At 52.9% G+C, this 132,333-nt stretch overlaps 10 protein-coding genes across 18 annotated transcripts in view; 5 read left to right on the forward strand and 5 right to left on the reverse strand.

Annotated features, from left to right (window-relative positions):
- Positions 1 to 1,848, forward strand: part of KAT5 (lysine acetyltransferase 5) — a 9,282-nt gene extending 7,434 nt beyond the window's left edge. For all 4 annotated transcript variants that reach the window (XM_036763622.1, XM_036763623.1, XM_036763621.1 and 1 more), the window contains 3 exons: positions 511 to 670; positions 760 to 841; positions 1,298 to 1,848. In XM_036763622.1, the coding sequence (XP_036619517.1) occupies positions 511 to 670; positions 760 to 841; positions 1,298 to 1,432 (377 nt within the window). In that variant the 3' untranslated portion in view covers positions 1,433 to 1,848. The remainder of the gene's footprint in view (positions 1 to 510; positions 671 to 759; positions 842 to 1,297) is intronic.
- A 6-nt stretch (positions 1,849 to 1,854) lies between these two features.
- RNASEH2C (ribonuclease H2 subunit C) lies at positions 1,855 to 3,618 on the reverse strand. Its single transcript, XM_036763625.1, has 4 exons — positions 3,372 to 3,618; positions 2,510 to 2,619; positions 2,299 to 2,418; positions 1,855 to 1,956 (listed from the first exon to the last, which is right to left on the reverse strand). Exons 1-4 carry the CDS (start codon positions 3,538 to 3,540, stop codon positions 1,927 to 1,929), a joined length of 429 nt encoding a protein of 142 aa, XP_036619520.1. The 5' UTR covers positions 3,541 to 3,618; the 3' UTR covers positions 1,855 to 1,926.
- Positions 3,619 to 4,643: 1,025 nt separating this feature from the next.
- AP5B1 (adaptor related protein complex 5 subunit beta 1) lies at positions 4,644 to 8,252 on the reverse strand. Its single transcript, XM_036762281.1, has 2 exons — positions 7,619 to 8,252; positions 4,644 to 7,309 (listed from the first exon to the last, which is right to left on the reverse strand). Exons 1-2 carry the CDS (start codon positions 7,766 to 7,768, stop codon positions 4,760 to 4,762), a joined length of 2,700 nt encoding a protein of 899 aa, XP_036618176.1. The 5' UTR covers positions 7,769 to 8,252; the 3' UTR covers positions 4,644 to 4,759.
- An 11,266-nt stretch (positions 8,253 to 19,518) lies between these two features.
- On the forward strand, positions 19,519 to 27,674 carry OVOL1 (ovo like transcriptional repressor 1). Its single transcript, XM_036764870.1, has 4 exons — positions 19,519 to 19,618; positions 25,521 to 25,738; positions 26,864 to 27,053; positions 27,379 to 27,674. The coding sequence occupies exons 1-4, from the start codon at positions 19,519 to 19,521 to the stop codon at positions 27,672 to 27,674; spliced, it is 804 nt and encodes a 267-aa protein (XP_036620765.1).
- On the reverse strand, positions 20,391 to 70,177 carry LOC118854501 (retinitis pigmentosa 1-like 1 protein). Of its 2 annotated transcripts, XM_036764868.1 has the most exons (4): positions 67,833 to 70,177; positions 66,998 to 67,188; positions 28,505 to 28,597; positions 20,391 to 20,984 (listed from the first exon to the last, which is right to left on the reverse strand). In XM_036764868.1, exon 1 carries the CDS (start codon positions 70,107 to 70,109, stop codon positions 68,229 to 68,231), a length of 1,881 nt encoding a protein of 626 aa, XP_036620763.1. In that variant the 5' UTR covers positions 70,110 to 70,177; the 3' UTR covers positions 20,391 to 20,984; positions 28,505 to 28,597; positions 66,998 to 67,188; positions 67,833 to 68,228. The 2 variants fall into 2 exon arrangements, with proteins under 2 accessions (XP_036620763.1, XP_036620764.1); XM_036764869.1 differs by lacking the exons at positions 20,391 to 20,984; positions 28,505 to 28,597 and adding an exon at positions 62,193 to 62,621.
- A 221-nt stretch (positions 70,178 to 70,398) lies between these two features.
- SNX32 (sorting nexin 32) lies at positions 70,399 to 78,069 on the forward strand. 3 transcript variants are annotated; one of them, XM_036762277.1, is made up of 15 exons: positions 70,399 to 70,600; positions 70,820 to 70,981; positions 71,153 to 71,221; positions 73,363 to 73,467; positions 73,913 to 74,023; positions 74,154 to 74,275; positions 75,242 to 75,365; positions 75,535 to 75,639; positions 75,836 to 75,941; positions 76,214 to 76,289; positions 76,560 to 76,599; positions 77,029 to 77,115; positions 77,214 to 77,373; positions 77,454 to 77,539; positions 77,823 to 78,069. In XM_036762277.1, exons 3-15 carry the CDS (start codon positions 71,186 to 71,188, stop codon positions 77,874 to 77,876), a joined length of 1,212 nt encoding a protein of 403 aa, XP_036618172.1. In that variant the 5' UTR covers positions 70,399 to 70,600; positions 70,820 to 70,981; positions 71,153 to 71,185; the 3' UTR covers positions 77,877 to 78,069. The 3 variants fall into 3 exon arrangements, with proteins under 3 accessions (XP_036618172.1, XP_036618175.1, XP_036618173.1); XM_036762280.1 differs by lacking the exon at positions 70,399 to 70,600 and having other exon boundaries at positions 70,802 to 70,981; XM_036762278.1 differs by lacking the exon at positions 70,399 to 70,600 and having other exon boundaries at positions 70,898 to 70,981; positions 73,390 to 73,467.
- A 364-nt stretch (positions 78,070 to 78,433) lies between these two features.
- On the reverse strand, positions 78,434 to 81,582 carry CFL1 (cofilin 1). Its single transcript, XM_036762413.1, has 4 exons — positions 81,269 to 81,582; positions 79,511 to 79,818; positions 79,295 to 79,371; positions 78,434 to 79,068 (listed from the first exon to the last, which is right to left on the reverse strand). Exons 1-4 carry the CDS (start codon positions 81,269 to 81,271, stop codon positions 78,956 to 78,958), a joined length of 501 nt encoding a protein of 166 aa, XP_036618308.1. The 5' UTR covers positions 81,272 to 81,582; the 3' UTR covers positions 78,434 to 78,955.
- Positions 81,583 to 82,566: 984 nt separating this feature from the next.
- MUS81 (MUS81 structure-specific endonuclease subunit) lies at positions 82,567 to 91,578 on the forward strand. 2 transcript variants are annotated; one of them, XM_036762224.1, is made up of 16 exons: positions 82,567 to 83,119; positions 83,983 to 84,115; positions 84,978 to 85,057; positions 86,015 to 86,113; positions 86,277 to 86,345; positions 86,670 to 86,758; positions 86,857 to 86,988; positions 87,138 to 87,230; positions 87,569 to 87,690; positions 87,792 to 87,889; positions 88,131 to 88,247; positions 88,510 to 88,605; positions 88,696 to 88,809; positions 89,048 to 89,151; positions 91,253 to 91,336; positions 91,427 to 91,578. In XM_036762224.1, the coding sequence occupies exons 2-16, from the start codon at positions 84,073 to 84,075 to the stop codon at positions 91,491 to 91,493; spliced, it is 1,407 nt and encodes a 468-aa protein (XP_036618119.1). In that variant the 5' UTR covers positions 82,567 to 83,119; positions 83,983 to 84,072; the 3' UTR covers positions 91,494 to 91,578. The 2 variants fall into 2 exon arrangements, with proteins under 2 accessions (XP_036618119.1, XP_036618118.1); XM_036762223.1 differs by lacking the exon at positions 82,567 to 83,119 and adding an exon at positions 83,237 to 83,621.
- Positions 91,579 to 92,002: 424 nt separating this feature from the next.
- Positions 92,003 to 102,621, reverse strand: EFEMP2 (EGF containing fibulin extracellular matrix protein 2). Of its 2 annotated transcripts, none has more exons than XM_036763699.1 (11): positions 102,375 to 102,621; positions 100,937 to 101,039; positions 100,366 to 100,414; positions 97,576 to 97,806; positions 95,752 to 95,874; positions 95,441 to 95,557; positions 95,107 to 95,226; positions 93,849 to 93,968; positions 93,634 to 93,760; positions 92,963 to 93,158; positions 92,003 to 92,251 (listed from the first exon to the last, which is right to left on the reverse strand). In XM_036763699.1, exons 2-11 carry the CDS (start codon positions 101,036 to 101,038, stop codon positions 92,090 to 92,092), a joined length of 1,347 nt encoding a protein of 448 aa, XP_036619594.1. In that variant the 5' UTR covers position 101,039; positions 102,375 to 102,621; the 3' UTR covers positions 92,003 to 92,089. The 2 variants fall into 2 exon arrangements, with proteins under 2 accessions (XP_036619594.1, XP_036619595.1); XM_036763700.1 differs by lacking the exon at positions 102,375 to 102,621 and adding an exon at positions 101,981 to 102,048.
- Positions 102,622 to 124,715: 22,094 nt separating this feature from the next.
- On the forward strand, positions 124,716 to 131,008 carry CTSW (cathepsin W). The gene is made up of 11 exons (XM_036763728.1): positions 124,716 to 124,909; positions 125,470 to 125,563; positions 126,714 to 126,827; positions 127,485 to 127,633; positions 127,895 to 127,991; positions 129,405 to 129,485; positions 129,656 to 129,775; positions 130,407 to 130,471; positions 130,565 to 130,652; positions 130,736 to 130,794; positions 130,904 to 131,008. Exons 1-11 carry the CDS (start codon positions 124,823 to 124,825, stop codon positions 131,006 to 131,008), a joined length of 1,059 nt encoding a protein of 352 aa, XP_036619623.1. The 5' UTR covers positions 124,716 to 124,822.
- Positions 131,009 to 132,333: the final 1,325 nt, after the last annotated feature.

A 132,333-nucleotide genomic window follows, 5' to 3' on the forward strand; every position in this document is an offset into this window, starting at 1 on the left:
GAAGTGGCGAATGGAGTCTAAAGGATGTCTGGGCCAACCTAGCCTGGTGGGGAGCAGGAATTTGCTCTTTTTTGGGTGGGGGAGGCAGTGCCACATTTGCTCTTTCTCGGAGAGCTGAGGTAGAGGGGAAGTCCAAGTCCAGGGAGAAGAGGGTCTGTCCCTTTACGCAGCAGTCCAGGGTCAGCTTCTCTCTCTTTGCCCCACTTCGAGGTTCTCCGCAGAAGCCAGCCGGCCATTCCTGACACCTGAAATCTTTGGGTTCCTGTCACAATCTCTGCTTCCCCAGGGGGGTGCAGGGAATTCTGAGGGGGGCCACTGAAGGAGCTGCGACCTCCTCTGTAAACTGAGGGGTTTAGTGCAGACGTTTCAGAGCGCTGGTGTCCATCTGGGCAGCCTCAGCAGCAAGGACCCTTGCCAAGCATCCCTCATTTCTGGAGAGCCTTCAAGTGCCCTGGTGTCTCGCTGTTCATGAAGAATTCTCCCCATCTGTTCTGTCCACTTTTCTCTCAGGCTATGAGTTGTCTAAGGTGGAAGGGAAGACAGGAACCCCGGAGAAGCCCCTCTCGGACCTTGGCCTCCTGTCCTATCGCAGCTACTGGTCGCAGACCATCCTGGAGATTCTCATGGGACTCAAGTCGGAGAGTGGCGAGCGGCCCCAGATCACCATCAAGTGAGCCCTCTCCCTCCGTGGGTGGGGCAGGTGCAGGGTGGGGGTGGAGGAAGCTGGGATGGCCGTGACCCAGTGCCCATGCCCCACAGTGAGATCAGCGAGATCACCAGCATCAAGAAGGAAGACGTCATCTCCACCCTGCAGTACCTCAACCTTATCAACTACTACAAGGTAGGGAGGTGGGGCAGGGGTGGGGCGGCCCAGTGGGCAGCGGGGCTCTTCTGGGGACAGCCAAGGCTGCTTTGGTGGCAGATGACCAGAGCCTGCTGGAAGGGTACCAGGCCTCCGCTGTAAAGGGGTGCAGGTGGGAGCCACACCTCTTGTACCCACCCCCACCGTTGGCCATGTCCAAGATGGTGCCTTCTCCTTGGTCCTCTGGGATCCTGACTGGTCATTCAGAATTGGGCAGTTTGGGCTGTCTTTGATCCCCCCTCACCAGGTCAAAGGGCACGTATGTGTGTTTTCAGTGACTTTCTGGGCCTCATCCTAGGTGCTCTCCAGAGCTGCAGGGGGCTGGCTCACAGCTATGCCCCAAAGTTTCTCCAACATTCCCTCATCTTCCTTTTTTGCTGACTTTACCCTTCCTTCAGTCTCAGTGAACTTGACCTGCCCCCTTCCCTCCCCAAGGGCCAGTATATCCTGACTCTGTCAGAGGACATCGTGGATGGCCATGAGCGGGCCATGCTAAAACGGCTTTTGCGCATCGACTCTAAATGTCTACACTTCACCCCCAAAGACTGGAGCAAACGGGGAAAGTGGTGACGACCTCCCCTTCCACTGTGCCGTGCCCCATGGTTGCCGGGCCTCTTCTGCCACCGGGGCTGGACTAAACAGGACCCCAGGCAGGAAGGGTCTTGGGCTTGGCCCTGGGCACGTGAGCCATTGACATGGGAAGAGGAAGAGATCAGAGGCTGGAGACTGCTGCCCCCAACTGGATGCTCCTCCCCACTGGGGTGGCGAGGCTGTGGGCCTTGGGCCCCTGTGTACAGAAAGCTGGGCAGCAGTGTGTAGTGTTGAGGGGAGGGCGGGCTGCTGGGGCGTGTACAGTTGTTTTGTAAAGTGTGAGCCAGAGGGGCTGCAGGAGGTGCAGCCTGGACGCTCCTGCTGTTTCATCTGCAATAAACTGTTTGTACGGACCAGGGTCTCCTCCTGGGGGCCAAGAAGGGGGAGATGCCACACCCATACATAATTTCCAGACTTTATTTTCTTGGGGGGGAAGGAGTTGGACACAGAGTTTGGGCTCCAGAGCCGCCGTCTCAGTCGTCTTCAGCCACGGGCGCATGGATCTGTAGGGGACGGACAAGAGCTGCAGGCCCAGGTCTGCTGCCAGTCCCCAAGATGGTTCCCCCCCCATCCCTGCATGGATGAGGACAGGGCTGCAGCGGACCCCGGGTGTGAGCCTGGAGAGAGGCCAGGAAAGTCTGGCAGCCAGCAGCTCACTGCACCCATGGGGGAGGCTGCCCCAAGGGCTGAAGGGCCTTCCCCCTCCCCAATCCAGACACTGCTATCCAGGGTCACCCCAGGTAGAAGGGGGGAGGAGCCTTCCCTCTCAGTGATGAGCGTTGGGTGGGGGCATAGAAGAGGGCCCATGGAGAGGGGGCTGGGGGTCCCTGGGCTAGGCCACTCACAGCAGTGGCCAGGCTGGGCCAGCTCAGGGCTCCATGCATCCTGGCATCTGGCCCTGGTGGGGTCTCCAGGCCCCAAAGGGTAAAGCCGCTGAAGGTGCCAATGGCCTGGATGGTCCGATCCTGAGGAAAGGCCCCAAAAGGAAATGACAAGTAATGATGGGATGCAGCAGGGTCCTGCTCCCCGGCTCCCATGCCTGAGATAGCCACTGACCTCTGGGCCGTCAGGCCTGTCTTCTTCCCGAAGCACCAGCCCCGCGTAGCCCGAGGGCAGCGCCACCTCTTCTCCATGCAGGCTGCGGCCCCTGAAGGATACCACTGGCCCTGGGGCGGGAGGGGGCACCACGGGTCAGGGGGACCTCACGTTTTTGCAATCTGTGAAATGGGCCGCCCGCTGCTCAAACACCTGCTACCCTAGGGGGTGGGGACGGCCTGCCCTGCAGCTGACTCCTCCAGGAAGGGAGGGGAGGGGGCTGAGGCAGGGCTCCCCGGTGCCACCCCGCACCATAGTATCATATGTCGGAGTCCTGGGCTGGGGAGGGGGGGGGGTCAGGAGAGGCGCTGTGGGGCAAAGGTGCTGGGTTCAAATCCCTGCCGTCGCTATTATGAGTGTGTGACCTTGGACGTCTCACTTTCCGTCTCAGGGGCTTGTTTCCCCAAGTGCAAAATGAGAGGGTTAGGCTCGATGGCCTGAGGTCCTCCGGGATCCCTACAGCGTCCTAGACCAGTGAGCTCCAGGAGGGCTCTGCACACAGCAAGTGCTTAATAAGTGCACGAACGCTGAGACAACAAGGATTCCTCATTCCACGCCCCCCCCCGCCCCGCCCCCGCTGGGCGGAAGGGGCCCGGTCTCTTCCCCCTTTGCCTCCCCTCAGTTTCAGGGGCCTCTCCCACCACACCCCACCCCAGAAACTGCAGGGTTCAATTCATAACCCACGTCAAGCCACAGTCCGTTTTTGGGCGGGCCTCGCGGCGCGTGCGCACAAGGAGCGCAATGACCCCCCCCCCGTTATTCCGCGGGCCCATGGGAAATGTAGTCCATTCCCGCCCAGCCCCACCGCGCATGCTCCTGGCACCTGAGGGCCCCGGCCGAATAGCCGGGCTGAAGAAGCGATTGATGGCGGCGGGCCCGTCATGCTTGATCTCGCACGGCAGCAGGTGCAGAGGCGTCGGCGACACGGCTCGCACGGAGCTCGGCTGCAGCCGGATGAGGCCCGGGACCGAGGTGGCTGCGCCGTCCGGCATTCCTTCCCTGTGCGCTTGCGCTGCTGGCGGGGGCGCACTCGGAACTCGCGCCGAACGACTCTGCGCTTGCGCTCTGCGTGCGCCCTTACGGGAGACGTAGTCCATAGTAGCCGGGCGCGCCGACGTCACTAGCATCACGTGCCGAAATTTACTAGGAAGGCGGAACTCGATGTAGCGCTTTGTGGTTTAGTTGTGTAATTCCTGCGTGGCGGAGGCCTTCCGCGATTCTGGAGTCTGGGCCACCTCCCACCGTCTTCGCTCCAGCCCCGGGGGTCCCCGCTGTCCCAGCCTTCCCCGAGAAGGGGACAGGATCACGAAGCACCTGGAGGACCAGGCGTGGCCTTATTTTTTTTCCTTTAAATTCTATTTTATTTTCAGTTGCGAATTCTCTCCCTCACACCGAGAAAGCCAAAAGAACAAAACTCGCTACGTTTATTATAAAAGCAAATCATCCGATTGGCCAGTTTACCAAACGGCCCCCTGCAGCCCGAGCTTTGTCCCTCGAGCAGCCGGAAGTCGCTGCAAGTGTGGCGGATGGGAGTCCCCACGCCCTTAGGGTTGCTGGTCTTCACGATGCTGTTCCCGGATAGATCACACAAGCCTTCCTTCCCGGGAAAGAGCCTGGCCCTGTCCGGGGGCAGATCGGAGTCTTGGCGACATTCTTTTCCTCTCCACGGAGGCTCTGTGCACTTTTCCCCTTGCTCTAACTAGCCGAGCAGCCCTTGACCTCTCCCCTCACTCAGGGAGGCAACATGAGGTCCTGGAAAGGGCGGGCTGAATTTGGAACCCAGTTCTGTCTCCTGAGGGCTGGGGGACAATGGCCAAGTCACCCTCATGGTTTGTTCTGTGAAGCTTGGCCTCCAGGCTGTGCTTCCCCACCCTGGCCACTAGACCATCCCCCAGGTCCCCTTTCAGCTCCAAATCTATGCTTCTGGGATCTCTGAGATAGCCAAGATTATTCAAAACATGGCCAACCGTGCTACATAAGGGAAGTGTTACTAGACTCAACACTCAGTAAACATTAATTTGCCAAACAGGCCCCTCAACACTGTGCCAACCCTACGCCCAACCCCCTTTATAGCAGAGAAAAAATAAACATGGACTTTTCACCAATAAACAAGCCTTTATAGACAAGGGAAATGAGCAGCAGGGGCCCTAATCTTCCCCTGTCCCTGCTCTGCCCAAACAAGTGTCTCCTAGCAAGGGTCACCCTCCCTGCTCAGGCAGCAGCCCCCAAGCCTCGGAGATATTCCCCAGCCAGAGGCAATATGGCCCAGTCATCAGTCCTCAGAGCCACCCTCACCCCATCCTCCCCAGCAGCCTCCAGCTGCAGTAACAGCTGAGAGCTGGGGGGCAGACGGATGGCTATCTGGTAACTGATGGGGGGTGTGGCAGACATGACAAAAGGCTCCCAGTGCTTGGTCACCAGAGTCTCTAGCGCCTGGCCTCGCCAAGGACCCCACATGCAACTCTCCGCTCCCCCAGGAAGGCAGGAGGCCCAGAGCTCATGGAAGGTATGAGGGTGGGTCCTATCGGGAGAAGATGGCTGCAAAGGCAGAAAGAGGTCAGCAAAGGCTATGGGAAGGCTGGGCAGCTGTGAGTAGCAGGTGAGGCCACTGGGGGTAGCATAGAGGATGCTGATGTCCAGGAGAGCTGGGTAGGGACGCCGGGGCTCCAGGGGAAGGAGGAGCAGCTTGGGGGAAGTGCCAGGGTGAAGGCAGGGGACCTGCATGGCCTCCAGTGGCTCATAATGTGGCCCCAGAACACGGAAGCGTAGCTCCAGTGAGTAGAGGATCTCAGAGGCTTCCACTGTGAGGCCCAGGACCACGGGGGGCCCCTTGGCCTGCTGGGGAACCCGCCTCAGCTGTAGTGGGGCCTGGGCCTCCTGGACAGTCAGAGAGGAGGCAAAGCCCTCATTCTCCTCCACCAGTGAAGAACACAGCATGGGCGTGGAGCGTGTGGGACCCAGGGCTGAGCCCAGCTTGGGCCTCGACAAGTGGGTAAACAGGCTGTAGTAAAGGCGGCCCCGATCTCGGCTGTCGGGGTCATCCAGGCCCTGAGCCAGCTCCTGCAGCAGATTGGCCAGGTCCTGGGGGCCAGCCCTGCTGTGGCCTGTCCCCCTTAGGAGGGCCCGGCAGGCCCCAAGAAGGGCCTGCTCCCAGGCCCAGTCCCCACCCTGTCCTAGGGCTGCCCACAGGAAGCCCAGCGTGGGGCCCAAGGGTTGGCCCCCTGCCACCTTGGTGAGGATCTGCAAGTGCCACTGGAGGGCTTGGGCCCCACCTGCCCCTGCCACAGCTACCTGTTGCAGGGCTTTCCCCAGAGGCTCTGACAGCACCTCTCCGGCCTGCTCTAGAAGGTCAACAAAGTGTGGGGCCAGGCAGGGCCGGGCTTGGTAGAGCTCTGCAAGGCCCTTTGTGAGCTGAGCCAGGGCCCCTGGGTGGCTGGCCAAGCAGCAAGTAGCCAGGTAGGAGGCCCGGAAGCAGAGAGTGGCTGAACTCCGGGGGCCCCCTGGCTGTGCTGCCCCCTGCCTGAGGCCGGCCAGGAGCCCCTGGAGGTAACCCAGGGCCTGGTCCTCCATGTCTTGGCAATCCCTGTTTCCGTCAGCACCCAGCTCCTCCCCACACAGGAGACACAGAAGATGCAGCCGAGCTAGTAGTTCAGGGGGGTCCTGAAGCAGACTGGGCAGAAGACCTGTGGCCAGGCTCGGGGTGAGCAGAACTGGGGTGCCCTCCTCCCCAGCAGGCCCCAAGGGCCAGTTCTCAGGGAAGTGTAGAAGGCAGTGCAGATAGAAGAGGCGGGCAGGGGGTGGCAGGGCTGGGTGCTGTGCAGCACCCACCAGCCTCCGAAGCAGCAGCGCTTCATCCTGGGCTGTGAAGAGGGCCTCTCCAAAGGCATCCTTCGAGGCCAGTACCGCATGCAGCAGGGAGACCCTGGCCGTGCCCAGCAGCCGTACCAGCTGCGGCTTCAGGAGGGCAGGGGGCTGCCCACGAACGGCTCTCAGCACCTGGCTCAGCTGCTGCAGCAACTGGGCCTGGGCTGGTGGGGTCAGCAGGTAGGAGGAGTCCAGCAGCTGGGATACAGTGGCCCGCAGCTCCCGGGCCTCGGGTGGGGTGAGATCCAGGGGGCCAACACCTGGCTCTGGCCAGTCTCCTTCCTGGCCTGAAGGAGCTGCCCGATCCCAGATGTCCTCCCCAGCCAGGGTCCAGTCCCATGGCCCAGGCCACTGGGCTCCCGGGGCCTCCAGGATCCAGTCCCAGGCCAGGGTCTCTCCATGTTGGGGCCTGGTTCTGGTGGTCAGCAGCCCTTGTAGACCCATTGGGGCCCCAGAGCCTGTCCGGGCCAGGACCCTGAGGGCATTGCGCAGAGCCAGCACAAAGAGCAGGCAGTGGGCTTGGGTGCCCAGGGTGTCCTGCAGAGCCCGCAGCAGCCCCAGCTGGCCCATCAGCAGCCCTGGGTGACAGCTCTCCAGCTCCCGAAGGCACTCACAGGCAGTGCCCTGCAGGGCTCGCTGCTCCCGCCCTGTGGCCCGACCAGTGGCCACCCTCAACAACATGGACAGCAGGCGGGATGTGGTAGCAGAGGCCGGACTCAAGGCCCCACAGGAGGCCAGGACACTAGTGGTGGCCAGCAGCAGGGGCCTGCGGAGGGCTGCAGGCCGCAGGGGTAGGAGGGCCAGTGTGTCCAGCAGTGTGGAGGCTGCTGCTTCGGCCACGGTGGGGTCAGGCCACAGCTGCGTGGGGAACTCCATGATCACAGACAGCAGAGAGACCTGGAGAGGGAGAGGACAGTCAGGCTGGACGCAGGGGCTGGGGATCTGGGGGCATAGTGGCTTAGGGATCTGGGGGGAGAGGCTGGGGTAAGCTGAGGGGCCAAGGGTAGGAAGACTCGGTATCTGGGGAGGGGTCAAGGCGGGTCATGGTGCTAGGTTGAGCAAGGGGACGAGGGTGAGGGGGTGGTTTCCGGGCTTGGTGAACAGGGTATCTGGGGGGTCGGGATGGGTGAGGGGCTGGGATGGGCTGGTGGACCCGGGATCTGGGTTGAGCGGGGGCATCCAGGGGTCGGCGGCCGGGGCTCCCACCTTGGTGGGCTCGCTCAGTTTCTCGCTGCGCAGCTCGCTCAGCAGCTCGGCGGCCAGAGCCTCGGCCCCGGCCCTGGCCACGAAGGCGGCCGGACTGGCCCGCAACGACGCGAGCACCCGGGCCCAGGCGTCCCCGCCGCGCGGAGCCATGGCCCCCCTAACCCCGCAGCGGCGGAGGGGAAGGAGAAGCACACGCCACGGGGGGCCGATTCCTACGGCCGGGAGATTTCACTTATCTGGCGTCTTCCCTCCCCCGCAAGCGCCGTCCTCCTTCCTGTTTCCCTCTCCGTCCGCCAGGAGGGGTCCGAGGCCGCAGGACCTACTCCGCCCCGCCCCCTCCCCATCCTCGCGTGCTGAAGTCACCCGGGAAACCCAGGCCGGCCCGAAGCGTGGCGTGGCGTGGCGTGGCGTGGGATGGGGACGGGGGGAGGCAGAGGAAGCTGGGAGCGCCCGGGCCCCGAGGCTGGGGGTCCGTGATCCTGCGTGTGGGCCAAACTCTAACTGCCGTTCACGTGGGCGGGTTGGGCCGGGCCAGGGTCCCTAGGTTTCCCCCAGAAGCCCGGCTCGGGGAAAGAACGCTGAGGGGCGGGGGGCGATGGCGGCGCCGCCGGGGACCCCGGGGCTCGGTGCCCTCCAGGGGGCAGCCGCAGGGTCGCGACTCGAACCCGCGTCCGGGGGCGGGGGCGCCCGGGCTGCCCCGATGGCGCCTGAGCTTGCGCGCGGCTCATTAGGCGGCCTGGCCCGGCCAGCCCGTCCGCCCCTGCCGGCACCGAAACCCAGGCACCGCCCCCGCCCCCCTAACGGGCCGGCCCGAGGGCGGGGCGGGGCAGTAACGGGGCGGCCCCGGCGGGGGGCCGGGCAGGCGCCGGCTCGTCGGTTTCGCTGGGGCTGAGTAACTGTTACACTGTTGCCCCGCCGCCGCGCGGGGGGCCCCCCGCCTCTCCCCGAAACCGCCGGGCGTGGGGGCGGGCTGGGCCGGGCGCCCGCTGGCCCGCGAGCCCCGACCTCCGCGTCTAGCGAGCCCTCCTAGGTTGCCCCCAACACGGACCTGCTTCCATCTCCCCCCGTCAGGGCTGGTTGAGGGGACCCCTTGGCTGACCCCCCTCCAGGAAACGGGCCCCTGGGACCCAGGGTGTGGGCGGGGCTGAGCGTGCTCCGAGAGCCCCACCTCGGAGTCTGCGGGCCGGCCCGCTCCCAGAACCGGTCTGGCTGGGCTGCAGGCGCTGGGCGGGCTGGGCTTGGCCTTGTGGACCCCACCCCTGGGCCCGGAGCTCTACTCCCCGGCAGGCCGGGGTAGGCTGAGGGCAGTGGGTGCCCTGGCCCCCTCCTGGGGCAGCTGTCCAGGCTGGAGGACAACCCTGGCCGACCCAGAGGCCCCCTGGGGCCCTGCAGACCTCTCCCACCCCTCCTAATAAATATACCCAACGGCAAAGCTTCCTGGCCTAGAGGACAGGGTCCTAGACTTGGAAGGTTCAAATGCTGCCTGGGAGGGGACTTAGAAAACAGATCCCGGAGCTAGAAGGGTCCATAGAGCATTGGATATTCCAGCCCTGGACAGCAAAAATCTCTCAGTTCAACCATCCTTTTACCGACAAGGAAGCCAGGTTTGTGAGAGAAAGCCCCCCAGGCTACCTGGCGCTCCCTGGGGATGCCCTGTGGGGTGCCTGGCTTCATGCCAGCCCTGGAGGTGTGGGCCCTACTTGGCGCCTTTGCCAGCTGCTGGCATGTTCATGGCAGCCCCATGAAGCTGGTGGGGTAAGGCTAGTCATTGCCATTTGATGGGTGCACAAATCCTGGGTCACCCAGAGGAGAAGGGAGGGCAAAGCCCTGGGCCTTTGGACCCTGGTGAACTTTTGGTTACTGCCCCTTGATTCTGCTCATACTCAAACTCAGGCTCCCAAGCCCAAGAGAGACAGATGGTCCCAGTGTCCCACCCCTATAGGTCGGGGGACTCATAGTAGCATGTTGGCACCAACAGCCTGACTCCTTAATGCCTTTTGGTTTTAATTAGCCCAGGGCTTTGAAGCAGAAACGGGACCAGACTAGTGTTCTCAGGCCCCCAGCTTTACTCCAAAGCAGCCCAGAAAGGGAAGGGAGAAGAAAGGTCTATGGGGCCCAGACAGCAAGCCCCCTGGGGGTGGGGGAGAGGCCCCAAGAGACGCCTGGTGTTGGGTGTATTCATGCAGGGTGAGTGGGTAAAGATGGTCCCCAGGCACCAGTCTGGCAGGACCTCTGAGTCAGCCAGGCACCCAGGCTGCTGTTGGCTCAGCTCCTGACTCACCGCACCCCAGCCCCAACTGCTCCCCTTCTAGGTGCCTCAGTTTCCCTGGATATAAAATGGGGATAATGACCCCCAGGAGGCTGGGGTTGGGAAGGCCTCCTGGTTAATTAGCAAGCAAGATGAAAGAGGGAGGCCAGAGATGAGAGGAGACAGCAGGTGGGGGTGCTCTGGGACAGACAGTTTTATTTGACCATCAGGTCAAATCTAGACCATCAGGTCTAGGAGCCGACGCCATGAGCCCTGGCTGAGATGCCTCTGCTCTGTTTCTCCAGAGCTCCGGTTTTCTTCTCTGGTAGATCCAGAAGAAGCTCCCAAATCCCTGGCAAGCCTCCCCGGGGACTTCCAGGCTTACCTACGCCCTCGGAGCCCCAGCTCATGGCCTCTGGGACTGGTCCTGGCACCAAGCCCGGGCACAGCCTTCCTCTCTGGTAGGGAATAACCTGTCCGGTGTCTGTCGCTGCCTCCGATAAGAGGGAGATTGGGGCCCGTTGTGATTGTGGTGCTTCGTCCAGGGCAGGAAAGCAGGTGTAAGTCAGTCCCAGCCCAATGAGGGCAGCCCTGTTCCCCTCCTATCTGCCTGAGGCTACAAAGGGCCTCTGAAGAGCTGGCCGGTGTGTATGGCCCTTGGTAGGGGGAGAGCCCATCAGCACCTGGGGGCCCCTGAGGAAACCCCGGGTAGGCACTGGAGGCTTCAGCCCATCCCCCTTTTAATAATAACTCACACATTAGGATGTTTGAAGGGTAAGAATGCTTTTCTCCCAAGAGGCCTGGGAAGCAGGCAGCACAGAGATCATCTCCATTTTACAGAGGAAAGGAGGCTCAGTGCGGCCCAGGTTCAGCTTGCCTCCATGTCAAAGCAGAAAGAACACAGGTCTCCCCACTGCCCCGTGGATGCTTCCACTTGTGAAAGGCCCTGCTTCTACCTGAACCCAGCCTGGCCTTCCCCAAGGTTCTCCTTGTGGCCCTGCCTCTGGGCCTGGGAGCTGGAAGGGGTGGCAGAGGCCTTCCAGACCAAACCTTTCATTTTACCCAGGATCACACCACAGGAGCCTGGCAGAGGCAGGCAGGATGGGAAGGGGCTCTTTAAATGGTACCCCAGGAAACTCCAAGCTCCCTTGGGCAGGCAGGGCCCCCATCTTCTGGCGCCTGAGATGTGCATAAAAAGAGGAGTCAGGAGCCCATACAGCATGACCATGCACAGACTCCCCTTAGTTCTCTCACCTGTGAAATGGGGGTAACCAGCACCCCCCAAGACTCTTGAGTTTCAAATGAGAGATGGCTGACAGGCCCCACAAAGCCCCTAACATAATAATGACTGACAGCAGGGAACCTTCCCTTGGGTTTTAGGGCTCAGGGAGCACTTACAAAGTAGGGCTCATCCTTCTTGTCTCCAGTACAAAGGAGGCCCCTGAGCCATGAGCGCCCCCTCCCCCAAGGGAGTCATACTCCTGTCTTCCTCTTAATTCAGCCCAACTTGACAAAGAGGACTCTGATGATCTCCCACTAACCCGGCGTGTCCCTGGGGTCTGACCTGGGCCCCCTCCCCTTCTCCTTCTCTTGCTTGGTGTCCTAACCAGCTCCCATGATCCAATTTGCCTCAGTGTCTCTGTGCTAATTATTTTCTATAGCTAGCCCTAACACCTGTCCTATTTTCTAATCTCCCATCATCCACTACCCTGTGGACATCTTGAACCCCATCTGCCATAGGCATGCCAAATTCATCATGTCCCAGATAGAATTCCCCAAATCTCCCTCCTTCTGAATTTCCCTAATACTACTGAGGGAAGCCAGGTGGCGCCATAGTGGATAGATTGCCCTGCCCAGGAGTCAGGAGGATTTAACCTACCTGAGTTCAAATCCAGCCTCAGACACCTAGCTGGGTGACCCTGGGCAAGTCACTTAATCCTCTTTGCCTCAGTTTCCTCACCTGTAAAATGAGTTGGAGAATGAAATGTATCTCTGCCAAGAAAATGCCAAATGGCAGATGTGACTGAAAAACAACCCAACAATACTATTGAAGGCACCCCATCCTCCCAGTCACCCAGCATAACAACTGCCATGCCATCCTCACTCATCCCCATATCTGACCTTTTCCCAGACCTCCTTTTCCATGTTCAGCATCTCTCCCTTCCCCAGTACCTCTGCTCTGGACTGATGAAGCAGCCTTCTGATATGTCTCTGTGCCTCAGACCCCTTCCCCTCTGCCAACTGCAGTGATTACTCTGGCTCTGGCACACACCTGCCCCTGGCATAGCTCCCCAGGGGTCCCCAGCACCACCTCAAGGATCAGATAGAAAGCCCTCTGTTTGCCATGTAAAGCCCTAACACCTCATCTCCCACCTCCTGCTTTTGCCCTGGCTGTCTGCCATGCTTGGAAGGCTCTGGTCCTCACCCCTGTCTTCTTCAAGGCTCAGTTCAAAGCCCACCTTATTCCGCAGGGGCCTTTTCGAGTCTGTCCCGCCCCCCAGCCCCGCATCAGATTATGTTCATCACTCCTATGTACCCAGATACCTGCCTGTTGTCTGGCCAGTTAGAATGGAAGCTTCTTGAGGCAAGGCTTCTTTTGCCTTTCCTTGTATCCTCAGGGCCTAGCGCTGTGCCTGGCACAGTCAGTGCTTAATAAATAAATGTTGACTGACTGATGGCACATGAGGAGATGTAGGATAGAGGAAGCAGAATCAAGAACAATAAAGGGAGGCCGCTGGTCACTGCATCATTCAATGCCTGGGGCTGGTCCCAGAGAAGCTGTGGGAAGATGCACCTCCCCCCATCCTTGTTAGAAGTGGAGGGGCCACAGGAGTGGAGTGTTGTGCGCAGGCACAGTAACAGCGGATTTGGCTGATGGGAGATGACCTTTGCATTAAATGAAGAAAAAGACAAATGTTGTGCGGCCATGTCCCACTTGGGGTTTTCTTGGCAGAGACACTGGACTGGTTTGCTATTTCCTTATCCAGCTCTTTTTACAGATGATGGAAACTGAGGCAGTTAAGTGACTTGCCCAGGGTCACACAGCTAATAAGTGTCTGAGGTCACATTTGAACTCAGGTCTTCCCTCTATCCACTACAGCGCCACCTAGCCACCCTCTGCAAAAAGACAAGCATTCTTAACTAAAATCCCTTTTAGAAAGTAGCACCTGGGCCTCCATCAACCCTAAGGGAGCTCTCATTAATGGTAATAATGATAAACAGATGGGAGCCCTTGTGGCAGCCATCCCAACTCACCTGCCCCTCCCCCCCCAAGCCCTCCTCCTCCAAAAGACAACCCGGACTAAATGATGAATGGAGCCTCCTGCTACGACATAGGATGGAGGTGTTATGGAAACACACAAGGCTTGACAACTGATTGGGTATGTCAGTCAACAAGCATGCATTGAGCACCTACTGTGTGCCAGGCCCTGTACTAAGTGCTGCTCTCAAGGATGTCACACTCTGTTGGGGGGACCTGATACATGAATAGTCCCCCCTGTACAGACAAGATCTAGACAGCGTGAATGGAGATGATCTCAGAGGCAAGGCTCTGGCAGCAGGAGAAGGTAGATTTTGAGCTGAGTCTTGAAGGAAGTCAAGAAAATGATGAGAAAGGAGGAAGCGAGGAGGGGAAGGCATCTCAGGCATCGGGAGCAGCTAGTGCAAAGGTGTGGAGTCTGGAGATGCGAGTGGTGTGTGTGTTCTGGATACATGGTCAGAGCAGACTAAGGGGTTCAAAGGCTGGAAAGTAGGAAAAACCCTGCTTGTGCAGAGCTCTTCATGCCAAACAGAAGATTTGTATTTGATTCAGGTGGTAATAGAAGGCAACGGGAAACCACCGGATTTTATTTGCTCAATAAATAGAGGAAATAATAAAATGTAAATAACGAACTCAATAAACAACAAGTAAGAACACAGTAGTACGCTGCTGAAAGGAGGGGAGGTCAGGCGGCGGCTGGCGCCGGGCAGGAGCGGGCGGGCGGCTCCCCAGAGGTGACCCGGCATCTGCGCAGCAGGGTTTGAGCTTTGGCAGCCTTGTGATCCTGCAGACCCTCGCAGCTGTTATCATCATCACACTCAGTGAGACTGGTGGTGAAGAAGGCATCCGGAGTTCTGAACCCTCCCCGGGTGCAGGCTATGAGAAGAACTGTGTGACCCTGGGCGAGTCACCGAACTCCTCGGGGCGCTGAAGCGAAATGGTCCCAGCTGGCCACGGCTGCCCTCCCTCTCCCCATCTGCCGCTGGTCTTTCCTCCAGTTCCTCACACAGTCCAGATCCAAGGCCCTTCGAGTCCTGGCCACCTCCTCTAGACGAGCTCCGGGTGATTTCAGGACATGTTGAGGATCCTGGCTCCCATTCACGCAGTGACTCACATCACCAGACAATGTAAGCACCTCAAGGGCAGGAAATATTCTGGTCTTGGTTTTGACAGCCTTAATAAGTGTTTTTCAAATGTCCAGCGAATGAATGCTTAGCCCCTGAGAGCAGAAGTGGGGGTAATGAGTAGAAGCCACGAAAAGACAAATTTAATGAGAGCTAGCAGTTGCCAAGTGCTTTACAAATGTTATTCTTGTTGGATCCTCACAACAACCCTGAGAGGGAAGGTGGTATTATCTTATCCCCATCTGACAGCTGAGCAAACTGAGGCAGGTAGGGAGTGACTTGCCCAGGGTCATACAGCCAATGAGCGGCAGAGGCTGGATTTGAACTCCGGTCTCCCTGCCTGAGGTCCTATGCTCTGTGGTGGTCTGGTGTGCTTAAAACCTAAGGAAAGAAAAAAAAAACCTTACTGACAATTGGAGCTCTCTCAAAGTGAAATGGGATCAGAAGCCGTCAGGTAGAGGCAGGCTGACCAATTCTGGGCTCTATTGTAAAAAGAATTCTTAGGACGGGATATCTCCAGGCTTAGTCTGGGCCTCAGTTTGCCCTCCTGCAACAAAGAGGTTAAACCAGTTCTCTAAGGTTATTTGAAGGTCCAAGCTATCATTCTATGGCCCATAACAATTTGAGGTTTGGAGAATAGGGTCACTGACCACCACGGCCTCCACCAGAGTAGAAACTTTGAAATGCAAATATGGGGATCGATTAGAAGAGACTCTAGGAAGATGCATTCACATTCTAATAGGGAAGAAGAAAGAAGTGTCACCATAGTCATAGACCGGATAAGACAAAAAGCACTTTCAGCATGTTTTGGCTACTCTTAAAATATGAAATAAAAAGGAAGGGAAAAAGGGATACACTAGAGAAGAAAAGGGAAGGAACGGGAGAAAAATTTACTATTTCACATCATCTGTACACAAAGTCTGCAAACAAGGGCATTACAGACATCACTAGAACCTCACTTTCATTGTGAGGTTAGTCAAAGGCGAATTGGTCAGAAGATGTTAGCATACACACACACACACACACACACACACACACACACAAATATAAAAATATTCTCAACTCAGCCAGAAAACAGGAGGACTTGGGGAGAGGGGAGAAGGAGGAATAAGAGGGAGGGTAGCCCCAGGAAAGTATTAGTCACAAGCAAAACAAACTCCAACCTCAAGAGGTGGACCCCAAAGGAGGTTTAAAAAGAAAGGCAAGGTAAGGAAGGACCTATGACTGGCTTTGGGCCAAGAGAAGAGAAGAGGGTTGGGGCAGATGCAGAAGGCATGGAACAGAGATGTGTTTAGTGTAGTGTGTACTTCTCACTCACCACTCTCTTCTTTGTAAAGAGAAGGGCAAGGGGAAAAGGGAGGAAAAATACATGAAAAGGAAAATAGGTAAGGGGAGGGAATCTTTTTTGCTGCGGCAAATTTTCTTGGATAAAGGTATCATTTCCAAGTTATATAAGGAATTGATTCAAATTTATAAGAATAAGTCATTCACCAATAATAAATGGTCATATGATAAAAAACAGGCAGTTTTCTTCTTGATTTCTTTAAAATTTCTTTTTTTTACAAGCATTTATTATCTCTGCCTCCCGCAACCCCAACCCCCTTGAACAATTAAAAAAAATAAGACCTTCATGATAAATATGCAGAGGAGAGGCCAACTCCAAACACGAAGATGAAGTGTGCTGCTCCCCTCCAACACAGCAGAGGGACTCAAGATGCCGAAAGAAAGATGGACCCTTTCAGACACGGCCTACGCATAATTGTTACAAAGGTTTTTTTTTTTTTTTTCAAATGGGGAGGGAAGTAGGAGGGAAAGAAAAGACATGCTTGTTAATTGGGGGAAAAAAAGAGAAATCCTGCTGCTCATACCCCCAAGAACCCAATGAGGGAAAGGTAGCCAGCCTCTAAGGCCCATGTGCGTCGGAGAAGAGGTCCAGAATCTTGTGACATGTTTATCTTAGACTTGAAGCTTCTTGAGGGCGAGAATTATACTCCTGATTTTCCTAAAGACACAGAAGATGCTGACCACGTGGTACCTTCTCTCTCCCTGCCCGCTCCCTCATGCCCCCAGTACAATTGCTTTGTATTCCCTTACCCATGTACATAATGTATTTCTCTCTGGTCCTTCCAGGCAGGGACTTGAATGTGGGTCTTTTTAACCCCAGACTTAGAACAGTCCCTGGTAGGTAATTAATTGGTGCTTTTTGGATTCAATCCTTCAGGGCTTAGTGATTAGGGGTCACCACACTAGCTACTTCCAATTCAATTCAGCAGATACTCGGAATCACTGAGTATGTTCACGGCAGGGGGCTGGACTGGGGATTCAGGGACAGGAGAAAAGTCCTTGTTTTTAAGGAGGCTATGTTTTCTGAAGAATGACCGGCAAGGCATGGTTACAGTTTGAGAGTAGGGGAAAGAACACTGGATCTGGGTGACCCTGGGATAGTCCTCTGACCTAAGTCTCAGTTTGTTCATCTGTAAAACAAAATACCACCTACCCAATCTCGTCCCTGAGTTGTTTATAGACTTAGGGATAGACGAGACCTCGGAAGTGATCTAGTCCTGCCCCCTCAACAGATCAGGCCTGGAGAGTTCCCAAGTCCAGCCCTGGAGGGCACAGAGGACTAGAGATGGCTCCTTCCTCCAATGGCCCCAGTCCAACTTCTGCCTGTGAAGACCAGTAGGAATCCCCCTTCCCAATGGCCAGGGGCCCAGGGCCACTCTCTGCAGGGCGAATGTGGCTGCTCACACCCCTCCAATGAGCAGGGAGCCAACACATAAGGATTCTTCTGCTAAGATGGGGCATGATGGCGCCTTACCCTCTGCCCTGCTGCTGCGCCCTCTAGATCCCTGGCCCTTGCCTTCCACCCTGCTGCAGAACTCTCCTGGGTTTTCTTCTGTGGTATAGAATAAGAGCTCCTGGAAAGCACAGACCATGCCAGTTTTTAGTGTGCCTCCCTGGTGCTCTGCACGGTGCTGGGCACCTAGTAAGTATGTGACAATGTACTGGTGGTAAGCAGCTGAGCCAGAATTTTAACTGGGGCCCTCTGATTCCAAATCTGGCACTTTTTCATTGTGAAGAGAATCATATGAGAAGATGGGTGATACAAACTGCAATAATGATTTAGGTCTAGAGAGAGATAGAGGCCCAGAGCAGGGAGGGCCCCAGAACTTTGCCCAAGTCAGTTTGGTGGGGAGCACGCAGATCTGAATTTGAATCTTGCCTCAGATGCTTACTAGCTGGGTAACCTCTGTAGAATGGGGATACCAGCATCTACCTCCCAGGGTGCTGTGAGGGTCTGTGAAGCATTTAGCAAACCTCAGTCTTAAGGCAACGTTGGCTGCCATCATTCCTCTGGCCCAATGCTACCTTGACCCCAATAAGCCTGGTAATGGTTGGGAGAAATTTACCAAGAGGCCTGGACAGAGAGATAGGTCAGCCCTTCTAGCTGAGGGCAGCATGTGCCTGGGCACACACCCTGTGTGGGAGGTAAGACTGAGGTGAGCTCAGAAGGCAGCCTGGGCCCAGGCGGTGGGAGGGCTGAAGGGCCCTGGAGATCTCCCCCACTCCCAAAGGTGGCTGCCCCCCTTCAGGCGCCCTAAATTCCACAGTGAGTCACTCGAGGTCCTTCAGGTTAGCCACTGCTCTCATCTGTTCTCCTAATATGCAAATGAGCACTTTCCAAATAAACAGCTGTTGACTATTCTGCCCTGTGTGGAGGTGGCACAGGCATTGCTGTGCGGGCTTCCCCACCGTCACCCAACTCTTCAGCAATAAGAAGCGGGATGAGGGCTGGAGCTCAGGTCCAAGTCTGGACAGGCCAGAAAGGGCGTCCCTAATCCTAGCTTCTCCCAGCCTCCGTTTCCTCTTCTGGAAGATGAGCGGGATGAGATGATGGTTAAGGTCCCTGTGGGCTCTGGGAATGGAGCAACTGGAGAGCGCCGGCTGCTTCGTTCCCTCCGCGGCTGAGAGGCAGGACCGCCTAAGACAAAGGTCTCTGCTCGAGGATGCTTCCCTTCCAGCCGGAGGTGGAGACCCAGCCAGAGATACCTTTGTTAGCATCATCAGGGCACATTTTAAAGACAGAAAAGCGAGGCCCCAAGAGGGCACAGCCTTGTCCGGTCACAGAAACCGTCGGAAGCAGGAAGGGGCCGGGGGAGCCAGAGGCGGGGACCGGGGTGGGGGAGCCCCGGGGGATTTATGGGGGGGCTGCAAAGGAGCTTGAAAGATGGGAACGCTAGAGGTTCAAGGCTCTAAGAAGGTGAACTCGAACACGAGGCACCGACCGTCGGAGCCGGGAGGGCACCGGGAACGTCCAAGCCAGTCCAACCTAACCCTCTGTTTGACAGATGAGGACACCGACGCTCCGAGCCGGGGAGGCCGCTGCCTGCTCTGCCCGCCGCCCAGGGGCCGTCACTCCGCCCACCCCGCCCGTCCTGGCCGCATCGGAGCGCTCGGAGCTCCGCGGACCGACGGCGCCAGAGAGGGGCTCGGCTTAACGAGTGTGGGCTGCGCCCCAGCGTCCGGGCCGGGGCGGGGCGGGGCGCGCAACCCTCCGCCCGCCCCCCCCCTCCCGTCCCGTCGGCTCCAGGCCGCCGCGCGTCCTCCGCGCCCCCGCCCCCACCCGACGTGCCGGCCGGCCACGCAGCGCCCAGACCGCTGCTCCCTGGCCGCCCCGGGCTCCTTCCTTCCGAAACCCGCGTTGGGCAACCCAGCCGCCCCCCGCCCGCCCCGCGGCGACCCGGCCCGCCCCCCGCAGCGCCGGGGGAACCGGTTGGGCAGGTAACACCACTAGGTGACTTGTCACCGTTATTTCTCCACGCATGCGTCGTCCTCGCCCCACGCCTGGCCGGGCTAATTAGATGAGAGCACCCCGGCCCCTCCCTTCCCTCCCCCCTGCCCTTCCCACCCCAAGCGCACACGCACGCACACACCCACACCCCCGAGGGCCGCAGCAAGCCAATAAAGTGGGGACCCGTCGGGCCGGCCCGGCCAGAGCGCGCCCCAAGACTTCCCGGGCCCCGCCGCCGGCTCCGCCAGAGCCCAGACAGCTGCTCAGCCGCCGCCACCGCTCTCCTGCCCTTGACCCTCCTGGCGGCCTGCGCGGCACGGCTAGGGCACCGGCGCGGCGTCGGGCTGCTGCGTCCGCTCCTCGCATTCCTGCCGCAGAACTTGGGCGCCCGGCCCGGCTCGGCCTCCCTTCGCCCGCGTGCCTGCCCCCGGAGCCCCTTCTTTTCTGCGCTAGCTCAGGCCCCGGACGGCTGCGACCATGCCCCGGGCTTTCCTCGTGAAGAAGCCGTGCATCTCCACGGGCAAGCGCAACTGGAGTGAGCTCCCGGACGAGGAGCGAGGCGAGATCTACGTGCCGGGTGAGTGCCGCGCCGCCCCGTCGGGGGACCCTCCGCGCCAGCCGCCGGGCGCTAGTTGTGGTCCAGCAGCGCGACGCCCCCGCCCCGGGGAAGGTTGGGGAGGGGCCCGGGGAAACGCCGAGCCGAGGCCTCTGGAGGGGCTCCCGAGGTTCCCCCCCCCGACCCCTCTGTGGTGGACTGCGGCTAGGCTACACGGAGCCCCCTCCCCGCAGCCATTTTCTCGGGGCGCTCTCCCAGCTGCCCCTTTGCCTTCCTTCGCATCTCCCCGGCCCCAGAGAAAGCGCCCCCCGTGTCCCCCCTCCCTGCCTCCCCGCAAGCTTCAGGGCAACCACAGACCTCGAGCCGAGTTGGGGGGAAGCGATGCTCGTTTATTTTTGGATGCTGCCCCCACTCCCGGATGGGTAGCCCACAGGGCATCCTTCCGCCGCGAGTGGCCTCTCTGAGCCCGCCACAGACGGGTGGCCAAATTCCTGCTGTCGGTGGATCCGGCTAGCCCCAGCGGGCTCCGACTCCTAGTCCTTGGCCACCTCCAGCCTCTGACGCTGGCGGGTGTCTGGGGGGCGGGATGGACCCTCCGTGAAAGAGTGGAGGCTGCCGACTCGGACCCCTGCCCACTACTACTACTGGTGCCCGCTCTGGGCCCTGCGGGGGCCGAGGGCCGAAGGACTGAGCTTGGGCCGCTGACCTTGCGGCCAGGCTGGCCTCTTGATGTCCAGCAGCCCTGAAGGTCTTTGCAGAGCCTCAGGGCAGGCCGGAAGTGCCCTGGCACGGGATTGGCATGGCGGGGCTTGGCCAGGGCCATCACATCACAGAATGGTGGTTCTTTCGCGTCTGAGTCTTTCTTAAGCCATGTGAATGTGTCGGGGCCCTTTCAGAGCAAGGCCTGGGGCAGAAGACCCCGGAGGAGGGCCTGGCCCCCTCTCAGCCCCCTCTTGCCGGATGACTGGTTTTCCAGGCTTCGCCCGGGCGGCTCGAAATCTCCCAGTTCTGACTTCCTGCTCAGCTGCTGCCTGGAATCTGATAAAGTGCCTGGGACTGTGCGAAAGGGGAGCGGAACGTGCTCAGCAGACTGTTATTTCTGGTTGGATTCTGTGGCCCGAATCACTAACAGGTCATGTGTCGACTCCCCCAAGGGGCAGAGAAATTCCTCTTGAGCTGCTCTGGGGCCTCCTGGAGATGTGCAGAGGCTGGCAGCCAGGAATCTACCCCACACCCCCTGGAGGTGGGGGGGCTTGGCAGGTGACGCCTGCGGGCACTGCAGGCTGGCAGACGGAACTCAGACATGAGTGGTGGAGAGTTGGGGGGCCAGGGTCTTCAAGCTTGGGCTGGCTTCTCACCATTTGTGGCTCTTTGGTGGGGGACAGACCTGTTTAAGTGAAGGATAGGGATTAGACAGCCTCCCTTTACCGGCCTTCCCAAACAAAGCCCTCTGGTCCACTGGGCCAGACTCTTCTTCCTGAGATCATGTCTGGCCTCAGACACTTCTTTCCTAGCAGTGTGACCCTGGGCCAGTCACTTCACCCTGTTTGCCTCAGTTTCCTCATCTGTAAAATGAGCTGGAGAAGGAAATGGCAAACCCCTCCAGTGTCTCTGCCAAGAAAACTCCAGATGGGGTCATGGAGAGTCAGACATGACTGAACAACAAAAACGACGATAGGGCCGCCTTTTCAGAGCTGTGAGAGTCAAAGGGCTTCTTAGCTCAGGAGGAAGAGCATCATGGGCACTTGGCTTAATAAAGCCTTCCTCTCTTCCATTTTTCCTTCCTGCCCTCCTTGCTTCCTTCCCTCTCTCCTTCCTTCCCTCCTTTGTTCCTTTTCTCCCTTCTTCCCTTCCTTTTTCCTTCCCTCCCTCCCTCCTTTCTTTCCTTCTTAACTTCCTTCTCTCCCTCCCCTCCTTCCTTCTTTCCCTCCCACCCTTCCTTTCTCCTTCCTTCCCTCCCTCTCTCCCTCCCTTCCTTCTCTCCTTCCTTCTCTCCCTTCTTTCCTTCTCTCCTTCCTTTCTTCCTGGTGTGCCTCTAGGACCCCAGGCTCCATGCTTTGGGGTCTCTCCAGGCACAGCCTGCTGCCCTCTTCCCATCTCAAGCCAGCCATGACCCCAGCAGATTGCTGGGCACGGCTCTCCCAGCCCACTGGGTCAGCTCACAGCACATGGGGACCGTGCTGAGCAGTGACCAACCCTGCTACCTCCAGGACAGAATGGGGGGAGGGGCCCTGGAGCTGGGAAATGTTGGAAACCTTCCAGCTCCAACTGTTCAGCCTGGTCTCCTGGAGGATCTCAGAGATCCCATTGTATGGTTCCCCAAAGGGACCCAGCCCTGGGATAACTCCCAGGGTCACAAGGCAAATCCTGAACTTTGTCCCAGACCTGAAGGTTTCCTGAGTCTCCTTGTTCTCCCCATACCAAGGGCAGATATCAGGAATTGGAGCTGCAGCAGGTTGGACATGGAGTTAAAAAGAGGAGCTAGCCAGGTTAGAGACAGGGCCCGAGGCAAGGCAGCAGAGCCCCCCCAGGTGGGCACCGGGCCTTCTTCCTGCCAATGCCCAGCTTGCTTTTCCTCAGTTATATCAATATTGGATGCGGGGTGAGATCAGCCTCTCCAGGGTGTGCCCGAGAAGCAAATCCATCTTGTGGCCCGGAGGGAAGGAGATAGCTCGACACCCAGAGGAGATGGTCCGCTCCCTGGACCTTCTGTGCAAGGCAGAGAAGCATCTGGAAGCCTCATGGACCGAATGGACCTCAAGGATGGTCTGAGGCCTATGGGGAGGAGGGAGGACCTCCCATGATGCTCTGCTGCTCTCTCTGCGTTTACTGCTGTCCTCACCACACCCCTCTGTGCCCATTTTACAGAAGAACACATAGAGGCCAGGGGAGACACAAGTAATCTTCCCTAGTTAACACTGACAGTTGGGGTCAGAGCCAGAAGTCAGATTTGAATGGAGGGGGCAGGGGGCAGTTGGCCTAGACTCCTCCAGGTCCATCAAGGGAGAGGAGGCGGGAGGGAACCTGTGCCAGGACAGGTAGGCAGGGCCCCCTGTTTTCAGCTCTTGTCCAGCCCATCTCGGTGACTAAGATCTGAGTACATCAGCGCCCAGCAGCCTGAATAATCCCGGCGTCAGCTTTGTTTGTTTCTCGGGTGTCCTGAGGCAGATGCCAGCCAGGGTAAATAGAGTAACATGGGTGTGCTGGGAGGGGACCCTGGGGGGAGGGAGAAAGACCAGACTTGGGAGGGGAGGGCTCTGCTGATGGCTGACCATGGTGAAACCTGTGTCTGGGCTTAGATTGAGCACCAGCTGTTTGTGCAGCCAGTGCTGCTGGGTGCTGGGGAGGATTTGAAAAGGCTGCTTTCCTGGGTCCTCAGGACAGTGCACATACTGGTGAGACCTGCCCCAGTTGTTGAAAGCAAGTCTCAAGCTGGTTGGCAGAGAGCAAAGATGATGTCTAGGAACCTGGTGATTGACAATGTCGGTAAAGACCAGCCACGGGCCTAGAGGTTGACGAGCACTGGCCTCCCATTCTCAGCCTCTGCTAACCCCTGATGTGTTGGGCTCATGTGGCCAAAGCCAGCTGGGCGGCCCCCAGGCAAGGCTGGGGGTACTAGGAGCCGGTCACCCTCGAGATCACAGCTCCCTCAGATGGGTCTGTGTCCCAAGAAAGCAGGGACTGCTTTCTGTAGCATCTGCCCTGCTTGGGGGTCTCATTTTACAGATGGGCACATTGAGGCCCCAAAGAAGATGCTTCATGGTAAGGACCAGAGCTAGGATGGGCAGGGGGTGCTTGGAGATCAGTCAGGCCAAAGGCATTTGGATCCAAGACCCTGAGGGGAGGAGCCAGAGCTTGCAACATTGCCTGGCTGTGGGCAGGTGATGAGCGGGCCTCCGCCTCACCGGAAACATTCAATTAGGGGCCAAGGTGCCCTACCAACAGGGAACCAACCTGTTCTGTTTCCTGCCTGGGGCTCTGGCCTCCCCAGTGACAGGCACACTCGGGAGCCACACACCGATGCCTACACCCACCAGTCCCAAGGGCAGCACTCAACATGCTAATGGGGGCAGGGAGGGAGGACCAGTCCATCAGGGCTGGAGGGTGGGATGAGGTGAATGGGTTTCCACCCTGGCTGGGGGCCTTTGCTGCCCTGTCTGGTTTCACCCCAGCCCCTCAATTGTGTGAGAAGAAGCTGAGAAAGCCAGGCAGAGATGGAGCAGCTCCCAAGTCCACCCAAGTCAGGGAGATCAGACAAGACGGTACGGCACCCCCATCTCCATCACCGAGCCCTGTCCTCAAGGAATGGGCAAACAAAGTTTGACCACTGGCCTAACCAAGGGATCTGGGCTTTCTCCTGTGTGGAGACCAAAGGCCCAGATGAACCATTGGAGAGAAAGTTCTTTTCAAGCCTCCTGTGGCTCCAGAAACACTGGGGCGGACATTGGCATCTTACCCCCTAACCCATGAGGCCTCCTCTGCCTGTAGTCAGTACCCATAAAGCCCCCCAAGTCTGGGCAGCCCCCGGACTTTGGGGATCTGGGCAGGGCTCCCTGTGTGTCTGCCTGGGTCCATGCTTCAGGAATCCACCCCCTTTGCTTGCAGCCCCCAGGGAGGCTGCGCTCCCCATGGCAGATGGACCCTGACAGTAAGCCAAGGACCAGGCCTAGGGCAGGCAGTTGCTGAATCATGCCTCTCGAAAGGGCTGAGGGGCGCCTGACCCAGTGTTCTGGCCGAGCAGGGGTGAGGGCACCCACTGGTGATGGCTTCTGTGTTCCCTCTGACCCAGCCTGCACCCGAGCTGTCAGAGTTGGGGAGAAGCCCTGCTTGGAATGGGGTAGGCCAGGCAAAGGCCTTCCCTCCCTTTTTTAGCCCTCCCTGACCTGCCCCAGCTTTTGTTTCTGTGACCCTCTCAGTCTCTGCTTTGAGCCTTGAAAATCTTCGTAGTAGAGGGCTCTGCATCCAGAGCCAAGCACTTTCTTGTAAAACAAAAACCAACAAACCAGTACTTGTCCCCAAAGTGAAATCTTTGCCTGGAAATGTCGCTGGGGAACTCTTTAGCCTCCGCTAGTCCATGGACCCGAGGGAGGCTGGCCTGCCCACCTGCCCGCCAGGGGGAGGGGAGGGGAGTGGCAGCATCATGGGGCTGCCAGGTATCGGTGCTGCCACCACCTCCACTGCCCCAGGGGAGCCCAGCCCTCTCTGCCACACTAAGCGGTCCCTGGTGCGGGGGTGGGTTATGTAAGGACTGGGCAGGCAGCCCAGGAGACTGTTAGAGTGAATCCACCTGCTGCAGCCTGGGGCCTCCTCCCTGCTCCACCCCTGTGTGGCCTGTTTGCCTGCCTGGCTGGGCCAGAGCCACCCACCCCCTCCCAGGAATTCAGGGAGTGGGTGGCAGTGAGCCGGCCTCACTGGAATATGGGTGGGGGACTTCAGGGGACCCCTTTCAGGAGGCAGCAAAGGCCAGGAGAAAAGGGCTGTCAAAAGAAGCCAGATGGCGCAGGATGGCCAGGCCTCTGTCACCCTAGGGTGCTGTTGCAAGCATTTGGGGAGATGCCCCACAACTCCTGCCTGGGCCTTCACTATGAAAGGAGGTGGGGCCCACACCAGGAATCCAGAGGGACCAGCCCAGGTGGGGCACACAGGCAGTTTGCCATGGCGGCTAATTGGCAGAGAAGGTTGAATCCTCCCAGTTCCGCTAAGACACAAATTACTCAGCGGGCATGTCTCTGAGCTGTGATGCTTCCTTGGCTGGTGTCACCTACAATTATCCTAATGGGGCAGCCTGAATGGGAGGGGGCAGAGCTATGCCCCCTCATCCCTTGGCACTGGTTCTAGGCTGCCCCACTGAAGGCAAGCTAAGACTAGAATGCTCACAATCTGAATGATCTTGGCCCTAACGCGCTTGCTTTTTTGTCCACAGTCAGCCTCGGCTTCTGCCCACCCCAGCCCTATCATGATCTGGAGCCTTCAGTGGCCGAGCCTCCTTCCTGTCCACTGGCCCTGGACATGAGTCTTCGGGAGCCTGGCTATGGCACAGCCCCCAGGCCCTGTGTGGTGGCGCAGCTGCCAGCAGAAGACCTAGGCCGCTTGACTGACCCTCAGGCCCATGACCATGGCTTTCTGCATCCCAAGATGAAGGTGAGGAGACTGGTCTAATTTCAGGGAGCTCAGGGGCACAGACTTGGGGCTGGCTTCCAGAAAATGCCACCCTAGGGGCCTTCTTTGGGAGTCAAGGAAAACATTGGGCAGCTAAACAATAAATAACAGAAGCAGTCCCAGGGGTCACATCACTCCTCCACCCAAAAAAAGGGCAGGGAAGCTGCAGACCCTTGAGATAAAGTCCAGGCAGAAGCAGTTGGATTTGGGAGTAGGTTAGCCTCTGGAGCTGGTGTCCTGTAATCATACACACCTCCCTGTTGTGCAGCCTGGGGCTGGGGTGAAGGTGGGGTGCTTGGCTTTGTGGAGACTAGGGTCCATGAGCCCTGGCATCTGGCCAGAAGGCTCAGATCCCTGAGGAGAATGTGGGGATCCCTCCAACACACACACACAAGAGTAGGGAGCTCACTCTAAGAAGCTTGGCAGAGCGAATGGCTTTCCTCCCTCCTAGTCTCTCCAATATGCCACCCTATCCTGTGACACCCAAGGCACGACCTCCAAAGGTGCTTGAAGGATGATAGGCTTGACCTTGTGGGTCTAATCCAGCCTCCCCATGTGACAGAGTCCTGGAGTGGGGAGGTGACCCAGGGCTTCTCTTCAGGAGGGCCTCTCTGCAGGGCAGGGCTTCTCCAGGCCTGCCTGGAGCTGACAGGCAGGGGTGAGCAGAGCCCTGCTTTCAGGCCTCCTCCTGACCTCATCTATGATGCTCTTTAACATTCTAGACTGATCAGGCAGCAGGATCACCCCCTGTGCCAACAGAGAGGAAAGCCTGGCTGCCAGGCTTTACCCAGAGGAAGCCCCAGCAGGCTTGGGGGGTAGCTGCCCCCTTCAGACACCCGGAGATGACATCAGCCACAGGCTCCATGCTCACTCTAGCTCCTGCCCCCATCTTTGTGCCAGCTGTCATGATCAGAGCTAGGCAGGGTTGCTCAGAGGCTGGCAAAGGGGTCAGCAAAGCTAAGGCCCAGACTCTGAGCCCCGAGCCCAAGGCCATTCAGAGCTTCGGAAGAAGCCTGCCAGTGCACAGGGGGATGGGCAAGGCCAAGTCCCCAAATGGTAGCAGCTAGGGCTCTGTGCACAGTCACTCATGCCTCTGTCCCTGGGCAGGTGACCACAGGAGACAGCCCGAGTGGGGAGCTCTTCACCTGTCACATCTGCCACAAGGCCTTCACCTACCAGCGCATGCTTAACCGTCACATGAAATGCCACAACGATGTCAAGAGACACCTTTGCACCTACTGTGGGAAGGGCTTCAATGACACCTTTGACCTCAAAAGACATGTGCGCACACATACTGGTGAGTGGGTCTTCAAGGCTGACAGCCCCTGAACCAGACTGGGCCATGGGTGGGGACCCAGTACTGGCAGTCCAGAGCACAGCACAGAGCTGGCCCTGGGGAAGAAAATGTGACACGGAACTGAGATTGGTCTTCTTACTGAGAGAGAAATGGGGGAACTCAGGAGCCAAGATGGCAAGCTTGTTGATGGCCAGTGAGTTGGGGGCACAGCTGGGCTAGTTCATTGCTCTACACCTCCCTCAGTCAGGCGTCTCTGCCAAGAAGATTCGGGGTGGGCTTCTGGGGAAGGGCCCCCTTGTCACTCCCACCTCTCTCTTCCCTCTAGGTGTGCGTCCCTATAAATGTAGCTTGTGCGACAAAGCCTTCACCCAGCGCTGCTCCCTCGAGTCCCACCTCAAGAAGATCCACGGGGTGCAGCAGAAATACGCCTACAAAGAACGGCGGGCCAAGCTCTATGTGTGTGAGGAGTGTGGCTGCACCTCCGACAGCCAGGAGGGCCATGTCCTCCACCTGAAGGAACAGCACCCTGACAGCCCGCTGCTGAGGAAAACCTCTAAAAAGGTAGCTGGTGCCCTGCAGAACACAGTCACTACCCTGCTGCAGAACAGCCACCATCTCTAAACCCCAAGGAAGGCCAGGCACAGGGCCACTCCATGGTGGGCTTCACCACGCAGACCCAGCCCCTTCTAAACTGGCAGAAAGCAGAGAAGGTTTGTACTCTCAGCCTGCCTGATATAAAGAGGATTCTATCCACCTTAAGACAACACTTCCATGTTTCCCTCTGGTTTTACTGAGGCGAGACTTGTAGACAGTAAGCTGTGAGCCCCCAGGTTTTGGGAACTCAGGGATAAGCACCTGCTGGCTGAACAAAGACTTTGCATTCCAGACTATTTGAAGAAAAGACACTTGATAAAGGAGGCTGGTGGCAGGTGCGGGGCTCCAACCCTGCCTGCCAGGATGCAGGTGGCTCACACCCAGGGACACCAAGGTTGCTGCGAGCATGCACACACACACATACACTTTCTGGCCTTCCTGAGCCAGAAGCTCCTTTGATATCTTTCCTTAAAACTTTTTTAGAAAGGTGACAAATGTACAGATAGTAATATATTTTTGGTGCTTATTTCAAAGCTGGAAAGAGCTAGCTCTCCTCTATCCCTACCCTCCTTTGTGGTTCTTCCCTGTGGGCAGGTATTCTGTTACCCTGTCATGCCCTCCCCCGCTCCCCGCCCAGGGCCTGGCCCTCTCCCCGGGGTAGCTGTCTCCCTCTTCTTTCTTTTCTTCAGGATCTGCCTGCACGAGGCATAGAGCCTCCTGCTTCCTCTCATCTCTCACGACAGGACATACTTCTCTGGCCATACTCCCCTTGCAGCCCCCCACCTCCAGAGCTTCCTGGGGCTGCTCCTCACTTCTCCACTCATAAATGGACCGAGATAGCAACTTGGGTCACTTACCATTGGAGTAGATTCCTTCTGGCTCTGCCCAGGGACAGCCAAGGTGACAAGATTGTGCCTTTGTTACCCAGAATCCACCATCTCCTTCAGCATCTGAAAGGAAGTAGCATAGATGGGGGTCACCTATGAGGGTCTGAACCTTTGTGGGGCTGGGGGATAGGGCAGGCAGGGCCCATAGTTTCCAGGATGGCCCTACTTGCTCCTGGGACAGCAGGAAAGAGAGGAAGCTGCAGGGCAGAATGTTAACCAACCGACTAAATATGGTCAGGGAACAAAACCTGTGCGCACCCCTTCCCTGAACATTCCTTAGCTTACGGAGGTGGGGATGCCACTCAGTTCTCGAGTTAGAAAGAATGTTTGTTCCTTCCACTGATAAAGCGGGTCTACAGTCTTCTAGCTGTTATATCCCAGTGGTACAAGGTTAATGGAGAGTGTTGGTCTGAGTGCCCTGTGGGTTTTTTTCATTTGTGGTCAAGGGGAGGGCTGCTCCCAAAAGACAGTCTGCGTATGATCCCAGCCTTGCGGAAAGGGTTGGCTGATGGCCAGACCCGAAGAGTTGAACAAGCCCGGACCCTGGGCCAGTCCCTAAATACTGATCATCAGCCATCAGTCTGGATCAGTTCCAGGGGCTCACTAGGGACAAGATGGCAGTGCGGCTGATTGGCCAGACCAGGTGGAGCCCCAGGGGAGCAGAATATAAGCTGGGCCCCTGAGGACCTTTCTTTATCTGGCCTCACAGGTCTGAGTGCTGGTGCATTCAGGTTACCTTCCAAGGATTTCTTGTCTAAATGCTTATCTTCTAGGAATCTCTGGGGCTGGGGTCTGATGACAGCCTTGGTTTGTTTACATGTTTTTATCACTACACACTGGCTCTGTCTGCTGGCATCACGAGGTTCTATGTTGTCTGATTTTGTAACTGTTTTTTTCTTTTTGTTATTAAAATCTAAGACCTCTTTGATGCCATGTTTGTGTCTTGCTGGCCAAGCCTCCCATCCCTGCTGAGTGAGCCCACCCTCCCTCCCTCCCCTCCACCCTGCTCCCTCAGCTCAGGAAGGCCATGAGGCAATCCCCAAACTACTGCTAAGCTCTCCTGGCATCACAGAACCACAGAAGGTTGGAGCTTCGTTGAACCTTGGAGCCTGTCCAGTTCAAGGACCTCGTTTTATAGATGAGGAAATGAAGGCCCCGAGAGGGAAGGGACTTGACCAGGGTCACACAGCCAAAGATGGAACCCAGCAGAATCTCCAGATTTCAAGCCGCTCTTTGGGCTCTGAGCCCATCAGCCCCCTCCCCTCCCTAGCCTAGTCTCTGCCTCAGCATGGACTCTCCCCTCTGAGTGACCAGCTGTGTGCTGATGGAATCAGACCGTACCAGACGAGGAGGGGCAGGGACACTGATACGTAAACTAGTAGCTTCAGGCTGAATGTTCCGAGGGGACCCAGGAGAATGGCTGTTCTCCCGAGCCTAGCAGCGATGCCATTAGGCTGCCGTGCCATGAGGGGCTGAGGGGCAAGGGGGCAGTGAGAATGAAAGTTCTGTGGAAACCACCTGGTCTGTAGGAGCCCCCTGCTCTGGAGGCCTCACCTGCTGGAAGGACCCACCTGGGCTGTCTTTCCTATTGTCCCACCATTAGCCAGGGCTGTAACTGGGGAGGATAGATGATTAACAGGAGAGAGGGAGACCTGATAAAGCTCCTGGGCTAGTCAGAGGATGCCAATCAACATCCTCTTCCTCCTCCTCCTAGGAGTTAGCCCTGACCTGGCCCTTTAAAGTCTGCAAAGTGAGTCACAAACCTTTTCTCTTGATTTTCACCACCTCCTTCTGAGGCAGATGCTGTGATTGTCCCATTTTACGGATAAGGAAATGCAGATGATGTGACTTGCCCAAGGTCACACGCTAAGCATGTGAGGCAAGCCATGAACCCAGGCAAACAACGCCACGGTGCGGGTGACAAGCTAGATGAAGCGGACATTCCAGCGCAAGGAGGGCATTGCTGCTTCTGGGCGGGACCCCACGGTGGCTGGGACGGGACTCCCTGAGACCTCACACAACCACATAGCAATCTAGGCAAAAAGGGAAGTCATCCGGCCACAGGAGGACAGTAGAAACCAACTGCTCAGAAAGGGTGGCACAGTGGGCGGTCCCAGGACCTGGGTGCAAATGCTGCTTCTGCTGGTTATGACCTATGTGAGCGATTACTTAATAACTAACAGTTCTATAAAGCACTTTATAACAAGCCTGAGAGGGAGACGCTATTATCATGCTCATTTTACAGATGGAGGAAACTGAGAAAAATGGGTGAAGTGATGTGCCCAGGGTCACACAGCCAGTGTGTGAGGTCAGAATCAAATTTGGGTCTTCCTGACTCGAAGTGGAGAATTCTATTCTCTAGGCTCAGAATGCCTCTAACATTCTATTGGGAGAGACCCATGTATATAAAAAACATACAAGGTAATTTGGGGAGCAGGTACAAGCAGCCGGGGAGCCTCAGAAGGTCAATAAACATTTATTAAGTGCATGACTTCTGGGTTATGCAAACAATAAGAGGACTAGACATTTTCTCTGATCCCCATGACCTCTTAAACCACTGCAAAACAAAAATGATGCACCAAAGATAAAGCAACATCACTGTCTCCATGGTCTGGGACCCTCAGAATTCAAAACGAACCCAAAACCTGGGAACCCTCACTCATTGACCCTGAGCTCACTCTGCCCCCTACCCTCCAATCCCCCATACTACTGACAGTGAGGCTGTACCAGCTGTACCCTAGTCCCCACTTCGTCTATCCATCACTGTAGAGACCCCTCTAGCTCCAGGCTGTGCACTTTTGCTCAGGCTCTGACTGCCAGCTTGTCCACGGCCCTTCAGGAGCAAAAGCCTGCCAGGGGCTGCAATCCAGAAGCACTGATGCTGCAAAGTTCTGAATGCTGGTGCTGGAGTAGAGATTTGAGGGACAGAAGGGGTGGGACAGGTTACCAGACCCCACCCAAAAGTTAGGTGCACCAGAGACCTGGGCTGGTGAACTGTGGATTGCCCAGTGTGGAAGGAGGCTGAGATGCTTGGAGATTCAGACAGAGGAAGTCATGAAGTGAGTGATGAGGAAAATAAGGGGAGAAAAAAAGACTGAAAGTGCGACTTTGAATATTAACAGATAAATCAGCAGGAAAGACATTAATAACAGAAGGAAACATGGCCTCCAGCTACAGTAAACAAATTCAGGCATTTATGAATAAATACTGCCAAAAGAAGAAAGAAGGAAGGTAGGAAATGATCCGACATTTGATAAGACCGAGGACGCTGTGGAACTTGAGAACATAGGAACCACAACGAACTGTTCCTGAGTCGTTTAAAAAAGAAATGAGGATCATGAGAGCAGAATTTATGGCCTGCACAGCAAAAATAATGGAGAGAATGGAATCTCTAACACAAGCCTCACCAAAGAAATAAAAGAGAAAAAGACAGATCGGAAGTGTGAATGTGAAGAGAGACCAGAAAGAGAGAAGCAAAAAATAAGAATAATAAAAAAAACCATGTTCACTGTGCAAGCCAACATATTGAATTCAAAGACTGGATGCAAAACAACCTAAGGGTCATAGGACTACCAGAAGAACAAAAAAACTTGAACACTAGAATGGAGGAAATGATTGAAGAGAGCCGCCCAGAACTTCTGAACATAGGAAATAAAATTGAAAAAAAATTCAGAGATTGACTCCAGAAAAAAATCCAATGCTGCAAACTCCAAGACTTACAGTGATAACAATTTAATTTAAGGGCCATCAGGAGAAGGGCTTTCAAATACAAAGCAAAGGGCATTTGAATAAAGCAAGGCTTTGCTACACCCACTAGAAAAGGAGGAGCAGAAAAGCAGAAGCTCAGGAGGCGGCCCAGGGGGATCTCTCCTGCAAATCTGAGCTTCACCACCTGGGACGGAAGATGAAAGTTCAGTGATAAAGAAAAGGCGGAAACATTTTCCGAAAGAAAACCAGAAGTGAAGAGAGAGTTTGATCTCAAACACCCCAAACAACAGAAGTGCAGGAGTGAATAAATCAGCAGGCAAGGCCAACAGCAACAGTGACAGCAGGGAGACCAGGAAGAGACTTCTTCCTACAGGTGCATGAGAGGATGATGGTGATGAGGACAGACAAAATAGTGAAAAGGTGGACAGAACCTGGAGACCCTCTGCCTACAGGAGGATGCTGCTTCTGTGGGACAACATTACAACATGGGAGGGTACGTGAAGGGGCAGGGAGTGATGCACCCAACTCAAATCAAGGGCTGGCGATGAAGGGAAGGGGATCTCTGTGGTCTCAGAAAGAGCCTACAGGGGAGTGGGTGAGGAGGAGGGGGAATGGTTGAAAAGGGGAGGGGGAAGGAAGGAGGCCTTACTTTGGATGCAGGAGGGGGTTCCATTGATGAATAATGCTATGAGGGTCAATGAAAGGAGGTGGGGACTTTACGTTGGCTGAAGTCTGGGGGACACGGAATGTGAAAAGTCTACTTGTCCTGAGGGGGGCCATGGGCACCGAGAAGAGCTTTCCAGGCAAATGGAGAAAAAAAAACTTTAGGGATGCTCTTTGATTGGAGAATGGCCAAACAAATTGTGGTGTATGATCATGCTGGAATATTACTGTACTGGAAGAAAGGATGAGCTCGCTTATCTTAGAAAAACATGGAAAGACTTGGATGAAATAACGAAAAGTGAAATGAGCAGAACCAAGAGAACATCGTATACAGTAAGAGCAGTATCGTGTCATTCAAAGAACAAGTGTGAGTGACCGAGCTATTTGGAGTATTATAGACAGTCCAATCAACTGAAGGAAGACACTATCCACCTCTGGAGGAAGAACTGATAAATAGAAGTTTGCATAATATGGTTTTACATATAAAGATATATATATATATCTTTATATATGTATATGTATTTATATGTATATACATATAAGAGAATACAATAACAAAAACAAATACAAACCAAAACTACCCTCAAGTTTCACCTCACACCCTGGAAATTGGCATAACTGACAAAAAACAGCAACAGTCAATGTAGAAAAGGTTATGGGAATGTAGGCACACTAATACATTGTTGGTGGAGCTGTGAAGTAGTACAACCATTTTGGAAAGCAATTTGGAATTATGCAAAGAAAGCGACTAAAATGTCACTAAGATGTTTGAACCAGAGACTCTTTTACTAGGCCAACGAAGGCCCCATTGATAAGGCACCTCAAGGAAGCCATTGATAAGAAAAAAGTCCCTGTAGACTCAAATATATTTCTAGTAGTTACCCATCAATTGGAGAATGGCTAAACAAACTGTGGCACATGAATGGAACAGAATGTTACTGTGCTGTGAGAAATGATGTGTGTGGGGCAGCTAGCTGGCACAGTGGCTTGGGGTCAGGAGGACTCATTTTCTTAAGTTCAAATCTGGCCTCAGATGCTTACAAGCTGTGTGACCCTGGGCAAGTCATTTCATCCTGTTTGCCTCAGTTCCTTATCTATAAAATAAGTTGAAGAAAATGGCAAACCACTCTTGTATCTTTGCCAAGAAAACCCCAAATGTGGGGCCATAAAGAGTCAGACATAACTGAACAACAATAATGGTGGGTAATCTGGAAATATTTGCAAAATAAAAATGAAGCATGTGAATAAAATTTCTAAAAATCTAATTCTTAGCACTCACTAGGTGTTTTTTTTCTTTTTTCTTTCTGCAGGGGGGAAGGCAGGACAATTGGGGTTAAGTGACTTGCCCAAGGTCACACAGCTAGTAAGTGTGTCAAGTGTCTGAGACTGGATCTGAACTCAGGTCCTCCTGATTCCAGGGCCAGTGCTGTACTCATTGCACCACCTAGCTGTCCCTATTAAGTGTTCTTAAATTAAAAAAACAATGATGTGTATGATGGACACAGAGAAGCATGGAAAAATTTCCACAAACTGATGCACAGGGAAGTCAGCAGAACCAAAAATATATATTCAGTAACTACAATGGGAATGGATAGAACGACATAAACAATCAGAAATAAACATAACGAAATTATAAAGATCAAGTGGGACTTGACTGAAGAGAGGTGAGGAGACGCCCTACCCTGCCCCTTCATGGAGGTCTTTGTTTCTTTGACCTCATCAGGGTTCATCATGGTGGGCGCACAGGCACCGAGGGGGGTGGCAGTTGCACTGTCATGAGTCTGATGATCACTCCTTTGGGGAGACATATAAGCTTGTTGACTAGATCAGTTTTGATTGTAAAACCTACACCAACTTCATGGCAGTTCTCATTACTGTGAACACTCCATTGGGATTTGAATCAGACAAGGTCCGTCTGTCAATGTTTGTAATTTGTTTGTATCTGCTCTGAAGTTCAGGATGCTGACTTTTTCCCATGAACTAAGTGAGTGATATTTGTATGCTGGATTAAAGTAAGCTTGTTAACCCCTTAACGTTGCTTTCCTTAGTAAAGCAGATCAAAAGAACCAGGGCTGGCAGCGGTCTGTGAGCTGGTTGTTGTTGGTTTTATACCCCGCCCCCCAACAGCAGCTGCTGGCCAGATTGTTGCAACACCCTCTAGGAAGATCACCTTGATGGTGAACTTGAGCATGGACTAGAGGGGGACGGACCTGTGGCAGGCAGAACCACCAGGAGTCTATTGGCATGAGGCAGCAGACTGGTGACCATGTCAGGGGAGAGAAGGGAGTGTCTAAGAGAGATGTTACAAAGCTATCCAGGCAGCTTGGTGGTGCAGTGGATGAGTGTGGGACCAGGAATTAGCAAGATCTGAGTCAAAGCCAGCCTCAGACACTCACTAGCTGTGTGACCCGGGGCAAGTCACTTCACCCTGCTTGCCTCAGTTTCCTCATCTGTAAAACAAGCTGGAGAAGGAAATGCTAAACCCCTCCAGTATCTCTGCCAAGAAGACCCCAAATGGGGTGACCTAGAGTCAGACAAGACTGAAATGACAAAGGCGGCAAGAGGCCTTGGCAGTGGACTGGATATGGGGGATGAGAGTGAAGAAGAGTCCAGGATGACTCCTAGGTTGTTGGCCTGGAGGCCTAGGAGGATGATGGGGCCCTGGCAACAGGCACATTGGGAAGGGAAGAGTTTGGGGGGAAGATAATTGAGTTTTGTCTTAGATATTTTGAGTTTCAGCTTTCTGTGAGACTTCTCCAAGACATCTAATGGGCAGTTGGAGATGAGACTGGAGGTCACTGAGGGGTCAGGGCCGGATAAATAGATTTGAGAATCATTAGCGGAGAGCAGATGAGGTCACCAAGTGAAGTAATGGAGAGAGAGAAGGGAAGGAGGCCCAGGACAGATCCCAGACGGACAGGTATGGCCTGAAGGCCTGCTCTGGATGAAGATCCTGCAGAGGACACTGAGAAGGAATGGTCAGAGCGGATGGAGGAAGATGGGGGAGGAAAACCCCAAAAACCTAGAGAGAAGAGAGTATGGGGAGGGGAAGAGGGTGATGGGCAGGATCCAAAGGCAGCAGAGGATTAAGAAACGGCCCCAGGATGTGATCTTTGGGACTAAAGTCTGCCGTAGCCTGACCTCTTCATAAGCAATTGAGCTCGTCAAATCTGCGACACTTTCCAGGATGAGGAATGCCATATTGTTGTCTTTTGGTTCTCCAAGAGGACCAGGAGGAGCCAGTGTGGGAGGGCTGTGGTGGAGAATGTCTATTTTCCATCTGAAGGTTTTCTCTTTACATTTCAATGTCTCTGTATTCTAACTCCCCCTAAACATCGTGAAATCTTCTGGTGAAGTCACCCTGGCTTCTTACACAACAAACTTCATTTCCCCCTTATTTTTTTTTTAAAGAGGGTTGTTTTTCAATCAGGAGAATGTCGTCATGCAGTTTTCCTAGATTTCTAGAAAAGGCTGTTGGCAAAGCACTTAACCATGTTATCCTTAAAACTTGGCGAGATGTGAGCTTGAATACAGTGTAGTCAGGTGCATTCTGATCTGGCCATTAACCATTCAGAGTGAACCTGGAAGGTCTCCAGTGGAGTGCCCCAGGGATCTGGGCTTCTCAGCTGTTTCATAGTTGGAGAAAGGTGCCGATGTGTGCTTATCAGATTCTCAGGTGACCCAAAGCTGAAGGTAAGGCACACTTAATGGTGCCAAGCTCCTACTTATAGATTAGAAGGTTTTGTCATTGTTCAGTCTGACTCTTGGTGACCTCGTTTGGGGTTTTCTTAGGAAAGATACTGGAGTAGTTTGCCATTTCCTTCTCCAGCTCATTTTTACAGATGAGGAAACGGAGGAAACAGGGTGAAGTGACTTGGCCAGGGTCACACAACTAGGAAGTGTCTCAGGCAGGATTTGAACTCAGGAGGATGAGTCTTCCCGACTCCAAGCCTGAGGCTCTCTATCCACTGTGGCACCACCTGGCTGCCCTGCAGAATGTTAGGCCAAATCGAATCAAATGAAACTCACTAGGAATAAATGTCGTCTTATACCTAGGTGGAGGGGTCCGAAGGCCAGTGGGGCTGCCTAAGCCCTCAATGACCCAGAGGTCAAGCGGCTGATGAGATTCTGGGCTTCCTCTGGAGGGAGAGCCTGGCCCCCAAGGGCCCTGCTCAGGGGCCACCTGTAGGACACCATGCTCAGGACCAAGAGCATCCATAGAAGGTCAGGAAGAAGGAGGAAGGGCCTCAGGGTCAAGATCCGACTGATCATTCGATCTGATTAGCCTGGAATAGACTGAGGGAAGAGTCACTCAGAAGAGGAGTTAACCTTGGGGCATGTAGGGGGCGCTATGGATAGAGCACCAGCCCTGGAGTGAGAAGGACCTGAATTCCAATCTATCTTCAGACTCTTGACACTTAGTAGCTGTGTGACCCTGGACAAGTCACTTAACCCTGATTGCCTTCCGCCCCGCCCCCCAAGAGGAATTAACCTTGTTTGACTTGGCTTCAAAGGGACATGTTTCAGCTCAGGATTTTTAACATTTCAAACATTTAGAGCCATCCCAAGTCGAATGGGCTGCCTTGAATGGTGGTGAGTTCCCTGTCATAGGAAAGGCTGATGACCATTCCGTGGGTAGCCTGGGGTTGCTATTCTTAATCAGGTGTGGGTGAGACTACAGTTGGGACTAGAGGTCACTTCTGAGGTCCTTCTGATTCTTTGATTTGGGGAAACATGGGGGTGTAACAGAAAAGCTCACTGAGTCATTGCTATTCTAGATCCGGGTCTGTCTGCTTATCGGTCAAGTCATTTCATCGACGCCTTCTTTCCCTGATCTAGAAGAGGGTGCTAATGCACCTTTACCTTAGAGGAGTAAAGCATATGTACATCTTAGCAGTACAAGATGGGGGAGGCAGGAAGAGCCAGCAGTTGTTCTGGAAAAAAAAAATCTGGGGGTCTTAGTGGACAGCGAGCTCAATGTGAGTCGGCAGTGGGAGATGGCGGCCAAGGAAGCTAATGGGATCATGGACTGCATTAAGAGGGGCCAAGCTTCCAGTCATTTCTGGTGGCCATCGTCTTCCCGGCTCTACCTCCATCATATATCATCAGGAGTCCCTCATTCCTCTCCAGGCTGCACTCTAGACCTCCTGGACCATCTTGAGCCCTTATTCCAGACTTGGAATTCACACACTGGAGGTACCTTTACTCTTCTAAGTGGGGTTCGTCCTCCCTGTAATTGGATGGCTCCTCCCCAAACCACCATTTAAGAAGGAAACTGAGGCTGGCGGTGTCTCCTTCCTCTCCCAACTGCACCTTTTCCAGTTCCTTGCATATGTTGTCTTCCTCTGTCAGAATGGAAGCTCCTTGAGGGCAGGGCCTGTCTTTCAACCTGTATTTGTATTTCCAGCACTTAACACAGTGCCTGGCACCTAGTAGGTGCTTAATAAAGGGAAGCGGCCTTCATTTGGGCATTGAGAAGTTGGGGAGAGGCCTATGGAGGGCAGTTTGGGGGTCTGTGACAGGGAAGGGTCAGTTAAAGGAGGGAGAAGCTGTAGTATCCAAGGCAAGGCAAAGAAAGGAGAGTCAGATGAAAAGTTTATTTCAGAGTGGAATTGTTACTACTTTGACATCATTCGATATGCCTGTTCCTTCTACTTAGGCTGGCAATGAGGAGCTTGGGGGATGTGGGAGCAGCCTCGAAGGATGCTCATAGGGAGGATAGAGGAGACCAGTAAGGGCAGAACCTTAACTAAGGTGCCAGTTTACAAAGGGGCACATTTCGGCTCTGTGCCATGAGAGGTGCCCAAAAGGGGAGGGAAGGACTACCTGGAGAAGGAAAGGTACCCTGGAGGTATGCAAGCTGAGGCAGGAAGGCTCCTTGTCAGGCGTGTGATGGTGGGGATTCCTTCTGGTATGGGTAGGACTAGAGGCTGGAAGGAGAGCGGAATGCTTACCCACTCGAATTCTGGGATTCCAGGATTTAAATTATCTGTTATTTCTGTCTTTATTCCCCCACACAATCCCCAATTACTATAAAGACAGTTTTCAACATTCACTTCTATAAGATTTTGAGTTCAAAATTTTCTCCCCCTTTTCCTTCCCTCTCCTTAAGATGGCATGCAATCTGATTGAGACTATACATGTCTAATCATATTAGCATATTTCCACACTAGTCATGTTGTGAAAGAAGAATCAGAACAAAGAATAAAAAGAAACAGAACAAAGAAAAAAAGGAACAGAACAAAGAAAAAAAAGCAAACGGTCTACTTTGTTCTGCACTCAAGACTCCACAGTTCTTCTTCTGGATGTGGATAGTATTTTAGCATCATGGGTCTTTTGGAGTTGTCTTAGATCCTTGCATTGCTGAGAAGAGCCAAGTCTATCAAAGTTAGTCAGTGTGGCTGTTGCTGTGTACAGTGTTCTCCTGGTTCTGCCCACTTCACTCAGCATCAGTTCATATAAGTCTTTCCAGGTTTTCCTGAAGTCTGCCTGCTCATCGTTTCTTATAGCGCAATAGTATTCCATTACATTCACGTAACACAACTTGTTCAGCCTGAATGATCTGCTATTAGTCCTGGTCCAAGGTGAATCCAATCTGCATTTTTCCCTGACCAGGAAGTGAAGGATGGCCCTTTCTCCTTGTAAAACAGGAGAGAATATACCTTACCCATCCCATCTCTCAAATGTGAGTGGAAATAAATCGGATGATAGCTTTAAAAATTGATCCTGGACCCAAGCATGATAGAAATGGGAGCAGCCTGCTGATGGTGGGCCTGCACAATGGTCCCAGAAGACAAGCTGGAGGAGGCTGCTCAGCCTGCTGTCCACCCCCAAGCCTTCCTTACCAGTTACCACAAACACTTCTCCCTTCTGGCTTCTTACTCCTTGGTTTATGGCAAGGAATCAGAGGGACTTAAGATCTCAAGCCACTCCAACATCCTCATTTTACAGAAGAAGAAACTGAGATACAAGCCCAGAGAGAGGGAAAGAGTGACCCAGGCACACGGATCACAGAACAGCCAGAAACAGGTCAAGTCTTTTGGCAGCAGGCAGCTCCCCCTCATGCTCAGACCACTGGGCAACACCATCCATTAGCATCACTGTGGCAGTGCCTGCTAAGCTCATTTAAAAACACTTGTGTGATGCCAGCAAGTCCCAACTGTCACCAAGCATCACTGCTGGGCTGTGGGATTTCAGGAAGCTGCCTTCTTCCCTTGAGACAAATGCCCAGACTTCAGAGGTGTTGCAAACGGAGAGGCTTTCCAGCCTCATGACAGTCCCACAGAGCACAGCAGAGACTGCAAAGTATCACTGAACACATGGGGATATTTGCTGAAAAAGGTATTTAAATGGTATTCTTCAACTTGGTACCTTCAAATAGAAAAGAGGGAGACTGAGAGAGACAATGAGATGGAAAGAGACAGAAAGAGACAGAGACTGGAGGCAGGGAGGGTAGTAGGAGAGGAGGGAAGGGGGAAGGAGAGAGAGAGAGAGAGAGAGAGAGAGAGAGAGAGAGAGAGAGAGAGAGAGAGAGGGAGGGAGAGAGGGAGAGAGGGAGAGATGGAGAGAGAAAGAGAAGAAAGATGGAGAGAAACTGAGATCTTGAAATTCTTTAATCACTTCTGCTATGAAGGAGACTTGGGACAGAAATTCAGACTGAAGCAGGGAGAATCTTGGAAAACATGCACAGCTTTTGCTCTGGGAAGCCTGACCCGCTCCAGGCCCAATATTCATTCTCCATAAAGGTTCTGAAAGGCTCTTCCCCACAGGAAGCAAGGAGGGGAGGGGGCAGGCCGTAGGAGAACAGCACTCCTGAGAGAAGGCTGCTGGTGCTGGATCAGGAGAAGAGGTTCTGGGCCCACACAACCTGAGGATGAATCAAACCCTAAAGCTGGTCCCACCTCCGTTGACCTCCACCCCACAGGCTGGTCTTTCCAAATCCAGTGATGATGTTGGCCAGGACCAGAAGCGCCACCCTCAGCCCTCTCTGCTGCACCAGTCCAGCAGGCTCCTGACAGCCCCTCCCTGGGGGGACTCCAGGTAACAGGCCCCAACGGCTCCTCCCCCCACACAGAGGATGAGCAGGACCAGGAGAACTGGACTGACTTGAGTCTCTTCTTCCCTGGGGCACAAACAAACCTGCTTGGTTCTCCCTCTGCCAGCGGTAATAACAGGGCAAAAGGAGCGGGCCCCGCCTGGCACTCCGGAAGAGGAGGGAGGGTTAGCCCCACGCAAGGCCCAACAAGAAACATGTCTCCCAAGTCCCGCAGCCTGGAACTTCTTTGAGGACTGTTTCTTCCAAGAGCCTGGCCCTGGACACCAAAGCTCCCCCCATCCTAAGCCTGATAAGTAAAGGATCTCCCTTCAATAACCCCGTGTAGTCCCTGCCACATTCAGCAAGCATCTTTCAGTAGCTGCTGTGGACCAGACACTGTCCTGGGGACATGGAGTCAGAAATAGAGGTGACAAGAATCACTGCCTTCAAGGACCTTACACTCTAGAGTGGTTTGCACCAAATGAATTCAGAGTAATGAGAGGAGCAGGAAGGGCCATGTGTATGTGTGCACGTGTGTGTGTGTGTGTGTGTGTGTGTGTGTGTGTGTGTGACCCCTGCCCTGGCCTCTTGGGCTTCTCCTCGGAGGAGTCCTGAGTCATCTGGGCCAATTTTTCCCTACACGCTGTATGTGCCCTGGAACGGCTGGGATGGAAGTCCTGAGCCATCAGATGAGGCATCTTCCCAAGCAGCCCCCGCAGTATTGGGGACTGAAGAGAGGAGAGGCTTCCTCCCCAGATAAGCCTCAGGCTGCTGGGTGAAGGGGTGTGGATTGGGACATGGAGCCGGGAGAACCTGGACCGGTATTTGCTTAGGAGCCTGGAGCTTAGATAGGTGAGCGGTTGATTGGGCTTGGATGAAGGGAAAGGAGCAGAAAAGGAAGAGAGTCCAGGGACCTGGGGACCCTGTGCCTTAACAGCTAAGGGAATCAGGGGAAGAGGAACGGAAGGAACAGTCAGTCCAGGCCCCAGCAGAGAAGGAGGCCAGGGAGGCCCCCCAGGGAACCCCTCCTCCCCTGGCTGGGATAGCTTTCATGGGCCAGGAGCTGCTCCTGCCATCAACCCCCAGTTGGCCTTGGCAACTTCCCCAGCCCGTTCACTGCTGGGGTGATTGCTTGTCCCCACAAGAGCCCTTCCGGGACTGAGGATCCCCCCACTAAGCCTCTCAAAGTGTGTCTGCCAACGCCCTTATCATCTTCACATCCTCTAGACAAACTCCTACTGGCCCTATTATTATAGCCCCGCCTTTAGTCACCATGCACTCTATTTCTAGAGCGTGGGGCTGTCCACAAAATGCTTTCCTCACCAAAGGCACGTGAGGCATGCAAGCCACGCAAGCACCATTTCCCCAGCTGAGGAAAACTGAGGCACACGAAGGGGAAGGGACTTGACCAAGGTCATACAGCTAGTGTGGCACAACCTGGGAAGCAGAACGGGAGAGACTGACTCTTCACTAGTTTGACTTCATGGATGTCGGGTGCTCAGTGGCCCCTGCTATGGGGAAGGCCAGGCCTGCTCCAAGGAGTGGGTCCTTGGGCCAAATCATCAATGGTCACCTCTGCAGAGCAAAGTACTCTAATGAGAGCAGCCTATTATTTCTTCTCCTGAGGCTGCTGGCCGGTGGTGCTGCATGGTTTCAAAGAACCATGGACAAGGGGGTTGCAGACAGGCCAGAAGGTGGATTCTCCAAATTAGAAGCTGCTGAGCCTGACTTCAGCTCCTGGCAAAGTTCTAGAAGGCACCACTAAAGGGAGGGGTTTGGTGCATTCAGAAAGGGAAGCAGTGACCATGAGGTTCATCGAGAACAAGTCATGTCAAATGAATTGCATTTCCTGTGCTGTAGACACAGGGGGCCTAGATCTCAGCAGAGCAATTAATAAAGTCCCTCAGGATAACCCCATGGACTAGATGGAGAGATAGGAAATGTCAGGAGAATCTGGTGGTTTCAGGCTTCTAGAGACTATGACAGCTTTCTTCCATTTCTGAGGCGCTGCCACATGGAAGAGGGTAACATGTGTTTTCTTTGGCCCTAGAGAGCCAGGATAAGAAAGAACACCCTAACCATTCGAATTGTTCCAAAGTGAAACCGGCAAAGTAATGAGTTTCCCATCAATGGAGGTCTTCAGGTGGGGGCTGATTAACCATCTGTCAATGGACTTTCTGCTCAGGTTATGTTGAACTCCATGCTCTTGGAGGGGCCTTCTGGCTCCAGGATTTCAGGATTCCATGAAATCATCTGATTTTTCTGGAAACCCTAGCAATCATTGGAGTTATTTTGACTGTGGCCTCAAAGAATAGTTCCCGGTGGTCAACACTGTCTCCTTTGGGGCAGGGGCTCTTGAAAGTGGCTCCCCCAGATACATACTGTAGGAACTATGCAGTTCCTACATGCAGGGGAACCCCACACGGACAGGTCTGTGACCCCATGGCTTGTTTACTACTTTCTTTGCAAAAGGCTTGGGGGCTGAGGTGGGTGGGGTGAAGATGCCACAGCGTGTCATCTGTCATCAGCGGAGCCAGAAGAGGCCAAGCTGTCACTCTGGTTAGGTGGGTCTCCACCCTCCATGAGACAGCGGGGGGAGTAATGACTTCTGAGTGGTGGAGACAAACATGGGGGTGAATCACCAAGCCCTTCCACCACTCATCGCTAACTGGTTGGCAGCTATTTCCTTAAGCAGAGGATGATTCTGATCTCCATCCAGCATAGGACAAAGTATCCTCAAGGAGTGGTGGCTGCTGTGGTTGTCCCTGATGCAGGCCACTCATTCATACCCCTGCCTTCTTCCTTCTGGGACCAGATCTCCTAGTCACCCTTGTGCCACTTGTGAGCTCTGTCACTCTGCCCTGGTCCCCCCTCACCCCTGGAGCAGGACAAAGGATTCTTTCTAAGCTTCCTCTATTCCTCTCTTGTTTCTCCCTGCCTCTTCTTTGCTCTTCTCCACCCTTCTTTTGTCCAGCTAGGCTTTCCCCTCTTATTCCATCCTTTTCCACTCCTGTCTACCTCTGCCATAACTATCACCTTCTCCTTTGTTTAGTTTCAGTGTGGTCCTTAAAATTCACTTGTTGCCACCAAGCGCCTGTAAACAGAACAGAAGTTTTTGATCTAAACCAGCTAGAGTGAAGAACAGAGTCTGGGCTTAGATAGCCATCGAGGCAGACCACTGGCCAGGTGTCGGCAGCCAATCCAAGCCATCCAGATGGATTCTCCCTTTTTTCAAGTGTGGGCCCTCCCACCCCCAGGTAATTTCTCCCAGCTCTTTCTGAACTCCCCCGGGTTCAGGGTTCATCTCCATGCTGCTGGTGCTGACACGTCCTGCTGTAGCCTGAGCCTCACAGACAGCTATCCCGGTCTCCATCCCCACACCACTGACACCTTCCCATTTCTTCTTGCTTTCTCAATGACTATCTGGCTTGGAGTTCTTCCAGCTCTTTCATTCTCCACCCCTCCCACTGTGGTTTTTTTCTAACCTAAATCTCATTTCGAAATCTCCTGCCCAAGGGGTTTTCCAACACCTCCCAGTTTTGAATCAACCTGCTATTTACTGTGCTCTGAGAACAGTCATCCAGACGTTCCAGGAGAGCGGGCCTGAGCTTGGGGCCTGAAGACCCACCCACACTGGTGATATGGGCGGGGCCTGTCCTGGACTCCTCCCCCACTCCCCATCATTGATTTTCCTTCCCTGGGGAAACAGAGAGAAGAGCCACAGCTAGAATTCCAGTGAGAGGTCTTCTCCCAGCCTCCCCCAGAACAGGACCCCCACTAGTGACTGGTGAAAAGAGCAGGCCAAGGAGGCAAAAGATCTGAGAAGAGACCCTCTGTCAGTCAGCAAACCTTTGTTAAGCACCCGCTAGGTGGCAGGCACTCTGCTAAACACTGGAGATCTGAATAAAGGCAAAGCCCAGGCCTGTTCTCAAGTATCTCCCTGTCCGATAGGGGAGACAAAGGCAAACAACCGTACAAGCCGGCTATAGACAGGGTAAAATGGAGATGATCGGCAGAGAGAAAGCACAAGGCCCCCAAGTCATGGAAGGACTGGCCAAGGTTTCCTGTAGAAGGGATTTGAAGGAGCCAGAGGAGAGGTGGGAGGGGGAGGAGGGAGAGCAAGGTTTCCAGGCCTGGGGAAGGGGAGGGGGGGATGCCCAGAGGTGAGGAGGGCTCGGCCAAAGCAGCCGGGTCACTGGACAGAGGAGGACACAGGGCTCCCCACCACAGATCGATCTATTCTATTGTCATGGGGGGCTCCATGGCCAGGAGGATCCCTGACCCACTTCTGAATGCCAGGAGCAGCCCGGCGGCCACGGAAAACTGGGTCAGAGTCTCATCATGAAGAAATGAAAATGGGCCACTGCCTTGATGCATCAGCCACACCACTGACCCACCCCTGGCCAGCTGGTAACAGTGAGGGATAGAGAGGAGCTCCCGACATTCTGCATGGGGCCAGTGGTCAGGGCTGGTGGGGCGGCCTGGCCTGGGAAATGCAGGTTTCTTCCGACAAAGCCAAAAAGCCTGCGGCTGGCCACGATGCCCCCACCAATGGACTTGCTCAACTCTAATGCTGAATACCTGTTTCCCAAGCCCCATAGTTCAGGGGAAAGAACCCTGGATACAAAGTTGCATCAAGGTTTGCATCCTAGTCCTGACTTGTGGGTCTCAGTCTCCTTATCTGTCAAACGAAGGGGTTGGGCTAGATGAATTTCAGGGCCTCTTCAGACTGAGTCTAAAATGCCATGAAGACCTTTCCCACTTCCGAGGGGGCCCAGGTTGGGACAGAAGAAAACAGATCTCAGATCAGCCGCTGCTAGTTCTCCTCACTCTCCTACTGAGGTTCTACTGGACCATGACTAATCTGACCTTCCCTCTCCTTCCCCTTAGAACCCAGAGAAAGGCGGCACTGGCACCTGGTAGCAAGGTGAGCTCTCTCTGGGCCCTTGCTTCCTGTCTTGCCTTGTGCTTGGGAAAGTTCTGGCCTGATGGCCACTAGGTGTGGGCAGGGAGACAAGCGAGGGACCTCCCAGTCACTGTCATGACCCAGGGCAGTCAGGTGTCCGAGGAGGGTCCAAAGGCAGAGGGAAGCAGCTCTCAAATGAACAACAGAGCCCTCTCTCATTTCAGCCTGGAGGAGACACACTAAACACCATGGTGGGCACTGGGCACTCAACAAATCAGTCCTTCTGCTGGGAGACGACACATACATGGGCAAATAAATAACAAAATATGTAAAAGTCATTGGGGTTGGAGTCGAGAATCCCTCATGCAGGGGGTGGGGAGGGAATTGGCCCAAGGTCTTCTGGGAACTGACTGACTTGCCAAATTTTCCTCCAATCAGTTGCTCAGCGAAAGCTCACAGATGCCCTAAAGGCGATATGATTGTCAGCCCTCCCAGAAGAGGCCAGGCTGACCCTTTGGTCCTCTGCTCTGCCAAAGGTTAGATCTCCAAATGGGGAGGGGTTCATTGAAGATGCCAAGGTCATCCGCTGCAGCCTGGGCCATCGCCGTGCTCCAGACTTTTGTCCCGCCACTGGGCTTGGATGACTCTGGAATAAAGGGAGGCTGGTGACTTTGTGAAGCCCTGTGCCACTTCAATCCAGTCCACACAGGAGTTAAGACATCCCCCTGTGAGGTCATTGGTCCTCTTCAAAATCAAAGGACAAAAGACAATTACGTTTCTCTTCCTGTTCTTTGGTCAGACCTCAGCTCACGGCCGGCCTCCTTCAAATGTCAAGGAAACTCCTTCCAACGAGAAGCAAGAAGGCGCTGGCTGGTACCTGCTTTCTGTCCCTCAGTCCGTACTTGTGGGTTACTTTCCCCAGGAGCAGCCATTTCCTTTTTCTCTGAGAAGCTCAGACAAAGATCCACAGACCCCCGGGGACGCAGGATCCTCCTTGGGGAGACAACCAGAGTAGTTTTTCATTCGATCAGCTCAAAAGGGACAAACTCACTGAGTGCTGAGTCTCAGAGTAGACCAGACACTCCCAAGACAGCAGTTGGTCTCTATGGCCAGGCTTCCCCCAGGGAGTCAATAGATGGCTGTGCTGTGAGCCTGTGGGTGTCTGAGCCCAGGCTGTCTAGGCCCATCATAGCTGAGCAGGGAAAGGTTTACTTCTGCCCCCACTGAACCCTGACACCTAACTGACCTTTCATAGGATCAGGCTGAGTCATGTCACTTGTGCCTGGCAACTAACAGCACCCATCAAAGGGGCCTAGAGCGAGCCCATTTTTCATCCAACCTATTATTAGCTTCTGTTACAAGGGATGACAAGGACCAGGTTGTTCTCAAGGTGGCAGAGGGTTTCCAGGAAGACATGGGCTCCCTCCTTCCTTCCTGTACCCAGGATGCAGGCCAGGGGGCCATCATTCCCCCTTGTCCTGGGCCTGCATAGCCTCACCACAGATGGCACCAGGACCAAAGACAGAATGGGTCAGAACACCAGGCAGCCAGAGGCACTCATGCCTTTTGTCCTGACAATGTCCAAGGAGTAAAAGGGCACCCTTCTCCCCATTTACCAGGCCAAAGACTCAGGACAAGAAAGGTGAACCCTGGGGAAATCAGTGTGTAAAGCAGCAGGCACCCAGCGGCTGGCCGATGCCAGGCCTAATGTGCCTCCATCCTTCTGTCTGACGCCAGGTGTCTGGAAGCTCTGGCCCCTGGGGGCAAAGCCTGGCTCTGACCAGGGAGTTACCCAGCCTAGCCACACCCCTCACACAGCCTGACCGGACCAAGGGTGCGTTCTTCCCCCAAACTCTGTAAATAACTGAGACGCTCACGCTGGCTGGTACCTTGACAGCTAAGGGCTTTGTGTGGGGAGCACACCAGAGGCGTGGCTCCAGTTGTTCTGTGGGATCCCCATAAAGCCTGGTTTAACAAGCTCATTCACTTCCGAGGGACTCAGCACATCTGACGGCGAGGTCTGGGCTTCAGAGGCTTCCTCTCGGAAATCAAAGAGGCTGCAGCATTACTCATCCTGGCCATTTCCTCTAGGGTCAGTTGGCTGCTGTTCCTGTCAGCCAGGTAACTGCCCTAAGCCAGGGCCCGTCAGCAGCCTCCTCCGTGGACAATATGCCCCTGTCCATGCGGAGTCCGTGTGGACACTGGCTAGCCGGGTCCCATCTTCTGCAGGAGGCCTCCCTCTGTCCCACCTGGGGATACCCCACGCTGGCATCCAGGTGATGCCCAAGCTCTTCCCTAGGAGATTACTGTCTATGAGCTCTGCCACGATTTTCACGTGACCTCTCCTCTTAGACTGGGACCTCCTTGAGGCCAGGGGCCATGCTGCCCAGCACAATGCCTAGAACAAGGGAAGGCTTGTGGATGGGTGGCTAAGAAAGCCCACCATCTTAACCAGTGAAAGTTCAAGGCTTTGGGAAGACTTTTGGGGTCATGGCGCCCTCTGCGCCAAAATACCAGCAAGGGATGGTACAAAAAGCTTCGAGGAGGGAGAGGAGGCCGCCTCTGCTCAAGACTTTTCTTCTCTCCTAACACTTTCTTTGCCCCTTCTCTGGAGGGGCCCGGGCTCTATGAATGGGAAGCAAGCAAAGAGAAGTAGGCTGCCCTGGCCCCTTCTAGGGTTTCTGTCTTTAATATCAGAAACAAAAAATCAATCCAGCGCTTCTGAGCAAGACTCTGCCTCCCTCCCTATGAAAGTCATGGCCCTTGTGACCCCCGTTGTGGGGGTGATGGGACTCCACTCTGAGCGATAGTCAATAAAGCTGAATGCACCAAGTCCAAGAGAATCTTCCCTACCGGGACCATCAATGACTCTCCTCCTACATAGCCTGGGAGCCACCCTGGATAGAAAGACCTTCCTTTGGGTCCTCCTATGCCTCATCTCACACTTCAAGCCTTCCCTTATGGAAACTGAGGCAGACACAGGTAAAGGGACTTGCCTAGGCTTACTCATCTACTAAATGTTGGAGGCAGGATTTGAGCTCGGGTCTATTCTGACTCCAGGCCTCAGGGCTCTACCCCTGTGGCACCTCCTGGGTTATGGAAAAAAGCTCGGAATTTGGAATCAAGGGGACTGGGGGTAGCTGATGCCCCGTGCCACCTCCAATAGTCACTCAGCCAGTCTAGGCCAAATCTGAGGATTAGCAGGAAGGGCAGCTTGGACAGGGCAACAAGAAAAGGGAAGCAGGAGCCCATGCCCTGAGGGCCCCCTTCTGCTCTGCCTGCAGGCCTTTGGCATTGAGCATTCACTCGGGAGGCTTTTTAAGGTTTGCAAAGCATTTCCAGCTGGTCTAGAGAGAAGGGCCTCCTCCTGACCAGTCTGAGACTCTGGGGTACGATTCAGGTTTCACTCATTCCCTCCTCCTCCTCCCAAATCCCTCCAGGGAACATGCCAGGCCTGTCTCAAAGGCTGTGATCCAGGTGAGCTGGCTGACCAGGATAAGAGAGCCTTGGTGACATCCCTGATTTGGGGCAACCCACACTCCATAAGAAGACAAGCACCCAGAGGGGCATGGGGTGGGGGCAGCAGTCGGCAGAGCCTGAGAGCCCAGATGAAACAGAAAGCCCCTGGCCCTGTCCACCGCCCCACAGCAGCTGCCTGGAGCCAGCTCCCCACCAGCGGGGAGCACACCCTACCTGGGCTTCTTCCCAATGTTTTCTTCTGGGTTGGTGAAACTTTCTCCCTTGCTTCTTTTTTCTTAAATTTAAGAAAAGTGAGCAGGATCCTGGTACCTGATGCGGGAACCTATACCTAATCTCCTTCAAATCCCATGGAATCTGAAAACATAAGGGAAGAGAACATGGATTTTGTGTCCATGGGGTAGACCACAACTATGATGATGAAGGGGCCATGGTGTAGCCCCTGCCCTTAACACACAGGAACTGAGACACATGGGACCAGTTCCATTCTGCTTTGTGAATTCAACCTGGAATAGGACAGATGATAGCTAGCCGGGATCTCTCCTCTTGCAGCCCTTCTAAGCCAGAAAGATCGCCAGCTCCCAATCCTAACTACATTTCCTTCTCTTCTATTGCCAAACGTAGTGTTCTGCACCCGCTAGGTGCTGAGCAAAGCGCGTGTAACCAGGAAGAATCTGCCTAAGATGAGTGGCCTCCACTGTGGCTGGTGTCGGTGACACCCACTTAGGATCGAATCAATCAAAAAAGAGGAGGGCCCAGCTGAGGGTTTCTGCCTTCCAGTTCTTGGGTTTCTTCTCTTCAAAGATAATCTCTCAAGTTTAAACTGTGTTAATTCAAATGACAAGTAAAGCCACCTAGCAAGAAAGCCTCTAAAATGTACCAGCCTGCCTTTAAAAAGTAAAAGCCCAAACCAAGCCAAACCTGGTCTGTTTAGAGAAGTATGGCGAGGGAAATAAGTCTGCGTGTCCTTCATCAGGGGCTTTCTCCTGAGCTCAAGGACAGGATTTCAGGGCTCTAGAGAACCCACAAGGCACGGAAATCCTGCATCATCGAGTGCTTGGGCAACTTGTCCAGAACCCCTCGCCACTCTGTCAGGAGCAGATCTGGAGCCCGGGTGTTCTTACCCACTACATCTCCACCTGCCTTACTCAGCAAACACTTATCACAGCTCTGTAGGTCATAGCAACATAGACTTAGAGGGGAAAGAGGTCATTCTAGCCTGACTCCTTTATGCCCAAATCTCCAGTGACTAGGCCAATGCGCTTCCCACATTGTCTCCTTGAGACCTTCCGGCAGGAGAATTCTCTTGGATATGTAACACTTCCACCCAAAGATGGTTAGGATTATTCCCCGAATGGTAGCCCTCTGACCAAATTGTGTTCTGTGTCCAGAGCAGAGATGATTCCTGATCATCTGAGAGACCTCTGAACTTGCTTAAGTGTGAAGAGATGAGAGAGACAGACAGAGACAGACAGACAGAGAGGAAGGTAGAAGGTACAAATTTTGAATAGCTAACAACAGTCCCCAAAGCCTCAGCCACGTGGAGAAGGCTAGTCCCCAAGATGTCCCTTAACTTCCAGCCCCTGAAACCTTAGAAACTACTGAGGGCAGATTTCCCCATTAGATTGTTCTTTCCTTGGTTGAGCTGAGACTTTCAGCTTGCTCTCGAGCCAAAGGGCGGTGCATTGAAGAAGAGATACAGATGAGATGATAGCATACGCTTATAAACTCTGGGTAACCTCTCCAAATGTCTGTTTACTGTTTTCATAGATAAATGGGTTTCCTAGTTCAAGGACTGTCTTTTGTATAACCAGCATTCGATGAGAGGAATGAATCTAGCCAGAGGAAGCTTTTTCTACCTTCCCCTGGAGTACCCAGGGAAAGTGGCTTTTATTCTGAACCCTAAAAAGGAGCATCCCAGCCCTAGACTATCAATATTTCATGTGTGGTAGAGAAATGTAGCTCTTCAGTGGTGGGGATCCTGCGGCCTCAAGGCTACATATGGCCCTCTAGGTCCTCAAGTGTAGCCCTTTGACTGACTCTCAGCCCATTGCCCCTCTTGGAGGTGTGAACATCCAAGCTACAGACTTCTTCTTTCTCCTCACAGAGGCAAAAATGAATTTCCCCCAGAGATGGGCTGGGCTGGGCTGGATCCTGGATCATATCTACTTAAAAATCCACACTACATGCAGGCCGACTCTCTCTCACAGATAAATGAGGGGATAGAGCAGATGGGGGCACAGCAATGGCCCCAGGATCAAGAAGGCCTGAGTTCAAATATAACCTCACTTACTATCTATGTGACTCTGGCCAAGTCACTGAACCTCTCTCTCAGCCTCAATTTCTTTACCTGTAAAGTAGGGATGATGATGGCCCCAACCTCCCAAGGGCAGGGAGAGGATCAGCTGGGATGGTGCCCATGAGTCCCTAAGGCCCTTCCAGCTCCGCATCTATGATCTTGGGAGATAAAGAGTCCAAAAGGTGCATTAGCTCCAGGACCCCAAATACTCAGACTCTGGTTTCCTACCTCTCTGTCTTTGTCCATACCCTTCCCTACGCCTGAAATGCCCTTCCCCCATGTGTCCAATTCCATCTGTTAAAACAAAGGGCTGAATCTTGGTTCAAAGGCTGTATCCTTCATGGAGTCTTCCCGATTTGCTCCTTCAGAATTGTCGCAGGACTTTGGGTCTCTCATCAACCCCGTTAAGGTTATATTCTATAATTATTGGACAACACCTGCCCCCAGATTCTACACTTGAGGAGAACAGAGCGAGCTCCTCATCTCTCTAATCCCCAGTCCCCTCAACTCTTAGCACAGAACTCTGCACACCCCAGGTACTTAATGAATGAATGGACAGTTGGACAGGTGGATGGATGAATGGAGAATGGATGCAGGAGGAGACGCGGCGGGCTGCCGCACCTTCTCCAGTGGTTGAGGAAGAGAGGGAAGGCACGCTGAGGGGTGGGGATACATAAACCGAATCATCCTATCTCAAGGATAAAATGTTTGACGTTGTTCAGACAATCCACTACACTTCAGTTTGAAGACTTTGGCTCTAGGGAATAGTTGTGGGGGGCCAAGCAGAAGCCTCCCGGGCCATCCCCAGGGAGGTGAAAGGCTCCTGACCACGGGGCAGAGGGCAGGCCGACCAGCTGCAGGTGGCTGCACTCCGGGCTCAGCTTCCCCAGGCTACGGAGCACCAGGTGCAGGCCAGCACCAGGGGAATCTGTATGGGCTGAAGGCTCTGAGCTGCGCCCCAGATCTGTTAGAGAAGGGGCCCGCTAAGAAAGGGGCTACCTAACCACACCTAACACTGGGGAGGAGCACCAGCGCCCTCTCCTGGGATGCCAACAGCATCGACTTGATTCTGGCGCTTGGAAGTCAGTATTGGGCAGGGAGACGGGGCAGTGAGCATGAATGTGTGTGAGTACGTGTGAGACACACAAGAGGTGCTACGTGGGATGGCCACCCTCTGGCAGACCACACAAAATTTCAGGATGACGACATCGGCTCACGAGCTGTTGTGTTCCAAACACTGGAAAAAATGAGCTTCCTTCCCCAGAAGGTTTCCTGACTTTCAGGACATTTACATGCTGTTTTACAGTTTAATAAAGTAACCTCGCGGTGAGGTGGTACAACCAGGCTGGAACACAATCAGGAAAAGATGGGAATGCAATGGTTAACATGTCCCAACCTGCCCTTTGACCCACAGATCCCACTCCAGGGAGCCACTAACAAAAAGATAGGCCTCAGAAACCAGGAGGGGTCAGAGCAGGGCTTTTCCTGGCAGCAAAGAATCCGAAACAAAGAGTCACCTATCGGTCAGGACACCTGCCAGGCGCCAGTAGGAAGTGAGTGGAGATGTTCCATTAGAGAGGGGCTAGCAGGATATGGAGAAGCCTGAGAAGACCTACCCGAACAGATGCAGAGGGAAGAAGAGCTGAGAAAGCAAGACCCACAGCCATTGAATGACGTCCATGGAAAGACCAACCCCACAGAACAAGTGAGGGGGGATTGTTGTAAAATGACAAAGAGTAAACTGGCCTCAAAGAAGAGAAACCAGAAGATCCCTCCCACCCCTCCCACTCCTTTCAGAGCTGTGGGATATGACATATAAGGTCCTATTTTTTCTAGATAGCAATTCATTTTGTGAATTTTTCTTCTTCCTCTTTTTTTTAAAATTTCTTGTCATTAGGGGTGGCTCTCAATGAGGGAGAGGGGTACAGGGGGAAATTTAGGCAATATGAAAACAAAAGATATGAATATTTATATCTAACATATACAAATACATAGATATATAAATCTATCTGATAAATATATAAAATATATTCCCATATATAGGCACGCTTACATATTTTAAAGAATTCCAACAAGCCACATTCTCCATCACCTCTGAGGCAGGGCATGTATTCCTAGCTCCATTCCAGATGTGGCCATAGGGGATGAGGGAAGTTGAAGCAATCTGTCCTCCCCTTGGCCCCCCTGACTCTCAGGTGGCTAGGGTGGCCTGACCTACTTGGGGTGAGCTAACACTAAATTTCTTGTGGGTTGGTCTACACAAATATGAAGTCAAAGTTTACACTCTCAGAGGCACAGATCCCAAACCCGAAGAGACTCTGGCTCTCTGCAGAAGGAAGCTGAGTGTCCGGGAGTCCCCAGAAAGTCAGGCTGAGGCCTGAACACCCCAAATCCTCTGGACCAGATGGATCCCTTGCCTTACTGTGAATTCTAAAGACCACAAATGTCTGAATTGTAAGGAACTGAGTACGAAAATGAACTATATGAGGGCCAAGGGATTGCAGAAGGCAAATGAAAAGATGTTATGCCTCAAGGGATACATGGGACACCAAACAGGGACCAGGGTGAGAATACAGCACCTGTCCTCACTAACAGTTAAGTCCAAGCTTCAGGACAAGTAGAGGGCACCATACTGCACAGAGTTCTGGGCCTGGAGGCAGGAAGACTCATCTTCCTGAGTTCAAATCTGACCTCAGACTCCTACTAGTTGTGTGACCCTGGGCAAATCACTTCACCCTGTTTGCCTCAGTTTCTTCATCTGTAAAATGATCTGGAGAAGGAAATGGCAAATCCTTCCAGGATCTTTGCCAAGAAAACCCAAAATAGGGTCAGGGAGAGTCAGACAGGACTGAACAATGGTGACAAAAACCTCCCCAGTTCTTCACCCCCTTCCTGCAACACCCCCTAGAATTTATTTTCCATATCCTTTCATAGGGACGCTCATGTCCTTCTTGAAAGCAGGGACTGCATCCTTTTGGGTCCTTGCACCCCAACCCCAGCCGAGAGCCTGGGGCACAAAAGGCAGTTGACGAGGGGCCAGGGGATTCCTGGAAGTCTGCTTAATGTGATCAATAGAAAGATGTCACAAATGCAGTAAGGTGGACTAGATTCGGAGCCCTGCTGAATTCTATTCAAGAGGCCCTCAGGGAGTGCCAGGAACCACTGCCCTCAAGAGGCTTACATTCTACTACTGGGGTAGAACACGGATGCAGATAAACTGATATACAATATGCAAAATGATTTGCTGGAGGAGAGAGGGAGGACAGCATGGACACCTGGGGAGATCCAGAAAGGCTTCTGCAGGAGGTAGCACCCGGGCCATGCTCTGAAGGAAGCTGGGGTGATCAGGGATGGCAATCTAGGCATGGGGAATAGCCTGTGCAAAGGCCTGGAGATAGGAGATGGAGCGCCATTTATGAGGAACAGCAAGTAGGCCAGTTTGGGTCAACAATCAATCAATCAGTATTTATGAAGCACTTACTATGTGGTGGGCACCTTGCTTAGGGCAGGAGAAATGAGTGTAAAGAATGGAACAATCCCTACTTGCAATGAACTTATATCTTAATGGTGAAGAAAAGTACATACAAAAAAAATCTATGCATCACAAATAATGCATGCACACATATATATATATATCTATATGTTTACAAAGCAGTTAAAGATGAATCAGTTGAGGAGAGAGCACCAAGCTCTCCCTAGGGGAGGTTTAGACAAGACCATTCCAAAGATGGCGCTTGGGTTGTGTCTTAAAGGAAGAAAAGGTATTTCGGAGGACAAGAAGAGAGCATTCCAGAAGTGGGAGATGGCTAGTTCAAAGGGCAGGAGGCTGGACATGGGCTAGAGTCAGGAGCAGAGTGCAGCCATCAGGATGCAGGAAGAGAGGAATGGGCAATGAGGTGGAAAAGAGAGGTTGGGGTGGAGAGTGGAGGGCTTGAGATAGGGAGAATTAACTAAACGGTTCTAACTGTTAGAAAGTTAATGTTGAACTATAATTTGCCTCCCTGGTACTCCCATCCATTCCCTTAGCTTTGCCCATGCCCCTCTCCACCATATCAAATCACAGTTAGACAAGTAGTGTAATTATAAGGGTTTAAATATATATATATACACTCATATGACTGATCTTAATGGCAAAAGTACTAAGCATCGGTTAAAGAGAAGTGTTAAATAGTCAGATCTGGGTTTCAGGAAAATAGCTTTGGCAGCTGTAGGTAGGACAGACAGGAGCAGCCACAATGATCCAGGCAGGATGGAATGAGGACCAGAACTCAGGTGGTCTTGGTGGGAGTGGACAGGAGCCATCCAATGAGAGCATCTTCGAAAGTAGAAATGACCAGGCTGGCACCAGACTGGATCTGTGCATGAGGGAGAGGGAGGAGCCAAATACAATGCTGACATTCCAAATCTGAGACCCAGGAAAGATGGGGGTATCTTGGCAGAAACAGGGACATTTAAAAGAGGGGAGATTTTGCTGTTGTGTTTGACTCTTCATGACCCCACATTTGGGGTTTTCTTGTCAAAGATAACTTGGGTAGTTTGCTATTATTTCCTTCTCCAGCTCATTTTACAGATAAGGAAATGAAGGTGTGCTTGGGTGCTTGTGCTTGGACCCTAATTCTAATATCATATTTCTCCTTAGCCTCTGCTTGGGTGCCTGTGCCTGGACCCCAATTCCAAAACCACATTCAGTTCTAAAATCACATCTCTCCCTAGCCTCAAAATCCTTCTTGAGGCAGTTCCTCTCCAGTTCAAGGGCAGCATGCCTTATCAAAACACTTCTCTCTCCTCCTGACACTATGGTCAGCTGCACCTATAGAATTTATTGGACTCCCTGTGTACGTGCTAATTGGCTGTACACTGGGCCATAACTTATTGACCTTACTGATATGTATCCTAGACATAGTCAAATGTATACTTCCTTACATTCATCTTGTCTAACAAGACATTTGATGGAACCCACCTGGACATTTCCAGTTAGTCCTGACCATTAGTTGACTTAGTGAGTTTCACAGTCAAAACCATACCTCCAGGTCACCCTCCTTGGGCTATTTCCCAGTGAACTCTGGGTAAGATACCTGCACAGTAGATACAAAAAGTACATGTTCCTTTAAGAACTGACCACACCTTAACCACTCCCTAATCCCACCCCAAAACACCTAATTGACATGTTTCACCTCCAAATCTCATATAAAAACTTTCCCTGTAGCCCTGTAAGGTTGCAGGTTCCCTAAGAACTCTTGCCTGCTGTAAGCATAATAAATCTTTGCCATCTTGACTTGAAGAATGCTTGAGATCATGAATTCATTCCGGATGGCCTTGACCCTCTCCAGTACTTGGGTCCTTGAGGGGCACTCCCCCTCAATGACCCCGTCTGGGAACTTCAGTGTTGTGGTTCCTGGATCTCATCTCCCCCAACCCTCAACAGAAACTGAGGCAAACAGGGTGAAGTGACTTGCCCAGGGTCGCACATCTGGTAAGGGTCTGAGGCCAAATTTGAACTCAGGAAGATGAGTCTTCCTGATTCCAAGCCCAGAACTCTATCTACTGGGCCAGCTACCGGCCCTTAAGAGGGGAGAATTTGGGGGCAAAAATAATAACCTCACCTGTTGAGTTTAATGTCGTCAGGACATACAATTTGAAACATCCAATAAGCAATTGGTGATGTTGGTCTGAAGCTCAGGGAAAGATGAGCTATATAGACATGCTTCTTTCTCCTCTAGAGAGAGAGAGGATATCTAGAGATGATAGTTAAACCCATGAGGTCACTCAGAGAGAGAAGAGAGGAGGGCCCAGGACTGGACTTGGAGAAACAGTCAGGGGTAAGATGAGGCATGAGCCAACAAAAGAATCTGAGGCATAATCCAGCAAGTAGAAGGCAAATCAGGAGAGAAAATTGTCACAAAAAGCCAGAGAAGAAAAACAATGCAGATGATTGGCTGAGCAGGAACTGTCCATTGAAGAGGTCACTGATAGCTTTGGAGAGAGCAGTTTCAGTTAAGAGGCAAGGTCTGTCAGGCTGAGAGAAAATCATTAAGCACATGAGCTAAGTAGACATTGGGCTCCCTGCAGGGGGTACAAAGAAAGGCAAAAGACAGTCCCTGCCCTCAAGGTGTTCACAATCTCATGGGCCTGACCGACAGACAAACGACTGGACAAACAAGATATATGAAAGAGAAACTGTGGATAATTAACAGAGGTAAGAAAGTCCATGGGAAAGGCTTCTTGTCCAAGTTGGGACTTTAGCTGAGACGTGAAGGAAGCCAGGAAAGCCAGAAGGTAGAGTGAGGAGGAAGAGCATTCCAGGTATGGGGAACAGAGAAAATGCACAGAGCCAAGAGAGGGTGGGAGGCTGCTCAGGGGCATATTTCAGAGATGTTGCAAAGGTAAGATGTACAGGCCTTGGAACATGTTGAATGGGGCGGCGGGGGGTGGGTTGGGGCGAGAGAGTTAGGAGGCAAGGGAGACACCTCGACTCTAAGCTGGGGGAGTCTTCCTGATTCCAGACCCAGTGCTTTATGCACTATGGCGCCACCTAGCTGCCCAATAAAATGTTATAGAAGAGCACAAAATAACAAGGAACAGGGTTTGAGTTTTTGTTTCTGTTTTAATGAACAGTAAGAAAGGGTGGGGAGAGTTTGTAGAAAGCTTGTCTCTCTCACAGGACAGAAATTGGATTTTCACTAATATAGAAAGTATTACATACACATGACCATTTATATTTAAAAATCTTCAACTCAACCTAAAGGAAGGTGGGCCAAGGCAGCAAGAGGCTATTGTCATTAGACCACAGAGCAAAGTGTAAGAAATCTGGAGCAATCGGAAGGAGTCGTGTCAGGAAGGATTTTATCGTGGGACCTAAAGGTGATCAGGAGCCACCTGCGGGGTGAGGAGGTGTTTGTGGCAGCTAAGACAACCTCCTAACTGGGGGGGGGGGGGGCGCTCATGGCAGTGGCTGCCACACTCACTTTCCTTTTCTCCCTAAGAGATAATCTCCTCAAGAGATAATCACTGGACAGTTGAAGCAGCTGGGGGAATAGCAGGTAGACGGCTGGTTTGGGAGTCAGGAAGACTTTAGTCTGAATTCTGCCTCAAACACTGTGTGACCTTGGGCGAATCACTTAACCTCTACTGGCCAGCAGCCAGCTCACAGGGCAGTCATGAGGGTGAGAGAATGAACACATTAGACTCCATCTGGAGCCTCAGCTGGGCTAGCTCAGTTCCCTTTCTATTCAATTATGGGCCTAATCCAATTTCTATCCTGTAAGAAAAATTTTTTCAATTACGGGAATTGTGAGAAAACTTTATTGAATTGTTTGAACCCAGCTCTGTGTGGCTGGGATGCTGGACCACCACTCCCTGCTGTCTTTTGTTGTTGTCTGACACTTTGTGACTCCTTTTTGGGGTTTTCTTGGCAGATACTGGAGTGGTTTGCCATTTCCTTCTCCAGCTCATTTTACAGATGGAGAAACTGAGGCAGACAGTTAAGTGATTTGCCCAGAATCACACAGCTAGTAAGTGTCTGAGGCCGGATGAGTCTTCCTGACTCCAGACCCAGTGCTTTATGCACTATGGCGCCACCTAGCTGCCCAATAAAATGTTATAGAAGAGCACAAAATAATTAGTAACAGGGTTTGGTTTTTGTTTTTATGAACAGTAAGAAAGGGTGGGGGGAGTTTGTAGAAAGCTTGTAATAAGACCCAACTAAGCTTGGTTATCACCAAAAAAATTTCCAAATTAAACTGAAGAGACAATAAATAGATGATAAATGTAAAAGTTCTGCTAATGTTTCCCTGATAATGTGTGCTCCTCACCACATTTAGTCTCTGGTCGCCAATAACCTGAAGGATGGAGTAAGAAAAAGCAGGTGACCAGACCAGGTCTGAAGAGAAGAAATCCACTCCAAATCTGACAAGTCTTAAAACACCAAGAGATGAACTTTCAATTTATTCGAAAGATGGAAAGGTGCTTCCTGTGAGATGATGCTGGAAGACATCAAGAAGTAACGATCCAGATGCTGACCTCCTCGTCACCAGGCTCTAGCCTTCCTATTGCGATCTCTGCGCTTCCAGCCATGTTAATGGTCACATGCTATGAGTCCTCTAAACAGTACAGGGAAGGGATCTCCCCCTCTCTGAGGCTGGTGACCAGGGAATTAGAAAGTGATGTGCCTTCAGAAAAAAAAAAAGTGAATATGCTCTGGTCTTTAATCAAACCCCAAGGAAGCTGAATGTAATAGCTGTTGAATTTGCCTGATTTTGTATTTTAGGCTGATTTTGATCTCCAGGTCAATCACTCATAATTGTTGTGGCCCTCTTTAAAGCCTGTAATTTGGAGATGGCTTAGAACTGTACTAAATGGGCTGCTTGGGACTCTAAGTGATATGTAGGGGGCCATGGAGAACATTCTTTGTTCAAATTTTTTAGTTCAGGGCACGGCTGTAGGCACTTGAAAGGACAATGGTTGAGCCTTCCCAGGAACTCTCCAGAATTGGAGATGTAGATAAATGTGCCAAGTGCAGCATCTCAACTGGTTTTCTGAGAACAGCAAGGATTTAAGGGGAGACTGTAATGGGGCAAACAGGGGAAGGCCTCACCTATGATCTGCAGGACCTTGGACCATGTGTGGGGCTCAGGCACTGTGAGATAATGAAGCCAAGGCTGGTTGGTCCTTCAGTTCATCCCTGACTACTGCAGAGGGGGACTATATTGGTTTGAAAGGATGGGGTGATAGTTTGAAGGGATATTGAGGTCTACGGAAGGTTTTTAAAAGGTGGGGGAGATGGGCATGTTCGAAGGAAGTAGGAAAAGAACCAGCAGATGGGGAGTGGTTGAAGATGTTGTGGGGGGAGTAATTGAGGGGACAATCTGTAGAAGAAGACAGGAAGGGAAGGGATTAAGCACAAGAGAGGCTGGCCATCTCTTTGCCAGACTAGGGGAAAGGAGGAGAGTGGGAGTTTAAAGAAAAAGAGAAGGGGAGAAGGAGGTCATTGAAAGTCCTCAGTTTTTTTTGTAAAGTAAGAGGCAAGGTCCTCAGCTGAGAGAGAGAAAGAGGGAGGTATGGGAGGGTTGAGGGGCAAAGAGAAGGCTTGGAATGGCCATTTGGGGAATGAGATGGGGAATCAATCAACAAAAGGGCTGCCTTGCTGCCTGGTTGAGATCAGATACCGTGAACTTCATATGAATTTCTTGCGTTCATAGGAGGAGGCAGATAACAGGAGTGACGCACTGCTGAGGTTTGGCTAGAGAGGATTGACAGGACAAGGAGGCAGGGGATAGCATAGAACTGAAATGGTTAACTATTGAGTGGAGGTTGGAGGCAGGAGAAGGGAGTCTGCATGGGGTCATGACCTAAGAAGGTACTCAGAGACCAAAGGATTGAAGGTCTTAAAGGCAAAGAACAAGTTGAGGACACTGAGGCAAAGGGAGGGTTGGAATGACAGATGTGACAGTCAGATGGGGCGCAGCCGAGTTTTCAATTAGGGAAGTGGAGCTTGGGGCTGTTGGTGAGCTCCAGGAGTGACCGAGGGGATGGGGGGCAGTGGAAGTTTGGGAGGCTGAGAGCATCTTCCTGAATATTCAAGTGCCTAAAGTTGGGGATTGGGGAAGAAAGATGGTGGGCGGGAACTCCTAGAAAAAAGAAGGAGCTGGCCACAGGGTCCGGCTACTGCGGCCGCCACAATTTGTGCTGGGTAGACATTTTGACCAAGCGGATTTCATGGGAGGTAAGGGTGCTGAGTGAGAGGTACAGGAGTGACCGTGGGGAGCAAGGATTGTCCTGAATGGCTGAGGACAGGTCAAGGACTTAGAAAGAGGCATCACTGGCAGCCTCCTCAGCAGAGCGGGGAGGGGAAGGGGGCAGGGAGCTAGACTGCAAAGGGTAGAGAAGGGAGTGTGAGGCGCGGAAGGACAGGCAACAAGGCTTTTTGTTTCAGAAGTCTGGCTGTGAAAGAGAATTCCAGGACAACAGCTTGCGGGGACTGCTGCCCCGGGAGAGGCATCTGGACTTGTTGTAGCAACAACAGGAAGGAGAATGGGGCAGGGGGCGGTGCCAGGGGATGTCAGGGACAGACTGGAGAGGGTGGGATCGAGGGTATGGGCAGAGGACTCAGCCTTGGCAAGGGGAAGAGGCAGTCCTCGAAGAGCCTAGAGAATGTCATGGAATCTTGCATGCTGCTGCTAACACCCGCACAGTTCCCCTGGTGGGGGAACTCTTTAGACTGCATTCTGCCAGCCAGGCGCTTTTAAGAATATTCAGCCAACACTAACCACACCACGGTCTTGTGTTCTTAACACCTTTCTGTCAGTGATTTGACTGTGAGGATATGTTCTCTATCGTGGTGTTCTTGTGAAAGCCTGCCACCATACCCGAGTGTCATTCAAACAAGCAACAAGCATTTATTAAGCGCCTGCTGTGTGCAAATACACAGAAGTTAAGAATCCCTACTCACTGTGAGCTTACATCCTTTTTTTTTCTTTTGGTGAGGTAATTGGGGTTAAGTGACTTGCCCAAGGTCACACAACTTGTAAGTGTCTAGTGTCTGAGGCTGGATTTGAACTCAGGTCCTCCTGACTCCAGAGACACTCTGGAGTGGACTCTATCCACTGCGCTCTGATGTTACATTCTAACAGGAAAACTGCAACTACATAGAACCACCTACTTAGCAAGGTTAAAAGGCACATCTGTTCTTTCTGGGAACACCCGATAAGCTACATTTTTCAGGGACTAATTTGTAGGGAGGGTTGTCTCGGTGTTTGCTGAGAAGTGTCTGTTGTGTCAAACAAAACATATCAGAAACTCGTCCTCTGATGGATGTGAGATCAGTCTTATCCATGGTAGGCAATCCTCCCTCCAGCCTGTAGATCACAGCTCATCCTGTGCGGCGCAGGTGTCCCAGGCCTCCCATGAGCTCTCCACAAATGGTGGTCCAGCGATTGGCTTGGGTCTTCACTTAGCTTTTCCTGGTCATCCTTTCCTCTCACTCCAGGACTGGTCCACTTTTCTGCAACGAGACCTTCTATGTTGCCACCTTTTTCCTTTGTTCCCTTGTCAGGTGTAGCAATCAGGCTGCTCTTCCCACCCCCTCCCCCTGCGCCTTCTTCCTTGCCCTCTGGGTCATCCTCAACGGGCAGCCTGTTCTCTAACCCAAAGCCTTACAGCTTCCATCTGCTGGGTTTCCTGAATTGCAGGCCTTTCTTTGAGGGAGAAGCTTGTCATCAAAAGTACTGCACAATGTCTCTAAGGCAGTCCAGCTGGCTCTCCTCTCCCTGGTTAACCCTGGACTCACCTTGTTGTTCACGGAGGTATTTGTCAAATATGTGCTTATGGAAGAGCTCTATGGGTTGCCCGTCCAGCTGTTGAACACAGTCTGAACAATGGCATTTTTCATCTGCTCATCCACTTGGTGTTTCCTCTGTGAATAGTTAGGCTGAACTCTTTTGAGTTGTTCTAGTTAGGAGGCTCTGAAATGTTTGAGAGCTCGATGCAATCAGCATGGCATCATCCACAAACAGGAGCACCTGGAGGACCTCACCATCCACTAGGACTCTATTGAACTCCCTCCATGATGGTGGCAAACACATCTTCCTGTTTCTTGCCTCATCTGATATTAATACCTGTCCTGGTCTAAACAAGTCATCCCTCTGTTATATCTTCCAAGAAATCTTTTATTATTTTGACATATACATGAGAGACACGTTGGATGAGAATCCTCAAGGTGGAGTTTGCTCACCCAACTCAAATGCCTTTTATAAACCAACACATGAGGACAATGGGACCTTGTATTCTGGACCCCTTTCAGTTAACTCAGTATCTATAAAGATATGGTCTGTTATAGGATATCGTCTGCAAAAGTCTGTCTGTTCCCTTAATAAAATGGATTTTAAGAGACTTAGGGGATTGTGTGCTCAGAAAGATAGCGTACTGGTCAAGGAGGAAGAGAGATAATAGATATAACCCAAGTCCTGCACTGGTCCCACACTAGAAGAAGGTCTCCATCATGTTGGGTGGGTCTTCTGTTACAGATTCATTAAAATATAGACAAGAATTACCCTGGATGAGAAGGATGGCTGATCTGTGACCCATACCCTGAGACAGGTCCCATATATCAGTGAGGCCACATATCCATTGAAATAAAAGATTTTTCTCAGAGATGGTTTTAGATGGAGAGATGGACATATGAGGAAAAACATTCCTAGTGATCTAGACCTCTTCTGTACATAGAAGATCAGCTCATCTGCCAAGAATGTTGTTCAGGGCAACAGCCTGCGGGCTTGAGGCCAGTGGACAGTTTAGCAAACTCTAGGAGGAAATGAATGATGGAGGACCAAAAGGAAAGTCAGAATATGGAAAGTTAATAAGAAATGATGAATCCTGAAGGTCTGTACTGATAACTCAGAGTAGGGAAATGGCCAAAGACCATTTTGGCTGTCCTGTGTAGGGGAAAAGGCAGCAGAGCAGCATCTCAGAGGGAGCTGAGTAGAAACACCAGTAGAGCAGCCTTCTTTGTCATCCCTTCTGTTCGAAGGTCTAAGTTTTCCAGGCATCCATATACACATTGGGTTTTTGTCCTGCTATAGGCAGAGTGCTCAGGACAGAAGAATAAGCTGGGGTCCTGTGAGCTGCCCCAGGGAAGGGATGATAGCCAACGTCTAGAACTGGCCAGTGAACAGCCCAGGGGATCTGCCCCTCCCTGCAGAGAGGTGTTGGATCCAAGACGCAGGACGTGATATACATTTTTGGACATAGACAACATGGCAATGGTTTGCTGGACTATGGGTATTTGTTGTAAGGGTTAGCTTTTTCTTCTTAATTGGGAGGGGCAAGAAGTTAAATGAAAAATAAAAAAAAATTAAATGAGCAAAACTAAAACAAAGGGGTTGGCTATGAGAAAGCTTCCACCTCTAAATCTCTGAGCTCCTCTTTACCCTGAGCATTCTACAGACTTAAGTAGAAAAGAAACAGAATTCATCCTGCACAAAGCTTCACTGGAATTATGCTGTCGACCTCTTACCAATTCTGAAACTCTTTCTGCATGATATGCAGAGGAAACTGCGGTAGGTGAAAATCGATGAGTTTGGGGCCTTGTTTTCTGTTTTTTTAATCTGGGTCTCAGCAACACAGGCTAAAAGCCAAGTTTGTTACTAGCACCCCCAGGGGCAGGTGGGAGCATCACGGCTCAGGGGCCAGCCTCGAACCATCCTCCAGGTCAGGCTTTGCATCTGAGTAGTAGTGACCGGTTTTTTTTTTTTTTTCAGCCTTCACACTGTGCCTCTAGCCGCCATCAGTTCTACTTGAATGGGCCCAGACACGGCCGACTTTGTCCATTTCAGAAGTCTCATCCCCGGAGGGGGAGGAAGGAGAAAGCCTGGTGGGCTCTATCCTCCCCTCCCCAAAGCCTGAATGAACATTGTTATCTCGTGTAACCCGAGCGCTGGGAAGAGGCTGGGCAAAAGGTATTCTTGCCTTGACCAAATTCACCCTCAGCCAGTATGCTACATATACTGCTTTCCTTTCTTTTGATCAAAGTAACTTTGTGTTTGGCTATGAACTATAATTTCTCCCAATACCCATCCACCATCCCAGGAGCCTGCGCAGCAGAGGGCGGGCAGCCTGTACTAAGCCACCATCAAGAAGTCTCCCACAACCCATCTGACAAGGCCTGCTTCATATACGCAGGCTCCAAGGCCACAGGATTTTGCAGTGTGGGTATTCTTGCCCACCAATGCGGGTCACAGCCCCTGGTCAGAGAGCCGAGGTGGGGGCACTGCACTGCACTGAGCCAGACCTAGAGCTAAGACAGAAATGACCCCATAGCAGCCCCTTCCTAGAGCCAGGGAAGTAGAGGCCAGAGGCCATGTCTTGGCTTCATTTACAAAACTAGACCACTGAGTTCTTCAAGAAGTACTAGAAACCAACAGATCCATGAAGCCAGTTTTTAATCCTCAACTGCACCATCAGATAACAGAGGCCCTAATTATTGCTAGAAATAAATGCTAGTCTGGTGACATTCTGTGCCTTATTTCATTTTTGGGCAATGCCCTGACCACAGGGCTTTTGAATTACTGGACATCCTGAAATGCAGAATAAAAATTATTTCTAACCAGGAATACCAAGGCCTAGGCATTCAGCTCCAGAATTCCAGGAGATGTCAGAGAAGGAAGGTTCCTTGGAGGCCATGTGGTCTAAGCCTCTCATGCTGCAGAGCAAGAACCTGAGGCCTAGAGGAGGAGAAATGATTTCCCCAAGGTCACACAGCTAATGAAGGACAGAACAAGGACCCAAATCCACGTTTTGCTTTTCCTTCTTCCAAGTGCTATGAAATTCTCCTTTACCAATGGCTAGAACCAGCCCAGTGTTTAATTAATTTAATTAATGTGATGACACATGGGAGGTAAATCTTATTCATTTAACCAGAATCACCCAGAATGTGAAGGCCAGTATGTGAAACAAGAAAGATAATTTCATATTGTTATGAAGATTCTAGATTTAGGCTGGAAGGAGCCTTTAGGGGACATCAAGTCCAACGCCCTCATTTAACAGAGGAGGAAACTGAGGCCTGAGTGGAGAAGTACCTTGCCCAAGGCCACACAGGTACAAGGTAAGAGAGGGAGGATTTGAATCCAGGGCTTCTGAATCCAAAGCCAGGATTTTTCTATAATGCCCCGTGCTTGTCAGGATGCCAAAGAGCATCCTAAGAGGGCCAAGAAGCCAGGGACACCTCAGGGCATGGGGCCTCACCTGCTTGGTTAAACCTGGGGCTGAGGCTATTTTCAATTTGATAGGTTTCCCAAGTAATCCTGTAATTGTGATTGTGGTCCTGTGCATTTTATTTTGTGTACTTAAAGGCCTTCCCTGGCAGACTGCCCCAGGGTCCAGGCCAGTGGAGGTGATTGACTTGTGTTAGAGGGGTGTCAATCAGGACACACAGGAGGGCAACATGATATCGACAAGTCCTGGGCTCCTAGATCGAGAGAATTAGAGCTTTGGGTCCAATTCCCTCATTTTAGAGAAGAGAGAAACTGAGGCCCAGAGACTAGCAGTTCAAATGCCTCCCAAGAAGCAAGGACAGGATCAAACCCTGCTCTCCTGCCTCAAGTTTCTCAACTTCCTTTCCAATACATTCCACTGCAGATGCTGCATTCTGAACAACGTACTTGAATAAGGAAAGGCCTTTGGAAAGGTCAGACTAAAGGCCCGTAAACTAACAGAAGCTCTACAAAAGGAAAAACTGGTCATTTCCATCTAGGACAATCCTGAGGATCAGAATCAAGGTACACTTGGCATTCCTACCCTGGGAGGGTGGTGCCTCGGTGATTCCAGCAGGGGGCAGCACCAAGGGCCACTTTGGCTACTTGGGTGAACACTGTGGACACTTACAAGGCTTGGGTGGCCGGAGGCTCCTTTCCCCTTGTGTGGCCTTCCTTGCTGCGATGGCTCCGAAGCACATTGAACAGGATGGAGGATGCAGGATTAGGCCGTTGGTAAACCGATCAGAAGAGCAAAGTTCAGCACTTCCTGGGGCCAGGGAATGCCAGAATCCTGAGGCTGCCACCCAGCAAGGCAGCGATCTGTGGAAAAGAGGCAAATGTTTTCTTTTGTGTTTGTGGCTTTGAACTCTCGCTAGTTCAGTGAACTTTTTGTCTAATGGATGAGCAGCTACGTCCACCTTCCCGCTGCACCCCAGGACTGGAGAGGGAGCAGGGCAGCGGGGCACCCGGAAAGCCATGGAGGGGGAAGAGCAGGCCCCGAAATAAGATCCAAAGCGAAGCAGGGAAAAAGGGCGAAAGGGAGCAGGAGAGTTCATTTGGCTGCAGTGAAGTGACAATGAGAGAGGGGGACAGTGACAGAGCTGGGGAAGGGCGCAGGCCAGCTTTGGGTTGATAGGATGGGCAAGGAGGTACCGGCAGAAACCACCTTTGTGCCAGATAAGGTCACAGAAATAACAGACCATTATCGTTTGTTTGTTGACAGAAGAGAGACTTGTTGGAAGAGAGAAGGTGCTGAAAGTAAAAGGCTGGGGGAAGGTCTGTTTGGGCCCCTGGTGACCCCTGGGCCTGGCCAAGGGCTTATCTAAGTGGGGAAACTGCACTGGCAATGTGGGGGAGGAGAGGAGCCCCAAAGGGGAGTATGAGGTGGGGGAGGGGGGGAGAGGAAGAGGAGGCCTCCGAGCTTTCTCCTCCTTCACTTTCTGTTTCTGCTTCCTAATCCTCACCTTTTGTTTCTTTCACCTCGATCTTCAAAGTCTTTCTCTTTGATTCTGCTTAGATCCACACACATTAACTCTGGGCCCTTCAGTCCCATATCTTTTTCAAGGTTTCTTCATTCTCCATTCTTTGCTTTTCTAAGATTTCCATCAGAAAGCTACCTTCTCGAGCCCTGCTCCCCCACCCCTCATTATCCCCCTGGCAAGGCCTGGCTCCACTTTGGCCCATACCCCCTCTTTGTGCTGCCTTTCTCAGAATGTGCCCCAGAGCTCCACACTTCCATCTTCCGAGTTTGCAAAGCACCCATCAAGTCCCATTTTTCTGTCCAAGTTCACCCCACGCCTACTGGCCCAATGCCTTCCTTCGTGACCCTAGCTGCTCCATCTGTTCTCTCTTCTTCCCATCTATCCTCCTTCAGGCTCCTTCTCCACCTCTCCTCCACCATCACTGCCCTGGGGGGTTTGCTTCCCTTCCTTGGCCCCTTGACCAGGCTGCTCCCCTTCCATCATTTCATAGGCATCACTCCTCACAGGGCTTTCTTCCTTGTACTCTCTCTGGTTTATATAGACTTCCTTTACCGTGGGTGCTGGGCTATCTGTGGTGGCCTCAAAGGCTAGTTCCAAGGATTGTGCCTCAGCCCTTTCGGAGGGTTTACCTCCCTCAGCAGAAAACGATCTATTCTCTTCCTTCCATTCTGACTCTACTTCCTCAGCCCCTTCCTCACTCATGTCAATCTCCTGGTCTTCTGAGCCTTTCTCCTCCTGACTGGGGACCTCATCGCTCTCCAGCAACTGGCCTTGGCCTTGGTCCTGAGGCTGCTCGCCTTCTTCTACCTCTGGGGTCTTCTCCCCTTCTGCCCCTGGGGTCTCCTCTCCTTCAGTCCCCAGGGTCTGCTCACCTTCTGCCTCCGGGGTCTTCTCACCTTCTGCCTCCGGGGTCTTCTTGCCTTCTGCCTCCGGGGTCTTCTCACCTTCTGCCCCCGGGGTCTTCTCACCTTCTGCCCCCGGGGTCTTCTCACCTTCTGCCCCCGGGGTCTTCTCACCTTCTGCCCCCGGGGTCTGCTCACCTTCTGCCCCCGGGGTCTGCTCACCTTCTGCCCCTGGGGTCTTCTCACCTTCTGCCTCCGGGGTCTTCTCGCCTTCTGCCCCCGGGGTCTTCTCGCCTTCTGCCCCTGGGGTCTTCTCACCTTCTGCCTCCGGGGTCTTCTCACCTTCTGCCCCCGGGGTCTTCTCACCTTCTGCCTCCGGGGTCTTCTCGCCTTCTGCCCCTGGGGTCTTCTCCCCTTCTGCCTCCGGGGTGTGCTCACCTTCTGCCCCTGGGGTCTTCTCCCCTTCAGTCCCCCGGGTCTTCTCGCCTTCTCCGACAGCCCCCGCCTCCGAAGTCTGCTCACCTTCTGCCCCTGGGGTCTTCTCACTTTCTGCCTCCGGGGTCGGCTCGCCTTCTGCTCCTAAGGTCTTCTCGCCTTCTGCCTCCGGGGTCTTCTCGCCTTCTGCCCCCGGGGTCTGTTCGCCTTCTACCCCTGGAATCTTCTTGCCTTCAGCACCCCCGGTCTCCACCTCGCCTTCTGCCCCAGCAGCCCCCGCCTCTGGGGTCTGCTCGCCTTCTGCCCCTGGGGTCTTCTCGCCTTCTGCCCCCGCAGCCCCCGCCTCCTGAGTGGTTGGTGCCTCGATTTCTCGAGGTTGCTCGACCCCTTCTTCCCCGCGGGGCTCCCGTCCTGCGGGAGCCCCGGCCAGCTTCTCGCGGGCGGGCGGGGCTGCTGGCTGGGCCCTGGGCTTGACTTCGCGCTTCAGCAGGCTGCAGCCCCGCACCTTCAGCGGCTCCCAGCTCTGCCACATCCTCTCGTGCACGATCTCCACGCATCTCCGGCCCTTCGCGGACGAGGACGTCTGGCCCTCGATCAAGGTGGTGCGGGTGCTGGCCCACTTCGACACCCTTGGCCGCGGCCGGGCTTGCTGCCAGACGGACTGGCGGCGGCCCTTCACCTGCAGCGCGGTTGAGCGGCGCTGGGGGGCGCGGCCTGGCTTGGACCCCGAGGGCCACGGGCGCGGCGGCGGTTTGGCCTGTGGGCCCCGAGCCAGGGCCGACTCCCAGGGCCCCACGCTCCACCAGTTCCGCCTGGGCGAGCTGGACCCCGCCGGCGGCAGCCCCTGGCCCCACACGGCCAAGGCCCGCGGCCTCAGTGTCAGCCGCCGCCTGTAGCTACGGCGGTAAATGGGCCCCTCCCGGCACGTCCACGACCCCGCCTTCCCGCCCCACGGCCAGGGCCACACCCGCACCCAGGCCATCCGGCCAGAGGCCAGAGGCCAGCCCGAGCCCCCCCATAGTATCGGCCCCGGCCAGGGACTGGGCCCGCCCCGGCACCGCCTCCGCCCCCGGCCCCGCCCCAGCTCTCCCGGTCCCGCCCCCTCCCCGCCCCTGGTCCGCCCGCGGACCCGCCCCCGCCCTCCTGGTCCTCAGCCCGCTCTAAGGCGTGGGGCCGGCAGGCGGAGGGCCGGCGCAGGCGCAGCAGCTCGAGCCCCGTTCCGCGCCCCGCCCCTGCACCGAGGTGGGGGGGGGCGCGCCTGCGCACCAGCTGCCTTTGGACCGCTTCTCGGAGAAAGGAGCGGGGAGGGGAGGGGCGGAGCAAGAGGAGGGCTCTGTAGGCTCTTGAGAGCAGGGGCTGTTTCCTTTTCGTTATTTCGTCTGGGCGTCCCCAGCGCCTAGGAGAGTACGTAACACATAGTAGGTGCTTTTTAAAGCACTGTTCATTAATGCTTGTCCATTGATTGATGAGGCGGTGAGTACTGGGGGGGAGAGAACGGGGAGGGGGATTCCAGCCAGGAAGGGAGGGGCAGTGAAGGGCCGCCGGGCGCCTAGCCCCCTCGAGGCGTGGGGGCAGGACTTTGGGAGCCCGCCCGGGGAGGGCTGGGGGGACAGGAGAGGGCTGCGCCGGGGCCTGCATCGTCCTTGCCGGGCTCGTGCTGGCCCTCCAGCCCAGTCCTCTCCCTGCGATCAGCCCTGCTTAAGAGGCGGTGCCTACTGCCGGGAGGGACAGACGGATGAGCCAATAGGATCACGGAGGTCGACCCCTCCGTCCATTCAGAGAGCGCCGTGTGGGCGGACCCTGGCGGCCTCACCTCCCCCTCTGACAACTCCCTGGAGGCGGGGGAGCAAGAAGGTGGGTCGGTGTGATCTCAGCAGCTCCATTCATTCCGCCACCTGGGGCGGGCCGGAGGTGGGGCGGGGGCGGGAGGGCTGCTAGGGAGGCAAGGGTCCTCCAGGGCTGTGGTGAAGTCTGGGCGGAGGAGGCTCCCAGGAAGCTAGAGGCCGTCCCTCTTGCCTCCGGTAGGAACAGAAGAGTGGAGGCGCAAGAGGACCTGTGATGGAGGAGAATCCCGACCCAGGGGAGGAGCGCCAGGTAACGGGACGAGGGATGGGTGGGCGCTGCCTCTTTGGACCTCGGCCAGGCTTGCAGGGAACGGCCCAGGGCCCCGGGAGAAAGAAGGGCTGGGGTGGGCTCCCATGGACCCCGCCTTGGATCCCAGGGCCCCTCCTGGTAGCAGGGAATGGGGAGGGGGCGCTGCAGGTGGGAGAGTGAAGGCAAGGGCAGCTCTCTCCAAAGGGCGGGCGCAGAGGACCTTGCCCATCCCCAGCCCAAGCTGAGTCTGCATGAGAAAAACTGAGGCTCAGAGAGGGGGCAGGGGCGTGCCCAAGGTCAGGCATCAACAGAATCAACAGAGCCAGAGTTCAGACAGCAGCTCCTTTCCCCTGGGCAAGACCCAGGAAGATCCAGTCACATCCCCCGATGGCAATCCCTGGACTGAGGAACCTAGTGGACCAAGAAGGAGATGCCCAGAGGAGACCCTCCTCCTCAGGCAGGAACTGTGCCTATCTCCCAACAGCAGATCCCAGCAGTATGTGTGTGTGTGTGTGTGTGCGCGCAGGCGGGAGCAGGCAGAGCTGTGGCTGAGAGCAGGCCTAGACTGGTGAGGCAGAGGAGGAAGGTCAGGAGAGAGACAATCTCCTGGTCACTGGAAAGGATAAAAATCTTCTCAGAACAGAAGGAGAAGTTGGGGACACCAAGTGATTAAGAGGCAGAACCTGGGAGGAGACAGAAACCGCACCCAGGGACCTGGATGGGAGACAGGCTGTGGAATTTGATTTGACTTAAATGAGTGACAACTAGCACTTATTGAAGGCCTACTCTGTGCGGGCCACGGTAGTAGGTCAGGCTTCCATTCTACAGGGGAAGGACAAACAATGTGTTTACACATGTGTGTGTCTGTGTATCTGTGTGTGTGTGTGTGTATGAAGGGTCACTGCTTAAGTGGGTATGCCTTATTAGTTGTTGCAGTGCACCTCCCCCCTCCCCATGCCACCATTGCAGAGCTGGTCCTTTGGGCTGAACACCTTCTTCCCCAGGCATTCTCTTCAGTCACTAACCTTAGCTAGTGGAATTAGCCAGTCAGAACCCTTTCCTAAATCAGTCAATCAATGAGTATTCATTAAGTGACAACCCACTATGTGCCAAGTACTTCGAATCCATAGACAAAAGTCAAATCATTTCTTCCCTTGAGGTGCTTGGAAAAACAGGGAGGGGAAGAGCTTGGAGTTCCAGACTGGGGCCAGGTGACATCCCCAACTACAGTGAGGGGAAGGGGAAGAGGCCAGCTGCCCCTAGGCCAAGGGTGCTCCCTTCCCCCATAGCCTAGGGTCTCTCTTCTGGAGAGGGCTCGAAAGAAAAAGAAAGAATGGCACACATCCATGCCCCGCTTTATGGCTGGTTCCAAGGCACATTCATAGACACAGATCCTCATGAAAGTCTTCCTGAGGCTAATCATGCCCATTTTACAGATCAGGAGCCTGAGATGGAAAGGGTCCTGCCTCAGATGACTTGGCTAATAACAATGGGCATTTATTTAAGTAGCTTTTACAATATGCTGTGCACTTTGACCTCTTATCTCAAGGAGCCTCCCCTTGATTGATAATGTAAGGTGAACAATCCAATTAAGAAACCTGGTCACAGAATTAATAAATTCTAAAGGGCAGAATTCATAACTGGGTCCCAGGTCCCGCACTAGAATCCAGACCTCCCCAGGCCCTCCCTGAAAGCCTGGAGGGATGGATAGCTTACCTCTTGAAGGGCTGAGTGAAGGGGAGTCTTTGTGGTATGAAAACACAATGGAATGGTTTCCTGCCCCTTTGAAGAGGAGGAATATTCTTGGATTACTCCAATCACTGCTAGGGGCTTAGGGCCCGATGAGTGACTGGGACAGGGGCAGCTGAGGATACTCTGGGCTCCTGGGGGCATCAAGGTTGAGAGGAGGACAGTGGAAAAAGCCCTAGATTTGTTGGCAAGATCTAGGGTCATATCCCAGCATGCACCACTCTGATGACTAGCCAAGTGCCCATTTGGAAATCCTCTCCAAAGGCCCTTCCAGGCTCAGGTCCACTCATGGGTGCTTTTCTGGGAGGACTCCCAGGACGCAGGTTAGGAGGGGAAGACAAGGACAGGTGGACCATGCCAGGGCCCCCACTCACTGCCTCCCCCCTCCTCAGCCTTGTTCTGTGTCCGTGGATCTGCAGGGAGATGACGCCTTGCAGGTGGAGATCTCCGATGCAGTCAGTGAGAGAGACAAGGTGAAATTCACAGTTCACACCAAGGTGAGGTCCACACTTCCCTGTAAGGAGTCTCCATCCTCTTTTGCTACCTCACAGACTTATTCAGGGGCTCAAGGGACTCCAGATCTGTACTGGGCGCCACCCATAAACAAAATTCCACTGGGGCTGTAGGCACCCCCTCCCCTCTTCCCACAGACACCTGTGCTCGAAAGCAAATTCTGTCCCTTTCTAGCTTCCAGCTATCTCCCTGTGTCCACCATTCTATTGAACCCCAAGGTTCTGGCCCTCAGCCCCCGGCTCAAAGCCCAACAGGGATTGTGGGAGATGTCTCAGAGCAGAGCATGGGAAGGAACGGGTGCGGGTGCCTCGAAGGGTGTGGAGTTTGGGGAAAATCTCGGCCCAGGGTGTCCAGGACTGTATGGTGGGAGGGTGTGAACAGGGTTTGCTGGTCCTGAGGGGGCATCATTGGGGTTGGCCTTGGTTTCAGAGCTGCCTCCCACACTTCAGCCAGACAGAGTTCTCCGTCGTTCGGCAACACGAGGAATTCATCTGGCTTCATGATGCATACACAGACAATGAGGACTACGCAGGCATCATTGTGAGGAGCCAGGCTCCAGCCCCTGGGCAGCCTGGGTGCAGCTGGAAGGAGGGGGCGGGGGATGGTGAGCTCTGGGATCCATCGAACCCCAGGAGAGGTGGACTTCTCAGCTCCTTTCTGTTTTGAACAGATACCCCCAGCCCCCCCCAAGCCAGACTTCGAGGCTTCCCGGGAAAAGCTGCAGAGGCTGGGGGAAGGTGACAGCTCTGTCACCAGGGAAGAGTTTGCCAAAATGAAGCAAGAACTCGAGGGGTGAGCCCCCCCTCCCAGCATGGCTCATCCCCTCCTGTAGACACCTTCCCACTGCTCCCCGCCCCCCTCAGCTACCCACCCAGGGGCCTCTTAGGTCCTTTGCACTTAGGGAGTACTTTTGAGGCTTTGGGAAGACACCTACAAAAAATGAAGTAGTTCTTACCTTCCATGGGAGATGGCCCTACTCCTTTGGGCCACATTAACTGACCCTTTTAATGAACAATGCAGGTAATGATGGGAGAAGATGTCTCTTTACAAAGCACTTTCCTTACAACAATCTTGGGAAGTGGGTAATAAAGCTTTATTGTCCCCATTTTGGGGCAGCTGGGTGGCTCAATGGTCAGAGCACCCGGCCTGGAGTCAGGAGGATCCGAGTTCAAATATGGCTTCACATGCGCACTAGCTGTATGACCCTGGGCAAGTCACTTCACCCTGTTTGCTTGTTTGCTCATAGGTAAAATGAGCTGGAGAAGGCAATGGCTAAGCCCTCCAGCATCCCTGCCAAGAAAACCCCAAATGGGCCTACAGTGAGTCAGGCACAACTGAAAAACAAAAAAAGCCCCCCCTTCTTAGGTGTAGACACTGAGGCCTGAATGGATGAAGTGACTTGACTGGCTTGTAGTAACGGTCCGAGCGGGCACAGGTTCCAGGCCAGGCTTCCAGCACTCAGGCTCCACACACCAGGAACTGCTAGGAGAAAGGGAGAAGGGTGCGAGGGTGGGGGTGGGGGGCAGTGGTGCTCCTCACTCTGCTTCTCCCTTCAGAAAAAGAGTATTGGGCCTGGAATCGGGAGGACAGCCCCCGATACTGTGACCTTGGCCAAGTCACCAAGTCGACCTCAGTTTAACTGCAAAATGGGGATAACTACCAACGTCCCAGGTTGTTGTCAGGATCAAAGGAGACCTTTGTAAAAGCAGTGCCCAGCGCACAGTAGGTACTACACGAAACTTTATTTCCTTGCCCCAGGGAGTATTTGGCCATCTTCAAGAAGACAGTAGCCATGCACGAAGTGTTTCTGCAGCGCCTGGCTGCCCATCCCACCCTCAGGCGGGACCACAACCTCTATGTTTTCTTGGAATATGGCCAAGATGTGAGTCTGCCTGGGGGAGCCCTGAGGCCATCCATCTGCTGGGCCTGTCTGGGTGGGCATGGAGCGCTGGGAGCCTAGAGAGCCTGGCTCAGTGGAAGGGATGGCAGCAGAGAGGAGGCTGCCCAGGCCTTGGCCAAGGACAGCCCCATTCCCTCTTGCCTTGTCCCAGCTGAGTGTTCGTGGGAAGAACAGGAAGGAGTTATTTGGCGGCTTTATCAGGAACATTGTGAAGTCAGCAGATGAGGCTCTCATCACCGGTGTGTCTGGATTGAAGGTGAGGCGAGGTTCAAGGTCTGGGGAGCCCCGGGGCCAGAGTTGGGGAATTGCCAGTGGCATCCCGGCTGAGCTGCTTCACTGGGGCCTCCCCTAGACTGGCCTGCCTCAGAGATGCCCTGGGGCCCTACCTGCCCTTTGCCCTCTGCTTGGTGACCCCAGCAGACCTTTCCCATCCACTCTGGCCTCCATCCTAGGAGGTGGACGAATTCTTTGAGCACGAGAGGACCTTCTTGGTAGAGTACCACACTCGCATCAGGGAAGCCTGCCTGCGTGCGGACCGGGTCATGCGCTCCCACAAGTGTACGTGGGGACTCCTGGGGGACCCTCCTGGAAGGGCCTGCCACCCCCATCCCCCCAAGGGCTTTGGGGGGGGACACCCTTCCCCACCCTGCTGAAGTAACAGACCTGGGAGACTTGCCCAAGCTCATGCTGCTGGTTAGGGTTCTAGAAGGGACTACTAGAACCTACCCCTAACTTCAGTCCAGTGGTCTCTGCCTTCCCCCCACCAAGACCCTCTAACTAGACCAGAAGCGTGGCTCTGGAGGCTCTGATGGTGGGCATGTCTGTAACAGGCCTGGCTGAGGATTACATCCCCATCTCTGCAGCACTGAGCAGTCTGGGCACACAGGAAGTCCGCCAGCTAAAGATGTGAGATGCCCCTTCCCCCTCCAGGCCTTTCATTGTCCCCAGGCCTCCCCCTCTATGCCTTTGGCTGTCCCCCAGGCCTCCCCCTCCACATCTTTGGCTGTCCCCAGGCTCCCAGGCCTCCCCCTCCCCACCATTGTCCCTAGGCTAGGTTGCCTCATTTAACCAGAGGGCATGGGGGAAGGCAGCAGTAGCCCCAGCCCCAGAGGATGCCTTTGACTAGAAGGTGATTTGGGGGGCCTGGGCAAGAGCCTGCCTCTCTCTTCTTCCTAGGAGCTTTCTCAAATTGGCTGAACTGTTTGAACGTCTAAGGGTGAGAAGCCCTTCCTACTTTTGGCTTGGCCTCTTCATGGAGGTTCAGAGATCTATCGACCTCTAGTTCATAGTAGAAGGGCAGGGCACACACACAGCATGGGGACCAGCCTGGAAGTTAGGGAGATGGGGGGCAGGGCATTTGCCCAAGGTTCAGGTAAAGGCTACAGAAATCCAGGTTATTTGTGGGGGCTGTGGCATCCTAGTGCTGGCCAGTGGGCAGTGTAGCCGCTGGGGACTCGTCCTGAGGAAACCCATGGTGGGGGCCGGGCCCTGCTGCTGCCACTTTGGCATATAAAAGAGCCAGGTGCCTCAGTAAATATCCTATGGCACAGAGATGCCCTCCCCACCAGGTGCAAGGGTTACCCAGTGTGCTTGTCAGGGGAGGCCCCAACACGTGCGGGTCCCTCCCTCTCATCTGTCCCCACAGAAGCTGGAGGGCCGAGTAGCCTCCGACGAGGACCTCAAACTGTCTGACATGCTCCATTACTACATGAGGGATGCACAGGCAGCCAAGGTGAGAAGCTGGCTACCCACACCTGGCAGCAATGACTGGCATCCCAAGCCTTCGTGGCCCATCTACTCTCACCTGTTTCTTGGTCTCCCCTCCCACAGGACCTGCTGTACCGGCGGCTAAGAGCATTGGCGGATTATGAGAATGCCAACAAGGCTCTGGACAAAGCCCGAATGAGAAACCGGGAGGTGCGGTCAGCGGAGACCCACCAGCAGCTCTGCTGCCGGCGCTTTGAGCGCCTCTCCGACTCAGCCAAGCAGGGTGAGTGAAGTGCCCCGCGCCCTCTGTGCCCCTCCTGCTGGCAAGGCCCAACATTCTCTTGTCCCCCTTCTCTGGCTCAGAGCTCACTGACTTTAAGGCTCGCCGGGGATCTGCTTTCCGAAAGAACCTCATCGAATTGGCTGAATTGGAACTCAAACATGCCAAGGTAACAGCGCTTGTGCCCTCAACCCAGGGGAGGTATGAGCGGGGCCTCAGGGTCACCACTTGGGGTGTTCATCAAGTGCTCACTTGTCTGGGAGGCCAGGAGAGGATGTGTGGGTACAACTACCATCTTACAAAGGAGGCTGAAGCACATGTTAGCACGAGATGCCTGGGCTTCCTCCTCCCTAAAACATCCGACAAGTTCCTCTCTTAGGCCTTACTGCTAGGGTGAGGAGCACAGAGCACTGGCCCCCATCAAGAGCAGCACCCCATTCTCTCTTCCCCAGGCCAGTACACTCCTTCTAAGAAACACCCTCATTGCCCTCAAGGGAGAGCCCTAGCTTCCTCTTCTCCCTCCCTGCCCCAGGGGAAGGAACCCCAGTACTCGGCAGAGGTGGGGTACCCTCTGAGTTGAGGCTTCCAGGCCAAGCATGGGAGCCTCAGGGAAAAACTGCCTGAGACCTGCTGAGGTCAGGACCATCAAAGCAGTGGTGTCTTTCCTTCACTAATGGAAATAAAGGTGCCTGCTTTCGATCCACCATGTTGTGTGCTCCCTGTGAGGCTGGCTCCCCGATGGGGTGAGAAGCCCCTTCCCAGTAACAGGCTCATTTGGCAGAGTTCCTTCTGGGCCCGGCTCAAGCAGCAGCCAGGCCCTCCCAAGAACCCCTGGTCAGTGAAGAGACTCCTGGGACAGCTAGCGCAGGGACCAGAAGGCTCAGGAGAAGCCTGCCTTGGGCTCAGGCTGCAGTTAAGACCCAGAGGGCTGTCCCACAGCTAGAAGGCACTGATCAAAACTCCAGGTGGCAGCGGACCCGGGCCCAGGCAACAACTCTGGGGAGAAAAGGGCAAAAGGAGCCTGCCATACTTTACCACCTTCCCCCCAGCCCAGAAAATGACCACCTGCAGAGCAGCTCACCTTTTTTTATTTGTCTTTTTTTAAATTGAACTTTCCTTTTACTGGCCACATGAGTAACTGGGGGAGGGGGGAAGGGGAGCCGGCTGTGTGGGGGAGGGGATCTCCACAACATTCCATTTACACACAAAACTAAACAACAAGCACAAAGCCACTATTGCGGTTAGAAGTTGGCAGCACCGGGGAAGGGGGAAAACTGGGGGTTGTCAGTTACCAAAAAAAAAAATAAAAATAAAAATACTGGCCTCCCCCCAATCTGGGCGTCCAGGGGGGCCTTGGTCTGCTACAACTCAAGAGGAATGAGAATATCAAAGGCGGTTTGGGTAGGCCAGAGCCATCAGGGTGAAGTGGGGGAGGTCAGGGGTCGGGGGCGGTTTGGCAAATGGGTGAAGGGATTGCCCTGCCCCTGCTAGGATCCCCCCAGCCCCTCGGGTCTGGCAGGAAGGGGGCAGCCTGCTCCCCCACTGGGCTTGGGCAGCCCCAGCAGGGGGGCCAGAGGTGGGAGACTCACAAGGGCTTCCCTTCCAGGGAAATCACGGCATTGCCCCCCAGTTTCTCGGCCAGGGTACAGCGGTCCTTCACTTCCTCGTAACAGTTGGCTTGTAATTCGTGTTTGATTCCTGCAGGAAGGAAAGGAGATGGGGAGAGGGGTGAGAGTCAAGGAAGGGTTAGACCCACCCTCACTTTACAGATAAAAACCCAACCCTGAGCTTCCAAGGTCCCACCATGGTCAGAGTCAGGCTCCTCACCCAGTTCTTCAGACCCAACGAAATTCGGCCTTGAGCGCCAAAGAGGGTCACGCTATTGGAAATGCCACCTCTCATAGGCGCTCGCGCGCACACACACCTGTCAGTTTCTTCTTGATGGCGTCCTTGGAGCTCGCATAGATCATTTTGCTCTTGAGGGGGGCACACTCAGGGGCCCTGCAGGACAGACAAAGAGTTAGAAAGCTGGGGAGTGCACAGCCCCTGCCAGCCCGAGCCAGGCCAAGATGCCCAGTGCCTGCCGCTGGGCAAGGGGACAAGCCTGGCCTCTGGAGGGACGCAGCACCCCTAGACTCACCAGAAGATAAACACCAGGTCCTCCTTCTTGCTCTCCTTGGTCTCGTAGGTAGCATCATAGAGGGCATAGCGACAGTCCTTGTCTGGCAGCATCTTGACAAAGGTGGTGTAGGGGTCATCCACAGTCTGCCCCACGTCACCCACGAGGATCTCCTTGCCCTCCTCCAGCACAATGTTCTTCTTGTCCTCGCTCAGGCAGAACAACACGGCCTTCTTGCGCTTCTTCACCTCCTCCGGGGTCGAGGACTTGCGAACCTTCATGTCGTTGAACACTTTGATCACCCCATCCGAGACAGCCACCCCAGAGGCCTGTGGGCACAGAGCGCCGATGAGGGGGAGGGGATGCTCTTCTCTCAGCCCCTTCCCATCAGACTCAAAACCAATCCGCTCAGTAAGGAGAGCCAGTGCTGGTTTGGTGTTCTTGGTGGTTTTCACGGGAGAGGGGCTCTATCGCTCCTTCTCATAAAGACGTTAAAGAGACCAAATGACCTTTGCCCAGATGCAAAAACGAACCCGTATCAAAAAGCAGCATTTGAACTCAGGTCCAGCTGCTTTCTCCCTAACCCTACTACCTCAAAGACAGAATGTGGGCAAATCACCGAAACTACTCAGGCTCCGTTCTGGAGTGGAATTCACCGGCTTCTCCCCCAAGCAAGGAGGCCCTGACCCGGGGAACCCCTGGCCGGGCCAGCGCAAAGTATGGCCAAGACCCCCAGAAGCAGCTCTGCCAACACCTTCCTGCTTCTTCCGGCCTTGAAAGGGCAGGGAGAACCAGCTAGTCCGGTGGCCGCTGCCCTAAGGGGCGGAGATTTAGGGCTGATAAGAGGCCTGGAGGTCACGGAGTCCCGCGCCCCCGCGCCCCTCCCCAGGGAATCTGGAGAAGGACAAGGCCTCCCGTGCCACCCCCACCTTGAGACCACTTTCCAGAGGGGGCCGTGGGGCTGCTCGGGCTCCACGGGGGTCCTGCTCCGGCGCCCCGCCCTCCCCCCACTCCCCAAAAGGGCCCGAGGAAGCAGCCCAGAAGCGTGACTTGGCCGCCGCTTCCTGAGTGGGAGGGGAGGGAGCCTGCCCGAGGAAGATAAGCACGGCAACCCCTCAGGAAGAGGGGAGGGGTCCGGCCCAGGCCTTCCGGACCCACTACTTCCCCAAACTGGGCCCTAGCCTCGGGCTCCCCCCGCCCCAGGTTGGGGTCGGCAGAGGAGGATCATCCCCTCCCGGAAAGGGCCAGGCCGCCCCGAGAGCATCACACAGGGCCTGACACCCCGCCCTCCTCCAGCTGCCGAGCCGCGTGCTCTGGGCTGAGCGCGCGCCCCCTCCCTTTCCCTTCCTCCCCCTCCCCAACTGCCCCTCTTTTGGCTTCGGCCCTCGGAGGAGCGCGCATGCGCGACGCCCCCGGGTACGGGGGCAGCGCGCGCCCCTAAGCACCCCCTCCCTTTTCTGATCACTTAACGGTTGGGAGGGGGAGGGTCGCGCGCGCTGCCGCTTCGCCCCACAACCGTCAACGTCAGACGAGCGCGCACGGGGGGGGGGGGTGAGCGCCGGCGCGCGCGCGACCGCCCGGCCACCCGCCCGGCGCGCGAGCCCCTCCATCGGCCGCCGGTCTCGCCCGCGGCGCCCCAGAAGGGGGAGGGGAAGGGATGGGAAGGATGGAGGGGAGGATGGAGAGGAGGATGAAGACACCGCCCCGCCCGCTGCACCGCCTCCACCACCCCCGCTCCCGGGCGCCGGGCCCCCATGGAGCTCTCTGGCCCGCGCTCACCATGGTTCCGGAAAGGAGCGAGCGAGCGAGGGAGGGAGGGTGAGGGAGGAAACGAGGGCCACAGGAGAGGAGGGCGTCGCTCCTTCGCCGCCGATGCCTGGAGCCGACTGAACGCGGCCTCTCCCGGCCCCTTCCGTTTAGTAGGAGCTGCACAATGAGAGGCGGGGCGAGCTTCCGGTGCTCCGGGGACTGGGCCGACGGGAAATGGAGTTCGGAGGCTCTGCGCCGCCCCGGGGCACGCCGGGAAGTGGAGTCTTTCCTCCTTCCCCCCCTCCCCCGCCCTCCGCCTCGCTCGTCCGCAAGTAGAGCTCGGGCGTTCCGCCCCCTACGGAGAGGGGCGGGGTCAGGAGCCACGGGAGCGCTCCCCCATTGGTCGGTTCCCTGGCCTCCAATGATCCGCAGAAGCGGGCCCGGACCCCGGGCCCTTGCATCCCATTTCTAACCTCATAGCTGACAAAGGGGCCCCAGATCTAGTTCCCATTTTACAGAGAGGAAAACTGAGTCTCAGTTCGCATTGTCGGGAGCTAGACGCCATATATGGCAGACGGGGAAACTGAGGCAGAAAGAGGAAGCAGCAGACCAAAGAACCTGGATTTCCACATAAAGCCCCTTTCCCCTTCGCGGGGACGGCAGGCTCAGTGCCCTCAGTCGGCGATAGGTTGATCTGTGCGTGGCTCAGCAAACCTGATCAGCCAGAAGATCAAGGGGGGAGGGGAACACTACCCATGATGGGGTCTCCGTGGGTATGGGAGTGGGTTGGGGGAGGAGCAGGAGATTTGTGCCCCCATGTCATTCACTCGGATATGTGGGTGGCTGAGATTTTCGGAACTGTGGTAACAGCGTCCAAAGCCCTCCATTTTACAGATGGTAAAACTGAGGCCCAAAGCAAAAGAAGGGATCTATCCGGGGCCACACGCCTAGGGAGGGGCAGGCGGATGCAAAACTCGAACTCAATGCAAGGTCGCACCCATCCTCTCGCTACCTCTCCTCGCCTCCTTCCAGCTTGGGCAGAGAATGTGACTCGGTGCAGCCGAGAATTATAGGTCTGGGGTTGCGGGGGGAGGCCAGCTCCGTCGCTTTCCTGTGGGAGGGGAAGGGGCGCGGGCTTCGCGGTCGCCCTGGAGACCAGCCCCCACCCACTCGCTCGCCTGCAGCTCTGGGATGCCCCAGATCGCCTTATAAGGGCATGAGCCGGGATGGGGCGGGGCCAGGGAGAGCGCCAGTTCTAGCGCCTTATATGGAAACTGAGCCTTAAATGGAAACTGCGGGAGGGCAGGCACAGGGCTAGCGACAGCTTGGGGCAGCCCCGGCTGGGGGGCACTCCCCGCTCGGGCTCTAGCTCTATTCCCTCTGCACATCTCCGGGCTCTATCCAGGGAGTCCCCGCTGCAAATGTCCCAGGCTCTAGCCCGTCCCCTCTGCGGATCTCCCAGGCTCTGTGGAGCCCCCGCTGGACGTCCCTTGGGGCTCTAGCCAGCCCTCTCTGGACATCCTCCGGGGCTCTAGCCTGCCCTCTCTGGCCATCCCCCAGGGCTCTAGCCAGTCCTTTTTGCAGATTAACCCGCGCCAGTCCTCTCGGCACATCATCAGGAATGTCGACCCCCTCCCCCCTCGCCGTGCAGCTCTCCCGAACTCCAAGTCCCCTTTGGGAATCCCCCAAGCTTTATGCCCCAAGCGCCAGTGCCCTGCTTCTCTAGGTTCAGACCCTTCCGCACGCCCCCTGGAGGCTCCCACCCTCTCTGCAGGTACTCTGGCCTCTAGTCCCCTCTGCACGCCCCCTGGAGACTCCCATCCTCCCTGGAGGCGCGGAGGCGGATCCTGCTCAGTGTATGTCCACTTCATTAGAACCAAGGTTAGAGCGGGTTTTTTTTCGTCCTCCAAACCACAGGAGGCGCTGTTTCGTTTTCCCGATCCCCGCTCAGTACTCCTTATCCCTTCCTTTCTGTTACTGCCAGAATGCGGAAGGGGTGGGGCCTCGGCTCCCGGGTGCCCCGGTAGGGAGAGCTCAAATACTGACATCCGGGTGAGAGGGGAAGGGAGATAACTGTGTGGAGAACCTCGGCGTTCAGACCAACCAATCATGGACTGGGGGGAGAGCCGGGGCGGGGCCTCGGGTCACGTGGGAGGCAGGGAAGGGAGCGAGGTCCCGCCCCTCTCCCGGGCGCCGGGAGCGCGGCCCTAATCTGAGTCGGGGTGGCCGGGGCCGGGGCTGGGCTATGGCCGCGCCCGCACGCCGCCTGGGCCGGAAGCGGCCGCTGCCAGCCTGCGCCAACCCGCTCTTCGTGCGCTGGCTCCGCGAGTGGCGGGATGAGGCGGCAGGCCGAGGCCAGCGAACGCGCTTCGTCTACCAGAAGGTGGGGGGGAGAGGGGTGGGCCCGCGGGGGCGGGGCCTAGAGGGGTGGGGGAGGGGCGAGCTGGGTATAGGAGGTGGGCCCGGCCGGTGGGCGGGGAACGCTTTGTCTGGGTCCAGGTGGGAGTTTCCACAGTCATGGCTGGGCGTACCCCGGGTCACTGGGCCCTCCCGAGGCTGGGGTCTGCGGGCCCGCACGTCCTGGGGCAGGGAGCCGGCACGCCCCAGGCGGGGTGGGGCAGGGAGCTGGCAAGCCCTGAGGGGGGGGCCGGAACCCTTGGGGCTGTGCTGCTTGCGTTCCTGTGCCTTTCTTTCCTGTCAGTTGGGGCGGGGGGTCCCATGTACCAACCCCCGTGTCCCTCCAGGCCCTGCGCTCCCTGCTGCGGTACCCCCTGCCCCTGAGGAGCGGGAAGGAAGCCAAGATCCTGCAGCACTTTGGGGATGCCCTGTGCCGGATGCTGGACCAGCGCTTGGAGCAGCACCTAGCGTCCAGCCAAGGTGACCTTCGGGCCGGTGGGCAGGGGAGGGGAGGCAAGGTCCACTCCACCTAATTTCCTGGGCCCAGGGCCCCATTTGGAGGCTTTGACTGAGACACAGGTTTGATTTCTGACTCTTCCATGACCCTCTGACCATACTGTCTCCCAGCCAGCTGCTAATGATCATTGGCACAGGCTCTGGAGCCTTGGAGCCTTGTTAGGGGGCCAGGAAGCACCTCAGGGATGGTCCGCTGGCCTCAGAAATGGCCCTTCATTGTCGGGGTGTCCAGGAGGTGGAGAGGGCCCAGTCCCAGAGCCATGGAGTACCCAGAGCAGCTTCTTGCTGAGGAGCCAAGGGTAGTGATGCCAGCTCCCTAGGCATGGCTGGCACAGTGCACACCCAAAGGGGTTTGCACTCAGGGGCACTTTCCTCACCACACCTCTGAGGAAGAAGGGACTTAGCCAAGACCACCTTGCTGGGAAGTGTCAAAGCCAGGTTAGGGATGCAGGTCTGCAGGGGCCCATTTGAGTGTTCTCTTCACTGAGCTTTAGGAACCTCAAAGTAGGGGCCAGGAAGAAGGGCCAAGTCCCAGCACTTACTCTCTGACCCTACAGCAGGCCCTTCTCTCCTTGGTATCCGGATGTGGCATTGAACCTCCCAGCCCTGACATTCCCTGGTCTAAGGCCCTCCCAGCCCCGACATCCCGTGTTCTAAGGCCCTCCCAGCCTGGACATTCCCTGTTCTAAGGCCCTCCCAGCCCCGACATCCCGTGTTCTAAGGCCCTCCCAGCCCTGACATTCTCTGTTCCAAGCCACCACCCCACCCCCCCCACCCCACCCCCGGCTCTGAGACTCCTGTTCTGATGCTGTGATTCTTTCCCCAGGTCTAGGTGAGCTGCCGGTCTCAGAGCTCCCACAGGGGAGGTTCAGCAAACCCCCAGAGGATGCAGGCCCTTCTCAGTCGGTGAGAAGGGATCCCATAAGGCTCACTGGGTTGGGGGGATGGGAATGGAGGGTTGGGGGAAGGAGTGGAAGTTCACAGCAGCCATTTAATGCTCAGTAGTCATTTCTTAAGCACTTACTACATGTCCAAGCTGGGGGTGCGTGGGGGGGTATCCAACCCCATTCTTGGAGGAGCTGATCTGCCAAGGGCAGTGATCTGGAGGCAGCAAGTACCAAGGCGCAGGAGGGAACAGCTGGGGGGAGAGTTAGGAATCCTTTGCTTTTTCAGGTGCTCCTCCCCCACCACCTCCCAGCCGAGCTTTAAAGGAAGCTAAGATCCTAAGGAGGGAGAGGGAGGAATGAGTTGGGGGGGGGGCGGGGCCGGGCACTGTCATGTTGTGTCACGGACACCAGAGAGTTTGTGTAGTAGAGCAGGAAAGAGGGAAGTGAGAGTCCTGCTGTGGCATTTTAAGCAAACCTAGGATGGAGGCAGAGCTGGGCTTTAGGGATATCCCTTTGGTAGCTAGTTGTGTGGAGGCTGATTGGCAGTGGGCAGCAGAGGTCGGGAGAGCTGAGGAGGGGGCCCAGGTCTGTGTGGGTGATTGACAGCACTTGGCCCCTGATGGGTCTATGCAGGCAATGGAGAGGAAAGGGTTAAGGCTGCCCAGAAGGTGGCCAGCCTGTAAGGATGCCCACATGGGGGACAGTGGGAGCTCAGGAGAGACACCAAGGCCCTGGGTAGCACCATAATGATAACTGAACCCTGATGAGGTCACCAAGAGCAAGTGGAAAGATGAAGGCCTGGGAGAATGCCTGCTTAGAGCCAGCCAAGGCTTCCGAGGCCTGGGGGCAAAGGCTGCCCCTCAGGGATGAGCCAGACACCTTGGGGAGGGGAAGGCAGCCCAGTCTCCACCCTGCACTGGGCCTGGGAAGCCGTTATACTCAGGACTCAGGAACGCCTCTCCTCTACCCGTCATAGGGCCCAGGTCAGCCCAAGGCTGGTGGCCACAGCACCTACAGGCCACCCCGACACTCAGCGACCTGGACTCTTCTGCTGATTCTCTACAGGGAGCAGCTGGTGAGCCTGGGATGGGAGTGGGGGGAGGGGTGGGAAGAACAGGGACAAAGCGTGGATGCAGTTCGATGGGGCCAGGCAGGTGAGCCTCAACACCCAGCATCCACCAAGGCAGGGGCCGGGACAAGGCTGTCCTTGGGTGACACTGACCTCTGCCTCGTTTCAGAATCCCAAAAGCCTGGGGTCCCTGACCAAGGAGGAGCTACTGAGGAGGTGTGAGCAAGAAGCTCCCAGGGTAAAGAGCCAGGGCTGGAGAGGGAGGCCAGACGGGAGGCTTGCTGTCCCCTTCACTGCCCTGCCTTGGCTGTAGGGACTGACCTTTATCTCTGCTGTGGAACAGAGTCTGAGGGGGAGAGACAGCCCTTAGACATCATATAGTCTGACACCTGCAGGAAGGGGCTACTGAGCTCGGGAGAGGAGAAAGAACTTTCATGAAGCCCCCACAAGTGGCATTCACATCTGGCTTCTCTGACTCCAGCTCCGGGGCTTCCTCACTGGACCATGGGGGATGACCCTTGTCTGCTTCTGCCTCTTACACCTTCTCTTCCTGTCTGGTCAGGTGACCCTCAGCAGCATCAGCCAGCCCTGGCCAGCCCTGCGTTCTCTCCTTCACAGAAACCTCGTCCGGAAGACCCAGCAGCCAGCCAGGTGAGGCCCAGGGCTCTGTCAGGTGCTGGAACCCTAGAAGGACTCAGACTTGGGGCACCAGGGGCCACTTCCTCCTCTGGCTCTCCTGTCTTCCTCAGGTACTCGCTGACCCCTGGGGGGCTGGAACTGTCCCAGAAGCTAGCAGAAGCCGAAGGTCTGGGAGAGCTGCCTACCGCCCAGTCCCCTGGAAGGGAGGCAGGAGATTGGCCCCAAGAAGCCGTGTCTCAGCTGTGAGTGCTGTCCTTGCCAGGGCCAGTGCCACGTCCCTGGCCTATAGGCAACCATCCTCTTCCTGGAGCTTCTCCCCAACCCCCATCACAGCCACAGAGGAGGGTGTGGTGGTCTTGGCACCTTTCCACAGTGCTCTGTGTTCCCACAGAGGCACCAGGACCCAGGCTGTGGAGCCATCCCTCGAGCTGGGGCCAGGGGAGTACAGGATCCTCTTGTGTGTGGATGTCAGTGAGACCACAGGGTAAGTGGGGGATGGGAGGGTGAGGGTGAGGAGGCGGGACCAGGAGGGAAGCTGTGCCAGGGAGTGCCAAGGGCTGCATGTGGGGGCACAGACTCCATTATTTACTAAATGTTGGCCACATCCCTGAACCACCCTGAGCCTGTTTCCTTCATCCAGCTCTAAGATTCCTCCCAGCTCTGACACCCCCTGTCCTAAGGCGCCCCCCCCAGCTCTTGTTCTAAGGCCCCTCCCAGCCCTGACATCCCCCCTCCTAAGGCCCCTCCTAGCTCTTACACCATAGTCCTCAGATTCAAGGGAAGAGGGTGTACTTAGGACTGGGGCTCTCTCTGTGCCCACAGGGGCAGTCATCGACCAGAGATTCTGAGGGAGCTGCAGCGCCTGGGGGTCCCTCATGATGTCCGAAAGCTACATGTTGGGGATTTTGTTTGGGTGGCTCAGGAGACCAGGCCAAGAGTGCCAAGTAAGACAGGGAGAGGGGGTGCATGAGGTGGGGGAAGGGCACACGGGGTGGGAGGAGGAAGGGATAGTGGCAGGCAGAGCCAACACAGCCCCTGTCCCCAGCCCGACCTGGTGAGCTCGTCTTGGACAACGTGGTAGAACGGAAGCGTCTGGACGACCTGTGTGGTAGCATCATTGATGGTCGCTTTCGGGAGCAGAAGGTACGGAGGGGCCCTGAGGCTCCACTGTGCCTATTCAGCTCTAAATCTAGAATTTTGTCCTTTTTCTGGGTTTGAATCTTAATTCTGATGGCTGTTGGGGAGGTCACTTCTCCTTCTAGGCCTCAGTTTCCAGTGTGGGGTGTGGCAGGGAAAGTCCTGCAGACCTGAGACCTAGAGAGAAATGGGGGAGGGGAGCAGGGAAGGCCCCCCAGGCCTGACGTTGTGGCCCTGACTTCCCCAGTTCCGCCTAAAACGCTGTGGCCTCAGCCACAGGGTGTACCTGGTAGAGGACCATGGCTCTGCCCACAGCCTCAGCCTCCCTGAGAGTACCCTGCTTCAGGCAGTCACCAACACACAGGTAAGGTTGGATCCTGTACTCCCCTGGCCCCAGCTCGAGGGATGGCTCCACAGCCTGGGTCCTGGTGCCTCTGTGGGAACACAGAGCACTGTGGAAAGGTGCCAAGACCACCACACCCTCCTCTGTGGCTGTGATGGGGGTTGGGGAGAAGCTCCAGGAAGAGGATGGTTGCCTATAGGCCAGGGACGTGGCACTGGCCCTGGCAAGGACAGCACTCACAGAACCCTCACCATCCCTACTTCTAACCCCTGCCACATCTCAGGTGATTGATGGCTTCTTTGTGAAACGCACGGCAGACCTGAAGGAGTCGGCTGCCTACCTGGCGCTGCTCACTCGTGCTCTGCAAAAACTCTATGAGGTGAGGAGGGGCTGCCATTGGCCAGTGGGGCCCTGCTGGATGGATTAACGCATGGCCTGGAAGGACCCATCCACATTTCTTCTTTGTTAGGGTCAGACTCTGCAGTGCCGACGCTGGGGGGACGAGGGAGACCCTGGGGCTAGGACCCCTCCCTGCTCCCTCTTCACCTTCAGTGACTTCAATGAAGGGGCCAGGAAAAATAAGGTGAGCCCCCTTCCTCCTCTCCCTGGCCACAGGTGCCCCCACTCCAAACCTTCCCCTTCCCCCTAGCTCCCCCCCCTGCCACCCCCGGTCCTTCCTCTTCTTGGCTGCCCCTTTTCCCCCATTCATGTCCTTCCCCCTCTCCCTGGTCATGGCTCACTCCACCCCCGGTCCTTCTGCTTCCTGGCTCCCCAGCCTCTAGAGCTTCCTCCTGAGATGCCCACCTTCCCTCCCCTGCCAGGCCCAGTCCGTGAGAGAGGTCTTTGCCCGACAGCTGATGCAGCTGCGGGGGGTGAGCGGGGAGAAGGCTGCTGCCGTGCTGGAGAAGTACAACACCCCCGCTTGGTAGGCAGGCTTGCCAGCCCCTGCACCTGGTGCCGCCCCCTTCCTCTTCCTTTCTGGGCTTCCACACTCTCTCCCACCTGGAAGGCACATCGTTCACCTTTTACCAATGTAGTTTAGTCTGGAGGAACAAGCCTCCATTGCTTCTCAGTCATATGATGGTCTCAGAGGGGGGGTGTCCAGGGTTGTCCCCTGACGGATGGGTTCCTATTTCCTAGCTCTGTGACAAGTCTGTTTACCCATCTGTAAAATGAGGATTTGTATCTTCCTCACAGAGTGGTTATGGGAAAAGCCTTCTATGACAGTTACAGAGATAATGTGAGATGTTGTTACAGTGATACCAGTCAGTCAGTGAAATTGGTTGAGTCTCTTCTCTGTGCCCAGCACTCCCTAGAGAACCAAATGAGCCCTGCCTTCAAGGGGCTTACATTCTAAGGGAGGAGGCAGCATACAACTCTATTGTTATATGCCAAATTCCTATGAAGCAGTGCCTTAGCCCTCCTTGGAGGGAGGATGGGCCCTGAGAGGGGAGGAGAGCCAGGCATCCTAGGGGGTGGAGGTGAAGGGGGAAGGAGAGCCTGGAATCCTAGAGGGTGGAGGTAAAGGGGGAAGGAGAGCCTGGCATCCTAGGGGGTGGAGGTGAAAGGGGGAGAGTGTGCCAGGAGTAACAGCCAATGAGCACAGAGGCCTGGAGGTAGGAGAGGGAGGCCTGAATAGTGGGATTGGAGAGTGCCCAGAGGAGCAGCATTTGGAAAGGCTGCAGGGGGCTCTTTGCATGTGGCTCTGGAGAGGGCCCAGGGAGACACAGGATGCTTTTGGAAGGTCATTTTAGCCACTGTGCAGAAGAGTTGGAATCCAGGCCAGAGATGCTGAGAGCCTGTCTGGGTGTGGTCTGTCAGAGGAGATATCTGAGGGCTGAGTGAGAGGGAGGAGCTGAGGACAGTGCTTGGGGAAGTTTAGAGAGGAGGCTTTGGGGAAAAGAGAGCATGGTCAGCGGGGAACGCACTGGGTTCAGTTCTAAACGTCCAGTGAACTTGGGGGTGTGGTACGAGGGGTCAGGAGAGAGGAGAGCCGAGCTGAGGGCATTCTGGGTGTGTTCTGCCTCCAGGGGGGAGCTGAGTGTAGGAGAGGAGAGCCCAGGATGGAATCTTGGGGAGCATTCCCAGGTAGGGGGTGAATATGGAGGAGGATCCAGCCTTGGAGCCTGAGAAGAGTGGTCAGAACAGGAGAGAGACCAGGGATGACCAGCAGTGTCAGAGGCTGTGGAGAGGTTAGGAAGGATGAGGACTGAGAAAAAGCCGTTGGATTTGGCGATTAAGAGATCGTTGGTAGTGTGGGGAGGTCGGGGAGGCCAGACTTCGGAAGAGAGTGGAGAGAAAGCCGAGGCAAGGGTGGTGTAGAGGGCTCTTTCTGCGATTTGGCCGTGGAAGGGAAGAGAGCTGCAGGTCAGTTACTGGGATGGGAGGTCTGCTAAAGGCTTTTCTGCATGAGGAAATGAAAGCTGAAATCGAAGGTATCTGCTGGAGAGTGTAGCCTTGCCTTGAGAAAGGTCACATTTCTGAAGACTGGAATAGAGGAAGGAGTTTGGCAGGGGTGGGGGAGTCATGGGGTTTTCAGAGAGAACTGGGGAGGTGAGGAGGGCATGCATGGGAGATGGGTTTGATTTTTTTTTAATAGAATAAGAGGTGGGTTCTCAGCTATCACTGGAGGGAGGGGAAGCTGCAGGAGGCCCAAGGAGACAAACAGAATCAGTGAGAAAGAAGAGCTTGGGAGGCAGGCAGTACTAATACGGTTATCCAGATTTTACAGAAGGGGAGACCAAGTCTGAGAGATAAAGAACTCTCCCAGTCACACAGCTTTTGTCAGAAGTGTCTCAAGGCCCCTGGTGGTCTCTGCCTCAGTTCTAGCAGCTTGGATAGTTCTCTTGGGGTCTGAGGCTGTGAGCCCCCTGGACACAGGGATGGGCCTAGCACTTCTCTGCCTGCCCCTTAGCAAGCCATCCTTGGTGGGCAGAGGATCCCAGCGTGCACTGAAAGATGGCAGCCCTTGGGGGAGGGGGAACGCAGCACCTCTTCAAAGTCTCTGTCTTCCATTTCGTGCCCAGCCTGCTGGCTGCCTATGATGCCTGTACCAGCCCCCAAGAGCAGGAGAAGCTGCTGAGTTCCATCAAGTGTGGGCGTCTGCAGAGGTGAGGGCTGGGGGCTTCTGGGGGGAAGGGGGAGGTGGCCTTGGCCATGCTCCCCAGTCACCTCCCTCTCCCCCTCCCCTCCTCTTCCAGGAACCTGGGCCCAACCCTAAGCCGGACCCTGTGCCAGCTTTATTGTACCCCTGGACCACTGCCCTGAGCCCAACCTGGAGCAGACATGGTGCAAGGAGGGGGAGGGATTAGACGGGAAATGTTCTGCATCTAATAAAAGTCTCAGACTGCCAGGTTGTCGAGTCCACTGGGGGTGGGTGATCACTGACAGGAGTCTCGGAGCCGTCCTCCATCCCCTGGGTCACCCCGGCCCCTGGAGAACCATATTGATGAGGCGTCTGTATAAATGTTGGCTGTCATGATGCTTCCCTTCCCCTGCATGGGGTCCGCCTGGACTAGGCCCAGCTCCTGGGGGCAGCTGAGGGGGGATCAGGCAAAGCCTCCTCTAAGGCCCGTGGTTCTGGCAAGGAAGCAGGAGGGCCCCTGCGGTGATGGGCAAACCTGGAATTTTCTGAGCCTGCCCCTGACAGAAGGACCGCAGGACTAGGGCTGGGGGGGCCTGCTTCTGATTCCGGATCTGCTCCCAGCCCTGGCCATCTAAGGAGGGCCTGGCTTTCTCTCCCCACCGCGGGACCTCCACACCCATCACTCCTGTCAGATTTTTCTCTTTTTATTGATTTTTCTCTACTCCTGAACAGCTTGTGATGTTTTCACAGGGAAGCCCCTCTCCCCTCCCCCAGGCCCCTAGAAGGCATAGGCCCCCACAAAAACAGTGAGTCTCAGCACAGAGCTGGCCCGATAGCTCATGAGGGAGTTCATGGTCACCATCTCCAAGTCGAGCACGTACTCTCGAGGCCCCGTCACGGGCCTCGCTAGAACCAGCATCGCACTGATGTTGTTAATTTGCTGTAAGAGAGAAGAGAGTGAGCTCAGGCACAAGGGGGCAGGAACCCTCCCCTCCCATGGTCCTGTGGCAGAGGCCTCGGGGCCTAACGCTCGCCATTCTCTCTGTCCAAGGCCCTTCCATCACCTTGGCTTCTGACTTACCTCTGTCCGACCCCAGACTCCCCAGGTTCTACAACAGCCCTGCCCCCATGACTCACTACCTGAGGGGCAGAGGGGAAGGTGGGCAACTTCCTTTACTTCTCTGGGTCTCAGTTTGTTCATCTCTAAAACGAATGCATCGGAGCAGCCCTGAGTTGCCCTAGGCCTACGATCTTTCCCGAATCCGTTGGCTGGCTCACCTTCGTGGCCCTTCCTCCTCTTCACCTACCTCTAGCCCATTCATCTTTCAAGGCCCAATTCCTGTGGACCCGCCATACAACAGTCTGACCTCCTAAAGTCCCTGGGCTCAAATTCTGGGCCAGAAACTGCCTTGTGTTCTCAGGTTGTTTCACCAGTGTGAGTTCCTGTGTCCCACACAACTAGAGTTTGCCAAAAGGGCCTTGAGTTCTCTGAGGGGAGAACCAAAAGGTGGGGAACCTTTGGACTGAGAGATCCAGCCTCCAGGAGATAAGTTAGGGAAAGGCTGCATGATCTCAGGACAGGAAACGCCGCCTCCCTGGTGGGCCTGCTTTAGTGCTTCCAGACAGTTCTGCCCATCAACCAGGACCATACCCTGATATAGAAGTCTCCCTGGGGGTTTCCAGCTCGGATCTGGAAGGCGTTATAGGCCCCGGGGTAAACAGAGGTGGCCTGAATCTGGAAGACATCTGCAGGGACACTGCGCTCTGATGTGATGCTCATGTAGCGGTGAACAATGGATGACGGCTGCTCCCGGCACCGTGGGTTGGATGCTGGACAGAGGCACCGGCTGGAGAACCAGGGAGAAAGCGGTCAGGGCAGGCCCCACTCCCTGCCTCCTGCCTCCTGCCCCCTGGGGAATGATGGTTCTGCTCCTGCCACCTGGCCTGCCATGAGGCAGGGGCACAGCTGCCCTTCTCAGCTCTGACAAGCTTGTAAGGGCTATTCCTGGCCTTGTCACTGTGTGCTGCACCTCCACTCTGGACCTCCTCCCTGCCCCAGGGGGGTCTCCTGGCTTTGCTGGGGGCAGCTCAGGAGCCATCAGTCACCCATCTCACCCCATTAGTGTAGAAGCTCCTGGAGGGCAGGCCTGCCTGCCTTCTACTTGTGTTCCACCACTTACGTACCTGGCACAGAGTAAGCACTTAATACTCTGTCTCTCTATCTCACCTCGCGGCTCTCAGTCTACAGTCTCTATTCAGCTAGTCTGGGGAAACCTTGGGTGTGGGGAGGGGGCCCAGGCTGCCTGGGACAGACGGACTCACTTGTCAGACACCTGCACGTAGGGCTCCGAGCAGCGGTTGGTCTCCACACAGCGATAACCCCCGTGGAAGTTGACGCAGCTCTGGCTGTCAGAGCACTGGTGGGCACCAGACTCACACTCGTCTATATCTGTCAAAGATGATAGGTCAGCAGTGGCCTGGATGCCAGGTATGCCCCCCCCCACAGAGTTATACCCACTGCTCCCAGCCCAGCAGACCTTGGCAGAGGCGGGTGCCCAGCAGCTGGTAACCTTGAGGGCAGTGGCAAGAGAATCGACCTGGCTCATTGGAGCAGTGATATTGGCAGAGGTAAGTGGAATGTCTGCATTCGTCGATGTCTGCAGGGAATGGACAGAAGAGGAATGGACAGGAAGTCAGGAGAGGGTCTGCGGGGCTGGAGGGAGAGGGAGGGTCTGTGGGGCTGGGGGGGGGCAGGGGATGGGAGGGATGGGGAGGGAGAGGGAGGGTCTGTGGGGCTGGGGTAGCAGGGCCGGGGGGAAGGGGAGGGAGAGGGAGGGACTGTTGGACTGGGGGGGGGCAGGGGACGGGAGGGATGGGGCTGCCACAGGGGGAGCCCCAGAAGGACAACACCCTGGAGGAAGGGCCTGTCTCCAGGAAGGCTTCCTTGACTGTCCTGGCCTCCCCATTGAGACACCCCATTGTCCACTTGAGTTAGTTCAAGTACAGGAGGTTAGGGAGCTGGGGCAGCCTGGGATCAATAGATCATATCACCAGATACAGGGAGCCGACATTTCCTGAGAGCTTGGGGGTCCACACAGGGCCTACTGCACTGAGTCCAGACCCCAGACATTGGACCCCACTTGATGGCACAGCCCATACTCCTACCCAATGAGGGGCTGAGGAGGGCAGCACAAGATGAGGGGGTCCCAGGAGGCCGTGGGCAAAGCAAGCCCAACAGATGTGAGCTTCATACATGTTTGTTCAATTGAATAGAACTGGGCAGGAGTGGAACTCACGGCTCTGTCTGCCCAACACTGGGCTGCCTTCTGGGAAACCAGCCGCCTACTGTCTGACCGCAAGACCCTGGACAAATGTCATTCTTTCATTGGGATTCTGCCTTTTTTTTTTTAATTGACAAAAGGCCCTGTACTCAAAGGCCTCCGAGATCCTTTCCAGCTCTGATGCTCTATATTCCAGGATCCCTCTTGTTCTCACATCCATGTTCTAAGGGCTCTCCCAACCCTCACATTCCTGGCATGTTCTAAAGGCCCTCCTGGCCACTCCAGCTCTGACATTCCATGTTCTAAGGTCCCTCCCAATTTTGATGTTCTGTGTTTTAAGGGCTCTCCTTGCCCTGACATTCTCTGGTTCTCCAGCTTCCTACTGCACTGAGTCCATACCCCAGCATGAAGCATTACTCATATCCTGTCTCAGAAGACTGTCAGTTCACTCTCTAGTGTGTCTGATCAGGGGCAGGGCCTGGGGCAGAGCTGTCACCCAGTGGGGGCCAGTCACCGTTGCAGGAGAAGCCGTCCCGATGTAGCTCATAGCCTTGGTTGCAGCGGCAAAGGAAGGTCCCATAGGAATTGAAGCATCGCTGCTCACAGGGTGCCCCCATCTCACACTCATTCACATCTGGAGGCAGCAGAAGCCAGGGTGGGGCCTCAGCAGAGGGGAGAGCAGCAGGGCCCCCACCTCCTCCATCCCACTGCAGGCAGTTTACAAGCTAGGATGCAACTGAGAAGGTCTGGATGCCTCAACTTGGTCCTGAAGTTGGGCCTCCAGGATGCCACAGTTCCATCCTGCTGCCCACCCTGGTCAGCCCCCCACTTCCCACAGGCGGTCTCACCTACACAGGAGCGGTTGTTGGGGCCAAGCTGGAAGCCAGGCTCACACTGGCAGGTGAAGGAGCCAGGAACATTGACACAGCGATGCTGGCAGTAGCGGTAGCGACATTCATCTATGTCTGGGGGGGGCGGGGTCAGAGGTCAGGTGTTTTGGAAGGACAGCATTGCAGAAGGTTAGGGTGGCTGAGCTGTTCTGTGCTGTTTCTGGGCTTCAGCCTTTAATTGTCTCCTTCAGGGGGCAGGAGGTTCGGGGGGGGGTCTGGGGGTAGGGTTGAGGAGAGCTAGGATCTGGGCTTCTGGGCATATCACTTACCCACACACTCAGAGCCCACTTTTCTGTAGCCATCAGGGCAGGAGCAATGGAAGGAGCCAGGTAGGTTATGGCACTCTTGGCTGGGACGACAGTCGTGGAGGTCAAGCTCACACTCGTCTATGTCTGGAAACCAGAGACATAGGGGAGAGACAGGGTGTACCCCAGGGCAGCTGCGGGTCAGACCACAGGGTAGCCAGTACAGATGGCCGTCCAACCCGCCAGATGTCACCCTCCTGAGACCAGACGGCCTCCCTCCGAGCCACCAAGATGCGGGAACATTGCACAGCTCCTGTGCTTGGCTACAAAACCTCCATCTCTGACACCCATAAAATGAGGGATGGCCTCAGGCCCTCCCCGCTGAATAATTCTAAGACCACAAATTATGCCATCTTTTTGCTTGTCAGATGTACATAATAAAGCCAAAAACGTGGACAGGGTGAAGGCCTTGCTGGCCCCATTGTTCCTGACCTCAGATTCACTTTCATGCCCACCAGAAAGCATTATGGGAACTAAGATGAGCCTTAAGCCTGGTACCGCAGCTCCAGTGATAATCAGGGATTAAGCAAAAGCAAAAAGGGATTGTCTATCCACAATTCAAATATTTGCCTGAAGCCCTGAGCTGCATGTCTACAGCCAAAAAAAAAATAGACAATCTTAGCCTGGGATATTTGACTTTTTAACTTTTTATCCAAGTTATACTAGCCCTCCACTATGCGCTAAAGAAGAGTTAGTCCCGCTTTAGCAGGGAGAATCAAGTTTCTACACCCCAGCAGAAGCCAAGAGAGTGGCAGATGGCCCTGGAGAAGAGGAATAGCTGAAGACCAGCAGATGGCAGCAGAGAGCAGAGGTGTGCCGCCCATGGACCGAAAAGGGAGGCAGGGGCAGATGGAAGATGTGACCCCCAGAAAAGAGCAACAGAGAGGCAATCGATAATGTCAGAGGACTTCTGCAGCGTTGGAGGCTTGAGACACTATAGCCATTCCTGTGGCCTAGCCCCCGTAATCCTCCATGGGTGTTCCTTGGTCACATGGGGTCCTAGTGTGTGTCCTTCACGCGTGTGCCCTACGTGACTGCCCCACAACATTTACCCAGCTCACTGGTGGTTCTTACATGTGCTCTCCCTGGCCAGTAATGGAAAAAACTTATAAGAGGGAGCACCACATGCGTGTACAAGGGAAATCTCTTGTCACCAAATTTCCTCTTCACCAGTGGCACACAGGCTGCACAGGCAAAGTCAGCACTCTGGTGGGTTATGGTTCTGAGTACGTGCTGACCCACCAAGCACCTCAAGCCTGGAGCGGGCTGTGGCTCCCTGTGTGAAGGCAGCCCTGGATGCTGCCTAGGTATAGCAGAGCAGAGGAAGCTACTGCAGACAGACAGGGAGGTGGTGAGCCAAAGCTGGGGGCAGGAAGCACATGGCTCCTACAAAGGGCCATGGAGTTAGCTGGGATCTGTTTGGTTTTCTTGCCTTCTCATTGGGTGGGTGGGGGAGAGGAAGAGAAAATTTGGAGCTGAAAAAAAGAATAAAAGTCTCCATGCTTAAAAAATAGATAAAAATTTCAAACAACCAATGCACAATGAAGAATGCATGGCTCTGCCGGTTGCCCCTTGAGTATCGCAAATCATCATGGACCAAACTGAACTCCCCATCTCTCCCCTTAAAGTCAGTCTGCTGCTAAACTCCTGTTTTTAGAAAGGGCAGCACTGTCTCCCAAGCCTCTCACTGCCCCTGGGAAGGAAGCTGAGGGAGACCCTTCCATGTGAGAACAGCTCTTCCTGCCCCCCACCCCAGGAATGTCACCACCCCCTCCCCTGTGCACTCACCCACACAGTTGTCCTGGTCATCAGGCTCATAGCCCTGTGGGCAAAGATTGGGCCGAGGTGGACCAGGGGCTGGAGGCCTGGGAGGCCTTGGCCGGGGAGGGGGCACCCCCTCTGAATGGACATCATTGATGACAGCAGCTGAACGAGGCAGGCACAGGTAGCCCCCGTAGTGGTTGATACACTTCATCTCCCCTTTACATGCATCGGGGATGGTCTCACACTCGTTCACATCTGTGGGCAGAGTGGAATGGAGAGATTTCTGGGCAAGGGGGGCACCTCAGAGAGCTCCAGCCAGAGAGAACCAAGAACTGGAGGCTGTACTCTAACAGCTCTAGGAGGATCACCCCAAGAGACGTCCATCCTCTGGGAGGGAACAGGAGAGGGATGAGGCTGTGACATGGAATTGGGGAATCCATGATTCCCAGAGGGGTAGCAATTCGTGCCAAGGCCACCCAGCCAGGAGGGGATTACAGGGATCAGAGGTAGAAGAGACCCTGGAGAAATCAAGTCCATCCCCCTCCATCTCACAGCTGGAGAGGCACAGGGAGGAGAAAGGACTTCGCCAGTTTCTCTTGGCTTCTGGCTCAGGGGTCTCCTTACCAGGCCCATGGGGGAGAGTTGGTGATCCTGGGGATCCTATTTCTGCCTAGGAGCTCTGGGCTGAACACTGTCTCTGCCTCCCACACTGCCTGCCTTCCCAGGTACTGGCTCAGGGCTACAAGAAAGGACCCCCCACCAAAGCACTGAACTCTAGGCCTGTTCACAAGTACCCTGTATCCTAGAAATTGCCTCACCTATTCCCCACTGACCATCCCCACCCCAAGGAATGACCTCATGCTTAGAGAGGTCTGTGACCCCAGGAACAGGGGACGGCTATCAGTTCTTAGCTGTGACTCAGCCTGGGCTGGTATAGCTGCTCCAGGGCCAGAGAAGCCCAGCTGGCAGCAATGGCCAGTGTCTTTCAGAGACTGCCTGGGAGGGGATATTCTCCAGACCCCAAAGCAGTCTGGGACAGAAGGCACAGGACCAATCAAGCTGCTATAAGCCTGGCCTGTAAATCTCAGAAATCAGCTGGCTTTGGGATGAAGTTGTCACAGACCAGAAAGCACTGAGCTGGCCCTGGGCCCAGCTGAGCAGCAGACCAGTGAAGGATGATAATAATCTCCAGGTCTGCTCTTCATTGGTCTCCTACCTCCACTTCCCTGAGGGAGGGACATGGGCTCCTGGGTGTCCCATTGAATTCTTAAAACTGACACATCCCAAACGGAACTCATGTTTTCCCCCAAACTCATCCCTCCTCCAGACTTCTTTCTGTCTGTTACCGACATCATCATCCTTCCAGCCACTCACTTTTGCAAGCTTGTCTCTTCCCTTTCCTTTGATTAACAAGTCTGGTCAAATCCCGCCCCTCCCCACCCCACAACATTTCCCATACATCCCCCTTCTCTCCCCTCAACACAGCACTACTTTATTTCAGGCCCTGCCTCCTAAGTGACCTCCCCGACTCCAGGTTTTCCCCTGCTAATCCATCCTCCACACAGATGCCAAAAGTGATGTTTCTAAAGGACAGTCACTCCCCCGGCTCAAAAATATTCAATGGCTCCCTCATGCCCCTAGGATAAAAGAGAAAATGTTCTGCAGTCTGGGTCCCACCTGTCTCTCCCATCTCATTCCCTATTCTCCTTCATGCACTTTCCCTTGAGTCAAAGTAACCTAGCTGATGTTCCCTAAACTAGGGCCTCCACTTCCCTTCTGTGGCTGGGCAGGAGCTGTTCCTGGCTCTTAGAACTCCCAACTTCCTCCAAAGCAGAGCCCAAGGGCCACCTCCTGCAGAGGCTTCCTCGGATGTTACTTTGTATTCGTCCTAAATACTTTAGAGATATGAGTGTTACTTTTATGTATCTCACACTTACATCCTTTACATTTACTCAGTCCCCCACTGACTTTCCTTCTGGATATAGCAGCTGTATATGTAACTACTTACTCCTACGTTGGCCATTAGAACAGAAACTCCCCGAGGGCAGGAACCATTTTGGTTTTGTATTCTTGAGAGATCAGCACAGAGCCCAGCAAGTAATAAATTCTTAGTTTGGCACATAAGTTCTCATTGACTGTCTATTTGTCGTTTCCTCCCAGGAGAACATAAGCTCCCTGAGGGCAGGGACTGTTCTGGTTTACTATGATATTTTATCCCCAGTGCCTAGAAAGTAGCAGGTGTTTAATAAAAGATTACTGGTCAAGGATGGATTGATTCTATGATGCTTGCTTTTCACAAGGACCGCAAAGGGTCAGTAGAATTAATGTCTCCCTTTTACAGACAAAGACACAGGCTCAGAGGAGCCAAGGAGCCCGCTATGGCTGACCAGGGGAGGCTTGGAGGCTCCTCACTCCATGACCCTCCCCCCCTCCCACCATGGATTCTGGTAACTCCCAACAGCACATCAAATGAGGACTTGGGCACCCTCATCTCAAGCCCCCCACAGCCCTGCAGTGATTGCTGGCTCAGCCTTCTCATCGGCTCCCTCTCATAGAAAAGGAAACCAAGAAAGGCAGTGAGAGATTAAGTTCGAATTCCACCTGGCCACTTGCTGCTACTTTTGGGACCCTAGACCCTCGCCTTCCTGAGGCCTCACTTTCTTGGTCTCTAAATTCAGAGGCTACACTGATGGTGCCTAAGCCTCCTTCCCTGGGCAGTATCAGAGCCTTCATTTTTGAGCCCTCGGAAGCATGCCCTCTATCCTCTCCACGTGGGGTGGGGGGAGCCTCTGGCCCCGCTGCCCTCATACTCACCCTTACAATGCTGACTCTCTGTGTCCCACTCGTAGCCATCTGTACACTCCTAGAGCAGCAGGGAGGAAGTAAGGTCAGGCTTTAAAGCTCTAATTCCAGGGCAGAAGCCTTAGGTCAGTGGGCTTGGGGAGAGGGATGGAGGGTGGGGTAGGGCTCTAGCTTTCAGGTCTGCAAAGTGCTTTGCAAAGACTATCTCAATGGATTCTAGGTCAGCTGTGGTTGTTACCTGCATTTTATAGATGTCAAAACTGAGACACAGAGAGGTGGAGAAACTTGCCCAGGGTTACAAAGCCAGTATCAGAGGCAGGATTCGAACCCAGGTCTTCGAAACTCCAAGCCCAACACTGGATCAGCTATACCAGCTGATCTTAGCACCTTTGGGCTTGGTTGGGAGCTTGTGAGGATCCTCCCCAAACCCTGCCCCTGCCTCTGCCCCTTCCTCCAGCCTCATCTCAGGACCCCCTGTGGTTTCTTCTCTTCTCCCCCATCCCCTCACCAACCCCCTCCATTTCCTGCTGCCTCTCCCCATCCCCCGCCCCCCCAGGCCTCTCCTGAGTTCCAGGGCTCCCACCATGAAGCTGTCCGGCTCCTCAGGGTCCTGGGGAGATGCAGTGCCCAGAAGAAATAGCAGCAGGAGCAGCTGCCCGCGGAGAAAGGAGACAAGTGGGAGCATCCTGGGACCAAGGAAGGAGAGCCTGCCTCAGCCTCCCCTGGATCTGGCTCCTCGGAGGCCCTGAGCCAGTCAGACCCAGTCCTCTCTGCTAGAAAGCCACTACTCTCCCTGCGCTCTCCCTGAGGTCCCACCCACACCACCTCAGCCCTGACTCTTGCTCTCAGACAAGCCTCCGCCATCCAGCCCTGGCTCTCCCAAGGGGCAGCATGGCCAGTCTCCTGCCCACATCCACCAGCCCTCACTCTCTTCCCAGGCCCCAGACATCTTGCTTCCCCGGACCCAGCTCTCCTGCGTGTGGGGGACCTTACTTCTCCGCTTCCTTCCTGGGGGCCCAGCCCTCCCTTCCAGTCCTGGCTCTCCCAAGGGACAGCATGGCCAGTCTCCTGCCCACATCCACCAGCCCTCACTCTCTTCCCAGGCCCCAGACATCTTGCTTCCCTGGACCCAGCTCTCCTGCGTGTGGGGGACCTTACTTCTCCGCTTCCTCCCCGGGGGCCCAGCACCCTTCCAGTCCTGGCTCCACTTTCAAGCACTAGGCATTTTTTATGCCCCCTTTCCCCCAGTCCTCAATGCCCCATGAAGGTTCTTCCCACAGAACCCTAATATATCCTGCCCCTAACCTTTCCTCGGGAGTGTGGGGTAATGGAGGCTCTCAGTTCTAGTTTTCCTCTACCCTCGAGTGTTCCCTTCCAAGCAGGGTTTCCTCCACCAGGTCTCCCAAGAGGACCAGCTTTCCTTCTCTCAGCTCTCCCCACAGAACCCAGCTGTCTTGCCCCTCACCACTACCCAGGGGATTGAGACTGTTATTTTGCCCCCTCCCCAGCTTTTCCCATTGTATCCAGGCTATTCTCCCCCCCCCCACCATGGGACCCAGCTGTTCTGTGTGACCCCTCCCCCACCAAATTCTTCCCAAGGCCCCAGCTGTTCTGCCCCTTAGCTCACCCAAAGAAAGTGTGGCTGACCTCCTTCTTGGTCCCCTACTGCCATCTCTCCCCTTGGACCTCAGCCTTCTGCCTTGCAGCTGAAGGCACAGGACCCCTGCAGTCAACCTACACTCCAGCTCCCCCAGGGGAAGTGGGACCAACCTCATTCCTTAGTCCCCCAGCCCCGGGCCTCCCAGGATCATAGTGCCCCTCCTCCCGCAGTTTGTGGTCCAAGAGGACAGGGGGCTCCTTGCCAGGGCCAAGGGAAGGGGGACTCAGGCTTATCTTCACCTCCCCAAACTTTCCAACTCTCCCCTCCCCCCACCCCTCGGCCATTCCGCTGAGTCGGCAGTTTCCGCTCAGCGGGGGCCCTGGCGTCCCAGCTCCCAGACCCCCGGGCTCGCAACACTTACTTGAGGCTGGAGCGACCCCGAGCCCACCCCCCGCGGCCCCCGGGGCTCCGGGCTGCTCTGAGCCTTTGGGCTTGGCGACGCTCCGCTCCCTGGACAAGCGGCCCCAGGAAGCGGCCGCCCCCCGCCCCCCAGCCCGCCCCGGACACGACACGGATTCCTGAGCCTGAGCCAGGGGGAGGGACCCGAGCCCGAGCGAGCCCACCGGCTGCCGGCCTCCGCGCAGCCCTGGCTGGCGGCCGCCCCGTCCCGTCCCACCCCGCCCCGCCCAGGCAGCTCGGGCTACGGGAACCGGCCGGCCAAGGCCAAGGCCAGGACCAGGGCCAGGGTGGCCTCCTGCCTCCCGGTCTCCTTCGGGTCCTACTCTCTCTGAGCTTTTGATGAGCTTGAAATACCCTCTGAGGCCCTCTAAGTCCCTCCCCCAAGCCTGAAGCTGAAACACCCAGAGCCCCCCCCAATTCCCTCGGTTAGAACTGAGAGAGCCTAGAGACCCCCAGTAGAGGCCTGCAGTACAGTCGCCCAAGGTTCAGGCTAGAATTGGAATCCCTAAAGCCCCAATCTTGCAGGCTAGAGCAAAAACACCTTGGGGCCCCCAATACCGTCACCTTGAACTTGAGATACCCAGAGGCCCTCCAATCTCTTGGGTTGACACTCTCCCCTATTTCCCAACCTGAAGCTGAGAAATCCTGGTTTCCCCAATTCCCCTGGACTAGAACGAAAGATCTCTGGTGCCCATGCCCACCCTCCCCCCACCCCAACATACCATTCCTAGCTTGAATCTGAAAAATCCTGGCCCCTCCCAATCCCTAAATTTCAGATCCTGGTGCCTTCATCCCAATTCTATAGCAAAGAGGCTTCTCTCTCCTCTGCACTCATCCTTTCCAGTTTGGACCTGAGAAACCTTGTTCTCTCCTCCCTCTTCAAATCTCTCTGAGCAGGAACCAGAAGACCCTAATCCTCTGTGCCTGAAATTCCTGCATCTGGAGGTGAGAGACCCAAATACCCACAATTCCCACACATTCTAGCTGAGAGACCCTGGCTCCTCCATTCCAAGTTTCAGTTCCTAGGCTCAAAGGTTCCCAGATCTAGAGCTGAAAGGGAGCTCAGAGGCCCTGTAGTCTTGGAGCTGAGACATTCTAGTCCTCTCCAAATACCCCCAGCCTGGAGCTATGTTCCTAATTCCCAACAGTTCTTGAGCCTGGAGATTAGAGATCCATATTCTTCCCACCTAAATCTTCTTAGCTTTGGGTAGGTCAACCCTGGTCCCTCCAGTGCTCCTAGGCTGCAGTTGAAGGGCCCAGTCCAATCCTATCCCACAAGCATTTTAGAAGCTCCTTCCTGGGCAAGGCACCATACCCTGGTGCCAAGGGCACAGGGACAAGAAATTTGAATAGGCCCTCTCTCGTGGCTCCTCACTCTATTCCAAGTTTTATACTGAAAGTCCAGTCATCTCCTGGCTCCCTGCAGCCTGGAACTAAGCCCTTGATCCCTGCCATTTTTCAAATTCTAACTGAGAGACCCTAATCCCTACAATACCACAAGACTGGAAGTCAAGGACCTAGATTATTCCCCTCCCTTCTTTCCACATATGGAGCCAAAAGATTCTGGTCCCTCCTCTTGCCCCAGCCTTGAGTTGAGGCCCTTAAGCCACCCTTTTCCCCACTCGGGAGCTAAGTGCCTAGACTGGGTTCCTCCCAGTCCCAAGCTTAGAGCAAGAACTTTGTTCCCCGCCCCCCCCCCCCGAAATCCTGTTTCCTGATACTACATCAGAGGATTTAACCATCAGTTCTACAAATTGGAATTCATTCTAGGATACATGATTGACAGACAGACAGACAGACAGACAGATAGATAGATAGATAGATAGATAGACAGGGAGATAGGGAGATAGACAGGGAGATAGACATAGATAGCTGTATAGTTAAGAAAATAAATAGACGATGTAGGTAGATGTGGCAGCTAGGTGGCACCACAATGGATAGAGTGCTGGGCCTGGAGTCAGGAAGACTCCTCTTTGTGAGTTTAAATCTGGCCTCAGATACTAGCTGTGTGACCCTGGGCAAGTCACTTCAACCTGTTTGCTTCAGTTTCCTCGACTGTAAAATTAGATGGAGAAGGAAAAGGCAAACCACTCCAGTATTTTTGCCAAGAAAACCCCAAATGGGGTCACTGAGAGTTGGACGTGACTGAAACAATAACCACAAGAACAGATAGGTAGATGGATCTTTTCCCCCCAGTCTGCTGAAATCAATCCCTTGCCAGAAGCTAAGATGCCCTGAGGGTCTCTCAAACTTTCACCTTTCCTTCACCTTCCTTGAGCACCTCCAGCACCGCCCAAGACACCCCCTTTTATCAGTTGAAATCCTGAGGCTCCAATGGTTTCAGGTATGGTTGTGTTAGTTTCAGTGGTTTACATGTCAGCATGTTTCCTTTTGAAGATGGTTAACAAATTTAGAATTTAAAATATTTAAGTCTTCAAGGTCATTCAAGGCCAGGCTCAAGTATTACCTCATAGGATAATACATTTAGAGCTGGAAGTGATGTCAGAGGCCATCTAGAGCCCCCCGCCCCATTTTCCCCTCCTGGATCACTTCCTGGTCATAGCAGAGGGGCTTGTGTAGCTCAATGAAACTGTGAGCTACATCCTACAGGGTTACCCAAGATGGACAGGTAATAGTGGAAATGGATGGGCCAAAACCAAAGGGAAGCTCAGCCCTGGATGCATTTGGTGAAGAAAGGAAAGTCCTATACAATGGAACTTGAAAGGTAAGAACTACAAATCAAGGTAAACTAGATGTGGTCAAACAGGAGATGGAAAGATTAAACATTGACATCTTGGGTGTCAGCAATCTTAAATGGCTGGGAATGGGTGAATTTAATTCAGATGATCATCTACTAGTGTGAGCAAGAATCCCTTAGAAAAAACAGAGTAGCCATCATAGTCAATACAAGGGTGATAAAAGCAGTACTGGGATAGAATCTCAAAAATGACAGAATGATGTCTTTTCAAATCCAAAGCAAACTGTTCGTTGTCACAGTAACACAAGTCTATGCTCCAACACTGATGCTGAAGAAGAGGCCAAAGTTAATCAATTCTATATCTTCTAGATATCTTCTAGAAATAACACCCTCTGTCCCCTCCTCCCCCTTTGTCACCTTCACATTAGTGGATTGGAATGCTGAAGTAGGAAATTGAAAGATAATTGGAGTAACGGGCAAGTTTGGCCCTGGAGTACCAAATGAAGCAGTGCAGAGACTAATAGAGTTTTGCCAAGATAACTCACTGGTCAGAGCAAACACTCTTTTTTAATAACCCACAAGGTGACTCTACACACGGACATCACCAGATGGAAATATGGAAATATGGAAATCAGATTGATTGTATGCTTTACAGCCAAAGGTGGAGAAACTCTATACAGTCAGTTAAAACAAGTTCTGAAGCTGACTGTGGTTCAGATCACAAGCTTCTTATTGCAAAATTCAGACTTAAATTGAAAGTAGGAAAACCATCAGACCATATAGGTATGATCTAAATACTGTCCCTGATGGATATGAAGTGCAGGTGATATAGTTTGAAGGAATCAGATCTGATAGATAGAATGCCTAAAGAACTATGGACAGAGGTTCACAATATTGTATAGGAAGCAGCAATAAAAAATATTCCAAAGAAAAACAAGAACAAGAAAGCAAAATGACTGTCTGACGAGGCTATACAAATAGCTGAAGAAAGAAGGAAAAGGAGAGGGGAAAGGGAAGATATCCTCATCTGAATGCAGAATTCCAGAAAATAGCAAGGAGAGATAAGGTTTTCTTATATGATCAATGTAAAGAAATAAAAGAACACCACAGAATGAGAAAGACAAGAGATCTCTCCAAGAACATAAGAAATATCAAGGGAATGTTTCATGCAAACATAGGCATGGTAAAAGACAAAAGTGGTAGGGACTTAATAGAAACAGAAGAGCTTAAGAAAAGGTGGCAAGAACACACAAAAGAACCATCCACATCAGTGCCGATAACCACAATGGTATGGTTACTGATCTAGAGCCAGATATGCTGGAGAGTGAAGTCAAATGGACCTTAGGAAGCATTGCTAGCAATGATGCTAGTGGAGGTGAAGGAATTCCACTTGGATTACTTAAAATCTTTTAAAAAAAAAAAAGATGCTGTTAAAGTGTTGCACTCAATATGCACCCAACATGGGAAACTCAGTGTTGGCTACTGGATTGGAAAAGATCAGTTTATGTCCCAATCCTAAAGAAAAGCAATGCCAAAGAATGCTCAAATTGCCAACAATTTTAATCATTTTATATGACAGCAAGGTTATGTTTTATATTCTGCAAGCTAGGCTTCATCAATATGTGAACCAAGACTTGCCAGAAGAGTAGGCTGGTTTTCAAAGAGGCAGAGGAATTAGAGACCAAATTGCTAACACTGGAAGGATTGTGGAGAAAGCGAGGGAGTTCCAGAAAAATATCTACTTCTGCTTTGTTGACCATACTAAAGGCTTTGACTGTGTGGAGCACAAAAAGTGGCAAGTCCTCAAAGACATGGGAGCACCAGATCATTTTATTTGTCCCCCGAGGGACTTGTACTTGTGCCAGGAAGAACAGTTACAATTCAACATGGAACAATTGATTGGTTTAAGATTGGGAAAGGGGTATGACAAGGCTATATATTGTCACCTTATTTATCTAACTTCTATGCAGAGTACACCATGTGAAATGCCATGCTAGATGAATCGAAAGCTGGAATGAAGGCTGCCAAGAGAAATAGCAACAATCTCAGATATGTAGATAATATCACTGTGATGACAGAAAGTGAAGAAGAATTAAGAAGAAATAAAGAAATTAATTCAGGTTTTTCACTGGAAGGTCAAATGTTAAAACTGAAGCTTAAATCTTTAAAAAAAATTTCCCACCTAATAATATTTTAATTTTTCCAATTACATGTAAATATAGTTTTCAACATTCATTTTTATAAGATTTTGAGTTTCAAATTTTTTCCCTCCCTCTCTTCCCTTCCCTCTCTCTCCTCCCCTCTCCCCAAGATGGCAAGCAATTTGATGTAGGCTAAACATGTACAATTATATTAAATGTATTTCCACATTAGTTATATTGTGAAAGAAGAATCAAAACAAAAGGGAAAAACCACGAAAAAAGAGAAAATAGTATAGTTTAATCTGTTCAGACTCCAAGTTCTTTCTTTAGATATGGATAGCATTTTCCATCATGCATGTCTTTTGGAATTGTCTTGGATCATTGTATTTCTGAGAAGAGCTAAATCTATCAAAGTTGATCATCTCACAGTGTTGCTGTTACAATGTACAATGTTCTCCTCGTTCTGCTCACTTCACTCAGCATCAGTTCATGTAAGTCTTTCCAGGTTTTTCTGAAATCTGTCTGTTCATCATTTTTTAAAAAAAAATTTATAATTAATTTATTTCTTTTTAGTTTTCAGCATTCACTTCCATAAAATTTTGAGTTTTAAAATTCTCCCTCTCCTCTTCTCTTCCCAAGATGGTGTGCAATCTAATATAGGCTCTACTTACACATTCATATTAAACATACTTTCACATTAGTGTATCAGTAAGGCAAGATTCACTATATTGATAGTGGTCATGAATATGCCTGTATAGTTTGGTATAGCAGAATATAAGAGACTCTCCATATAGAAGGCAGAAGAAATAAAAACATTTATTCAGACACCAGAGGATCAAATCCTAAAATCAGTAATTCCAATTTGACATAGCAACAATTGTATCCCAAAACCAGTAAGTTCACTTTATCACAATAGCAAGGAAGTTAAAACACAATATGGCAGCAGGGAGCCAAGCCATCCTATAACCTTCCCCTCTGCTGGGGCCTTCCCATAAACACTCATTCACAAATCCTAGCTGTCTTTGTACCTGTGTCCTCTCCTCCCTCAGTTCTGAGAGCTTGCAGTCCTGAGCCCTTGCAGTTCTCTCTCTCAGCCCTTCCAGTCAGTTCTCTCTCTCTCTCTCTCTCTCTCTCTCTCTCTCTCTCTCTCTCTCTCTCTCTCAGTTCTGTCTTCTGAGCTTTATGGCTACCCTCAGGGAATATATATATATATATATACACACGCACCCTGTTTAGGGTCCTAAGGCTTCATGCCTAATCAGCAAAAGGGTATGGGCCTGCCTACAAACAAGCCTCCTCTAATCAAATTTCCCTTAGCTAGCTCTACCTGAGACCTATTAAATGGTGGGGGGAGATCTTTTAATCACATTAACACCACAATTAGTACCAACAATGTTGTTTGCAGCTGCTATAGGGGTGTAAAATTAATAATACCAGCACACAGGAGGGATGCTAGCACAGGTTCTTTGATTTGCTTTTCTAAAGAAAAGTAACTTTAAAGGGGTTAACAATCTTATTTTAATCAAGTATATACATCATTTACTTAGTTCAGGGGAAAAAGTCAGCATCCTGAACTTCAGAGAAAATACAAACAGAAATTACAAGCAGGAATTACAAGCAGAGAAAATAACACAAATCAACAGACAGGGCTTCTAACTGTCTGACGAAGACAACACACGCAGAGTTACCAGAGAAAGAAGCACCAACATCTGGGTTTTCAAAGCCAGGGGATCCTTAACAGCTACCCAGAGTTTCAGCTGGCTAAATCACACAAACACTCTTCCTATGAGTGAGCCCCAAAGCAAAATGCTAACCTCAGAGTATATAGAGACTTCTTCAGGGTCAGAGGGCAGCACAACCCTCGAGACCCATGCCCGTGTGACTCAAACTCATGTGACTTAGGCTTTCTTGTGCCTTAAGCAGGTCATCAAAGATTCTCGATTCAATCAAAGGAACTTGATTGCCTTAGTGCTAAGAAGAACTAGAACTCCAAAAGAAATAACAGCAAAATGTCCCACTTTGCTTGCTGTTACATCATGATGTAAAGAATAATTAGAACCCATGGGCAGAACCATGAGAAAGAAAAAACAAAACAACAAAAGAAAAGTGCTCGTCATTTCTTATAGCACAATACTATTCCATTACATTCCTATACCACACTTTGTTCAGCCATTCTCCAATGGATGGACATCCCCTCAATTTCCAATTCTTTGCCACCACAAAAAGAGCTGGTATAGTTTTGTACATGTGGATCCTTTTCCTGTTTTTATGATCTCTTTGAGATGCAGACCTAGTAGTGGTATTGCTGGATCAGAGGGTGTGTACAGCTTTATAGCCTTTTGGGCATAATTCCAAATTGCTCTCCAGAATGGTTGAATCAGTTCACAACTCCACCAACAATGCATTAGTGTTTCAATTTTCCCACAATATTTATCATTTTCCTTTTCTGTCACATTAGCCACCTCAGAGTTGTTGTAATTTGCATTTATCTAATCAATAGTGATTTAGAACGCTTTTTCATGTGACTATAGATTGAAGCTTAAATACTTTGGCCACATAATGAGTAAACAGGACTCATTGAAAAGACCCTGATGTTGGGAAAGATTGAAGATAAAAATAGAAGGGGACAGAAGAGGAGGAGATGGATATTCAGCACCATGAAAACAGCAAACATGAGTTTGGACAGACTTTGGGAGACAGTGGAGGACAAAAGGGCCTGGTGTGCTGCAACTGAACAACATCGATCCTCCTCATTTTACAGAGGAAGAAACTGAGACCTAATGAGGGGAAGGGACTTGTCCAAGGTCATGCAGATTAAGAAGGAAAAAAAAAAGACAGAGACAAGATTTAAATTCAGGCCATCTGACTCCATGGCACTTAGCCAAGGTCAGCCTTCCTACAGAATCACTCATTTTTAAGGTCGCCAAAGGAGGTATAAAGGAGGCTCTTTGGTACCCTCTAGTGTTCCAGGCTGGCGCTGCAGGAAAGGAAAGGGGACTGGGGAAGGAAGACTGGGCAAGGGTGCTCAGGCATTCATCTGTCATAGGGTTTAGAACTGGAAGAGGTCATTGAGCCCAAGAATTTACATTGGGGAAACTGAGGCCCAGGGAGGGACAGGAATTGCCCCAAGGTCACACAGGTAGGTTGTGATAGGATTCAATTCCAGACCCAGCACTCTTTCCACAGTCTAGAATCTCAGATCTGTAAGGGACCTCAGAGGCATCCAGTCCAACTCTTACCTAGACACAAATTCCTCTACAACCTCTTGACAAGTGGTCATCAGTCCTTTACTTGAAGCCCTCCAGTAAAGGGGAGTCAGGGGTGGGCTAGAGATGGCTTGGAAGGAATTTTCAAGGTGACTGTATTTATACCTCAGAAATTGACACATGCTACAAATCTTAGACTGATTTATCATTTTGTGATTATCTAGACTTGAGAAAATGATTGAGAAGAGGTTAACAAGGCAGATTACATTGAAAAGTGTGTCATGGTTACATTTTTCTTGGAAAGCTGGTTGTTAAACATTTACCAGCCGATCACTAAAGGGGACCCATCATTTTACAGGTCAAAACCCTGGTCTCCCTACTTCCCAGACACCTGAGTCCACTGCTCAAAACCCTTAGGGTGTTTTCACTCTCTCCCTTTTTGGCTCCGCTATCTTTTCTAGCTCTGACGGTTCATGCTCCATGTTCTCAGGTCTCTTCCAGCTGGAACAGCAAATTAAACAAATAATAAAGAAATAAAGAAAGAAAGCAGGGGCTGGATCTCATTACATGACACCAATAAGGATAAATGTAAAGTTCTTCATCTGGGAGACATGGTAACACAAAGATTTCCTGTACAGACACCCCATTGGTTTTAGGCAGTGGACTCACTCTCTCTTTCTCAGGTGTCTGGGAAGTAGGGGGACCAGGGTTTTGACCTCCCAATACTTTGGAGCAGCCAACAGAGAAGCAGGGCCTGGTGGCCTGCATTGGGAGCTGCCTGGTCCTGGAGGACACTGAAGTCACCTGGTGCTCCTCCAGGGATTGTCTATTCATTAGTCACACAGCAGAAGCACATGGCCAAGCCCAGCTGCAAATATGAGTCCAGTTGGGGAGACAAATGGAGAGTCTGGTGCCTGGAGCTTGGGTCTTGTTTTGCAGATGACAGTCCCCAGACCCCAAACTCCTTCTGATCCTGTGGCAGGGTCTCCATTTCTTCCTGAAAGTACATAGCAGTTTTCTAGGTCGGTGGATAATTGGAGGCAGTGGTCACTCCAGTCAATCAGCATTCAATCTAGGGCAGCAGTGCCCATCAGTGACCAGTGAAGGAGAGTCAGAGGAAGACTATGAGACCAAGGTCATTGCCAGCACCAGGACAGAGGCACAAGCTGTTCTTCCTTACAGGTGTTGCAGTCACAGGTATGTGTGTCCACTCTTGTACATGATGTTGGTGTACTTGTGGGAGAACGTGCCCCAGGTTTATGGGGGTGATGTTTTATTACTATGGCATTTCAGTAAATGGTTTTGCTTTGAGCTAATCGGCTGACAATATTGGCTGACGATGCCGACAGGGGCTTGTGAGCTATAGTTTTTATAACTGTAGACCCATAGGGTACCTTAGACCTTGGGTAGTCGTTCTCTTGGGGAATGAACCTGAGAGAGCATATCCCAGAGAGATGTGATCAGGCAGGATGGGATCATTGTCTGTTTTCAAGCTGAGGAATCTCAGGCCCAGAGAAGGATGGGGATGAGCTGAGGGTACACCAGGAGTTAGTTTCAGAGCACAGGCTGTATAGACCAGGTATCTTTCCCAGAGGTCCTGGGACTTGCGCTTAAAAGGGAAAATCTTTGGGGAGGAGATCAGCTGATGCATCAGAGAAGGTTTGGTACTGGGAATCAGGAACCCTGGGTTCTGTTTTTGATTCTGCTAGTAACTGGTTGTGTGACCTGAAATGAGCTAATTCCCCTCTGTTCTTCACTCCTGATTCTCCATATTTTCCCATGAAACAGCAGTTTTCTCACCCTGGAAGTTCACTCAGACCCTGCAGCCCTTCCCCCGATTGGTTGGTTCCTCCCAAAATGCCCATTTTAAGGAAAGTGTCCAGGCCAACCGAGTCTTCTTTCCTCTCCAGGCTTCAATCTTAATTTGACCAACTTTCTCTACAATGTCCTTGCAAAGGTATCTTCCCATTCCCAGGTTTCCTCTCCTGCTCTTCAGCTGTCTTTTATATATTGTCAGTTTCCATTAGCATGTCAGCTCCCTGAGGGGAGAGACTGTCTTTCTTTTTACTCACATCTATATCCTGAGAGCCAGGAAGACCTGGCTCCAGCACATCCCTGACTCTAAGAGGAGTAGAATGAGCAATGAGAGGTATTGGACATTTGAAATTTAAGAGGAAGAGCCAGTGTGAAAATTTGGAAGTAGGAGAGCATGTAAGGAGGCCAGCAGGGCCAAATCCCAGAGAGGGTATAAAGGGGAATCAGGGTGTAATAAGCCTCAAAACACAGCCTGGGTCATAGGATATTATCTCTAAAGCTATAAAACACCTCAGAAACCACCTCTTAACCTCATTTCACAGTTGGGGAAACTGAGACCAGGGAGAAGATGACTTGACCCAGGCAAAACAGGGATTAAGTGGCAGAGGCAAGATTTGAACCTGGGTCCTTTGACCCCACATAGTCTTGAAATGTCAAACCCGGGAGTTTACAGTTGATCTGTAGAAGAAAAAATCAGTCTTCTGTTTAGGGTTCAGTACCATTAGAGGAACATAATTATTAACATTAGACTGAGATTGATATTTATTAATCTTTAATTTATTTAATATTATATTTGATGTAATATTTATATTAATTTATTAATCTTTCAAAAAATCGCCAGGGAGATTCTTCACTGGCATGGAGGCCCCACACCTGCTAAGCGCTGATTATCTTTCCAAGGGGAGTGGACACACTCATTTCTGGCTACAGATCTACAAAGAAAAGTCACAGACCAGGACAGAATGTTTTTCTTCAGGTCATTAAGAAACAACTCAAAATTCTAATAATCTTAGTCTAAGATGGGACATAACACAGCCTGGCTGAGATGGAGGAGCAGAAGGAGGAGGAGGAGGAGGAAGAGGAGGGCAAAGAGGAGGAGGAGGAAAAGGAAGAGGAGGAGGAGGAGAAAGAAGCAGCCCAGTCTGGCTCTTCCCTGAGCAGCCCAAACAAAAGAAGGCAGTGCTCTGTAGAGATCTGGAAATAAAGGAGAAATGACAGGAGCTTGGGGGCAGCTAGATGGCGCTGTAGTGGATAGAGTGCCCAGTCAGGAGGACCAGAGTGTAAATCCAGCCCCAGACACTTACTAGCTGTGTGACCTTGGACAAGTCACTTAACTTCTGTTTGCCTCAGTTTCCTAATCTGTAAAGTGAGATGGAGAAAGAAATAGTAAACCATTCCAGTATCTTTGCCAAGAAAACCCCAAATGGAATCACAGAGAATGAATGAAAAAACCACTCAATGACACGACAGGGGTTCAGCTTTCTAGCCCAAGATCATCAATTCAATCTACAGGCACTTGACCAGGACAAGTACACTGGAACAGGGGTGAGGTCAATGTGGGTGTGGGTTTTGCTTGATTGCACTTAAATGTTACAAGTTTTCCTTCCCCCCCCCCATTGAGGAAGAAGGGCAGATGAGAGGGAGAAAGGGTAGATGCTTGTTAATTGAAGTGGGGGAGGGAAGACTTAAGAACTCTGATGCAGGCAATGAGCCTTGATTCTAGATAACTACCCACCTGCTGCCAGAGATCAAATCAAGGTGCAGGATGAGATTTAGCTTTTTGGACATGGCAAATATGTGATTTATTTTGCTTGCCTACATTTTTTGCTAAAAGTTTTTTTTTTCTTTTTTGGGAGGGGCTGCAGGTAAGAAGGAGAAAAATGCTTGCCAACTGAAAAAAAAATTAAAAAAAATTTAAAACACACAATAAGAGAGATGTAACATAATATCATAATAATAACATAATAAGAGAGACTCTAACATAATATTAATATCTCAAGGACCCCTAAGTAAGATGTTTTCTTTTAGCATTTCTTTCATTCTACATTTAATTTTTGTTTTATTTTTTCTCAATTACATGTAAACAAAACATTTTTAACATTAGTTTTTTTAAAATGTTGAATTCCAGATTCCTTCCCTCCCTCTCTCCCTTTCCTCCTTCTCTCCCTCCTCCTTGCAAAGGAGAGCAATTTGATATAGATTATATATGTACAGTAATGCAAAACATTTCCACATTAGCCATGTTGAGAAAGAAAACACAGACAAAAAAACCAAGAATAATAAAGAAAAGTTTAAAAAGTAAGTTTTGATCTTTATTCAAATTCCACCATTCTTTCTCTGGAGATGGATAGCATTTTTCGTCGTAAGTCCTTCAGATTTGTTTTGAATCATCATATTTCTGAGAAGGGTTAGTCATTCACTTGATTATTGTACAATATTGCTGTTCTGTGGATGATGTTCTCTTGGTTCTGCTCACTTCATTTTGCATCCGTTCATGTAAATCTTCCCATGTTTTTCTGAGAGCATCCTGCTTGTCATTTTTTATAGTACAACAGTATTTCATCACAATCCCATACTACAACTTGTTCAGCCATTCCCCAAATGATGGGCATCCCCTCAATTTCCAATTCTTTGCCACCATGAAAAGGGTTGCTATACATATTTTTGTACATATAGATCCTTCTCCTTTTCCTTTGGTCTCTTTGGGATACAGACCTAGTGGTGATATTGCTGGGTCAAAGGATATGTACAGTTTTATAGCCCTTTGAATATAGTTCCAAAGTGCTCTCCAGAATGGGTGGGTCAGTTCACAACTCCACCAACAATGCATTAGTGTTCCCATTTTTCCTCATCCCTTCCCACATTTGTCTTTTCCTTTTCTGTCATATTGGCCAATCTGATAGGTGTGAGGGGGCACCTCAGAGTTGTTTTAATTTGCATTTCTCTAACCAATAGTGATTTAGAGCATTTTTTTCATATGACTATAGATAGCTTTGATTTCTTCATCTGAAAACTGCCTGTTCATCTCCTTTGATTATTTATCCCTGAATGAGAGCTACTCAATCTTTAACAAATCGTTTTCATTTTCTTATTCTTACATTCTTAGAACATGCAGTGTTTGGTTCATTTGACCACTATTTCTACTTTCCTATTAGCTAATAGTAATAAGATGGTGCCCAATGAAGCTTAGGTTTGGATTCGCACCTGCAATACGACACACTCCCAACGGAATGATGCTTTTATTAGGAGACAAAGAGAATATGACATTGGATTTACAACAGCAATAAGTAACAGTTCCTAATGACACAGTTAACACAGCGAGAGCAGCACAGACATGGACAAGAACAAAACATCACCAATTTGGGGGAGCGTTCTACACCTGATTCTTCAGGGTGGGGAATCCCAGGGTACAGCTATCAGGGTCCTGAGCAGGAGAGTCCCAGGCAGAGTGTCCTCTCCGTGGGTGAGCTTCCAATATGACTCACCCACATGGAGACTTAAATAGGGCCTTGAACAAAACTCACTGCCAACTATCCCAGATGTTCCCGTTGGGAGGGGAGCCAACCCTCACAATGGGGTCTCATGAGATGTCATTCTTAGGAGCTGGCTAGGTCCCCAGAATGGCAGTTTCTCCAAATGTTTAACCTCAAGAATGTTTATTATCCTTTGCTCAAGACTTATCATGTCTCTGATCTGGAGAGTCCCCAGGTTTGTCATTCTTTGCTCAAGGCTTATCACATCTCCAAGCTGGAGAGTCCAAACGTTCATGTAGAGGATGTGCAGGGCCTGGACTGTAATATGGAGGATCTTATGTATATACATATATATATATATATATATATATATATACACACACACATATGGATATAATGATTTATCATTCACATGGATAACGTGCTGGGCTCGAAGTCAGAAAGACCTGAGTTCAAATCTGGCCTCAGACAGTAGCTGTATGACCCTGCTCAAGTCACTTAGCTGCTGTCTGCCTCAGTTTGCTTATCTGTAAAATGCTCATCTGTTAAAAAAAAAAAAAACCAACGAACTCCTGGAGTTGTTGTGAAGACCAGATGAGGTAATATCTATAACATGTTTAGCACAGTGCCTGGCACATAGCGAATGCCATATTTGAGTGTGTTTAGCTCATTTGAGCCTCACAACAACCCGAGGAGGTAGGTGTTATTATTTCCACTTTCCAGATGGGGAAACTGAGGCTGAGAGGTGTTAAGTGCCTTGCCCAGGGTCACAGAGCTAAGTGTTTGAGGCCAGATCCAAATCCAGTGGCTCCCTGTTACTTCCAAAATTCAGTATAAAGTCTAGTGTTTGCTCTTCCCAACCTGGCACCCTCCTTTTTCCAGCCTTTTTATACTTTATCTCCCTCTACACATTCCACCATCCTGACACACTGACCTACTTGCTGTTCCTTGAACATAACACCATTTCTCCAGACTCCATGCCTTTGCCCAGGCTGCCCCCATGCCTGAAATGCCTTCTCTTCTCACCTCTGACTGTTAGCTTTTCTGGCTTTCTTCAAAGCTCAAATCCTGCTCTCTGCCTTTTTTTTTCTTCTAGTCTAGTAGCCTTTGTTTCTAAATTTCATTTCCATTTACTCTCTTTGTATTCTGTATGTTCCTGTGTGTGTACAGGTTGTCTCCTCCTTGAGAGCAGGGACTGTCATTTCTTTGTAGCCCCATTGCTTATCATGATGCCCTGTGTTAAACCTGAAAATCTGGTTGAAGGAAACAACAGAGCTAGGTGATAGAAAAATCCATGTTGTTTATTATTTTCCCTTAAAGCATAGCGGAGCTAGCTTACTTGTACGTACAAGGAGTCAGAGCAGAAGCTCTGGCTGTCTGAACAAAGCAATGAGAAAACTTATATATGTTACTTTAGCAGACCCAGCAAGCCTGTATTACCTCACGTTTATGACCCCCATGTATGTTTAACCATGATACAAGAAGAAGATTTTCTTTAATGGAATAGAATTGTAAAGGATGTTGACAAAAGTCAGTTGAAACTACAGCCCAGCGTCTCTGTGTCTCATTACATTCCATAACATAGTATATATCTGTAGAATATTAAGCAAGGTAATCTCTCTTGGGGTTAGGGTACAGAGGTAAGGGTATTGCCTGAGCAAATTTTAGAGAGAACAAAGAAGCCCAGGTCCTGGATCTTCTTCCAGTTACTCATTAATTCAGGCTCTGGGTCTAGTTGAAATTAAAAATGATATAAAATAGTATAATATTTTCCACACCTGGCACATAGTAGGTGCTTAAAAAGTGTTTGCTGAGTGGCGCTCTGTGTTCTCCTCTGTGTTCTGGGATCTCAGGGTCTGCATTGCCCAGACATCCTCTATTCTCCAGTCCTAACATGCTGTGGTGCTCTGCCTCTAAGCCGTCCTCCTCACCCCACACTACTACACTCTGTGGCTTCTCACCAATGACTCATTCGTGCCGTCAGAGATGTGTGTCACCATGAGGAAGAGAGCAGGAGGTGTGAACAGTAAACAGGAAGTCCCCCTTCTGTTCTGGGCCCCCTTTCTCTCCCTGCCTCTTCCCAGAAGTAACCACTTACTGGGCTGGGCTGGGCTGGGCTGGGCTGGGCTGGGCTGGGCAGGCATCTGAAAGAGAGGCTCCAGAATGCCAGACTCTCCAAGCTGGAAGGGACCTGGGAGACCACTGAGCCCAATCCAGACCTAAACAAGTATCTTCACTGTAATATCCCAGAGAAAATGGTCATCCAGCTTTGGCTTAAGGAAAGGTCCCCCCCTCCCCCAGCCTCAAGAATCCAGGCTTTCCTGAAATGGGGGTGGAGGCAAGTTAAGCCAGATTTTCAGACTGGAGAAAAAGGTTTCCAGGACCTAGGGCCCTATGTCTGTGGGGCTTAAGGCCCCCATGCTGAGAAAGCCAGGAGCCTCATCCAGTTAGTTCTACAGGCACAGAATATGAGACCTGGAAGGTATCTCAGCGATCACAGAGTTGAACATTCTCATTTTTTTAATTTTAAATTTTTGTTTTGTTTTTAGATCCCCTTCACTTTCCAATATGCCTCCCTCCCCCACCCAGAATGCTTAATCTCATGTAAGATATGAATGTGTGTGGGTTTTCTATATATATATGTGGCTTGCCAGTGACATGTGTCACTGTGACTTTTCCTTCGTTCTTGAAGAGGGCCATGACACCAGGAGGTGAGGCCCTGACTAGCAAGCGAATTGGATTTAAGTGAGGAAGGGCTGTGCAAAGTCACTAGCCTCACCCTCTCCTCAGGACACATCTGGGTGCAGCGGCCAGATATAGAGCAAGATGACTGGAGATGGCCCCAGACGCAGTGGGAGATGGTCTTTTTTCAATGACATAGATTTGAGGTCTGGCCCACCTTTGAAGCGAGTAGAACCCAGCTTACACCCACTTGCTGGGGGAAAGGACAGGCAAGGTCTGGGACCACCAAAATCCTTCTGGCTCCACAAAGGGTACAAGACTAGATCTGCCACACCTCAAATTTATCTCTGGTTTAGGGGCATGATAGGCTCAGGATAGAGCACTGGGCCTGGAGTCAGGAAGATACATCTCCTTAAGTTCATATCCAGCCTCAGACACTTCCTAGTTGTGTGACCCTGGGCAAGTCACTTCACCTTGTTTGCCTCAGTTTCCTCATCTGTAAAATGAGCTTGAGAAGGAAACAGCAAACTAGTCCAGTATTTCTGCCAAGAAAACCCCAAATGGGGTCCCAAAGTGTTGGACACAACTAAAAACTACTGAAAGTAAAAAAAAGTAAAGTTTTTAGCTTATACTCACTGGCTTAAAGCCTCCTCACCAAGCATTAGTTACACAAAAGACCATCGCAAATAGGAACTGTAAGTAAACCCATTTATCCAAGCAAAAATCAGTCAGAGAAGTTCTACAGATTAGAACAGGGCTCAGCAAACTCTTTCTGTAAATATATTATGTGTTACAGGCCAAGAGGCAAAGTCTAAGCTATTACGTAGGTAAGAAGAGGGAAAACTTATTTCCACCAATTTTTATTGACAAAATTCATATATTTATATAATTCATATGTTCATATTCACCCTCTTCTCCTCAATTCATATCATAATAAAGAACAATTTTTATAATACGGGTTTACTAATAAGAAGTATGGAATTTGGGGGGGGTAACATTTTGCCTAATTGGAGTTCAAAGTTCATGTCCCCAATCATCAAAATTGGTTGCAAATGTTCATTTGTTGATGAGATTTTCTATATCCCATCTTTGAAAATGTCTTTTCACCCAGGTAATGCCAAATATTGATATCAATACATAAGTACATGATTTAAATTAAGCCGATTTGTCTCTTGGAAGACACGTATAGGATTCCATTAGATTCTTTTCTTGATACTTGCCTTTTTATCATGTTATTACAATGCAGAGTAATCACTTCCAGGTAAAAGTTAGGTGGAAACCCCTCAACTGAACAGTTAAATGGATTTAAAATTTGGAAATTTCTTTTGCTTTTGCATTTTCATGAAGAGTTGTGAGTGCAAATCCAACCTCAGACACTCATATACTTTTCCCCTGGTTTTGCCTTTTTTGCTTTTTCATCAATTCAAAAAAATCTTATTTCAGCAGCTGCATGGGAGGATGGATTGGGGAGAAGGGGGCAGAGAATAGCTGGGTGAGCCTGGGCAAGTCCCTTTACCCTATTTGCCTCAGTTTCCTCATCTGTCAAATGAGATGGAGACAGAAATGGAGAGCCACTCCAGTATCCTTGCCAAGAAAACCCTGGACAGAACTGAACAACAAATTTGATTTTGCTTAGAGATCTGAAAATAAAAAATGCTGCTGGAACTGTAGTTTGAGCTCAGAAAACTGATTCCCTGAATATTTGTGTGAGAATGGAGAGCTTACTTCTTCTCCTAACTTTTGACAGCGTGTCAAAAAAACAGCTTCACGTTCCGTGTGACTCAAACAGTAATGGTCAGCACTGAACTGACTTTGTTGAAAATTAAGCTCCACACGGAAGTGCTGTTTTGTCTTGAAATTTTAGGTCAAATTCCTTCAGAAGTATTATCGAGTATGTAGCAAAAGCTAATTTTCAAAGTCATTCAGTGTTCAGTAATGGTGGTTGAGAGCAGCTCTTCTCATTCAGAAGAATTTCAGTCTTGGCCTTAAACGAAACAAATCATAACTATTTTTTCTCTTCTTTTCTTGCTTTGACTCGATGGGTATGTACTGGTAAGATGCCGTGTCAAAATGACACGTGTGGCCCCTGAAACACTGTCCAGTTGTAACTGTGCCCTGGTGATTTGTGGGATGCCAAGGTGGGGAGAGCTCTGGCTGCCCCTGGCTCCCTGCCACATCACAGACGCCCTCAGGGCAGGAAGCAGGAAGGATGGGGGGAGGAGGTCTCAGGAGCCCATCCCCTCTTCCCTCCTTCTTCATTTCCCTGTTTCTATCCAGACCCTTCCCATCCTCCCAAGCCCTTTCAGGGCCTCAATCTTTCTTGACCTTTTCCTTTCCTGCTAAGTCCCCTTTCTACTCTCCCTATTCACCCCCTTCTCCCCAATCCATGCTCTCATGCAGCTGCTGAAATAAGATTTTTTTGAACTGCTACAAAAGGAAAAAAGGCAAAACCAGGGGAACAGGATGTGAAAGGACCAAAATAATATAATTGGATTCCACACCTGAAGGCAGCAAGGCTTAGTGGCCACGACCAATCTTGGTGCCAAGGAACGTACCTGCCTCCTCTTGGTAGAAAGGTGGGGGTCCGTGGTTGCAGAATGTTGCATGTCCTGTCCCATCTGATCCCTTTGTCAGGGGCAAAAGCTTAACTGTCTTGCTTTGATACAAGAGAGGGTTCAGGGGAATATAAGCTCCCGAAGGGCAGGGGTTGTTTTCATTTTTGTCATTTGTCTCCAGTGTCTGGTGCCTGACATGCAGGGGATAGTTACCAAATGTTTGTTAAATGAGAAAAAAACCAAATCATGGTTAGAGTTCAGGGGAAGGGGATATGATGAGAAATGAATGCCCTGACCTAGTAACCAAAGGGCATCAATACAACTTTTTAAACAAATTCTTAAGCCACAAGCTCCTACTTCAGAAGCCTACCCAGAATCTCAGCCTCCAAGGCCGTCAAATTGAACCCAGACCTGAAGAGAAGTCCCCAGAGAGTGGTGTCCCAACTTCTGCTTGGACAGTGCTAGGGATGGAGAGCTCCCCACCTCTTTCTTTCTTTTAAAAAATAAGTTATTTATTTTTAGTTTTCAACATTCACTTCTGTAAGTTTAAAAGTTTCTCCCCCTCCTTCCTCTCCCCCTCCCCAAGACAGCCCGCAATCCCATACAGGCTCTCCATATACATTCCCATGAAACATATTTGAGCTCCCCACCACTTGAGGGAGCCTCTTCCACTTTGGGATAGGTCTGATACCTCACTTTACCTCTTTGTAACTTCCCTCTATTGGGCCTACTCTCATCCTTAGGTCAAGCACAGCATCTTTTTCTTCTCCCCATGAAGACCTTTCCAATGCCCAAAATCTGTTCAACAAACGTGGGTAAACATATGCACAAAAATATCTCTAGCAGCTCTTTGTGGTGGCAAAGAACTGGAAATTGAGGGGATGCCCCCATCCATCGGGGAATGGCTGAACAAGTTGTGGTATAGGAATGTAATGGAATGCTATTGTGCCGTAAGAAATGATGAGCAGGTGGATTTTAAAAAAACCTGGAAAGACTTACATGAACTGATGCTGAGTGAAGTGAGCAGAACCAGGAGAACATCATACACAACCACAGACACACTGCTTCTGTGATAACTAACTTTGATAGACTTGGCTCTCCTCTGCAATGCAAGGTTCTAAGACAGTTCTGAAGGACTCATGATGGAAAAAGTGATCCACATTCGCAGAAAGAACTACGGAGTCTGAATGCAGATTGAGGCAAATTGTTTGCTCTTGTTTTTTCTCTTTTTTGATTTTGTTTCTTCTTTCTCATGGTTCATTCCATTGGTTATAAATTCTTCTTCACAACTTGACTATTGTGAAAATAAGTTTAATGTAAAGGTATATGTAGTGTCTCAGATTGCATGCTGTCTTGTGCAGGGGGAGGAGAGGGAGGGGGAGAAAATTTGGAACTCAAAAACTTGTGGAGCTGAGTGCTGTAAACTAAAAATAAAAAGAAATAAATAAAAGAGAAAAAAAAGGAAAAATGGGCAAGTAGAGGCACAGAGCCAGACCACAGTGGGCTAGAGAGGAGAGGCTGAGGACTGTATGCTCTGTCCTGGAGGTAGTGGGGACCAAGGGAATCTCTTTGAGTGAGGAGGGAGTGATAAAACATGTGTTTTAGAAATAGCACTTTGGTCGCTGTGAGGAGAAAGGAGTAGAGATAAGAGATGAAGGTCTGAATTAAGATGGCAGCTACCTGAGTGGAGAGAAAGGGATGGATGGAAGACATGTTTTGAATTTGACAAGATTTGGCACCCAAATGGAAAGGGCCTGATGGCAGGGATGGCAGAGGGCAGAGGTGGATGTAAAGGCAATCAGTAAATGAGATCTCCACCCTCCCCCATTTGAATAGGCTTCAGGTGGGGTGCCAGGTGAGGCCAATGAAGGGAGGTCTGATTAGATCTTAGCTCCCAAGTAGCCCCAAATCCCTAATTACTAGGTGCTAAGTTGATGTGGGCATGAAGCCCTCAGGGTCCTAAGGGGGGTTGCTAAGACCAGAGCCAAGAGTAGGTGCCTAAGTTCTGGTGGCTCAGATGGGACATTCTAGTCGATTGGATGACGTCTAAGGACTGTATAAAAACAGAGAACAGAGCTTGGAAAGTGAGATGTGGTGGAAGCAGGAGAAGGAGGAGGGGCAGAAGCAGAGCCAGCAGAGCCAGCAGAAGCCAAAGCAGAAGCAGAAGAAGCTGAAGCAGCAGGCGCTACCGAGAGCAGGACTGACTCGAGTGTAGACCAGCGAGTGCTGAGGCCAGTGGGTAATCTTCTTACCGGAGGGCCCTAGCCCTGGGGTGAAGCATGAGCATGATTTGGTTTACTGCAGTCATGTTTCTCTGTAACCTCCTGGTTACTATTGTGAGGCAGACTTACTGGGCCTGGAAGGTTTTAGCCAGGATATCCAATTGGGGACATTGGTCCGTGGGTCTGCTACTTTGGAGCTTGAATAAATGCTTTAATTCCTCTGCCTTCTACTTAGAGAATTCCTTATATCCTGCGATTCTGAACCATTCAGGCATATTCATGATTTTCTTCGAAGTCATGAATTCTGCCTTTATGCTATAGTGGACTGTGGAGGCAGAGGGCCAAGATGGAAGGGGAGAGGAGGAATATTTTCTCCTTTGCTCCTTTCATTCTGAAGCACACAAAGGAAGTAGGAACTGGGGGAGGGCCTACCTTAGCATGGGGAAAGAGTAGTTGGAATATGGGGGTGTCCTGTGCAGCTGGAGACCAGTTAGGAGAGGCCCTTGTGACCTCTGACTCTCAGAGGACAAGGACCTCTTCCAATTTTGAGACTATGGCAGGGAGAATGAGGAACTGAGGATGACATTGAGGTTTTGAACCTGAGTGACTGGGAGTTTGGTGGTGCCTTTGGCAGAAATAGGGATGGTCAAAAGGGAGCTGGATTTAGCAGGGAAGATAGTTCTGTTTTGGACATGTTGAGTGGGAGAGATCCACTGGAACATCCAATTTGAGATGTCCAAGAGGCAATTAGTGCTATGGGACTAGAGCTCAGAGGATTGAGGCTAGGGCTGGATATGTGGATCTAGGGATGATGACTGAACCCTTGGGAGCTGATGAGGCCATCTTGAGAAAGAAGGAAAGAGCGCCCAAGACAAAACTTTGGGGACACCCAAACAAAGGGCCTTACAGAAGGCCTATGCTCCCAGGCTGGGGATGTCAAGTAGTTGGGACCTCCCCTTGGAGAAGGGGGCCATTCCCTTCAATCCAGTCTGCCTCTCCCATGGCAGGAAGCAGAGGCCCTTCTCCTTCCCGGTGGCTCTCCTCTGGAGAACTGAGCACAGCGAATGACCAGATGTGGCCTGATCAGAGCAGAGGACAGTGGAACTGTCTCCTCCCTGGTCACAGAGCACACCATGGCTCTTGTGACAGCCCAAGATCCCCAGCACTTTCTTGGCTGCTGTAAATGCACTGGGACTTCTCACTGAGCTTGCCCAACATTAAAACCCACTGGACTTTTCCAGGGAAACTGCTGCCCAGTCATGTTTTCCCAAGGCATGATGGGAATTTCCCCAGCTCACACTGTGAAAGCCAGCTTCCTGTCCCTGCCATGATGCCCAGCCAGCCCCATCTAATCCCCAAAGGCTGTGGTTCCAGTTGCCCCTGCTTCCCACACTCCAGCTTTCCAGACTGCCCAGGAACTAAGGAGAAGGAGGATGGGCCCTTCTGCTGAGGAACTGACTTGGCTCTTAGGCCCTTCCCTGGGTTCTCCCCTCCATTTCCTTTCTGAGGGTGGGGCCTATGGGCACCCTCCCTGCCCATCACTGAGGTTGGTGGCTGGTTTCCTGACCTCAATCATCCAATTGCTCTTACCTTACTTCTCAAACAGCTCACTGGCTTCATGATGCTCCCCACTGAGCTCTCCTGCCTCCTGGGGCTGCTGGTTACGGCAGGCCTTGTCTGGAACATCTACCCCACACCGGAACAGGTGAGCACCCATGCAGTCTGTTGGCTTTTGATCAGCACCCAGTTTTCTCTTCCCAGTTCAGACTCTGCTACCTGTCCAAGCCAAACTAGACCTCTCCCCTGGTGCCTGGTCCTGGGGTCCTTTGGCCCTTCCCTTCAGTCTCACCTTAGCATCCAGGTGTCCCTCCCAGCCTGTGCCACACCCCTCTGCCCTGTGTCCAGATCCAGTCCTAGCATTTGGAACTCCTTGCTCTCCTAACTTCCTGTCTGCTGCCCCTTTCCCCTGGGTCCTCCACCAAGGTCAGGAACAACATTGAGAAGACTGCATTCTTTGTAAGAGAGGTTCAAAAGTTTTGGATGAAGGTCACTGGCCCCGGGTCGTATCTCTGGCTCGACACTGCCTAGCTATGATAGTCACTTTCTTGCTTTGGGCCTCAGTTTCACCATATCTACAATGAGACTAAGGCCCTTTGCTGGTCTCTGAAGGCGCAGCCCAGATGGGCCCCCACATCCCCAAGCCCTGCCCCTCTCCAGGGACAAGCAGTGGGGTCTCCCTCCACACCCACCCTCCCTTGCCCACAGAGCTTCCATGACCTGCCACCAGTCACCTGGGATGCCGTGGAGCAATTCAAAGCCTTTCAGATCCAGTATAACAAGAGCTACCCAGACCCAGCAGGTGGGATTTCTTCTTTTCCTTCATGTCTGTGCACACACATGCATGTGGGTGTATATCACACGCACAAATCAATGATTGTACCCTTAAGGGACACATGTGCGCATTCACATACTTGGCACACATCTACACATGCATGTGGATATGCAGACATCTTCGTGTGCGCGCTACGGTGTGGGGGCTTCCCTAGAGCTGTCAGTTCCCTTGGTCCCCAACCCTCAGTGACTTTGGGTCGCCTCTAGAATTGGTCAGGAAGTCAGGAGAACCACGTCCTCTCGGCTTCAGTCTTTCTATTTGTAAGATGAGTTTAGACGAGGACATGGTCTCCAAGGTGCCTCCCAGCTCTGACGTTTTGTGTTCTAAGGCCTGTTCCAGCTCTCACATTCTGTGTTCTATGTTCCAACCTAAGGTCCCCCCAGCTCTGATATTCTGTGTTCCATGTTCCAGGATCCCTCTCAGCTCTAACATCCCAAGTGTCATGTTCAGAGGTTCTGTATTGCTCCCAACATTCTCTCTAGCACAGAATGTCTTGCTCTAGGCCCTCCCCTCCACAGCCCCACCCAAACACCGGGGGCTCCCCTCCCCAAACACACTCATCCCCTCAGAGATAAGTGTGAAGAGGGGCTGGTGGTGTGAACAGTAAACAAGAAGGCTCTTCTCTCTGTGTGTCCAAAGTCCTGCTTCCCTCCCCTCCACCAAGGCCACTTACCTGATCTGAGGTCAGCAAACTCCCACCCCCAGGCCAGCAGGGCCGCCTTCTCCCACTGTGAAACTGTGAGGCGAGGGGGAGGCGCAGGGGGTGGGGGGGGAAGGTCTTTAGTGACCTGGGTTCCCTTGTAGGGGGCAGACCAAATCTTACCAGAATGGCTATTATGTGGACATGACCTTAACTCCATTTTATAACTGAGCAAACTGAGGGTCAGAGAAGTGATGCCCTTCCACCACCACAGCGCAAGAGCAGAACAGACAAGGAGGAGGCTGATGGCAGCTACAGCCCCTCTCATTTACGGCAGGGGTGGGGAGCAGTGCAGGGACAATGGCTCAACGGCCTTGGAGGGGGAGATACCAGAGAGCATACCCGGTGGAAAAGGCTGCAGAAGCTCCCAGCTGGGGGGCAGGAGGTCCCTCAGGGCCCTCAAAATCCCCTCTGCAGAACAAGAGCATCGCTTAGGGATCTTTGCCAACAACCTGGCCTGGGCCTGGCAGCTGACTGAGGAGCACGGGGGCATGGCCCAGTTTGGGGTGACCCAGTTCAGTGACCTCACAGGTAAGGGGGCCCCAATAAATCAGAACTGAAGAATCACCCCTGAGGGTCAGGCCCCGGGGGATGGCCAGCCAGAGGCTCCAAGGCCTGGAGCTGGTGCCTAGAGGAGGTCTGGGCCAACCCTTTGCCCCATTTTATAGATAAGAAAACTGAGGCTTGGGGAGGGTGAGTGACGTGCCCATTGTCACATGGGCCATAAATGCCAGACTGAGGTTTTCCTGACTCCAAGTCCGGCATCCTGTCCAGGCCTTGCCCCCAGGAGCTTCTGGTTCACTGGGCCCACTTCCTATGGTCCCCCATTTCAAGTTTTTCAAGACTAAAATTCCCAGTCCTCCAGGATCTGCTACAATCCCTACTGGGAGGCACACAGAGGTTATTGCCCTTGTTTTATAACTGGGGAAACTGAGGCCCAGGGGCAGGAAAGAACATGTCCAGGAGCACCGAGGTTGGGGCAGCAAGGTGGTTCTGGAGCCAGGAAGACCTGGGTCCAAATCCGACCTCAGACATTTACTAGCTGAGTGGCACGGGCCAGTCATTTAACCCTGCTTGCCTCAGTTCCCTCATCGATAAAATGAGCTTCAGAAGGAAATGGAAAAGGCTGGTGTGTGAGGTCGGGGTCTTTGGGTCTATGACCATTGAGGCCCTCATTTGTCTGCACAGAGGAGGAGTTTCGCCAGCTTTACCGACCGTCTGGGCCCAGCCGCTCAGATCCCAGGCTGAAGACAGGAGGGCACCCAAGACTGCAGAGACTGCAGACTCGTTCCTGTGACTGGAGGAAGGCAGGAGTCCTGAACCCTGCGAGAGATCAGGTACCAGCTCCACCCCAACTGCCAGCTTCATTTCACCCCTACCATCCCGGATGACTTTTGTGTCCCCCTCCCTGCCCCCCGCCAGACCATCTTACTACCCCTAAATCTTGAACAAAGCTATCCCCCAGCCCTTTCCCTGACACCCTCAAAGGAGCAGATGCCTATCATCAAAAACTCTGCTCCCCCTCTGGGATGGACAAAGGGATACAGAGATTGGGCATGGGGAAACCAGCTAGGGCAAAAACTGACCTCTCCCCACAGAAAAATTGCAAAAGCTGTTGGGCCATTTCAGCTGTGGACAACATCGAAGCCCTGTGGGCCATGCAGTACCGTCAGAATTTTGTGCTTTCTGTGCAAGGTATGGGGGGCTGCTGCTTGTGTATGGGAGCATCCATGGGGGACAGGGCTCCCAGGGAAAGGCTGCCCCCTGTGGCACCAGTATGTGGGATAAGCAGGCATATCGGAGCCTGTGTAGAGCAGTCCATACAGGCTCCCAGTAACCCCAGCTTTCCCCCAAGATTCTGTCCTAGCCTGCTTTTTTCACTTCTGTGTGGGCTTGTTTGGTGACCACATCAGCTCCATCACCACCATGCACATGGTTCCCAGATCTTTGTATTCTGCTCTAATCTCTCCTGGTCGCCATCACCGATTTCCTGCTTGGCATTCCCACCTGGATGTCCCTCAAGCATCTTCAACATCTCACACAGAACGCCTCTTCTCCCCAAGATGCACTCCTCCTCCAACCTTCCCCTTTGCCATTGCTGGCCACCCACTCACCCAGATTCGCAACTCACAACTTCAGACATCCTCAACTCTTCCCTCTCCCTCATTCACCATATCCGACCAGTTGCCAAGTCTTAGCTGTTCTGACACATTAATGAGCATCTACTCAGTGCCCTCCAGCAGCTTACATTCAACTGAGGGGAGGGGGAGAGAAGAAATACAACATGTCCATGGCTAAAACAGGATATATATATAAAGATGTCCAGTGTGATAGGGGAAGAGGCCCCTGAGGAGGTATAGGCATCCTACATATGGAGCACAGCCTATGCAAAGGTACAAAAGCGGGAGATTGAATCTTGTCTCCTTCCTCAAATTATCATGACTATCTGTATGTACATGTCCCTCCATGAGCTCGTGAAGCAGGGACTATTTTTTTCTTTGTATTTCTGCGAGTAGCACAGTGCTTTTTGGATTGGAGCGTGAAATAAGGGAAAGAGGGGTGGGCCTGGATTTGGGAAATCAAGGTTTGGATCCTCGACCTTAGCCAGTCATCCACTACTCCTCACCCACAATAGGACAAGCTTCATTCCCACCACCTGTCTCAGGAGGCTGTCCTGAGCGGTCCCTGGTAAACTGGAGGAGGCTGGAGAAATAGGGACTCCGATGATCTGTGAGGAAGCCCCAGGCAACCTATCACAGCCTCCTGAGACCCCCGAAAGCTTAAGCAGAAAGCTCTAAAGTCAAGCTCCAGCCCCCTCCCTCCTGATGAGGTAGCTAGGATCTGGAGAGGCCACACAGGCAGCAAACAAAACTGGCAGCATAGGGACCCACTTCCTGTGCCACACCTGCCTATGTGTACATTTGCGAGTGGGGGAACGCATGGCCCTGCTTCAGTGCCTTGGGCTGACTCTTAGGGATCTCTGACACCTGCCTGGTCCATGGTGAAGCGAGATCCTTAGCAAGCCCAGGTTTTGGGTGTCCATAGGGGATGCACATGGACAGTGAGATTGGGCAGTGTGTGTGTAATCGAGGGCCCCTCTCCCCACAGAGGTGCTGGACTGTTACCGCTGTGGACAAGGCTGTGAGGGTGGCTACGTTTGGGATGCCTTTCTAACTATCCTCAACCAAAGTATGTACACCCCCCAACCCTGGGGACCCAAAGGCTCCATCCCTCTGGGACAGAGGCCTAGACCCAGGAGAGGACTCCATGGGTCTGTCTCTGGCATGACATGGGGAACTTAGGGCTGCAGGGAAGGGGGTCATGGTTGGGGGCCTCTGACTCTCCTCCCTCCCATCTAGGTGGCCTGGCCACGGAGAGGGATTACCCCTACAGGGCCCAGCTCTCCCGCAATGGCTGCCAAAAGAAAAAGAAACAGGCCTGGATCCAGGACTTCTTAATGCTGCCCAAGAAGGAGAACTGTGGGTGCCAGGGCCCCTGAATGGGAAGCTGGCCAAGGCCAGGACACACTGGGGGCTGCGTTCCAGCAGTGACCGGCCCCCACTCTCGTTGGGAAGCACCAGAGAGGCTGCTAGGCCCCAAGATCAGATTTTCCTCCTGGTGCCAGCTAGCTCTGTGACCTTCGGTCTGTCCCTTCCCTAGAGGAGACTTATTACCCATCTATACAGCAGAGATAAACCCTCCCTACTTTGAAAGAGTTCTTAGCCTGTTCTAATGTACCAGGTAGGCGTCAGCAGAATCAGCTGCTCCCTCTGGTCTGGGGGATAGCCCCCTGGGGCAAATCCTCACTTGTGAAAGCAGCTGGTGGCTAGTGGCTGTGATGGGTGTCAGCCTGGGGTCTTAGCTCAGGGTGGCTCCATCCCTGTCCCAGAGTCATGACCATGGTAGGGGGAGGGAAACTGAGGAAAGCCGGAATGTAATTCAAGGTGAGACTTTGGAGGGCTGCAGAAACCTCAGAGCCAAGGCCTGGGGCATGTCTAAAATTCAGTGACTTTGGACACCGATTTCCCTTCTGTAGAAACAAGGGTGTGTCTATAGGCTCTCCTCTGCCCCTCCTCCATTCTAGGAGGCTAACACCTGCCTTTCCCACAGACATGGCTCAGTATTTGGCAGAAAAGGGACCCATCACGGTGACCATCAACGTGAGACTCTTACAGGTGGGACCGGGAGGGAGGAAGGGTTGCCCTGAGGCTGGCTACTGGACCTTTGATCCCCAATGGTTCATCATATTCTACCCCCTTCCCCATCAGAATTACATTAAAGGGGTGATCAAACCGACGCACGATTGTGACCCCCACCAAGTGGACCACTGCGTGTTGCTCGTGGGCTTCGGCCACAGTGAGTGTCTGGGGGAGCCCTAGGGGGACCTTAGCCTTAGCTTAGCGTCTCCCCTTTGCTCTGGTTTCTAATCTTCCTTGCAGTCCACAACTTTACCTACTGGATCCTAAAAAACTCCTGGGGCAGCAGCTGGGGAGAAAAGGTGAGGCTCTAAGGGGAGAAGGGGGAGGGGGCAGCAAAGGGCCAATGAGCCTGGCTCCCCCCCCCTCCCCCCCCCGCCTTCAGCCCCACCCCCACCCCACCTCCACCAGGGCTATTTCCGGCTGTATCGAGGGAGTAACGCCTGCGGCATCACGAAGTACCCAGTCACTGCAGTGGTGGGCAACCAAGCCCCCCGGACTCGCTGCCCCAGATAAAGCGTCCAGCCCCTCCCACCCAGGATGCTCGTTCCCTACAGTTTGCTGTGCTTTGAGCTCAATAAAGCTGTTTGGCCACAGTCTCCAAGACGAACTGACAAATGGAGGGAAGGAAAGCTGGAGAATGTGGGGGCCAGAAAGAGCCTCGGGAGAGCCCATCACAGGGTGTCCGGTCCAGCTTCCACTGGCACATGCTTGCCGGGGTGGGGGGGGTGGTGGTGGTGTGTGTGTGTGTCTGGGAGGGGGGGGGGGGCACCTCCCTATCCCTAGAAGCTCATCCCAGGCAGAGACTGGCCACACACTCTACTGCTGACATACTGAGCTTCCAGTCCACTGAGACCCCCACTTCAGAACAAATGGTTCTCTACCCTCCTCCGCCAAATGCGTGACTCCCCCATCTCAAGCTTGTGCAGCTGATTTGTTGTGCCCTTGTGTAAGACTACATGAGCAGTTTGGTGGCGCAGTGTGCCAAGCGCTGGGCCTCCTTCAGTCAAGACCTGGGTTCAAATTTGACCTCGTTTACTAGCTGTGACTTTGGGCAAGTCACTTAACCTGTTTACCTCAGTTTCCTCAGAAAAAAATGTGGTTAATGATAGCACGTACCCCTGAGCACCCACTGTAAGTCACTGTAAAGGGCCTAGCACGTCGGAGGCACTTCCTGTCAGGCCTCTCGAACCCTCTCCTGCGCAGCATCCTGAGCACAGGGCCCGGGTCCGAGGTGCTCCACTGCAGACCTCTGGCCAGGCGAACGGACGCTGAGTCCAGCCTAGTCCTGAAACCGTGTGTGCCTGTGTCACGGTCTGACCCGGCCGTTCTTCACCGGGCTCCAAGCAGAGATTCTGGGTCTCTGGACGTCTCAGGGAAAAGACCATTTCTGTTCACTAGCCTCTAACTGAAATGTAGCACTTTCTTCCATCACGGATTTGAAAAACATGCCACGACTGAGAAGGGGTCCCTGAGTCTCCTTGGCCCACCTGAGGGGACCACACAGAACGAGGCAAACAGCCCCTGTTCCAATTCCAGTCTCCCCTCTTCTGCACAAGAGCAGGGCCAGGAGCTTCCCCGCTGCAGAGCAGAGGAAGGGGCCTCAACTCAGACCATGGGGCCCCTAGGGGGGCACCATGGTGCACAGAACACCAGGCCTGGAGTCAGGAGGACCTGAATGCAAATCCCGCCTCAGACACCTAGCTGAGTGACCCCGGACAAGTCACTTCACCCGGTCTGCCTCAGTTTCCTCATCTGTAAAATGAGCCATTTGTAAAATGGCAAACCACTCCAGTCTCTCTGCCAAGAAAACCCCAAATGGGGTCACAAGAGTCGGACAT

Source organism: Trichosurus vulpecula, chromosome 6, assembly GCF_011100635.1.
Source record: "Trichosurus vulpecula isolate mTriVul1 chromosome 6, mTriVul1.pri, whole genome shotgun sequence".
NCBI classification, from domain to species: Eukaryota; Metazoa; Chordata; class Mammalia; order Diprotodontia; family Phalangeridae; genus Trichosurus; species Trichosurus vulpecula.

What these genes read in the sequence shown, in the direction of transcription:
- AP5B1 (XM_036762281.1), bottom strand. Translation starts at nt 7,768, where the DNA reads ATGGCTCCGCGCGGCGGGGACGCCTGGGCCCGGGTGCTCGCGTCGTTG. An exon ending in AACTGAGCGAGCCCACCAAG is followed by an intron (nt 7,310 to 7,618) that starts GTGGGAGCCCCG and finishes CTCCCTCTCCAG; the next exon opens with GTCTCTCTGCTGTCTGTGAT.
- CTSW (XM_036763728.1), top strand. Translation starts at nt 124,823, where the DNA reads ATGATGCTCCCCACTGAGCTCTCCTGCCTCCTGGGGCTGCTGGTTACG. An exon ending in TCTACCCCACACCGGAACAG is followed by an intron (nt 124,910 to 125,469) that starts GTGAGCACCCAT and finishes CCTTGCCCACAG; the next exon opens with AGCTTCCATGACCTGCCACC. An exon ending in GAGCTACCCAGACCCAGCAG is followed by an intron (nt 125,564 to 126,713) that starts GTGGGATTTCTT and finishes TCCCCTCTGCAG; the next exon opens with AACAAGAGCATCGCTTAGGG.
- EFEMP2 (XM_036763699.1), bottom strand. Translation starts at nt 101,038, where the DNA reads ATGCTCCCACTTGTCTCCTTTCTCCGCGGGCAGCTGCTCCTGCTGCTA. An exon ending in AGTGGGCTCTGAGTGTGTGG is followed by an intron (nt 95,558 to 95,751) that starts GTAAGTGATATG and finishes CGCCCCCCCCAG; the next exon opens with ACATAGATGAATGTCGCTAC. An exon ending in TACGTGCAGGTGTCTGACAA is followed by an intron (nt 93,159 to 93,633) that starts GTGAGTCCGTCT and finishes CTGGTTCTCCAG; the next exon opens with CCGGTGCCTCTGTCCAGCAT.
- LOC118854501 (XM_036764868.1), bottom strand. Translation starts at nt 70,109, where the DNA reads ATGGCCTGGGTGCGGGTGTGGCCCTGGCCGTGGGGCGGGAAGGCGGGG.
- MUS81 (XM_036762223.1), top strand. Translation starts at nt 83,484, where the DNA reads ATGGCCGCGCCCGCACGCCGCCTGGGCCGGAAGCGGCCGCTGCCAGCC. An exon ending in ATGCAGGCCCTTCTCAGTCG is followed by an intron (nt 85,058 to 86,014) that starts GTGAGAAGGGAT and finishes TACCCGTCATAG; the next exon opens with GGCCCAGGTCAGCCCAAGGC. An exon ending in AAGGGGCCAGGAAAAATAAG is followed by an intron (nt 88,810 to 89,047) that starts GTGAGCCCCCTT and finishes CTCCCCTGCCAG; the next exon opens with GCCCAGTCCGTGAGAGAGGT.
- OVOL1 (XM_036764870.1), top strand. Translation starts at nt 19,519, where the DNA reads ATGCCCCGGGCTTTCCTCGTGAAGAAGCCGTGCATCTCCACGGGCAAG. An exon ending in AGGCGAGATCTACGTGCCGG is followed by an intron (nt 19,619 to 25,520) that starts GTGAGTGCCGCG and finishes TTTTGTCCACAG; the next exon opens with TCAGCCTCGGCTTCTGCCCA. An exon ending in TTCTGCATCCCAAGATGAAG is followed by an intron (nt 25,739 to 26,863) that starts GTGAGGAGACTG and finishes GTCCCTGGGCAG; the next exon opens with GTGACCACAGGAGACAGCCC.
- CFL1 (XM_036762413.1), bottom strand. An exon ending in GACCTGGTGTTTATCTTCTG is followed by an intron (nt 79,372 to 79,510) that starts GTGAGTCTAGGG and finishes TCTGTCCTGCAG; the next exon opens with GGCCCCTGAGTGTGCCCCCC. An exon ending in CATCAAGAAGAAACTGACAG is followed by an intron (nt 79,069 to 79,294) that starts GTGTGTGTGCGC and finishes TCCTTCCTGCAG; the next exon opens with GAATCAAACACGAATTACAA.
- RNASEH2C (XM_036763625.1), bottom strand. Translation starts at nt 3,540, where the DNA reads ATGCCGGACGGCGCAGCCACCTCGGTCCCGGGCCTCATCCGGCTGCAG. An exon ending in TATTCGGCCGGGGCCCTCAG is followed by an intron (nt 2,620 to 3,371) that starts GTGCCAGGAGCA and finishes CTCCCGCCCCAG; the next exon opens with GGCCAGTGGTATCCTTCAGG. An exon ending in GGCCCAGCCTGGCCACTGCT is followed by an intron (nt 1,957 to 2,298) that starts GTGAGTGGCCTA and finishes CGTCCCCTACAG; the next exon opens with ATCCATGCGCCCGTGGCTGA.
- SNX32 (XM_036762277.1), top strand. Translation starts at nt 71,186, where the DNA reads ATGGAGGAGAATCCCGACCCAGGGGAGGAGCGCCAG. An exon ending in ATGAAGCAAGAACTCGAGGG is followed by an intron (nt 74,276 to 75,241) that starts GTGAGCCCCCCC and finishes TCCTTGCCCCAG; the next exon opens with GGAGTATTTGGCCATCTTCA. An exon ending in CTCCGACTCAGCCAAGCAGG is followed by an intron (nt 77,374 to 77,453) that starts GTGAGTGAAGTG and finishes TCTCTGGCTCAG; the next exon opens with AGCTCACTGACTTTAAGGCT.